Source organism: Limanda limanda, chromosome 14, assembly GCF_963576545.1.
Source record: "Limanda limanda chromosome 14, fLimLim1.1, whole genome shotgun sequence".
Taxonomy (NCBI): domain Eukaryota; kingdom Metazoa; phylum Chordata; class Actinopteri; order Pleuronectiformes; family Pleuronectidae; genus Limanda; species Limanda limanda.
Genome location: NC_083649.1, coordinates 24,210,810 through 24,330,797, shown reverse-complemented (window position 1 = coordinate 24,330,797; position 119,988 = coordinate 24,210,810). Strand labels below are relative to the sequence as shown.

Sequence of the window (119,988 nt, the reverse complement as noted above, 5' to 3'; positions counted from 1 at the left end):
AGTGGAAATGTTTTTTTGGGGATTAAGTTAATTTTTGTGGCAAAGAGGGACTTTGCAATTAATTGCAATTCATCTGATCACTCTTCATAACATTCTTGAGTATATGCAAATTGCCATTATAAAAACTGAGGCAGCAGACTTTGTGAAAATGTATATTTGTGTCATTCTCAAAACTTTTGGCCACGGCTGTACATACAGTGACAAAGAAAACTATTAATATTTTTTTGCTTTACTATATCTATATATATATATCTTTCTCATTCTTACTATATATAAAAATATATTGTTGAAGATGTGTAAGGCTGATCAAACAGGTCCAGCTATGTCAGGGCTGAGCTCCTTATCTTACACCAAGAAGAAATAACTATAATACAATAAACAGTATTCTTTATTCATGTTCATGCACAAATTGTGTCATGTGGATTTTATTTCATCAGATTACCTCTCACTCTTAGGTAGGCTGCAACAACCAAACTCTCTGCGTGTTAAATTATCTCATAAAGTTGACTGTGAAGCAGACACCCGAGTCCGTCTTAACGTGACAATGCTAACTAACATAACGAAGTTTAATATTTGCTGGTTTGCAAGTGTAGGTCGTGCCAGGTTGTTTGATACGCATTGATTTTTTTTCTCTGATGAGGAACGTCATGAATCCATGTCATCATTCTTTATCCCAACTTTTCTTTAACACCTTATTTTTACTTACCTAATGTTGATGGGCATTAGGACCGTTGACCATTGTTTCTGTAAGCTTTATTACATTTAATACACTTTGGAGCTCATGATGTTTTTAAATCAATAGTTGTATTCAATTTCTCTGCATTTTCTTTCTCCTTCTATCCATTGGTTTCCAATCAGTTCTGTGTATTAATCAATACGTTGAAATTTTGTCATTGTAGCATTATTTGTATGAAGAAACGCCATCTGCTGATCTATTCAATGTAAACAGAAATGGAATGAGAGGATCAAGAAATCAGCTGTGCATCTATGCATTAAATGATGAGGACCATTTTGCTCAATAACATGAAAAGTCATGTTAGGAAAATTTAAACATTTTAATAAATAAAAACTGATGTAATATACACCATTATGAATATACAACTACAACAAGCATACCGAGACATCTGAAATACAAAAAACTGACAGTTCAATTTACTTGCTTTAAAAGCCTCAATTTTTAGGAAGAGTGGGGGTGAGCAGGAATTACAGTAGCCATACATTCTTGTGTGAGATTGTGCCAACAAATAGAGAAAGCATCATGAATACGGACTTCTCAGAGATGGTCAACATTAAAAAACTTAATAGTTACACATCTGGGCTAAAGATGTCCATGAAGACATGTTGAGGTACTGAGTTGTCTACACCTTTGACTAACAGTGAACACACGTGTTTGCTGTTTACCAGGAGGTAAAAATGTCAAAAAACCCTTAAAATTACATCTGTAACTCAAATTCAAAAGTTCTACACATCTCAGGAAGACTGAACAATTAAGAGGAGACAATGAGTTCACTTTGTTCTTCTTCCACTTGTATTGCATTTTGTGATTTAAAAAAAGCATAAATAACATAATCAGCTCCATGTAGCTTGTACAACATTTCCATGTATAGAGGCTGCAGCAAATATGTTTAACAAGCATCTTCATGAGACAATGTCTAGATGCCTTCTCTGGTCTGCAAACATAGTAACACTGCAGGTGTCGAACAAAGCATCATCAACTTGGAAGTGGATATTCACTCCCGACAACAGGAGGGAACCTGCAGGGGGCTTTACTATGTTTACTTGACCTGATAGAAAGACTACAGGATTTCAATTTCTGTGATGAATACCGCATCAAAGGTCATAGTGAGTTTATCAGATCAATCAGCACCAAACACAATGTACATACATTACACTTGAAGCACTGTGAAGTTCAACCAAAATCAAAACTGTAACTCAATCCCAAGAAAATCATTAAAACATGTTTATTTAAATTAACGTCCGAGAAATTGTCCTTGCTTTAAAATTTGCCACTCAAAATGTAAGTCCTATCTGATCTGTGTATTCCCTGAAACAATAGCAGTCAAAAGCAAACTGTCTGTTGCACACGACCGAACCAGGTGACTCACTGCAAACAGCAGCCTACAGTACAGTACAGGATTGTGTAGCTACATTTTGTCTGAAGCAAGGAAACAATCAACCGGAAATGAATAAATGAATAAATAAAGCACCACATATGTTATCAAATAGCACCAGTTGTCAGAATGTATGTATTTTTGGCAATCTACAGCACTGAATCGGTGGAACTTTAAGCAGCTGCTGCAATCCTCAACCTCCACTCACAAGTGCAAAGGCTGGAGAACTCTCATCGCATTAACTTGCACATGCTTCTGTTTATAACCGAAAACAAACCAAAAGCAAACATTTGAATCCCCTCGTGTCAGTTCAAAGCAGCATCATGAAGCACTGTGTCTGTTACATATTTACTGCAAACTTCTCTATCTGCACAGTCTGTAAATTAGATGAACATATATCTATATCTCTGTGATACAAATAGCAAGGGAGCACCATAGTAGGGGCAAACAGGTTCTCACCATCCTTTCATGCCACAACATGTTGAAAAAGATGAATGTGTGACAGCAGAAGACAGCCTGGTTATAGATGGAAACAAATCAAATAGGTCTCCGAAAGAACAAATGTTCAGTGTGATCAGGTGATGGCCCACATATATTTAAAAAAGCTTACATTTGCTATTCACACCACATGTAGGTTGCTATAAAAACTAGTTTACTGTCTCCTTCTCTGAGAGTCTGTGAGAAATAGACAGTGAGATATACAGTACAGTGACAGCCTTTCTCTTTTTCTTTATACACAGCTGAAAACCTTAGACAGACGTAATATTCCTCTACTGTTTGTAAGATTCTGCATTTTGCTACAGTATAAAGCAACAGATGGATACAAAATTATAGAATATAGACGTATACATTCTTGAAAACAAGTAGTGTATATATATATATATATATATATATATATATATATTTACTTTCTTCATATTTATTAATTTATCAAACTAATTTCTAGCATTTATAGATTTCCGTTACTCACACATACAGTACACACATTGGTCTGTTACACCATGTTATAATGTGTCACTGAAGCAGACCCTACACTACTCAGTTCCCAATCAATCTTCAATATTGATGATGTGCATCATATTTTTTTCTACAAAAAATATATATGACAAGGTATTTCTATTTGAGATATAATTTACACTATATTACTAAACTTTTTTTAAATCTCAAATATGTAATGCCTTTTTCTACACTCAACAGTTTTTCTACACAGTTTGGACAAAGTTGGTCATTTCGTGATCTCAACTTTCCTCCATCCTGCTCTCAGGTTTAGAATCAAGTCACTTCCTGAATGTGTTCTTCTGCGGTGATTCTCAGTCAAAGAAGACTTTTCTAAACTGAGCTCTGGTTTTTGTGTCTCAGGGAGTTCAGCCTTTAGTTCAGAGACAATGCACCTTCCTCTGTTCTTTTAAAGGATCTTGGCAATGAAGCTGCACTGAAGGAGTCTTCTAAACTCTGACAGGTTCAAAATATAATTGTGTATTTATCCATAGTCTCCTGCTTTTTCACAATTTCACTGCACTATGCACTTGTATCAACTTACAGTTTGTAGCCTCAATGTCAGCATATTATTGTGAATTCTCTAACCATGAATTAAAATACCAAAACGTCTATATCTTTACACACATCTCACTTATCTCAAAAATATGACCCAACTCCACACCACCAGAAATTTGGGCTTATCTTTGCTCAGTATACCTTGCTTTATTTTTTAAAGTAAACAGAATTAAATTGCACGTTTAAGTATACTTTGAGCTTACAGGACAGAGGTGCATTGCCATTAAGTAAGAAACTAAAACCTTTTGATTTTGCAGAACGTGTTAGCACCAGACATTCTCCACGCTTTGTGATGATAAAAAAGCCTGTTCAAAGTGTGAAAAATGTAAATATCTTCAACAATGTCATGAAAAGTCAACACGTCTTAAAATATCAAAAGCCAGTTCTTCTCCGCTCAAGTGCCAAGTGTGATACAGTACTGAGTTTTATATTTAAATAAATTCTCTTTTAATGAGCGAACCACGAAAATAATGTTTTTTTTCTTTAGACACCATAAATATGAGCTATTGGACATGTCTTGTTCAGTACAACAGGCTATAAATCACTTTTAGAATGTGTAGGGGACAAAGTTATTACAGTAAATATTAAGAGTTATTCTCATTGAGTAACTGTTTATAATCCATCAAAAACATCAAAATATGTTACTATTTACTTTTACTTTTCAGGTGAGACAAGCTTTTTAACTTGCTTTGCTTTAAAATCTAAGAGTAATTACGTCAGTTTGTCAGTGGCATTTAAATGTTCATACCATGCAAATAATATCTTCCAATATACACGATAGGTACAGTATGTACAGAGACATCTGTCTGTGGCACATTAAGAGGTCTACAGTACGTCTTTGTTGAGGCCGATCTGACCTCGCCTCACCCATCCAGCTCACACTGTCATCGCCTCACACAAGTCTCATTAAAGTCCACAGTGAGGAAACAAGTGCGCAGCCGCACAAAGCCACAGTTCCCCCCACACTGCTGATTTGAAGAGCTGTCTTGGAAATTTCAAATTTAAAACTGGGTGTCCAGATAATTTCATGGAACTCTCTCAACATTCAGCGGAAACTTGATCAAACAAATGTACATTTCGGGGATTTAGTTCAATTGGTTTTATTTGGGAACTGATGCAGAGGCTCATCCTGTTTGTTTCCACTAAAGCATTGTGCTGCGAAAAATAATTTCCCCCCTCAAATCTGAACTTGAAAGAAAAATCTAATTACGTGTATATTTAATTTGTGATAAACTGGCAAAGTGCATCAATAGTAAAATGAATGTGATATATCGAAAAATTAACAAAAAACACAACAGTAGGTATTTGTGAAATATGTTGGTACAGTATGGGTATAGAAGCTATGATTTGATATCAAATTTTTGATTAAAAATCTTTATGTTTCAGCACTGAAAGGCTACTAATCTAATATTGATTCCATGCTCTAACATTATACCTATGCCAGAAAATAGTCATAACTTAAAAGAATGAGACAGAAATGCTCTTCTACAATCGAGAAACATCCCATGTGGACCAAAGTCACTCAGTCAAATATGTTTCTAATTCGGGAATTAATTGGTAATTGATCTTAATGACCATTTAGTGTGGAACGAAATGACTTCTTTTCCTTCTGTAATGCAGGTCTAGAAATTGCAAAGCCTGTCTTTAAAAAAAAAAAAAATCATTCTGTTAATTTCCCCCAGAAGTCCACTAAAAGTCTCACAGCTACACTAACATCAGGTCTGCAGGAAACAAATCTAAATACCTTCTGAAAGGAAACTATGGCACTCTAAAAACGTACTGATATTAAAGGCAAATTTGATTTAAGATCATTATTCATCAATGCATCATTTCATTTCAGAACATTATGCATCAATGCATCAGTGCCTGCAGTTTTTTTTAAATTTTCTATTGCTATACCATGACAAAGGCCTTTAGAAGCTCTGTGTTTCTCTTTCAGTGTGATTTTAAATCCAACCTGAACTCCAACAAGTGACTTCTAAACTCATAGTTTTATAGAGGCAGTAGTGCAGCCTCTTCTTTTTTTATTTTTATGTATATTTAAAAAAAAGATATACAGCGATGACATATTTTTTTAGAACCATGTGGCATTTGTAATTTATGGAAGAATCCCACATCGGTTCCTTGTTTGCTTTGCAGCTTAAGCCACACAAAGAGCCTCTCACACGACTGCGATGAGATGGCTGCTTCACTGATATGTTTCAGAATGTATGGTTTTAAACGGTTATTCCTTTTCCTTCTTTTCAGGCAAACTCAACTGTTGTGTTCACAGCCAGTCAAACACCATGGCATCGACAGAGGTGGGCAGAAGCTCTCAATAACAAAAGGTTGCAGTTGGTTGGGTGGTGGGTTTGTACCTGTGATCTGTGCCCCTTTATTCTCATTGAAATCATTCATGCTGACTTTGTTATCTTTGGAAGCAGAGACGCTGGCTTCACTTTAGTTACAGTAACTGTCTTTAAGAATTATTCCCACAATATAATGACACAGATGCAATACTTCCCCATTATAGCCAGCAAATGCTCCAAACCTAGTAGATTTACTAATTCTTCCATCCTTAATAAAGGCACTAGCTTCTTTAATAAAGTGGTTGTTTATTTTAACTACGACAGCAACAGTAATGCCTCTGTGACGCTGTAGTTGGGTTGCCATGCTGGATACGGTTAAGAGTCGGGACACTTTTCTCCAAACATTTATAAATGACTCTCAGGGGACTTAATTTCAGTGTTAGACAGATAAGGTCTGTTTTATTAAATGAAATGCTATTTAATAAAGTAAATCCCCCCTTCACATGTCCTGCACTTTAAAACTCAAACTATGAGAGGAGCGGTAGACTTTCAGGGCAGAATGTTGGAAACCTTAATCCTGCACCTTCTGCAAGCTTTCACTGTGGAGATAATGTTGAAGGCGCCAGAATATGCTCAGAAGCAAAATAATTACACAAATTAACCAATAGTTACATCAAATGTGCACATCACCATAGCTTTCGGATCATATAAGTGGCTCACGCATGTTAACGCAACCCTCTGAACAAACTGAGTTCCTTTAAGAAAAGGACAGCAACACAAGATGAACTTGTTACAATTTTCTCTCATATCTAATCAGTTGGAAAACTAAGTTCTCAAAGTGTCTGAGCTGTGGCATGAGTAATGTGTAGAGTTCCTGGCTATTCCTCTACTTATCCAATAGTTTGTTTTTAGACCGTTAGTGTCCACATATTTATGTGTGTTGTACAGGCATTCACTGGAATCTTTCAAAATAAAGCATCAAGTAAACAAAACAGCTTTTTCCCAAAAATCTGCAACAGTTGGGTTGCCTCCAGTGCCACATGCTGTACTCTCAGTATTTCCATGTTAAATGTCAAGTACACACAAGAAACAAAATATAAAAGGCTATGAGTAAAAAATGGCCAAAAAGGCAAATGTGTACAAACACACGAATAAAAAAAATTCAATAGCAATAAAACGTAGACACAAGTGAAGCAATCAACCAACCAAAAGCTTGATTAAGGCCAAACAATCGTTTTTATGCCATCTAATATGTTTAAAAATACTATATATCATATACTATGGCACAAAATCCTATCCTCCAATAAGTATGATTAGTTATTTTCTTTAGACTGTTTTTGGCATGAATTATATATTTCTGAATAGGATTTGGAGCCTTCTACATAACCCAAAGTAGAAAATCTACAGAAGGAGATGTGAAAGAACAGACTCCACTATTGAATCTGACAAGATTTTGCTCCAGTGCAAACTGTTGAGAGAATCTAGTGAGAATCAGTAGAATTCCTCCTGTAGGAAGGTTAAGAAGCTCAGTGTTGTATTTCTGTTTCACTTCTTGATCATTTATAAGATGAAGTAATGTTATTTTCTTCTGCAAGATAAATAAAGTAAATAAACGCCATGTATGTATGTCTAAGAAACTAGAAGACGCACATGAGTGGAAAGTAGAAAACGTTTCTCAAAGAAACACAAGTAGAGAACCATGAGGACTATGTAGATGCAAAAAGCTAGTTTGTTCTGCTGGCTTATCCTGGTGGTTGTATGGTCTCGTGTCCTGTGCTTTGAGGTATACTTGTTAAGTGAGAAAACCCAGATTTTTTAGGCGAATTTCTCGGCAGATAAGATACGTTGCTGGCGGAGAAGATCCGTTGGGAGGTGCTGTAAACAGAGACCTTGAGGGGATTGGCTCAGCACAAGAAACATGACCCGAGCCTGGAGTAGTATTTCAAATTAAAACATTGTAACACTGGGAGTTTAAATGAAAATAGAATATTATATTATAATATTGTCTCTTTTTGAATTAATCCTTTGCACTGGAGTAAAACTTTGGAAACTGGCAGCTATCATTTTGATAATAATTGCTAGTCTAAACACATTTTAAAGGGAAATACCACTTGATTTAGCTCACACAGAACATTATTGTGCCTCTGCATCCCAGTCAGTCAAAAACAATCCGAACCTGAACAAGCACTTTAATCTGTGATGCTAGTTTAATTGGCCACTGCTGCAGTTTTGTTGGCAAATCATTGATCAAAATTAATAAAATTTTGGTCATTGAGAGGAATTCTTGATCTGATTTATGATTTGAAGTCATCACAGATTAGTAAAAATGCTTAAACATGCAGACTGAACTGACCAAGGGCTGAGTCAGAATATACTGAATAATGCAATTTAGTGCTATTCCCCTTTATATATAATAAATTGCAAAGACTTTTTGATTTTTGTTTCAACTGATCATTAGCTAGTGTTAATTTTGAATGGGGGCGTATTGCATGGTTGTGACCTTGTCCTTTAAGACTTTCAGAGGAGAGTGGCATGGTCTAGGTCTATGTTGTCCATGCTAGCCAAAATAGCCTTCTGGTCCTCCCGTGTTGGGCGGCGGTACAGCAGAGCAGAAAAGCGAGTGTATGGGTCATGGAAGATGGGCCGTTTCCTCTTCTTGCGGAGGTAGAGAGCTTCTTCGGGCTGGAGTACCTGAGAGGTGTAGGCCTGCTGGGTCTGAGAGGTGGAGACACCTGCAGGAGGGGAGATGAATGGCAGATCAAACACGCAGCCCACAAAGATGTATGTGATGACAACATGACGTAAGTATGTATAGTCTTACAAACCGTACTGCCTACATTGCAATGTGAAACCAAAACAAACCGATTAAAATTTAAGTGATGAATTCATTCACTATTGTGTGTCTGAAAGGCATTTAAATGGTGATGTGCCGGCTTAGTTTAGAGAAACTGAACAACATCCGTGAGTACAAGTGTTTAAACTGAACAAAACCAGATTCATCCCAGTAAAGCAATTAGTCACTAAAATCTCTAGTGTATATCAATGTGTGGCTTCCCTTTGTCGGACCCTATAAATCGTGGTACATGCATCCATTGTAGTTAACAAAAAGCAGAATATAACGTGTTAAAAAAGCATTTTTTTGTAGCCATTGTGATGAAGCTAGTTTAAAGAAATGCAATAAAGAAGACGATTCAAACCTTCTTTTTTTCTGCTCTTGGAGTTATTGTTGTTCATTGTCATCTTTTTAGTCTTTCTAATACGTTGGTATCTCAGTGCATCAACCCTCTCAGACCCCGAAAGGCCTCTCAGTGCACCTCGACGTTTTCTGGATAAAGAAGAGAGAGAGGGGAAAACAGGTAACTCCAGGCCAGAATTAGTCAGTGGACTGTGTTTTTGCACTACGGAGTGCAAAAACAACAACCCCTGCACCACTCGTGCTTAGCCACAGGTGCAGCACATTGCACAGGATCAATGTTGAACACTTTAAGAGCTGTACTCTGAAATCAAGCAGAACGTTTTTTCAAGATTTCAGGAACAATTGTGATAAGTTCTACTATAGCCACAACCTAGTACCTCATCTGGATTTACCAACATTTATGTTTAGGTAAACTATTAATATGTAATGATTCAAGAATATAGTTCATAAATCCAGATGTTACATTAAATCATACACCTTCAAATGCATTGCCCCTTCAGGGATATCTATGGCATTTTTGCTGAATTTGATCCAAACCATTTTGAAAGAAAAGGACATATTACATGATTCCTGAAACCACTGATTTGTGTCGTAGTGTAGATCAGGACAGTGAGTAACGTTTTTGAGAAGGTACAACATTTACAAAGACTTGCACTGTTGGTTTGAGAGGGAAATGCTGCAAAATTTGCCAGTATTTTGAACAAAATGTAAGGAAGTATTTTCAGTTGATGACATATTTGCCATAGTCTTTTGAAAACAAATCTGTCCAGCTCTGAAAACAACAGATGCAAATGTTTCCTTGGTGTGAAGTGTATATTTCTCAGCTGCTCATGACTGCATCCTACGACCTCGCTCCCATTCATGGAGGTGCTTATGAGTTGGCAGCCCAGAGATTTCTGCCACAAACAGACACTTGGTTCTCTCAAGGCACAGAAAACAATTAGCATTACAGAGAGGCCATCATCCCACCGTGGCTGCAGAGAGAAACCGAATTTCATTAGTAGAGGGGAAGAATCACAGCTGAGCAACAAAGCATCATCAATGTGTATTCATAGACATGGATACTGTCTACAATGGGCTTCACCATGCTGACAGGGGGAGAGATGGCGGGAGGGGAAAATGACTACTCGGGAACAGTCACATAATGAAAAATAAGCCAAAGAAAAGCGAAGCACTAGGACAACAAATGTAACAAGAATTAATCAATATAATTGTTTCTTTTTTTTGAAACGGAAGAGCAATATTTAGCGATGGCATGCATGGCAGTTTGCACATGGAACACGACTTTAAAGGGGAATACATTCAAAAGCACTTCATCGGGCAGTTTACTGAACACAAGGGGGTTTTCGGCCCCCAACCCTCCCCTGTGTGCTCCTGCCTGCAAGCCCTCTGCAAAATATTTGTTCCTTAGGATAAAAAAAAGTGCATGGGCCATTTTGGGAGGACACTTGCTTCATATGTTAGTAAGAACTGTTCTGCAGTCCAAACTTGCAAGTGCAATTCTAGTAGATGTACTTCGAGTAGATGCTTTGATTCATGCTACAGATGCTTTATACAGGATATTAAGGCCATGTGTCCACCAGAACTCTTTAAATGATTTTGGCTTAACAGATGCTTGCGGAAAGCGCTGGTCACAGCTTCTGCTCTTACTTCGTAGCTATTCAAAACCTGCAAGGAATCTGGTGCATTTCTCTTGAAAGCTGGATTATTTTTGTAACTTCTTGAAACAGATGTGCTGACATCTTTGTCCATGCTAAGCTGTTATCACTGCCAGGAACATGCAACAGCATTTCAGCTGAACTGTTAATGCAAACAAAGAGCTGTAAATGATGGCTTCCAGTGGACACACAGCTTAAGGTAACATCATAACGCCAATCTTACAAAATATTTCTTGGAGATAGGAGTCCAAAATATTTTCAGTCGGTGTCATATTACAGTAAAGTAAGCATCTGTAATACATAAATGGCAGAATGTGTCACGCTTGAGGAGAGTGCTAAAGGTGCTTTCACAAAGTGAAAGATACATTTGTTTCATAAATACACTGTATGACTAACCTTAGTGGTACAAAAGTGACACAATATGTTAGTTATGGTCATGCCTTAGATAAGCATATCTGCTTTTTCATAATGAAAATCAACATTGCCTGGATGTAAATTAAAATATTTGGCTACATGTGTGGCCATCCGATGGACTTCACTATTGTTTTTTTTTACAAAGGAATTAATTAGTGTTACAATAAATGTAATCTTTATCATGACTATTTGCTAGCAACTGGCCGACAGCCATAGAGCAGGTCTTCCAAGCCTGTACTTGGTACATCTTCAGGGAAGAGGATGTCAGAAGTTTTGGATGAGCTTGATGTATGTTTAACATCTTGATTGATGTTGGGTCCAAATAATGAGACCCTAAGCAGCATTAGGATATATGAAATGAAATGGGACTGTTAGTTTTGACATGTACAAGTCCTAAGTCTACAACAATGACCTTAGCTTTGGATGTGAAGTTGGTGGGAAAGTCAACCACTAGCAATTCAACAGTGGAGGTGGAAGAAGGATCACTATTCCACAGAGGCTGTTTGGAGCAGAGAGTTGAGTAGGTAGTAGTATGTCAAACAAATCCGATTGCACAGGGCTGGTGTGGTGGAAGGAGGCAGACATAGTGAACTAAAGCAGAAGCAAGTGGAGTGGGGATCTTAAGCCACCACATTTCAGCATTCAGCTGAACAATAAGATATTTTGGCAGTGCACAAAAGGCATTTGCACCAGTAATATCTGAAAAATGTTTTACCTACCAATAACCTACCTTTGTTGATGATTTTAAGAACAGTGAACTAATAAACAAATAAATACTTAAATAAATAGAAATTTTAAACTGGTTTGAGTCTGATGATATTGCTGTTTCTGACATATGTTTCAACTAGAGGTAGATTAATCTGTATTGATGTATTGTCGTTAACAACATAAAAGGTTGCATGTGACTATGGTCAGTTAGCAAACCACTCAAGCATGAAATCATGTTGGTGATACATCTCTGACCTAATAAATTAACTAATAGATGATATATGCATCAGTCAGAATGCATAATGTACTGAAGACTGCAGAACTTAAAATGCATATAGCCACTTTGAGAAAAGGAAAAAGGAATAAACTGAAATGAACTACACGTGTTGTCTGAAGGAAGGAACAAATGAAACGAAGACTCAAGGTCTTGTATTCCCCTTTAAAGGACGAGGTGATCAAAAAAGTCCCACCTGCTAACCCCCCCCTTTCAGACATGGATCCAACCCTTACCTATTGCGGTGTAGAGGACCTGGTCACAACAACGCTGCCCAGATAGCTGAGATCAATCAAAAACAAAGCAGGTAAGACTCCAGGAGCCATCAAGAACCACCATACTGCCCCTAATTTATAATGATGGAAACATTGCAGTACATGAGAAGCGGACAGGCCCTGTGACACACTTTCCCGACAACCTTTCCTTCGTAGTCAGACCTGGGGGAGTCCTGGGGGCAATTAAAGAGGTTGGGGCGAGGAAGGTTACAGAAAGGGAAGGGTAAGGAGGGTAGGAAAAAATCTGAAGGCAAGGGAGAATTGGTCATGCAGTCAGGTTACTAAGGCCGAGGATGGGCCGCAGGGCCTGCCAAGATGGACTCTTCTTAAAGCATCCTTCTGCATGATAAAGGCATCTTCAAAGGCTTGGAGCTAGACATAAACATGATTGTTTTTTATGGGGAATCAGTAGGATGAATATTATGGGATTCCTCCTGTTAGGTGAAAGCGAGGTAACGCATGATACAGATGGAAAAACAGGGACCCTCTGGTGATATCTGCAGATTCCCAGGCTTTTAGGGGCTTGTGCCAAACACATTTCACGCTACAATGACAGTAGTATTTTCATGTGGATTGACTGTAGCCCAAAAAGGTCTGAAATGTAATCTGTGAAGCAAATGCATTTTCTTGTCAAGCCAATTTGTTGCACAATCTATATTTGTTGTGTGCACTGGAAAATGCTTTGTATTCTTGCAAAGCGATCATTTCGGAACAATGCTTCACAGATGCAGTGGATGAATATCTCTTAATTTAAGATCTGACATGAAAAGCAGCATTGACCAAATTGAAACTGAACTGAAAACTTCCAGACCTTATCAAATGAATCATCACAGCAAAATGGTTTTCCCTTAACCATAGAGTTTTCATTTTTCATATAAAAGTGTTAACAAATGAAAAAAGCAAAAACTAAGCTATCAAAGTAATTTGCCACAGAGATGATTCTTAAAAAAAGGGATGGATATTAAACAGCACTCCAGTAACCAAAATGCCACAGCAAATTCACAAATCAAAGCATTATGGGTTGGAGCAGATGGATCAAATTGAATCCCTCTCTGCATGCCTAATGCACCTACCCTGAAGCTGACAACTGGGATGGAGAGGGCTCAGATGGAAGAATCTCCTCCTCAGTCCTCCTATGAGATGGCATCTGCCCAAACATGTTGCTGCTTTCCATAGGGGGTGACGGGGACTGGGAAGGTGGGTAGCTGGTTGCAGAGGTGGCAAAGGCCATGTGAGAACGGTAGCTGGGGCTTGCCCTCCTGCTACCCTGGCCTTGGGCAGGTGAAGAGGAAGGGGAAGATCTCCTTGAGAAGCTGGCTGTGGAAGGAGGGAGGAGGGTAATCTCAGACATCACTGGGGGTATGGGAGGTTGGACAATGTTGGGACGTGGCCTGGGACGGACTACAATCTCTGGGGAGCCCTCATGAGAGCTAAATGGGCTTTGTGTAAGTGGTGAGAGTCGAGAGGGCTGGAGAACCACCTGATGCATGCCAGAATCCATCCTACGAGCCTGTCTGGGACTAAAACGAGGGGTGGGTTCAAACCATCGAGTGTCCAGGCTACTGAATGTGCTCGGGATAATGTGGGCCATTGGATCGATGTAAGGCAAAACTGGCACACCCATACCGTGGCTTGTGTGTCTTAGCTGCCCTAAATGTGCCTCTTGCATAGCTAAATGCTTGGCTGGGGAGCCACGAGGCTTGGCCCTACTGGGAGACTTTCTTGAGTGGCTCCTTGGGGCCACCAGTGGGAGGGCGCCTGGGTAAGTGGGCATTGGGAGGGAGGAAGGCTGGAAAGCACTAAGGGGAAGAACGTGAGGTGGAGGAGGGTACGGGGAATCGTGGCGGAGTTGCAAAGGGTGATGAGGGGGAAAAATGAATTGGGGTCCCTCCAGACTTGCAAAGGTGAAATCCAGCCCCTGCCAAATTTCCGGTGAACGAGAGGAAGTGGTGAGTGTCAGAGGAAGTGGGAAACCAGACACAGCATATTGTGAGAAATCACCCTCCCCAATTTCTTCAGGAATCATTGGGTGACCAAAGGGACCTTCAGCAAGATATGGAGGGGAGGACATGACAGAGCTGAGAGGGCTGGTATCAGGCATGTAAAAAGGTGGTGGGGGCTCATGATCCCCAGGAGGGCCGAGATAGCCGTAGAAAGCCCTATGATGGAGAGAGCCTCGGATCTGCCCGCTGGCCTGGAGTCGACTGCTCTCCATGATGGTCATACCTTCGAAGGGCCTGTGGAAACGAGGGCTGTAGGCTGGAGGTTGCAGATAGGATTCCTGACTGGAGATGGGGGAAATCTGATGTGGCCGAAGGGGGGCCATTACTGGTGGCAGAGGCCTGGGATCGTCATTCTCTTCATCTGACTGTCGGAATTCAGGATAGAGGTCTGATTCCTCCACAAAAGGGAAGCCCTCAATTCGCCTGGGCTTAACAGACATTTCTGCATCATTGGGATCAATGACGAATCGTCCATCTGGGCCTCTACTGATGAGTTCAATGGGTGTTGTTGCTTCAGCTTCATGCTTCATGCTGTACTTCTTGCTTGTTATTGCTCTTTTGGTCTTCATGTATAAAGACAATTCCTCCTTCTTCCCGGGAATTGGGGGTGGTTTCTTCCCACGCTGGTCATGACTATCCTCAGATGATTCTGACAGGGATGCCTTAGAGTGAGGGCTCTCAGGGCTCATCTTTCCTGAAGACGACCTAGGAAAAACAATAAAGAAGAGATCATTTATTTTATACGAGTGCTCTACAATGTCACTGAATTAGCCGAAGAAAAGTCCAGCTACATTTAAATAAAAATGACAACACATCCAGGCATACAAGCTTTAAAAGCCAGGCGTAAGTGAGTTGTACTTTGAATAACCCTCTTGATCATAATACATTAACAAATATGTCCAGCAAAATATGTTGCCTGTTAATTTCCAGTCTGTTCAATGCAAAATAACTTTATTAATTTTCATTGTTTTGAAAATAAACATTGAATTATGAATAGGACATTACAAGGAGTAAATCTCAGTTTTTCTTACCAACTGGACAACTTAACCTATGCTTCAGTCAGGGATGTGCACACATGGATGGAATATAAAATTCTCTATGAAACACCAAATTGATCAGTGTGAATGTATAATGTTAAATATGAATTCTATAACTTTACAAAGAAGTGGGAAAAACTGAAAACAACAGGTTTGTTCATACCCACACTCATGCCCTCTGTCAAGGCTCTATCAAACAGCCGTTAGGTCATTGTAGTTAATGATTGTACTGCAGATTTGATACAACTTTCACTCTCGCTATGTTAAGAGAAAAGCATATTGACAGCAAAAAATGTTTATTCATTATGGCTTTGTACTACAGTGTATTTAATTTGACAACATATCTTTTGTAGTTATTGTAAGATTTACAATCAAAAACTCAACAAATCTGCTGCAAGACTGTGTGTGTGATTGATTCGAGTAGATTGACAGTGAACTGACTCACTTTGATTCAGTTGCAAAATCCTGATTAGTTACAATGAAATGTTTCTAACTTTGCTTTGCCCAATTCAGTAAGAGTAGCTCTAGGTAAAAAAAAAAAAAAAATCAAACTAAATGCATTTTAATGTGTTATATAGTAAAGCTGATAGTGAGAAATACTGTGTTTGTTTCAAGAAATACTACCGAAGAGATGTGTCTCCTTGTGTGTGGCACAAATTTTAGTAAACGTTGAAAATGCCACTCTCCATTGTGTTAGAAAAGACAGACTCAGACTCAGTTGCATGGGAAGGAAATATCCATTAGCTTTAAATTGATTTGCGAGTAAAGCTTGGGATTTGAGCAACACTGCAACAACCCAGCTGAGTCAGTTGACACTGACAGCGATGTAACAGTCTGGTGTTTAAAGTTAAGTAGACATCTTCAGAAAAGTAGTATAACCAACCATTACTTCAAGTGATGGCAGCTGTTCTACCAATATGTGTCAAAACCATAGATTGTATTTAAAAATGAAAGATATGAATGCTCCCCAAAAGAGAAGCCAACACACATGTTGATCACACCTTTCTGGCAGGCTACTTGTTCTGTAGCCAAGTTCAGGAGTTGTGTAACTTGTAGTTGAGGATATGATAAACACACAACACACTTTCAATCACACAATATGAAGCTAAGTTCCCATTTGTATATGATAAACAACTATTAAATAAACAACTATTAAATGTCTTTAAATAGGAAAGAGGAAAAGAAACATTGATTTGCTTTGAAGCCACAATCATTTTATTTCGTGGTCAAATGAAACACATAGCCACCCCTCATTAAAATCCCTATAATGACGGAGTTTTTAGTAGGAGGCTGATAATGAAAACCACTGTTACATATGACAGATATTAAACGACGGTTTCCAGGGTCCAGTGCCTTGTTACTGCTTTTAGAAATGACAAAGACTGCTTATACAACATAACTTAATTCATATAATCTTTTTTTCATTATTAATTTTAGATTTGACCATCATTCCTATTGGTTAAATAAAGAAATTAAACCTACCAAACCACTTGAGATTGAGTGCCCAAAATAACAAAATACAGGCAAAGCAGAATCTGCCCATCATGTACTATAGACACACACAGTATGAAATACTGATGCTCTTCATGTAAAACACAATTGAAGGCAACACAGTAACTACTGCTCAGTACATGTTCAATGAATGAAGATTCAGTAACTGATGCTGTTATATAAGTCTTTCAAAATGACTCAATCATTATACAGTTAGATTAAAATGCTGAATGTTTTCCATAAGCATACAGAGAATGACAAAGGGGCAGTACGCACTGATGTTGCTATTGTTAGAAGGTCAAACTGCAGAATAACAATTAGAAGACTTTTTATATTCTATCAGATGATCAAAGTGAAGAACATGTGTGACTGTGACAGTGTCTAGGAAAGGAATGAAGCTGAACTCTATCAACTCAAGGGTGTGAGAAACAAAGTGTTTCAGGTCACGTGGAGGTGGAATAGTGAATAAAAGGAGTCACTGGGGACACAGTCACAAGCAGTTCAAAGCACAAAAATAGTCACAAGGCATAAGATGTGCAGGAAAACAAGGAGAAGGGCAAAGGTACACTTCAGTTATTCACTTTATTGCTGACAGTTAGATTCTCTTAAAACTGTAGGGCTACAGCCAGCAGACAGCAGACAGCTTGCCTAAGACTGGAAACAGGGGGAGACAGCTGACATGCACCACATTTTTACTAATTAACAATTTATATACTTCTAATTTTATACAAAGGCTGCCATGTAATGTCGGCACATCAGCATTTTATATGTGCTACTAGGGTGATGTTTTTAGGCTGTTTCGCCCTATTTCCAATATTTGTGCTAAGCTTGGCTAACAGACTGCTAGCTGTAGCTTCCATCTTCTCATTCAACACTGTCACAAAGCAAGTGAATTTGCCAACATGTTTTTGTATATATAGCATAAATAATACTTCCATTGAACGTATATCTAGATAATTATTAAACTGTTCTGGAAACAGATGTCTGAAGATTGAAATATTAACTCTTGACAAAATAAGCAATATACAGTCTACACCATGGAATAGCAAGAAAGTTTTACCTGTAGTGTTTGTCATAGTTTGGCATAGTTCATTTTTTTCAATCTTTTTTTGCCAGGACTCAGATGAAGCATGGGGACATTTGGCCTGACTCACACAAAAAGCTACAATTATACTAAATAATTTGTCATATCTTATTTGTTTAATTCTAACAACAATAGAAAGTGCATAAACAGTAATTTTAGGGGTAAATGTTTCTTGCATTGATCCCCGTCAGTCCATGGCTACCTGTTTTCTTTTGCTCTAATGTTAAGCTAAGCCAATTCCATTTAGAGTCCTATATTGTCTACATTTCTGATAATGTCAAGCTATGACATGAAATTGAAGATTCTATTGATGATGATCGATTTTTTAAATTGATAAGACGTTTTTTAAAAATTCTTTCAGCTCTCATCTTCCGATGATGAAGGTCCTTGACCTTTCCTGAAAGATTGCGACCAGTATTGTTGTTGCCTGGTGGGGACATTGAGCCACAAGCATGCAGACAGGTCAGGAGTCTGAGGGGCTGGGGCTGAACCCGAGTGCAATGGGGTGTATACAGTGTGCAAGAACAGGGGGACAATGGTTGGCTCACTCACTGAGGACTGGAAGGTTGGGGCCTGTACCTGCTTGCGTCCAGCCCCTCCCAGTAGGGCTCAATGCTGGGAATGAAGCTAATTGGACTCCTGCAGAAGTGGGAGATCAGACAGTGAGAAGTAGGGAGAATATGGGCGTAAACAGGATGCCTGTCAATGAGAGGTATGTTTATGTAAACAAAGTAACAGAAAATGAGGAGAAGAGCTTGATATTATTGTAAATATGGGCTGAATAAGACAGAAATGTGATGGAGCTTTTTTGACTCAGAGGGAATCTGAGAGGAGAGAGAGAAAGCTTTGAGAGAAGAGAGGCTATCATGGAGCAACAAGAGGTTAATGATTGAAATATCAGTAAAGATGTGACCATTGCATGTTGAGATACATAACGATCATTTTATTGAGTCTCAAATTATACAGCCAAAATCCCCCCCACACACACACACATGTAGATCATGGGATGCAGTTCCAGTTTGTCTTGTGTTTTAATGTGTCTTTTGTTTTCTTTAGTTACTCCTATTTAAGACATGGACGTGGAAGAGCAGCGATGGAAAATAAATCAGAGCTAAGTCCGACACTAGCCTTTATTTCCTGGCTTTCAACAAATGTCTTCAAAAGACCAAAACCAGAGAGACCAAATAACTAATTAAAAATCCCCTGCTTGGTCTTAAGCTCTCAGTCTCAAGCCAAATGTTACCGTCTAAAGATGTTAACAAATTTGAGATCAACTCAAAATAAGAAAGATGTCACCCAGGGCATCAGTGTGGCTCATTAATATGTTTTAACTCAAAGAAGAGATCTATGGCCTAGGAATAAGATATATCCTCCTTTAACAGCTTTCGACCATCACAGGGGACATTGACATGGGATTTGTTTGAGGAAAAAACTACAATGACACTAAATGTATCTTTCAACACGATGATGTATATATTAATCTTCACTCAGTAACCAATAATAATAGTGTGAAAGCTTTGTTTAGAAATGTTTTGCAAACACACTAAATCAAAGACTGAAATCTTTAACAAGACATATTCAGACCTTCGATCAGTACTTTGTAGAAGCCCTTTACCTGGATTTGAGCATTTATCCTGTCCTTCATAAATAAACAGGTGGTATCTGATCACAGGAAGGAGCCACAACAAAGGGCCTGAATACCTTTACATTAAAATATGCAAAAAGGGGAGCTTTTGCTCACTGGCATGATTCATGTTATGAGTGCCATCTGTAGTCTTTCTACTATGACGTGTAAAAATGTCCACCAAAGGAGCTGAAGAGACCTTTATGATGGTGGGCTGGATTGATATCGGGGTCACATAAGAACAGAGCAACGGAAATATTGGGATGGAGCTTTTATCAAAAGACTATTAACCTCTGTTGTCCAGAAACAATTGACAGAGTAAATACTGCAGCTGGCTTTACAAATAAACAATTCAGAAATCTGTTGAATATCACAGGGAGACGAACAGTAGGTTAAAAAATAAAAGCTTTTCAGAAACTCCAAGGATGTGTCAAGTGAACTTGTCCCCTCTAAATAAAGGTGTCAGAATCATAGAAACATCTTCTTTAACCGTAAGAGGATGATCTCTTCACATGATAACATAATGAACAAGGGACACAAATTCGCTATACAACCTTTTGGGGGGTAGAGTGCTGTGCATCCCAGGAAGAGGACAGACAGATAAACTCCCACAGAACATAGATTTTAATCCACAAAAAAAACTGCAAATATATAGTTGATCAGAACTGACTTTGTGTCTAACTCTGTCAAAGACACAAACACACACAGGCATGCACGCAAGCACAAACACGCACACCCACACACAAAAAAGGTGTGTGTGGATGTTTCGGATGAAAGTTGTAGTTTGTGTTGTAGTTTGGTTTTCCATTTTGTTTTTTGTCCTTTAAGGTTTTTTATGTCATTGCTAATGAAACCTCATGAAAAAGTCTTGTCTAACCTCGTCTAGTCTGGTATTCCTTGATTTCTTCAAAGTTTTTATTTTGTTAATGACTTTCATTAGTCTATCTCAACAGAAGTTGGGAGGTTTTGTCATCCAACCCATGAAATTACTTTTAAGATTATTCTGCAAATCTAGCTTAGGAAAGCAGAGACATTTCGACCACAAATAGTCTGTGAAGCAGAGCTTCTTAAAATTATTGCGCAACTGAAGTCTTCCACATGGTTACTGGATGCAATTCCGACCAGTTTTCCTAAAGAGGTTTTAGACAGTTTCATTCTCTATCTTTTAGACATTTTAAATATCTTTTAATCTTTTAAATAAGGTATCTTTCCGGATGCGCTTCAAACAGCTCTGGTTAAGCCCTTGCTAAAAAACGAACCCTGATTCCTCTATGCTGAACAACTACAGACTCATTTCCAACATGCCTTTCCTTAGTAAAGTTCTGGAAAAGGCCATATCTAAATAGCTGGATGAGTTCCTACATAAGAACCATGTACTGGACCGAAACAGCACAGGTGAGAATGATAAATAAACTTTGAGGTGAGCGCAGATAACAAAAATACATCTGTCCTGATGCTCCTCGACTTATCTGCTGCACAGACACAGTAGATCACAAGATCCTTTTACAAAGACTGGAAGTCGGATTGGTATCAAAGGCACTGCTCTAAACTGGTATAGAACATACCTTACTGGCAGAAAATATTTTGTTAGCCTCGATGACCATGTTTCACGAAAGCATGACAACCTTCTTGGCATTCCACAGGGTTCTATTCTTGGTCTTTCATTATTTTTGCTTATATATGTTACCACTGGGAAAAGTATTAGTGATCAGGGCTTGAACTGTCATTGTTATGCAGATTAACTCAGTTATATCTATCTGTAGCGCCAGATGACTCTGATGCTCCAAATCAAGTTATAAATTGTCTCTCTAGTGTGGAACAACGGATGAGCAACAATTTTCTCAAATTAAATGAAAATAAAACAGAAATTTTTGTAGTGAGGATCATAGACAAAAGATTAAAAGCAAACTTGGAAGTCTGGCGCATCAAAACAAATCAAAAGTAAAGAACCTGGGGGTTACACTTGACTCATGAAATAGATTTTAATCCACACATTGTCACAAATAGTGCCTCTTATCATTTAAGAAACATTGCAAGAGTAAGATGCCAAAAAGTTGACTCATGATTTTATACTTTCTTGTCTGGACCACTGTAATGCACTTTATTCAGTAATACCCAAAAAATCAATTGATCCTCCAGTTTATACAATATTCATAAGCCAGGGTTTTACCGAGAAATATGAAAAGAGATCACATTACTCCGGTTTTAGCGTAAAGCGAAACTTTCTGACACTGACATTGAGGTGTTTGTTTGTGAGGTGGAGGTGAAGAGCGATTTTATGGGACAGCAGTGATGTCACTAATAAAGAAAATACACTGATACTGTGCCGCTGCTGTGGATAACACAATGTGTGAGAGTGAAGACGAGAGAAAGAACGGAGCCTGAAGTAAAAAAAAAATCTAAGATCACAGATCAATAGAAATCTATATCAGCTGATCAGACATCGCTGAACCCTCGTTTCCTCCTAATCCTTCCATTCGCGTGCACACATCACACAGATCCCCACAACGGTGTCACGGCAGTATTTATTTATTAAGAGCATCAGACCGATTCCCTCACATCAGTGGATCCTTACCTCCACTCTGGGATATTATTTGGAAAGTTTCTTACTTTCTTGTAAGTGATCTCCTGTGTGCTCTGTGTTAAAAGGTTTGTGTGGACCAGATATGTCGCGCGAGCAAAACCAAGCTGTTGGTTTTAAGGTAAATTAAGTATTGGATCAATAATCTGGCTTCAGTTCATCTCCTCCCGTCTGCGTCGCCCCTTTCCCGTCTCCAAAACGTTCGTACGCATGGGTCAGAGTTTGCGTGGAAAATTTCCCCGTCAAATTGTTTTTTAAAAATGCCAACGTTTGCGTGAGAAGTGGCGTACGCACCTTCCAGGCCCCGCGCACGCCACGGTTATAAATGAGACCACTGCTCAGTTCATTTTCATCTGCATGAACTAAACTTGGAACTTGTTCTTTTTAAGTGTGAAGTGGCTCAACACTGCTTCTACAGATGGGCTCAGATTCAGATTTCAAATTCATATTAATTGTGTAAAGGTATGGTTGTTTGTTTGATTTAATAAAAAAAACAAAAAAGTTTTATTCAACCATCCTATATATGCTAAAAATATCTTTCTGTTCCCACAACAGAAACATTTAGAAATGGTGAGTAATCATGATTCATCACAGCTACCCTGTTATTAATCTGATTAAAAATGTTAATCGTTTGACAGCTCGAGTTATTTTATGTCTCATTGATTCGGTCGCTTGACATTTAATGCTAAATACATCCTCATTTATCTCCAGATCTCTATGCAGTGCATTAGTTCAAAGCAGTGACAAGGATCCCTGAATTGAGAGCTTTAACTCTTGAGTATGAGACTGATAGATACATGTATCTATTTTCCTTGTTTGGGAGGGAGTCTCCCAATTTTATCTGTGATTCTGCTACAACAGATGCCATGGTTCAAACGTACAGTGTGTATATTGTTTGCTTTGCTGAATGTAATACTGTTTGAATGATTTTAAATATTTATGATGGTGTGATACTTGACCAGGGAGCAAAATGAATCCTACCTGTTGTGCCCTTTGAATAGGGTTTTGTTGTTGAGTAATGTGCAGTGTTGCTCTAGGGAATGAAATATACTGTAAAATATGTTGTTTGTTGTGTGCATTGTGGTTACTTACTGAATTTCCAGACTTTTTCTGCAATGGGTTATGGACAGGGGAGGGTCTGAAAGATAAAAGAAAAAAGGCCACTCATGCATTAATACATAATGAACAAAGTTGTTCATGATACATGCTACATCCTCTGTCCTGGCAGAGGCAGTTTAAATGCACACCAGACCTTTAAGTCTCTGAACCTCATTATTAATAATAATTAACATTTATATAAATAAAATGTAAATACCACATGTCCAAGTCATTTACATTACAAGTTTAAAGGAACTCTATTTTACCAAACATTAGTGATGCTGCTGCAAAGTTGCTGCAAAGCCCCGGGACAGAACAGCAACAAAATGAAGAAGCCAAACAACGAAGAAACATGAGATATAACGACTTTGTGGCACTTTAACTTCCATTCTATGTCAAAATTACTAAATCTTTCCTTTTAGAATATATGATAAGCTGTGAAGCTATTGGGAACTGTTTCAAGTACACAAATCAGTCAAAGGGCCCATATTTTACACCTTTCTGGGATTTAATTTTAGTTATTGGTACTCCTAAGATGACATATCAGCGGATAAAAAAAATGCTACTATGTGTATTTCCATGTCGTCTCATCTGCCTCTCTCTGGAGCTGAAGACAGAACAAGCTGTTTTCGCCTGCTTCTTGAGCCCCTCTTCTGAATGGCCTACTGCACTTTGAGTGACACGCGACCAGGGCTGTCACCGATGTCATTCTGGCACATTTACGATCTCTCTGGTAAATACAGCTGAAAATCCCGTTGTTATGTTTGCAGCAATTGAAGACCTGCCACATATTTACAGTTGGTTACAACAGGATGTTTCTGAACTGTAAGTTACAACAGAAAATGTATTTTACACAATATGGGCCCTTTAAGCACAAGTTAAATGTGTCACACTTAAAAGTTTTGATTAATGTATTCAAAACTGATACAGTGACCAAGCAGCCAACTAATGTAAACACAGACCAAATGCCACACAATGAGAGAAACCTCTCATCCTTTTTGTGACATTTAAAAAATATGCTCAGAGATTATGGAGACATTAAACCCCCTCTTACCTCTTTTCCTCTTGAGCTTCCGCCGGCGCTGTTTGTTGACGAAGCAGGCGGCCATTGTACTGAACAGGACAGCTGCTGCTAGGAAACATATGGTGGCCACAATGCCTGCCACCACAGGCCGTGCCAGTCCACGCTCCTCCACCATCTCTGGAGGAGGGAAGAAGTCTGTGAAGTGATGAGGAAACAGTCAGAGACAAAATCTTCAGTTTGCAGTTGGATACGTGTAGGCAGACAGAGGCCAGGGAAATAAAGGATTTATGCAGCAAGAATTAGGTAGCATTTTATGAGTATAGCAAACAGTAAAGATACAGATTTAAAAGTCTAGTTTTCTCACTAGACATCATACTGTATATAGTGCTCCTCAACATTAATGCTAATGTCAACTTTAATTTTCTGGCTCTGACACTGGGGCGATATTTACTACGAGGTTACCCTGGAGCTTTTAATTCATATCATCAGGAATCAGGATGTTCTGATGTTATGCATGTATGCCTCCTTTTGACGCTTCCTCACTAGCCTTGATGCCTTTAGCTTCACTCTCTAACCAGAAACAGGAGCCTTATCCAATCATTGATAAGGTCCTGCAGATGGACCTTTGGGCAAATGAAAGCGAAAGTCCTGCTGTTTTCAAAGAGATTCAAATATCTTGCAGCTGACCTTTAGGACAGCATCTTTGAGATTTCTGCACGGTACAGCTGAAGCCAGGAATTTTCCCAAAAGTATCTGTATATTACTGTGTAGAAAGAAAGTCAGAGGCAGATCATGTTTTACTGCCAAAATAAACTGTGATGATGGAAATGTAGCTTTAGGTGAATTGTACTTGCACAAAAGAAATTTACAAATTTGTGCAAATTGCATACTGGACTAGGATTAGCAAACTAACTGATGTCACAAAATCAGCTTGGACAATATGTGCTGAGCACAGAGAAACATCCGTCCCTCATCAGAAAAATGTGAAAACAGATTCACACATACATCACACAGTGTGAGGTTTAAACATCACAGTCAGTACATGTTTGACTTTAATGGAAGACATCACGATGAAGTAGACTCAGTTATAACTTCAACCTATCCCATCTTACTGACACAACTATAAACAAAGGCAGTTGGCATCACAATGTAAAATAACAGTTTAAACACCGTCTGAGCCATAATATTATTTACTATAACTAATTATTTGGAGAAATATTTAAACTAATTCAACCTGGTACATGGTGTGTACAACACTATGATGTGGTAGTTCGACAAGAGCAGTGACAGATGAACAGGCTCGTTGCCCAAAGGTGAAAAAAAGGTTTAAAGTGTTGTATCTGCTTCCTGCGGGGGAGCATGCCACAGCAAATCCAAAGTATTGTAGCTCCGGCAATATTGGACTCTGATCAGCCAATGAAAAAAAGGAAAGAGAAAAAGCCAGTGTCCACATCATGTTAGCAGGATATTCACTGACAGAAACAGAGGATCGCGCAGGAGCCTTTCAGCCCCGCATTGCATAGCTGGTCGACTTTACCAGTAGGGGGCAGCAGAGTATTTTCTAGAGGTCTGCAGTTTTCTGATCAAATCTTCTCCAGAAATGCTCAGCTGATGTGTACTCAGTGACCTCTGCAGTGGGAGCAACATCCTATTTTAAGGGGTTTAATTTCAGATTCAGGCTTTTGGTGTTGCAACAAAAACGGCTTTAATGAATCCTTCTGTTTTTTTATTAGCACAGAGCATAACGATGCAATCTGTGGGAGACAGGCAGAAGGATGATGTCATACTTTTCAGGATGCTACAAAGGAGTGTCCATGTATAGCACGCCCACATTACATTGTGCTGGGTGGGCAAAATGTAAAGTTGGAGTTGCTGAGTGTGCAATACATCTGCAGCCCCTCCTCAGGACTGAAATGAGATGGCTTATAGATGCAGGTTAGAGCCAGAGGTTGTTGGGTTGATTTCCAACCCTGGGAATCAAGCATGAAAAGCTCCTCTGAAGTCATGGCAAGGAGCAGAGTTTCAACCAGATGATGATCTTGTGTAGGCTGCTTAGTAATTTTTTATCCATTTATAATAAGGAATGTAGGTTTATAAATTAGATATTAGTATTTTTATTAACCACATGTGAAATTTTAGAATGCATATGCTTACCTGTGCTGGACACTCCCACTACATTACTGGGCTCGCTGATCATGTTATCCATGACGGCCATGACACGGAACTCATACCACGCCTCCTGGAAGCGGAAGAAGAGGGAATTAAATCACGACAAGGTAAACCTTCAGGATGTGTGGTGTCAAGAAGAAAGTCTTTGATCAGGCTCCAAAGATACCCCAGTTAAATGGTAAATGGACTGTATTTGTGAAGCACTTTATAAAGCAATTTTCCAGTCTTATTGACCACTCAAAGAGCTTCACACTTAGAGTAGCAATCACCCATTCACCTGCACATTCATACGGCACACTTCTCCATCACATATTATGAATTTTCTGTCAGCAAAGTCATCAGGGACATTTGGTTTTCAGTCTCTTACCCAAGCACACTTCAGAATGCAGACTGGAGGTGCTAGGGAACGAACCACAAACCCTCTGGCTAGTGGACGACGCCCAAGCCTCCAAGGCTCAGTAAATGAACAATGCAGCTCAGTCTGACAGTTACCCTTTAGTTTTAGTGCCACAACTTATTGGATTTTAAAGGCTTAACAGCTCAAAAAAAGATTCAATTAAAAAGTGATCATTTCTACACAACAGACAAAATGGAATCAGTTACTGTAAACTGAATTTGCAAAATTGTTTTTTTTAAAGGCTCACTACCAAGTTTTAGGTCAATTTACACATCATAGCAGCAGCATGAGAATTAAAATATCTGAGAAAATAACCCTGATTATGTCACAGCAATGTCATTGGGATTATCTTGGATGGATTTGGGATTTGACATTTATAACAGAATTCCTGCATTGCAGAATTTAAATGACCTGGCAATTTACAAAGAGGGATAAGAGAAGATGCAGATACAGTTCTCGCCCCATACTAGGGACAAAAAGTGGAATAATCATAACTTCTGCTTCTTCAGTTTCATCAGACCATCGTAAAAAGTACAACGCCTTTCATGTCTCACGAGAGGGTGTCTGTCAGTGAATGTCACTTGAATATTCTGAAATCTACAAGTCTGACAAATATGGTAGAGTGATCTTACCGACCTCTGTGGCCTGCTCCTAATCTCTGTGTGAGGCTCCAGCATATTTTTAGCTGATACTAGCATAACAAACAAGAATGTCTGACTGTCAGCCATCGTGAATGCAATGATCGCTGCAGAAGGAAGAAGAAAGTTATGAATATAAAAAAGGGTTGTCTTGTAATTCAAGCCTCAGAATTATAATATACATAATAATAAATGGAAGCAAATGATCTGAATGTGCTATAATCAATGGGTATCAAGAGTCTGTGTTGAGAACAGACTGATGAGAAACATATGTATCTCCATAGAGAATGAATGAACTGAATACGTGAATGTTTCATGCGGATAAATCACCTTTGATTAAATCATTAAGGACAGACACACTGAGGCTTTTAGAGCCTGTTGTTCATTGATGTGCTGCTGGATGTGCAGCCACAGAGCAGCAGCTCTAGAGATGGTAGAGAGTCTGTGTCTTGCTCAAGGGCAGGAGGGGAAAAATCAGGAAGAAAACCTCAACTTCAGCAGGGTGCAACACTTAGCTGTACTACTGCTGTAACACTCGATAAACTCCTGATAGATATGCTGTGGAAGGAGCTTAACACTGCCAGAAAAGATTGAGGAGTTGAAAGTGGAGGAGTGTGTCATAGCACACATCACACTACATGCCCTCTTTCACACACATTTCCAGACAGTGACAGTGAAACAGAAGATCCATCCTAGAGAAGCAACCTCTACTGATACAGTGAGAAATTTGCGGTAGAAAAGTTATACAAGGTAGCGTGTGTGTGGTGAGAGCGATGGGGAGGAGTGTGTGTGGGTGTTTGCTGTGGAGTGGAAGGAGAGATAAAAGCATCTGCATGGAGCTGAAAGTGGTGGTTAGATTAAAGAAAGAAGCTCAAACGTGTCATGGCAGGAGAATTAGCTGACATGAGCAAGATGTGAAAAGCTGAGAAAGAGGCACTGTGTCAGAACTCATAACTCACTGAAGATATAGAGATTTTTTTTCCCTTTCCTGTACTGAAAATGGCTCTAGGAAATGTATTGTTCATTTCGTTGCACATTGTATTCATAACCTATACTAAGACAGTGTATTTACTTGTCATGGTTTAGCTCGGGGTTCAGTACATGGCTTGTGGAGGTAGAAGCAAAGAGATGTAAGAGTTCCATAGCTTCACTCAAACCCACTGAGATGATCAGGAAGTAAGACAAGTCAGCGTTTGAATCCCTGCATGGTTACTATGACAACCAAGGTGGAAATGGCAGCACATTATTAAAGATTTTCGTAATCTGATCTGGGAACATGTCATTTAGAGGACCAACAGAAAGGAATCAACTTTGCTCTGTGTTGAAACAGCGAGCGAGAGATAAGTGTGTGTGATGTTTACAAAATGAGCGTGGGTTTCCTCCACATGGTTCCTCCCACAGTCACGTGAAGGTGAGGTTAGCTGCTGACTCTGAATGTGAGAGTATGTGACAACTCTGTGACTGACAGCTGACCTATGTCAAAACCCACGGAACCTTCAGTACAGTTCAAACTGACTGACTTGGTTTTTTTATCAAAGAAGTAAACTTGCAATGAGATTTAAGATCTTTTTGGTGACAGAGATTATGTGCTGGAAACAAAAACGTGACCCCTGCAGCAGAATTTATGCTCATGTGAAAGATAAGATCTGGACAAAGCTCAAACCACATTGTGTGGAGAGTTTATCTCTGAAAACAGTTTAAAATGACTTAAAAATCCTATGGATGCTTGTGCTATGCACTCCATGTATGTTGTAATGTCGATGCTGAGTTTCCCTGATCTCTAGAAGGGCAGTTAAGAGTGCAAAGTTATGTTGATACGAGAGTACGACTTGGGCTTTCTGATAAATCATGTACCCTAACAGACAAACAAAAAAATCTGATTTATTCTTGTAAAACTCTCTCGAGTTTTCCAACAGTCATATTATAATTGAGAACCATAGAAGTAGAAGAGGTTACACATATTCATTATTTTCAATAAATAACGCATAAAGACAGGTAATTACATATTGTTGTACACTGAACATATATCATAAAGACTTCCGTCTATGTGTCTTGATATTTGTATGACTCATTTTCTGCAAGTTGAAAGATGTGTTTAACTCTGTGGGTTAAACATATCTTTCAACTTGAAGTGCCTTTGTAAAGGGTTACTGGTCTGTATTTTTATAGAGCTTTTCAAGTCTTAAAGGTTCAGTATGTAGGAATTTGTGACATCTACTGGTGAAGTTGCATGTTGCAGCTGAAAACCCCTCATCCCTCCCCGACCAAGCATAAAGAAAAAAACTAATGGTAGCCTTCAGAAGTCGTAAAAAAGGTGCTTAGTTTGTCCAGTCTGGGCCGTCTAGACTCGACAAAAGGAGGACCTGTTCCTGATGTATTTAATATATAGGGTCTATTCTAGGGTAAAGAAAACAACAATTGGTGCAATTTAGGTGAGTACATACTAGTGTAAACATCACTAGGATCATTTTATTTTCAATTTCTGCCAATAGATAGCTTTCACCTAAATCTTACACACTGGACCTTTAATGAACTGTTCTTCGATACAGGTTTTTGCCATTCACCCATTCACTCACACACAGTGCATCTATGTGCAGCACTTTGCTCTCTCATACATCGATCATTCACTGCCAGCACAGCCTTCAGGGGCCATTTGGGGTTCAGTATTGTGTGATTCTTACAGTGTACAGTCCCTGTCCTGTATTTTACCTGGATGAGGTCTCGGGCAAGCAACTCCGTCTCCCCAGCAGTAATGCTGTCGTCCAAGACCTCCCACCTCTCCCCCAGGCGAAAGTCCATGACATAATGCTGGATAGGTGCTGTGTGGTTGGCAGGCGGGATCCAGGTGAGCAGGACTCCCTGCTGCGTGCGATTGGCTGTGAGGCACCGTGGTGGGGTAAGCAGCACCAATGGTTCAGGGGTACTTATAGGAAATACTGGAAGAGCATGTTAGGGTTGAGAAGACGTGTGAGTTAGTAAGTGAGTTTTATTTTACACTCTGACACTGACATATACAAGATGTGATGAAGCTTCTATAATGCATGCATTTCTAACATGAGTAGAGTCACACTTCATCTTTGCATCCTTGCATCGTTTAGGACTATTTCATGAATATTTTATCATCCCAGCTCGTATGTCAACTCCAACTGTCATCACCGTTCACTTCTGACCCACAAACTGCTTTGTATCCGCTCATCACCCTGAAGGGATATTTATGACAGCTTGTTCTCACTTCTGTTTTGTTTTGATGCAGTTCAGCATTCACAATGAAAACTTTCTGAGCTGTGGTTTTTCCATGCAGCTTTAAATTAAAAAAAAGTAAACCTTTAATTCTATGGCTGAGTATTGGAGCCATCTTTTCTGAGATTTCGAGAATAAAGTTGTAATTTTATGAGAAAAAGAAAGTTTCAGTCCGTCTGGAAGAAAAAAGTTCCTATGGTTCGTTCTTCGAAATAGACTCAGTTTCTAAAATAATCTTTTTAAAGTCTTGGTAAAGTGGTGCTGATGTGAAAGAAGATGAAGTATTTTAAAGTACTTTGTTATTAGTGAGACCTGTACTTAAGTATAACTTAACAGGATACCCTGTATGCTTCATTTTAATACACACAAATATTCGGATGCATCACCATCTGATATTTATCATTTAAAATGACACGTAGCCTAAAATGATGACTTTTTCTCATAATCTTATGAATTAATTCTCAAAATCTCAGACTTTTTCTTCAGCATGGATCCAATATTCCACATTCTGTATCACCAATGAGGGGGAAAAGGGGCTGAATGCTTTGTCATCTTTGCTTCTGACACAAAAGGTGACACAGCGTGAATAGTAATCCCAATTTTCAGCACGTCACTTATCTTCAAGTAATAATCTGTGACAGCTTCATTTACACTTAATAAATGTCCCTTTAACAATGCATAATGGTTCAATCAAAGCCCAGTTAAAGCTTTTAACATCTCTCTTACATTGTATTTGCTTGAAGTAAAAAAAACAATACATGTCTGTAGCTTTAAAAGTAGGAAATATCTAGAAATCTGAAATTTTACCTCAGAGATTTTCTAAAACCACTTCAGCCATGATTTTTTATTTTATTTTTTAGATGAAGCACATTATTAGGGGCAGACAATGTTCCCTTATTAATTCACTCATTACTCACCGGCTCTGTCTAATAGTCTTATAGGGGATTAACAGGGTTCATGTCAGAGAACAATCACTGAAGCAGAGTCATTCACTGCCTCCTCTCTGCCTTTCAAGAGACCCGAGGACGCTCTACGTATTTTGGTGACTAGGACACATTTAAGAGGACAAAGCTGAACTCAGGTAGTGAATAAACGTTGGAGGGATTTTTGACTGATTGCATTTAGTCAGGTCTAAAAAGATGTTTGAGTAGTTTATTGAAACTAACAAATGTCTGTTTTGTATTTCTGTTTGTTTGAGCCCTGACATTTTCTGAATAAACATTTCTAGACATGAAGGTATAATGAACATTTGCATGGTCCTCTGAATTCTTGAGTCTGAGCACATTTAACATCAGACTTCATTCACAGCACAGAAGTTTCTAAAATGACTTCTCTACCACTGCAGCGCTAATCTTATCTGGAACATTATGTTCATCAAACGAAATGGAATTCTTTTCATGAACTGGTCTATTATTCAAATTACTGATATGAAAAATATTACAATGCATATTAGAACTATGAGAGATAAACACAGTTTAATATCTTTCAAATTTGGAACATGGTGTTGAATAAATGTTGGGTTTAGCACTTTAAACATATGTTTATCGTTGGTTCCAAGTAACACCCTTGCTGTGTCTCAATTCAAGGGCTGCATCCTTCAGAGGTCCCAGTCTACCCACGGACTACAGCGCACGGGTCAAATCGAAATGAGGCGGTCTGGTCTACAGAGGCTTGCCCTGATTGGCATCACCAGCTTAGCACTGTTGATTAGTTGAATTGAACCTCGATACTCAATCATAAGACGTGTTGTCGCTTAGCGGTGCCATTACCTCTTTGGAAAACAGTTCGTCACCAAAGCACAATGAGTACTGGGAGATGTTGAGCTTGGAAGGATCCACCCGTTGGAACCTTCATTTCTGGATGAAGCAGCCTTCAAATGCAGCCTCTGAGGGATTCAGCCCTGAACTGAGACACAGCAACTCTTTGGTCCATCCTAGCTGCATGGCTGCTAAAGCTACTTTAATTATTGAATGGATACTCACCTAGTGTGTTCACAGTGACAACCTCGCTGAAGGGTCCTGTACCGAGCTTGTTTTGGGCCAGGACGCTGAACTGGTATGTTGTCTCTGGCTCCAAACCAGGCACCAGCATCCAGTCGTGGCCTCCAGGCACGGGTATGGAAAGCCAGTCATGTGGACCTAAATGCTCCCTCTTCATCCTGCACAGGAGTCAGGACAAGAGGTGAGGGGACAGACAGGAATTAAATAGATAAATAAGTTAGGATAGCAGGAGTTCGTTGGTTGTTGTTCTTTTTTAGATTCAGGTAAAAGCTGCGTTCATGTTGATGTTCTAGTTCATCATTATCATCACGCACTTTAACCCACTACAATTTACCATAATGTTACACACATTTTTGCAGCAGTTCTAGTAACAACACCAATGTGGCACTACATAACGAGGAAACAATTCATTTCTTCCATGAATTTCACAGTGCACATCATTCACTTGATGGAGGTAAGCCCATGCTTTGCTCAGCTTTGCAGTTTGCTGTTGCCATACATTCAGCGTCACCTGCAACCGACCACCAGAAACAGCAGACAACTGTAACACATGCAATGGCTGCAACAACTCTACAGTAAAAGCACAGAGATACACAGTAATGAGAAGTTTATTATTGCTTAAAAAGTATTTATTTTGAAGGGTCCTTGTGATGCAGCACATCACCTACCAAGATAACTTCATTTTAAAGTAATGTATTAAAAATCTAAAAATATCAGCACCATGCCAAATAATCAAAGAGGTGATTCACCTACAGTTTTTAATTTTCAGCAGATTAATTGGTATGTGTCGCTTCAGTCTAATCCACTGTTTAAATGTATTATGTTTTCCCAGTCTAATGCAGTTTAGTTTAAGTTTGCCAGATGAATAGCTCAGTATAAGGAAAAATCATAGTTTATCATAATTTAACTTAAAATGTCCAATCAAAATTATTGCCATAAAACTTTGTACTGTTTTAAATGATAATATGTAACATGGTCAATCCTTTGCTGTTGATCTGTGGTAGAATGGTTCACACAACATTTGGAAACTGGCTCTTCAACCCCCGCAAAACAATACTGATGCTGAAATGCACTTTTAACAGCAGGACTGTGGGGGCTTGGTCTACCTGAGGCATGACACTGAGATGGATGCAACCCAAAGCTGCTCTGCTCGATTCACTCACTGTTGGTTTCTGTCTGTAGGATTATCGTTAATTAAAGCTGCTGTCTGCCTATGTTTAATATTTCTTCCACACTACGCTTCCTTCACTGGCTTAATAAAGAGCAATGAGTTGCTATAAGAAGTGTCATTCTTATTATGCTTTACCCTAATCCTGTGGGTTAGTTCAGGACATCCCATCATAATGTTTTAGTCTTTACCTCCCACCTTCAACACTCTCAGCTGTATACAGATAAGATCACATTTCCAATATTTTCTCAGTTGCAGGTAGGATGATGCAATCAGCTCTGTTTGTGTTAAAGTCGATTTCATTTGAAATCAAAGAGACACACGACTTGAAATGTAAGAAAGAGCCCTGAAGGTTAGACTCATATGTTTGTGTTGATTCTACTCACAGTTTAGAATTTTTTTTTTTATATGATGTTGTGTCTAACCTACAGTGTGTTTTATCTAATACAGACTTTAAATTTAAGAGCAGCACAGAATGTTAATGTTAGGTCCATCCTTTCTGTCTTTCTCTCTTTGATTGAGTATATTTCAGAATTTACACTAATGTATTGGCAGCAGTTACCACGATCAAAACTGCAAATATTTACGACTGATTATAAGTTGTTGAATCTGCAGCTGATACAACAGCGCATACATTGCGGACTTTAAAAAGTCCGCAATGTACAAGGCCATGATACTTTAATAAGCACTTAGTTGCATTGAAATATAAGGGCTTCATTTTAAATTATGCTTGAGATTAATTTTTTATTTGCTCTACACACACCATTTAGGGGGGGCATCCCTTAATTTCAGTTCAATTCAAATTATCCTGTGCCTGCCATGGTTAAAATCTTAAGTCGTCAAACATTCCAGACCCAGTCAAGCAGCAGCAAGCAGCAGCAGCAGCAGCAGCAGCAGCAGCACCAACAGCAGTAGAACAGAGAACTTTGGGTCATGTTCAGTTTAGTTGCAGCTACACGTTCCTCCAGAAATGTCAAGGTAAGAGATGAAAACTCACTCACACTGGATCGCCATGTATTTCCATCTCTACGTTTTCACAACTGTTCTGAACACAACCCTGGAAAAGACTTTTTTTACCGAACAACAGAGGAAGTATTTGGAAGAGGGAAAAAAAGCAGGAAGCAAAGCATGCTGGGATGACTCACACATGGCCATACCAGACTGAGAATGTCTGTGGGAAACCTCCATCATAGCCCACCACCCAGGACACGTTGGCCCAGGTGGAGGATGCCACCACGTGGACCCTGGTGGGGGCGTGGGGGCTTGTGCCTGCAGAGAGGAAAAGGCTTTTGTTCAAAGGGCACATTAGTCACTGAGGGCTCCTGCTGTGATACACTACATTCATGTTACTTATCAAATAAATGTATTGTGATCTGGACACAGTCATGTACAATGTAATGTAGTAATGTTTTCAGCAGCCAGTAAACCTTTAACTGCAAAGACAAAAATAGGGAATTTACGGTATATTTGCATAACTGGTGCAGTACTCATTACAAACCCAGCTGTTTACTTGACCTGTTGCTTTTTTTGTGTATTTGTGCTGGATGTTGTGTGCAGGGCATTTTATAAACAGTCTATGGTTTTGAGTGAAGTTAGAAAATGTTGTATTCATCTTCCCTGGTTTAATCAATCATTAAGATTGTATTCGTATCACCCATATACACAATTTGTCTGTGGGCTTAACAAAGTTGCGACATCCTCTGCCCTTAAACAAGAGTAGTGCACTGGGTAGACATCTCAGAAAAGTTGCACAATAAGTCTACATTATTAAGGTTTTATCTTCAAAATGGAAATAGTGTAAGAAAAAAGGTCTAGAATATTTTAACCCAGATAAAGTTTTGATATAAAGCAAAAGATAACCCTCTCGCCACTTCCATTATTCAGATACTGTGCCTGAGCCAAGGCGACAGGAAACAACTCGGAGCCAGTTCAATACAGTCACAGCATTGCTCTGATTTAAGTGGCTCACATCCAGAGAGGAAGTCCAGCGGTCAGCAAGGACAAAGACTGACAACAGGGCAAACAAGGCCAGATGCATCCCAATGTTTTAGACATTCAACATTTCATTACTAATTCATGCTTCATGATTTCCTTCCAGGATAGCTTGTTTTAGGGTGCCAGAGCAATACAATGAGTGTATAGTGTTGTCTCCCCACACTGCTTTCACTGTCCTATATCTGTTAGTGAGGGGCTTCCTTTAACACACAACACTTCTGGTCCAAAAGTGTCACCAAGCAGTTGCATGCAACTACTTTTATTGCTATACACCATCTAATCAATATCTGTATGATTATTACAGAATTTTTTTCTGCAGCTCATCTCCAACTGTTGTGTATGCTGTTTTCTATTGGTGACAGGTATGTAAATCTGTCAAGAAGTGGCGTTTTGAGGAGTGTGATGCTTTGTGTCTTGGCCATCAGAGGCCATAAACAGGAAGTCAGAAGCAAATAGCATGCAGCACAGCACTGCATTAAGCTTTAGACGTGCTGGTCTCTGGGTTAAGCTGGGCTGATCACATCTCAGCTGTAGATTTGGTTCCCTGCTGGCCCTGATTCCACACCAGCATCTCATCTTCCTCATCATCCTGTGTCCTGATGACAAAGTGCATCTTGTGTTTCACCCATGACCTACATTTACGAGCTCCCTGAGAACCACCTCAGCTGGTTCTGCCATATGTTATATAATCACTGTGCACTGTGTATCATTCACACATGCATGCACCACACACCACTTTTAGTAATGACTCAGCTCCGAAAAACGTCTGCGTTAATCTTTGCAAGTCTAACTTAGTGGCTCCTATTAGTTCGGTGCTTGTTTTGAATGTTTATGTTCCTCATTAAATAAATTAGGTTAATTAACTGTAAATTATTAACCCTACCCCTCCACCGCATAACATCTTTTGCTTAAAAAAAATGTATGAAGCTAATGTTTAATAAGTTTAAATAGCTTGTTTGGCAGAGCTAATGAAATCTGCCCGTAATAGCTGTAATTCCAGCAGGCAAATTGACTATTGCCAGTTAGAAATGAGAATCAGGCGGAGCAGCATTAACCAAGGGGGATGGAGCTTAGTCATTGGCTAATTACTGTACTTTCTATATAAAGAGAGTCTTACATATTGTCCATTGTATATTTCTGTAAGTTTCAGTATGTGTGTGCATTCATGCACATGTTGGGTACCTATGACTTGGACGTGCGTGCTGGCAGTGATGCTCGTGGCAACGTTGGTGGCGACACACTCCCACTCCCCGTGGTCCTCCTTTGTGAGGGACTTGAACTGTAAGCTGCCACGGGGCAGAACATTGTGCTTGCTTTTGCTGGGCTTCCCTACCTGCAGTCCGCCACGGCACAGAAAGACAGGAGTCAGTCAATGAAAGAGAGACAGCAGGAGGTGTACATAATGTTGTTACATGTAATGACAAATTTTAAAATTGTGAAGAAAGGCACAGTCAACACAGTGTTCACCAACCACTAAAAATGTAGTTTAAAGCTAAATTGAGCGTATTTGTACAGCACTTTTCAACTTTAAACCACTGAACCTTACAACCTTAAAGTCATTCACACATTTCTACACACAGCTTTTTTTCTATCACGCGTCCATCACACACTGCTGGCACCGCTGTCAGGGGTAATTTGGGTGTTCAGTGCCCAAAGACACTTCAGCATGTGGACTGCAGGAGCCAGAGATCGAACTTCCAACCCATTTATTTTACCTCCACAGCCGCCCATATAAACAGTACTAAGTCTCAAATCTACTACAATATAATTGCTTCTTTGTATGAAATAGACAGACTAATGATTTACAAAATTTAATTTCATAAGAGGGCGACAAACAAAACCTCATTAAAGAGCAAAATAAAACATGCCTCATAATCAAGCAAACAATTGAGAGAAGCGTACATGTTCCCATTGATGGCTTATTTTATAGACATCATTAAAATGTGATTTAAATGACAAATTAGAAATTTAAGAAATTAAAATCTGAGCACCCAGTACAGACACAGATATAAAAAATATAAGGGCTTCTAAATGGAGAACACTGAACATAATATTAAACAACATGAACCACTGACAAACTAATTTATAAATAAATGATGTGTCCAAATTATATACAGCAGAGCAGGAGTGAGGAGGGTGTCTTACCTTCCGCCATGTGATGTTGGGAAAGGGGTCTCCCTCTGCCTCACAGGGGATAACCAGCTCTCTCCCAGCCTCCTGCCTGTACTCCCCTCCAGGAACCACTGAGAATTTGGGAGGGTCCTGTCCAGTGTGAAACATCCAAACGGGGGGTTAGGATAAGTACTTTCTCCTGGATGCAATAGAGCTAATTTGGGATAAATAGGTATATTTCGATCAATAAGTGCACAGAGTCACATACCTTTAGCACCAGGGGAGCAGGAGGGGACCATCCCATGGATCCCAGGGCATTGTAAGGCATGCAGGTATAGGTGCCGAGAGAGTCCTCTGTCACCTCTGCCACACGGATGCTACCATCCTCCATTTGGCTCCAACCAGGGTACTGTGGATGAGGATGTTATGGACAATATGTAGGGTATATAAGTATAACACATTCAAAATTATAACTATAAAAATCAGACCCGATCCTACCCGATCCTGTCAATAACTCAGAGGAACTTCCTTTTTCCCCCAATAAAAGAATGGAAAAAAGAAATGGCACAGTTGTTTCCAGACTGAAGCAGGGTAAAGTGAACGGAACCAAAGTGCAGCACTTTACCAGCTCACCTTATCTATCCGGAGAGGGAGGCCATCTTTCTTCCACTTAACTAGAGTTACAGGGGGATTGGCATCTACAGGACAGCGGATGAAGCCTGGCAAACCAATGGCAACATAGATGACGGATGGCATGTTTACCACGCGGGCAGGATCTAGTCAAAAACACAGACAGAGAAGCTAGTGGTTAATTATGTGTTTGCAACTTGGGAAGTCTGGTGCCTGGTGATTATAATAGCTGCTCACTGGGAAATCGCACAGTTTATGGGAAGTTGGCTCATCATAACATGATAAATGAATGTATTTGCAGCACAGCTGGTCTCAGAGCAGCTTTTTTGTGTGTGTATCCCAGCACATTAGGTGTATTTGTCCGCTGAAATTAAATGTGCAGCAGAGTTTGCCAGAGAACAAACATTGTAAACCAAACACGATTTAAAACAAGGATCAAGTCTCCTTACAACTGTCTCATTCATGATTCACTGTCTTCTATGATAAATAAAACGTGTCCACTGCCTGGAAAAAACAGTAACATCACATTTCAAAAGAAAGTGCTATAGTTAGAGAGAAACAGTTACAAAATATCAAAACTCTACAGTATTAATATACGGGCTGAGCGATATGACTTCAAATCATTATCATGATTATTTCAAACTTTCCCCTCGATTACAATTAATTAAGGATTATTTTATGCCCCCATTTCCTACGTAAACTTCCTCACCTCAATCACTGTAGACAGATAAGCTCTGATTTGTTTGGATTGTATTTGCTTCACATATCCTGTTCCCCCGTGTAACTCAAGACCTAAATAATTGAGATCTGATATGGTCAAGCTACACCCTTTGGGAGAACACAGGCACACAAGAAAAAGTCCATCCATCCCCAGCTGGAGGTAATGGGCTAAGAGGAGGAAAAAAGAGGAGAGGCTAAAACTTCTCCTTATTCCCTGAATTGTAAGGAGGGATGAGAACTGTGTGGTGCCTAAATGAGGTCAGGGAGGAGAGCCTCAAAGCAGGCACTGAGTGATAAGGAGGAGAAAAGGGTGTGAGTGGGAGAGTGAGAGGAGAAAGAGGAGGAGGGGAGAGCGCTATCAGCAGGGCGATAGAGGAAGGACGAGCAAGGCTGAGCATGAGCGTGGGAAAGAGGACAGGTGAGAGAGAGAGAGCGAGAGAGAGAGATGTGACTGGATGACGTAAGGCTTAGAGAAGCTGGTGGAAAAGAGAGGATAATTGAGGTGGTGTTGCTGGAAATGCAGTGACAAAAAGGCATACGCGATCGCTTGGCACTACAAAGGAGAGATGGGAGAGCGAGTCAGTGAATGATTGCGTGACATTGTGAGATGGAGGGATTGAGAGAGAGCGAGAGAGTGACAGAGAGAGATATCGATTGACCTCGCTGTTGCCAGAACAAGTTTAAACTACAACCGCTGTTGTCCGCAGTCCTAACCACCGGCCGGCCAGCGCTCTGCCACAAGAGCCCAGAGGAGCGCCTCCACGAGCACCACAGACAAGAGTATCAGCCAAGTTTCTAAAAATAGTCCTCAGACAATGCTATCGCTCTCAACACGCTGGTTCCCCCTGCAAAATGCTTCAGGGAACTTATTCACTGGCAAGCACTTCAGGGAGAAAGACAGAGGGAGGACAGAAAGTGTGGGAGAGATTTAAGCAGGGTGAGGCAAAAGGGAGAAAAAGGGCACGAAAGAAGGAGAGAAGAGCTGATTTCGAGGACTGGGAGAAAGGGATGAACAGAAGAAGAGGGAACAAAAGGAGAAAATTAGGCTGAGAGGAAAGAATAGGGCGAGAGAGAGAGAGAGAGAGAGAGAGAGAGAGAGAGAGAGAGCCCTCTGCAGTCTGACAGAGAAATGTCCCTTCTCTAACAGCAATGATGTAATCCCCCCGTTTTACTTCTCCCTCCCCCTGACTACTGGTATTGCCTGCCTCTGTTCGTCACACACACACACGCCACGTAATCTAACGTACAGAAGGAGGCAGGAGCGCGACGGAATGCAAAATGTCTGTTGCCTTGACTACTGAGGCCGGTCACCGGTCGACAAGGCATGAATCTGAAAGCCGGTCCCGCTTTTGCCTCCGTGTGATAAATTCACTGAGCCCAGTGTTTCTACATACTGATGGAGAGAGCAATAGCTCTATGGGAGGAGAGAAGAAGAAGGGAGCAACCTGTGATAAAGACAGAGGGAGAGACTGCTGCATGAATATACATGGATTATAAATGAAGATAGGGAGGGAAGAGAGGGAAGACTAAAACAGAAGTGTATTTGAGAAAGCAAAAGCGTGATTGGGTGGTTTTAGGGGTTTGTCTGGGATATGAATGAGACTGGATGGGAGTCCGAATAATTCCACAGAACAGAGGATGTATTGAACACAGTTTCACCCCAACGACATGCAACTTCAGAGCGGTGAAGATTTAACAGGAAACAATGCCGCTACAGACCAAATGCACAGAAACTCCCATTGTCCGGTCTTTGCTTAGAACTGGGGTCCCTTCTCAATAGAGATAGAGATCGGTCATCCCACACATCATGCTGTTGAATGGCTGTTCCATTAAAATTTAAGCAATTTGTCAAGATAGACGTGTCTGATATCTTTTACAGAGCTCATGCACTAATACATTCGGGGTGTGCTCCAGGATGTCCTACTTTCCTGAAAAGAAGCCTTTTGATGTTGAAAGAGAGATATTATTGGACAAGCTTAGTTTGAAGACTAACAACTTAATGTTTGTGGGACCACGAATGGCAGCCAGATTACACTGAATGTTTCTGAAATCGATACAGGGCAGTTTACAGTGATCTTAACGTCACTGATTATAACGTGTTAACATTTGTTTCAAATCCCTTGAAAACCTTACATCTTATGTGTTTTTCTACATCCCGGAACATGCATGACTAAAAAGTACTTATCGTCACATTTTGATTCAAGTGCTGCTGTGGCTGATAGAAAGCTGGTCATCCACTAATCAGAAGGTTGGTGGTTCGATCCTAGTCTCCATTCTGCTTGACGAAATGTCCTTAGGCAAGACACTGAACCCAAAATTTCTCTTGGCAGCTGTGTGTGATTGATGTGTGATGAGAAGGTGCTACACATAGATGTGCTGTATGGATGTGTGTGTGTGAGTTGAATGGAAAAACTATACAGTAAAGAGCTTTGAGTGGTCATCAAGACTAGAAATAGCAATATGTTGAGATTTTAACCATCATATTTTAATTCAAATGTTTATAAATTCTGATACACACTTGTTTCTCAAATGAGCATTTGCCACTGTAATAAGTGAGAATGTGTGTATGTAAAACCATATCATACACAGTGGTAAGCTGAATGAGAAAATCGAAAAACCAAGGCTGTAAAAGTTAATTGAATAACTCAACTTGTACATGTAGTACAACTGAAATGTCATTTCTTGACCATCCTGATTCTCCTACTGCTTTTGTTTGATACCACAGAGAAGGCCTCAGCTTTGACTAAATACTAGACCCTGAAGGGAACACATGCAACTAGATTGGCTCTCTGCAGAGTGCATACCTCTGTCTAGACAGTCTCCTTATGAAACCACATTTAAATTCACTTGATCCTGATTTATATTTAGATCTGCACCAAATTGCACCAAATCATAAATATCTACCCTTCTCAATTAAATTGTTAAAATACACTATCTCACGCCCTGCCCCCTGATCCGGATCTGCACCTAAATTGGGTGGGTTCTTCCCTGTCCCATACGACGTCCTTCCTCCAAGCTTCATGGGAGCCTAATCCATCCAGTAGATTTGTGTCATCCTGCTAACTAACAGACAAACAGACAAAAACACAACCTTCGTGGGGGATATAATGTCAAACCTTAAAAAAATAATAAAGAAGAAAGTCAGCACACTCACATTGCACTGTTAAGTAAGCAGAGGCAGTCGGTGGTCGGCCCAGGCTGTTGCTCGGTGCACAGGTGTATTTCCCATTATCCTCTGGCTTGACTTGGGCGATGATGAGGGAGCCGTCGATGAGAATACTGACTCTGCGTTTTAAGTCACTGTGAAAGTAAAGACAAGGGAAACATCAGTGTGAGGAGCAGTACACATCCTAAACTAAGCTAAACATGTGGCTGTATTTCAAAATAAGATGCAAACAGTGTGAAACATTTTCTGAGAGAATAATTCAGCACATTTTTGTCAACTGCTGCAGAATATCTATGATAGATGTACATGTATACTGCCACTGCAGCATGATGCAACACTCCTTTGAAGATGATGACAGATATTTGGCCAGAGCCACGATTTCTTGCTCTTTTTTTGCACCCATCCCAGTGGATGTGTCGCTCTCACTTTGGTATAAATGATGTTCCGCAAACAGTTTGATTCATGATTCAGATTGTTTGGTTGCAGAGTCTGCAGGCTTGACAGGCAGCTGAAAATTACAGGATCACGTATTCCCCTGCTTATTAGTTACTGCCGTATAGCTGAAAATCATTAGACGATGCCAGAGTGCCGCTGGCAGATTAACTGATATTAATGCAAATGCTATCTCTGCCAGGTGCAGATATTTCAGACTCTGTAACTCATCCAGCTCTCGTTTGGCAAAGTGGAGGGGGATCACACCGATCCTGGTTCATGTTTGGTGTAGAGTCACGCACAGTGCCTGCAGGTTTTTCAACAACGCATTTTATCAAATTAAATTAAACTGTTTCATCCAAAAGGTGCGCTACACCATGCACACTTTTGTGGCTGTGTAGGCTGCTGGAAAACTAAACTTATCAATGTCATGTAACTGGAACAATAACGGTAAGTGCACCATTCAAGCATCCACTTAAATTATGTTATAGCCCCTTCAATGTAAAATAAATTATTTTATGACGTCCATTATTTATGGTAACAAGCACACTTACTCAAGTACTGTACTTATGGTCATTTCTGAGATATATTTATGTTACTTGAGTATTTTATGCTGCAGTACTTTCTAATTCAACGCCACCATATATCAAAGAAAGAAATTATAGAAAGAGTAGTGCTGTTGATGCAAGAACTATGACATATAGCTGTATGTGTACAGCAGGTTGATTTCCACTAACAGTAGTAAAAAAAAGGGGCACACAGATGTTGCCACTCAACATAAAAACATAGTGCTTATGTCTGTCTTGTACATGTTTTTATTTAGAGAGTGGCCCCTGGAATGTCAGCCCTGAGATTTAGGTCTACTGATTGGTGAGCAGTCAAGGCAACAGATACTTTGCATTCCTTTACGTTGCTCCCTTCACTGGCCATTTCCGATCTGACTATATGACAAATACATTTGGTAAACATTGTTCATGTGTCACTGTCCACAGGATATATTTTTACAAAGCAGTATCTCTGCTAACTGAAAAATAATCTGTTAAAAAAGAATGAGGCCACAGTTGAGAGAGGTGTTACCTAAAACAGTTATTAAAAATTAGAAATTGTTCGCCAAAGTAAATGTAAGACTCTTAAGGATATTTTAACACCAAGAATAAATGCGTTTTTTCTTTGTCAGACTGACACAAGTAGAGACAATTATGTGTACATATAGTTATTAAGAACATAAATTGACATTTATATCATCTTTTTATATCTCGCAGTCTATAACAATAATTATAAATTGATCACAACAAGTTTAGTGCTTGCTCTAAACATGCATCTTTGGAATAGGCTGACCTGTGTTAACGCTCCAGAGCTACTTCAGAAATATTCCTTGTCACTAGTGAGTCCTCTTCAAACAGTCCTAGAATATACTGTCACTTTGTTATTGTTTGTGTGCTGAACGTTGTGTGCAGAGCTTTAAATAGACAGTCTGGTGCAGAGAGAAGTAAGAGAACTTTGTTTTCATCCTACCTGGTTTAGCTGCAATAAAGATTTTATAGTCAATGTTTTCCATAAAATGAAACTGAAAAGATTCATTACTGTTCACCTGTGTGGTTTATGAAAAAGTTTGAATGATTTTTCTTAGCTTGTGTCATTGCATGTTACCTATTTCAGAGGTCTAGCAATTGACTCAATCTACAGACCACAGTTCACAACTTTTCAAAATAAGAGTTCTGTGATTCAGCTTGATACAAAGCAATGCAGCCTTTATTTATGTAGCTGCCATAAGAGATCAGCAACCATGACACACTTGAATGTCTGTGTCAGTCCAATATGGTGTATTGAAATAAGGACTGAAACTCCAGAACAGCTGAGCCCTATGCAGAGCAATGCACCACCACAACCACCCCACTTTTAGATAATACTGAGGTGTGACTTCTCCTTTCCCGAAGTCTGACACAAAATATTTATAACTAACATTACTGTCTGCAGCAGGCAAGACAAATTAGTCCATTAAATTTAAATACTTTTTAAAATATCTCTAAGGTCTTTTTTAAGAGGAAAGTACAGAATTATCAGCCTCCCTGTCTGGAGGCACTGAGACAAAGTGCTTTAGTGTGGAAAGTCTAATTTTTATACCCCATTCTCTCAAAAACACCAGTCTCCAGTCAAATAGTGTGACTAATATACAAGCTGATAAGCATTAAAAATCAATTACTCAGCTCTATGAATATGCGCTTGGTGGGTCTCCCTTCCAGAGAATATGAGCTCAACAGTTTCAGTGGAATACGTTTAATTTAAATCACTTTAACTTAGGTGGCTGTGATATTTTCTCTCCTTATTTTATCACATCTTCAAATTGCTTTTTTTGCTTTTATGTCTTTCCTGTGGTCGACATGTTACTAGCCAAATGTATTCTGGAACAGTGTGTATCATCTATCAAGTTAAAGTAAGAGGAGCAAATGCTTCGTCCAGCTACTGGACTGGTTAGTCTGTGACCTGTCAGATTCTGTGACCTGTGGCAGTTCAATGAGTTCACCTTCAGCTGACTTCACATGTGCAGCAAAATCTATCATATATTTACACTAGTTGAGTTTCTGACCGATAAAGGAAGATTCATACTAATTGCCCCTCAGTGAGGTGCAAAGGCAAAATAATATAGGGCAGGGTTAATGAATGTCACCACAGAGAGATTAAATACGTGGTAAAGTCCCTTTAGACTTTCAGCACAATAGATGAGTAAAAATAATACAAGAGACGTCTTCCTTTCCCACCTAATTAACTATCTCAATAATTGCATAAGAGATTTTAAAGGATTCAGATTGTATAAGCAGATTTAGAACTGGATTTAGATAGTATAAAAGATTACTGAACCCCATCCCTACTGTTGATGATAATAGGTCACAAAGCAGCATCCAGATGTTTCCTTCATATCTAACCAGATCTGATTGTTTAACTTAAAATAAAATGTAAAAATCCCAATACTTAATTTGAAGTGGTCTTGTTAAGTATATAAGAGCATAACAATGTTCTAAAATAACATAAAAGACATGTGGGGACACTTGTTTTCCTGCTGCTGGTTACCTCTTTGTACAGCTAAGATAAAACGAATACAAGCTGTAAATACATAATAGAAATATATTTAAATAAAAGCTTCCCTTTGTTCAAAATATGCTGTATAGCTGGGTCCATCCCTGTCGACGATACGTTCTTCAGCAGAAGAAGAGTGTAGTGGAGCGGACGTTGATGTCACTTGATGCATTGTGAATGTGCATCATAAACCTAAGTTAACTTCAAGTTTCTCTGGCTGTGGGGCACTTTATAGTAAAACAAAATAGACAAGTGCATTTTCTCTGTCTGAAGCATCCAAGCATCAACAGTAGAAATGTAATCAGTTTTGGCAACAGTGGGGAAAAGTGCCTATAGTGACTATGGCTACATCCATACTACTATATTCTTTGTATGAAAACTGCATTTTTCATTGTTTCCTAAACATCTAAATTTCTGACCATCGAGACATTACTGCAGCCCTGGAGTTTTCAAATTTAAACGGGACCAGCAGTGTTTTCAAACATCTCTGTTTTACCTACTCTGAAACTCTGGAGTAGTGTGGACGCCAGGCATATCTGTAGCAGAGATGATACATTTTAAAATGAAATTTGTTTGTTGTATTTATGTAGCCTAAAATTTTGGGGAGATCCAATGTCACATAGTGAGGAACAAGCTTTCCATTATTTAATCTAAATAACGTGGATCTTAGTGCAGCAGGGTGGTGCAGTGTTAAGCACAGTAACCTCACCTAACAGACATAAAGTTCAAACTCTGGTTGGGCCAGAGTCTTTCTGTGTGGAGTTTGCCAATCCAAACAAATGCAGGTTAAATTGTCCACAGGAATAAATGCTTGTTTGTCTCTATATATGTTTCTACAGACTGGTGACCTGGACAGGGAGTTGGCTCTAGCTAATTTAAACAATTACCTGACTGACCAGCAAACATAAACACAAGTCAACAAACTTAAGATTGTTGACTTGTGTTTATGTTATGTTTGACGACAGACAGTGGCTAGAGTCATTATGTTTTTGTGTTGTCCGTCTGTCCGTCCCATTCTTGCGAACATGATATCTCAAGAATGCCTTTAGAGGATTTCTTCAAATTTGGCACAAAAGTTCAGTTTCACTCAAGAATCATCGGATTAAAAATTGATTGTCAAAAGTCAAGGTAACAGTGTCTTGACACAGCTTCTTGATCCTGATAGCTAAAGTCTGCCTTTCAGGATTTTCCTTCAACTTTGATCAGTTGTCACGTGGACTCAAAGAGGTCAAAGGTAAGGCTGAAGCTGCATTGGTTTGGTGGAGGCATACACTCGCAGCGTGGTTCTTCTAGTTAAGTAATATTCATGGTTAGTTATTGACACTAACACTAACTAACTCTTGACAGTGGCTTGCAAACAGAAGGAACAGACAGGTTGACATGATAAGACAGATGATTATAAACCCTATCATAGCTTTACTTCTTGAAGAAGACGTTGTCCTCCTCCCAGAACCACGTGTAGGTCAGGTTGCGGGGGTAGGCTTCTGCCTGGCAGGTGAAGAAGGCATCCTGCGAGATGTTCACTGTGATGTTCTCTGGCGGTGACACAATGAATGGAGGGCCTGATGAAGAAAAGCATAATCATACTCATTAGGGCATTTAGAAATGCATGTTGCCAAAAGTGCTATTTATGTATACAATTATGTATGGCCACCTTAGTGCAGTTTGTTCTTAAAACAGCACTTTATGAAAACACAATAAATAAATAGAACAAATGTCACTGTCTGTAAAATGTGACAGATCTTTAAAGTTATACTATCCTGAAACTAAATTACCATTAACTGTCCACAAGTGGAGGAAAACGGGTCAGTGTGACATCCCACAGGTATCTCCTCTCACAGTGGGAGACTCACACACGTCACAAACACAACACAGGACGTAGTTACCATACTGGACAAGGGTCATGTGTACTATTTATGGTCATGTACACATACCGGATTAACACCAGTACACTCACTCTGAGTTTGTTGTCACACGCCTCTAAGTCATACCACATACTTATTTTGCACTTAACAAAGGATTATGGGAATTTATTGAGTGATCCTTGCTGTGCCAGATGGATAATCCTCCTTGCACGCTAGGATACATTTATACCATGATCCTTGATTGGTAGTCATTTCCTACATCTGACCATAACCATATATTTAACAATGCTAGTCTGGAGGCTAAAAACATCTTCTTCTACCTTAATCTGCTTTCTGCTACTTACAACGTGCTAGTTGCTGAATCTATCTGTGAGCCCCATTCAACACTTAAGTGTCAAGAGTATGCAGAAATACCAACCAAAATAGAACACACGACAAATAAGTAGCACCTTTATCGGGGATAACAGCTGGGCAGCTGTGTAGACTCGTCTGAACACGTCTAATCCTCTAATCCTGAACATGTCTGAGATAAAGACTTTCTCCTTTCGCATTTATTCAGAGCAGGAATAGTGGCATAATAAATGTCAGACGAGAAAATTGCATCAATTAAATATCAGTGAGAGGGAGTATGTATCAACGCACCTGATGAGGGACCTTACTTGTTATACTTTACTTCAGATTTTTGCAAAGAAAAAAAGGGCTTGTAAAATGATTTTGACAAGACAGGCAAAACATGTCATGTTTCCAGCTTCTGAAATACGAATAATAGCTTAAGAAACTAGCTTCGACTGTAGATGGGACGAAAAAAAGCACTGACAAGGTTTCACTTTGGTAACTGACGAGTAACACAACATCTACTATTTCTACAAATATCTGTCTGTCTTTATTTGTAACATATCTCATGAACCATTGAGCTTATCAGCTTCACACTTGGCAAGTGTGTACCTAATGGCCAGGGAAATACAGTGTCAGATTTGTTGCAATTGACGCACATGATATGAATTGAGTAAACTGACGACCAGCGTTTGGTAGCAGTCTGTTAGCCTTCAGTCTGTGGACCGAGCTGAACATGACTTGGATAAATTGCAGTGGTCGGCAACTTGGTCAAACTGCCAGATCAATTTGATGATTGGATTCTTTTTATTTAGTTATTACAGACTGACAGAGACACACAAATTCAAAGGAGTTGCAGGTACTGATCTGCATCATGGCAGCAACATTCATAGAATTACTTCCTCTTAAGCAGTTCTACAAACTAAAAGCCTGCTTTTTTGTGGGGGGGGGCTGCCATGCTTTACATCAAATTACAGAGCTTCTATTTTGAAAAGTTGTGATCTTGGATCTGAAGATTCTGTCTGTTGCTTCACAGAACTCTAAAAAATCCAACATGCAAACTTACATATACGCCAGACACATTAACAGTAATAGAGGATGAACACATATTCTAACTTCAATCATCGCCATAGACTGTTTATAAAAAGCTCTGCACATAACATCCAGCACACAAACAATAAATTTACCGCATATTGTCGAACTGTTCGAGGACTAATGACAAAGAAATGAAGTAGGTCCTGACACAGGCCAGGCAAACAACCCATTCTAAACAGACAACACTGCACTAGTTAATATGATGCTATTTATTTAAAAATAAAGGGAAAATACTATTCACAAATTGAATTGTTACTGGGGCAGTATTGTTTCTTTTAAATATGAGCATATTTTATATTCATCCATGGTTTCAAATCTCATCCACCTCATACAGCCACTTTTTGTTTTGTTTCGTATTTTTGGTACAAATGTTTGTTCTTGGAAGCTGTGCTTTGAAGGAAACAAGACAGAACAATACAATGTCAGTAACTTAGTGCTTCTCGCTGACATTTCTGTCATCCCTAACACCAAACCCTGAATACTACACAGACTGTCAGATAGAAATACAAACATCCTGCATCGACATCCATCTTTGAGATAGCAGATCCAAGGGACTCGTATTTAATAACCTCTGAAGTGCAAACTTTCTCCTGGTGATGTATGCACAAACACACACACAAACACACACACACACACACACACACACACACACACACACACACAGACACACTCACACAAACACACACACACACCAAACACATACACAAGCACGCATAAATGCACATACACTTAATCTCACATTTCTTCCAATTTATTCATAACTCTTATAGTCCAAAGACAGATTTGCCTAAAACACACACTCCTACATGCAAACAAACACCCAGATACACGAGTATGGCTGAGCTGAGCCAGTGTTGCAAATACAAACTGTTAGTCCCATATGTTAGTCCTGATCTGTAGCCCAGAGTCTGATCCTTTAACAGGCACAACATTTCCATCTGCCAGCCCCTTAGCAGGACAACCAGGACCAGGCCTGTGCTGGATGACTGTTGTTGGTGTTTGAGTGGGTGTTTGTGTGATTGTGTGTTTGTGTGTCTGTGTGTGTGTGCCATCCCTCCCTATTTGGGACCAGCTAAGTGATGGAGATTTGTTGGCGCTGTAGTCTCTTAGCTGATCTGCTGCTCAGTGGCTTTCCAGGAGGGCCTCTATTAATCTGTCTTACCCGTAAATTATACAGGATGGGTCAAACAACCACTCTTGCTCAGTGCTGGCTTTGTACCCAGTCGCAGAAAAAAATATGCAATCTCTGCGTGCATGTTTTGCTTGATGCTTAGGAATATTTTCCTATAAGTATAGTTTTTGTATTTGTATTGTATTAATGATCTTTCCCTGCTAATTCAATGATTATTTATTGTAATTAGACATGACTTTATCTTTAAGTCTTAGCATTCTAACATTTGCTCACAGGAAATGCAGGTGATGCTTATGGGAATTTTATTACCTCCACCGAGGTGGTTATGCCTTCGTCTTAACACAAAAGCTACTGGAAAGATAACCATGAAACTTGCGAGAAGGATGTGCTATGGGGCAGAAAATAACTCATTGATTTTTAATGTGTATTCAATCAGGGGGGATCCAAAGTTTTTTGTTTTTCTTTCTTTAACATTGTGACATAGGCAATTTTTGATCTTGATAAAAAATCCAGCATGTTTAGGGCCTCGTATTTATGACTGTATTTAATTACAGATCCAAACAAAAATCTAAGATTGAGTGAATTTAAATGTGATTTCCTGAGGGGACTATTGGGCAGTGAAGTGCATGGCAGAGTTATATTCTCTCTTAATAACCATATAATTCGTTTTGCAGGTATTAAGGTATGCCCTGCATGCAGCAGCACCCATAAGCCAAAACAAATTTCTCCCACAGGAGACGATAAAGAAAGCTTTATTACCTTAAACCCTAAAATTAAAAATCCATTACAATTCATTCTAAGCGGGATATTGAAATTTGGAGCTTACCAAATTTCATTAGTGGTAAAGTCAACAGAATTCATCCTTTGTGGACCAAAATCAAACACAGTATTAATTCGGTGTGAATCTCTAGGTACCATCATGTTCAGGGTGGGCGATATATAGAATATACTCGATGTATCGCGGCTTGTATCACATGCAATGTATAAAATGAGTATATTGTGACCATCGAGTATAAATTGTCATGTGAATGATTTAAGTGTGTGTGTGTGTTGAAGAACAGTAGAAATAAACAGCGAAAAAAACACAGAGTTTAGATAGATATATAGATAGATGGATACGTAATTAATCCCGTGGGAAATTAATAAAGTATCCACAGCTGCTCAATGATAATTTACATGGGGTTTTAGGTCTAATGTCCGCTGATGTCTTCCGACGAGGTACATGGACCGTCGCAAATGCGAATGTCCGCTAGCTTAGACACTTCCTTTGGACTTTTATGAATTTAACATTTGTACAGTGATTTCAAAATATCCCCAAAAATTATCGCGACATTTTAAGTCATATCGCCCAGCCCTACATCAGGTTATATAATTGAGTCTCGATTTGTCCTTTTTCTGTATGTTATGTATGTAAGTTATTATCTGTACACAAATCCCATTTATAAACAGCTGAGTTTTTTTCTGCTGACATTTGTTTCAATAATAATAACAACAAAAAACAGAATCAGGATTAGAACCAAAAGATCTGAATCAGATTGTGATGAGTTATTGGAACTGAGGGTAGACCAGCAGTGATGTCAGGACTCAATCTTTCTATAATAGACCTTTGCTACTTTGTTGACTTTCCACTAAAATGATAGGAATCAGTCAGGTGAAAACTCTGAAAACATTTCATTTGAGATTGAGGCTCAGCTCACTCAGTTTAGATGAGGTCATGACCACTGAGCTGTGTTCATCTGGGGCTATAATCTTTAAATGACATGACCTGGAATGCCATGTTTGCTTCTTTATCATTTATCCTCTTTGGTGAGGTGTATCAAATCTGAGGTTGCTGCTCAGAATCACATCTGATACTGGGTTTATTTTGTGGAAAAAAAGAGACAAGTGACTTTGAGCACTGATGTGTGCACAGTCTGGCACATTGTAGACAACACATGATTCATTTGGTAAATGTGTCTTGATTTTGTAGCTGAGTGCGTACTGATAGAGACAGATTGCTTTAGTTACAGAAGCTGACATTTCATTTGGAGCTGAAGGCAAAAAGCTCCCCCATCCTTGGATTCTTTTTTTCTCTTTGGGCCTCAATCACTAATAAACTGCCCAATTGTACTAGCACAATTGTTAAGCTCCAGATAGTCTTGAATGTTACTGATGTAAAATGCAGTTTTTAGTGGTCCCTAAACTAATCTCAGCATGGTAAGTGGCACTCTCAAGGCTGCTGCTGTATCATACAATAATCACCTTCTGGATATATTGGTTTCAATAAGCAAAAACAATCACTCCTTCACTTAAAAACTATTGAAACCATAATATGAGCCTGGCTTAGGGTTGGCAATGTTGGTGTCAGCTGGTTCACTTAGCTTCACACTAAAATATCTATTATCTATTCTATTGGATATATTACCATTTAGTTAAGTAAAGACTTCCATGTTCCATAGACGATGAACCCTATGTATCGAAAGACTTTCTCTGGTAACACTCTGATGTTCACATTTGTGTTACGGAGCAACATGTAACAACTACTGGATGACTAGTCACAAAGTTGGGTGCAGACATGACTTCCTCCAGATGTGTTGTAATTACTTGTAAGATCCCCGAACTGCTATTTTCTTATTTGATCATAGGTATTCACATCAATCAATCAAATATTAATTGTATAGCCCATATTCACAAATTACAGTTGACTCATAGGCCTTAACAAGGTCCTCAACATCAATGTCAACTTTTCTATATGTTTTATCCGAAACATATATACACACTTACATAGATGCCTGCTAAATATTGTGACAACGTGATCATGTGGATGTTAGCATTCTGCCCAAAGCAGCTGGTGCACTAGATGTCACTTGATATTTTTGCAAGCTAATCTGCATTTCAGCAACTATTTACATAAAAAGGCTTACTTTACTTACTTTAGTAGATAAATTCTTAACTTGGTAATTTATCATTAAGAATTTCTTAAACTACTGTCATCTCAATATTATCCATCTTTCTACCTCTAATTGTATAGAATGTTGTGTGAACACACTAATGTTTGTTAAGGTGCTCAGTTTTAATTTTATGTTGAGTTATTTGATGCAATAAAAACAAATGGAAAAGTCACGATTGACAACTGAGACAGACTCGAGATATATCGAGCATGCGTATGGGCGGGGCAAAATGCCATCAAAAGCACTACATTGTAGTGCTTGAATCCAGGATATTTCAGGAAGTGGATTGAATTTGTCTATATAATGTTTATTGTGTAGAGCTTTATAAAAATCATATCTTTGGATGTGAATAGGTCTGGTATTTAGACCTGTATTTTAAACAAGATCAGTGGTAAACACCACATCCAGAAATTCGTTCCATTCTTCTTGATTATCCTCACAACTCTATAACATCGTCTGACACCAAAATCCTACTTAGCATTTTATATGTAATGTTTGGTGTGCTGTGTATTTGTCCACTACCTGTGCACCTCTGGGAGAAGAAGAGATATTTTGAGTGAAGCTGTCCTGAACTCTCTTCCTGCCTCATAAACTGATGTGATTGGTAATTACAAAAGCCAGTCCTGCTCAACTTGCTGATCCTGCTTTTCTTCCACCTAACCACAACTCTGTATTCATCCTGCTTCGTCTCTTAAAGGCCTTAAATTTTTACCGCATGCCATAGCGTGATTTGATTGTGCAGCAGCCCCATCAGACTGGTGATAGTTAGTGCTGCAGTCTGCACCCGTGACACACCTTTGCCTCTGTATGCTTTTTGGACCCCTGATCTCTTTCATTTCTCTCCACAAAAAAGCGGGAATATTAAATATTTTGGATCTGACGATTGACTTTAGACAATTAATTAGAGGAGGATAGGTACTTAAATAGAAAAAAAATCTCTCTTGCTTTCGCATATTTCATACGTCAACTGCTTTTTCCACATAATGTTATTTAATTGGACATAAACACCAGTGTGGAAAACCGGCTTTTTAGTAAATAATTCTCAAGTTAAGTGACCAATGCTCATACCAAATAATCATAATTTTCTATGTTTTTAGAGAAAAAAGGACAATGTAATGGATAGATGAGAGTAGAGAGTAAAGTCCTGTGTCGTGTTGACGGCTAACCTACAAAAAATTCTGTGTTTTAGGTAAAAATTATAGTCTCATTGATCCATGGGCACAGGCAAACATTGACTAAAGGAAAATAAATAAAATAATCAATTTTTAAATAAGAAATAAAAGGCACGGTTCACCCAAAATTGAAGCCATTTGACTTTTGTCAATCTAGCCGCCATTATTTTATCTTATTGTGAATACCCATGACTCAACCTTTCACCCTTCATAACAGCATCATACCAGACCAAACAGTGCAGCAGACAGCAACGGAGCATAGTTATGTACAAAGATAGAGCCCACACTTGTCCTTGAATTCTGTTGGTAAAATGTACCATCAAAACTTAATTAATTGTGCTCTGTGACAAAGCTTACGCTTGTTTTTAAACTAAAACAAGGTTGTTGTCACGTTCAATGCCTGATAATATTGTATGATATTATGGATGTTGAATGGATGACAACATTGTCTGATTTAGAAATGAATTGGGATGTGTCACCTTTGGGTATGTTTTTAATATGATGTTGCGTGTCTATTCAAAGAGTTTCGGGTTTTTCCCAAAAACTATTTTGCACAAGATCAAATCACAGCTTTTTAAAAATACATGATTTAAAGTAAAAACGTTTGTGCCTTAATAACTTGTAAAAATGACCTCCTTCTTCTTACCTCAAGACACAGCTACACATGAACATGCTCCTACCTTGGACAAGTAGCCGTGTGGTATGAATGGCCTCTCCCTGGGGACTGAACGCTCGACATGTGTAGGCTCCTCGATCCTCCCGAGTGATGGATAGCACCGTCAAACTTCCATCAGACACCTGAATAAAAACACAAACATTTCAATATTTAAAGATTCATTAACTGAGTCACTCGGCGGCCTCATGGATTGATACATACAGTGTGTACAGAGGGGAATAAATGTTTTTAAATAAAACACACAGACATGTTAATATTTCTATTTATTTAAACATCATGGTAGATGAAAGATGAAGCCACGCTCCTGCAAGGAACAATCTGAATGTTTGGTTGTACTTAAGGTCAGCAGGAAGCTGGTTTTATCTGATTGCTTCACAGTAACTAAAAGCATTTTTTTTAGTTTGGACTACCAGCTGATTACTTCCTGAAGATCTCAGAGACATGCTGGGCTTATAGTCTTCCACAGGATTGGGATTTGGCTCAGGGTTATTAAGTAATATGCCTTCCAACATTACTGTCATACTGAAAGCGAAACACCAATTTTACAATGCAATGTGAATATCTATGGTTTGATGTCTTGAATAAAATAAAACTCTTGACCGTGAAATGACTTAACTAAAGCAGTGAAGTACAGTCATCATTTTGTCTTATATAGGATGAACTGGAGTGAAACACTTCATAATCTACAGTCCAGACTGTAACCATTTGGATAGATAAACATCCTTTGTTCTTCAGGCTCTGAGCTTCACCAAATTCAGACTGAAATAAAATAATGGACACATTACATTTAAGTGCCAAGGCGCAGCTTTAATTTGAGAAGGTTTAAACCAGTATAGAAATAACTGTGTGTAAAGGCCGATTTATAGTACTGCGACTGCAACTGAGGCTGGCCACGCAGTTGCATCGACGGACTCATTTTGGTTTATGGTTCCCAAAGGGTTGCGCGTGTTAATTCACCACCAGAACACTAGGCGGAGTAACGTGTTTTGTCGAAGACGACCTTAGAGACGTCTTCTTTGTGTGTGGCAGTCGTCGTCGACTGTTTATTTATATTGCCACGGCGGCTCCTCTTAGCGTTTTTCTGGCGGACAAATCCGCCAGTCAGTGACGGGTTATACTAGTGGTCATACTTTCAGATCTCTTCTGCCAAGTGCTCTTGTATTTGGTCTAAATTCGTTCTTCTAAATCTTCCGTGATTTCTGCCGGTATTATGGGGCATGAAACCAGAAACTAGACTCCGGACGGGATGTAGTAAGCAGACCAATCACAGCCTTGCTGGCTGCGTGAGGCTTGCGTAGCTTTGTCATATAGTTAGAAAAATTGGTGGACGCAAGCAAGCCGCAAGGGGCACGTTGCGAGTCTTGCGTTCTTGCGTGCCTGCGTAAAATCCGACTATAAATTGGCCTTAAGCTGTGGCCCTTCTAACACCAACTGTCTTGTCAATCCAAATAATAAGGAATTAAAAGTAATGGGACACTTCGCTATAAGTTGTTTCTCGAGCAGCTCTGCTGTGTTTCAGTGTTTGTTCCTGCATGAGAGAGGATTTGGTTCAAAGTTTGAGGAGAGAAGAGGTGATTTTAGTAAAAAGGAAAATAAAGAAACTCAAAGAAGAGAAGTTTCCGAGAGTGAAAACAAAGGTTGTTTATACTAAAAAAAATTAAAAAACAGAAGCACACAGGAAAACTGGAATAAATAAACATAAACAAACTGAGGAGTAAAAGTATTGGTAATGAGAAGTCAAAAGTGAAGAAAAACTCCTTCAAGATGACAAAAAAAGTCGGAAAAGCTCTCCTGGATGTAGACGGACATGTTTCCTTGTCAGTGAAAGGGAACATCTCAGAGGATTCAGCACAAAATGCAAACACATCAGTCTCGACTGATCAAACAAAAATCAAAGTACATCACAATGATGGAAAGAGAATAGTGAGGAGATAAAAAGCATCGGCCCGCGACTCCAAACTACAACCTGATCTGACAAGCAAGATGATGGTTCTACAGATGAACCAATATTGGAATATTTTTAGACTACAACTTAAAAACACTCCGTGTATTTTTACAATCAAGGACTTGATGAATAAGATGGACACATAACCTGAGCTCGACCCAAAGCATAAAGCTGACAGTGTCTTCAGGACAATACTGTGACTGGCCCAGTGTGGTCTACACAATGCCCAGAGTTAAACCCCATACAACATCTGTGGAGATCTAAAGATGGCAGCTCACAGATGCTTTAAATCCAGTCTGACAGAGCCTGAGAGGATATGCCAGTAAAAATGAGATAAACTGCTCCAATGTGAAAAGATACTAGGTATGTTAACCAAGAAGCCCAGGAGCTTTAACTGCTGCCAAAGCAGCTTCTACAAAGTACTGAATAATGGGGTCAGAATACTTTTGTAAATGAGAAATGTCAATTTCTTAATTCTAATAAATTTGCAAAACTATATCTTAAACATGTTTTCACATTCAATTATGGATTGAGTGTACATTAATGGGCAAAAAGCTTCCTCATTTTTTCACAGCTTTTAAAGGAAGGTACCACTATTTTATGTCTCATAATAATACTGTTTTTGTAGTAAAATGTTTTCCCCATCTTAACATGCTTACAGTGGATAACATGGCTGTCAAAATCCACAGTCTTTATTACACAAAGCCCTAAGAAGGACTAAAACTAAAATATCACTCAGAGCACATATCTCTGCCAAAGCCCAAAGATCCCTCAAGCCACACCAAATTCCATACACTCATAGATATCAGTTCTCTTAAAGAGACAATTTTTTTTACATCAAGATCCATTAATTATCCCCTAAAAAACACCCAATCATGCACAGCTAAAGAAAAAACTAAATCCTCGATCAGCATTAAAGTTTAAAGGGGTCTTTCTTGACCCAAACTGCATCCTTCTGCCAATTTGTGAGGAAATCTGTTCAGCTGTTTTTGTGTTATCTTACGAACAAACAAACAAACCAACCAACAAATAAACACAGATAAAGAATATAAAGGTAAAAGATACCCTCTCAAACTGAAGCCTCAACTGTCATGACCTATAGGATGCATTTAGCTCAAAGCCAGAACTATAGATTTGTTTACTTAGCACTCAAAGAGAAATTCATCAATAAAGCATCACTCCATGTCCACTGTGAATAAGAGGAATTATTACAAGTACGACCTGTTTTATGTGAATACTGTAACTTCCATACGTGTATTTTGATTCAGACATGACAACTGTGATGTAATCCTGGGAATGCAGTCATGTCAAACACTTCCTCTGAATGTTTCTTAGCAGTGTCAACTGACTCAAAAAGAAGAGCTATTCTGGCAGAGAGTTTGCAGAAGCTTTTAAAAACAAAGGCACATCTATGGTAGACATGTCAAATTTCCCACAAAGGCTTCGACTTTCCTTCACAAGATTTATACTCTCAGCTCAAAATGTAAATTCATTTTTCAGTCCTTCGTCCAATTAAACCGTGACATCTGACAACGAGAGCACAGCATGATGCAGCAGCCTTCACTTCAAATGTGACTGAACAATTTTTCTTTTTAAGAAAACAAAAACTGGGTTCTATGTCTTTTCACGGCGACAATTTAAATCTATCTTTATATGTATTGACATAAAAGGATGCTGCGGTTCTAAAGGTTTTACATTTGTTCACTCCTGAAGTCTAGTGCATCAGGGAAAACTGCAACCTGAGACAAATTCAGCTGCAGTATAAAACTCAACTATGAACAAAGCTCAGTCGTTTAAATAATTGATCTAACGTGGGGAGACATTTGCATGCTCATTCGCAGGATTAGGTGGGAGATGTGCAGCATTAACGACCCACGCAAGTGCTTTTTCTTCGGAATTAATAGATACTGACTATAGCCAAACAGTAATACTCCGTTTAAAGGGGCAGGAGTTTGGTTCGGTCGTCTTTGATGTTTGTGACCCCCCGGTAAACAGCAGGTTCTGTAAATGTCCTGGAGTGAAGGTAGCTGTGTGATTGTGATTTTCTGTCACAGCCACAGAACATCTGGCATTGCACACCAGGATGTCACAGGTATATGTATATCTACAGCTGATCACATCACTGTATGTGAAAGGTTATATTCATACTGACAAAGACAGTAAATATTATGTCCCGCTGCAGCAAACAGAAATAAAAATGCTGCAACAACACACCGTACATTAGAGAACAGCTGGTGAGCACAGAGGAGCATTTAGCTACCACTTTTCTCAGGAGTTGGTGGAGACCAAAGCCAGAGCTTAAAGAGAGTGAGTATTGAGCATCCATCATGGCATTCAGGAGGACAGGGACATGAGTGCGAATGAATCATTTGCAATCATGTTGTCATAATGCTTGCTGGATGTTTAAAGAAGCAACTGTTTGCTAAGAAGTTCCCCTCATCATGGAGTCAAGATAAATCATACCAGTGTGAAAGCCTCATTAAAAACAAGTGGAGCATTGAGTTCAGTGAGTTATGCAGATCATTTTAAATTTGCTGAGAGCTGCACTGTTGCTGCAAAACAAAATATTGCAAGAGCACCATGGTGAACAGTCTAACACCACGTACGACATATTGTCTGAGGAGAGTAAAAACACAATATCATCAGAGAGTGTTTCTAAAATACAGAGGAAAGCATGTGTAAATAATAAATAATCAATCAATCATATGTTATTCATGGATTACAGATATGTTGTTGAAATGAAAATTTGTTTACGTTTCAATTCAGTCCTATTGGCTTTTTGGGGCTTTTCAAATGTTGTCAGTTGCAAATATGTTGTGCTGCTGTGCAATCACAAAATTCATCCCATAGATAATCAAATAAAAAGGAAGCTTGGTGAAGTTTATTGTAGTATGGAGATTTCAATTTTGTCTCTATCGGTCTCCATCTGCAGCACAGACAACCCAACAGACATCACCAGATGCTGCAGAGCTAGCAAACTATGAGCTACCGGGCCTCTCTCTCTCTCCTGGCTGCAGCTTTCATGAAGCTTTCTCCACACACTGCTTGTCCAAATTCAACAACTCTATATTCTGCCTTACATTGCCAAATGGATGAATCAAATATAAAAACAGTAAGCTTCTCCCGAACATGTTGATGTTTCAATTCCAATGACAACTTCCCTGTCCATACAAGGCAAATGTATGCAGACTGTATTTACATGGTGCTTTTACGGTCCTATCAACCACTTTACAGTAAGTTTCAGTCACTTGTTCCATTCACCTATCTTTCAAAGCCCAATAATACAATTCATATTTGGCCTTGCTCCCAAGGAAACTTGGAACGTGTCTTGAAGCGAATGACTAACTAATCTATCCATCTCCTGAGCCACAGCTTTCAATTAACATAATGTCCTTGATCCTAAATGGAATGCCTGACTTTACCCCAAAAGTAAACAGAAATCAAGAAATGATCAAACCACACCACAGTGAGCACTGGTGGTTGGGTGCACTGAGCCACCCTGCTGCAGGGTCTCTCTTACGCTGCAGCTGTAATGAACTTCCATTCAGGGTGGCGTCAGATTCCAAAGTTATATATTCTGCCTCATTGGACAACTTTTTTCATTCAGTTGCCTTTTTTGACCCCCTTGCCAGAGCCACATGCTTTCCCCGCATCACCTCTCCAAATAGGTGAACATATGAATCAAGACAAATGGTGACAGGCCTGTTTCCTCAGGTACTTAATACAATCTGTTAAGTGTAGTTTGAGAGCTTATCATACTCCAAAGAATGCAAGGGTTTGAATTAGAATGAGGCAAGCAAGTTATTATAATAACAGTCATTTGTCCTCTGTCTAGACAATAATGAACTATATTGCTTATACAATATAACTTATATTGTGTTGAAATGTTAAGACAATGATTCTATTATTAAAATTATCATCATCAGTCTGCACATGGCATAGGCCTACCTTATACTTGGCACTGCTGACCATGAGAGTGCCCTCCCGCAGCCAGCTGACTGAGGGCTTGGGGTTGCCAAAGGCCGTGCAGGTCAAAGTGATGCTCCCGCCCTCCTTGGCTTCTACGTACTGAGGTGGCGTATCTGTGAATGTGGGGGGAGCTGAGGAGTCAGAGGACAGGAAGACATTTGGAGAGAAAGAGAACAAGGACATGTGAGTAATGCTTCAAAGGGATTCACACAGGGAGAACAAGACAAAGTAAGTAATACGGATTTCTCTGTAGATGTTGTATTTTGACACATTTCAAACTGGATCAGTTGGCAACTGTTAAAAGACACAAGTCCTCTGCCAATGACACAGTACAGTTGTGAATACACTAGTTCCTTTGAACTGTACATGTTTTGACAATCAGCTATTAGGACTCTGTGTTAAGTTAAATGGACTGTATTAATATATTGTGTTTTTCCAGTCCTATCAATCACTCAATGCAATTTGGGGTTCAGTATCTTTCCGAGTGAGTGTGCAATACTCAGTGCTTTCAAAGCCTTAGGCAAAAATCTACAAATGCACACAAAACAAAACTGGTAGCTAAACGTGGCTGCATTAACATGCCCAACAAGCATTTATTTATATTTTATCAGTGTGTTGTGGTTGCCTGGAGACTGTGAGAGAGCTGAGTGATCAACTGTCACGCTTTAAGCACTTGATAAACATGCATGGTAGTGTGTGGGGGAAAGGCATGCTCCTTAAATTCAAACTTAATTATAGATTTACGTTACATTTTCCTGTGTTGTCTCCTGCACACATTTCTAGCACAGTCGTAGCATCGCTGATGATGTTTGCTTGCAGCAAGGGTTCATAAAATACATGTGGTTTAAACAAAATTTTAATAACAACTAAAGGCCTGGATGATTGTATTTTCATTGATTGGGATATTTCAGTATTCATAGAATCATCTTTTCCAAAATAGAGAAACCGATTGAGATTTTGCTGTGCTGTTGCCTGACTTGGAAGCCAGCAAGCCAGAATATACAGATAAATAAATAAAACCAATGAAACATCTCAAACACTGAGCTAAATGTTCATGAAATATTAAAGTTGTATTTCTCAGATAAGAAATTTAAGACTTTAAAGGTGTGTTCTTTCTCAGTAGGGAAAACAATCTTCTCATCCCCTCTTTTAGGAAATATAAATATGATACTCATACAAGAAGAGCAGCTGCAGAGCAAACGTGAATGGATTTTACTGCTGCAGCTGTAGGTGCATGTATACTAACAGAAACAGGCATGCATTAATATGCATAACAGATACTTACAGACAGGTCTTGAAAGCCTGTTTGCAAACTTAAACATTAAGTACAGGCACATCTGTCCCCATCCAACAAATTTAAGGATGAGTTTGAAGTTGAAGTTACAATGAAAAGGAAAAATAAGTATATATGAAAAAGGTTGATAAACTCAAAGTCTTCTATTTCATCACTAATCCTTCTGAACAAAATAAACTGCAAAAGTTTTACACCTTACACCTTTTAGAGCTTAACATGTGAACAGAATGTGACGATAGGGAGTGGTGGTGTGCAAGGCATGCTGCATTTTCTAAAACCATTTCTCAAAATCCTCTTTAGCTCAGAGGCTGTATAGATTATGGGGAGGGATGATCATACAAGACAATTGGCACATCTCCCTAACAAAACATCCGTAAGCAGTTTTTCTGACTTCCCCACCCCCATTTAACCGAGACCCCGCACACACGCACACAAAAAAAAACCATATGCACACACTGATATTGTCAGTGATTCAATACAGATTTTGTTTGGTCATAATTCCTGTTTTGATATTCTCAACCTAATCACTTTAGGACAGAGGCTGATCTGCTTACATGCGTAATCCTATAGCCTCTCCATTGCTAACATGTAATTCCATCTGCAGCCATAAATCAGGCCATAGCGCTAATTCTACACTAAATGCTTTGCCATGCCAGAGACTGTAGCTAGGAAGGACTCAGTCCATGCAGCTGTTCACAGGTAGTTGTTGTAGAGCTCACTTGGTTTAAAATGTGAAGCGAAAGAAAGAAAACAGCAAATGTTTTTTGAATTTCCTGCTCAAATATCAATATTTGATTTAAAATATTGTTGTATTCATCCATTTAATACACAATGCAGAGACATACATTAAACATGTGTAGCATGCAGTGAAACATGAAACTTACTCACATTGACCTTTTACCAAAGTTACATTGTACTACTTTTTATAACTCTCCTTGATGATGTGTTCAAGGAAACATAACTCCCAATAGCTGAGAGCCAGCTTCCACAGAGTGCTGTGCTTATAAGATATGTCATCATATAATTAAAACAAAAAAGAATAGGCTAAAACAAAGATGTGTGTGCTGAAATGTTTATTTGATTTTTCTTTTACAAATGGTGCTATGACTCCTATTGTTCTCCTGTTGCTGACAGTGCCCTGTCTATCCCTGAAGCAAATCCACATCTTTTTTCAAAGAAAATGTTGTAAATAATAGCATGTTGCTCCTGTCATTTATCATTATTCTGAACATCAGTGGCTGAACGGATATTTAAAGTAGTTCATAATTGTGATTTACAGTACAGTTTAACCCATTCACTCACATATTAATAGTGTATCTTTGTGCAGCACTTTCTCACTATGTCACATCACTGACATAGTGATCTCGGAGTCCATCAGCTATCATCTGATGATGAATGAGCCTCTGAGAGGCTAATATTTAGAGGCTTCTGGTGTAAACAGCCGATATCTCGGCCGAGACTCTGTCTGTCATACACCACACACTCTTCACAGGTTTGAGGTCCAGACAACATTTGGCTAATCCTAACAAACAGTTATCTGCATTTGAACACAGATAAATTGAAAAGCTGACAGTCGTTGCATTTGGGTCAATGTGTTCTGCCTCTTTTGATTCCAACACAGATTGTTTACTGGCAGGCAAACAAAACATGCTCAAACTTAATTGGTTAATCTAAAGACGGAAACCAGAAGGCTTCCCTCGCCCTCAGAACCTGCATATTCATGCCCAAACTGTAAGAGAAGAGTGTACGACCCCCTGAGCCACAGATGCACCAAATTGAAAAACAACAGCAGACATGGCCAGAATCTTTGATAATGACTGTTTGATACCAGGTGGGTCTGGCTGCCTGTGGCCAAACTACAATTAGACTGGATATTTGCTAAGTTAAGTCATTGTCACTTGCTCACATATTCGTCGGACGTTTTTCATGATGAGCCAAGTAGATTATCTTTTACAGCATAAATTTGAAAGTCTGACTTTTAAAGGTAAAACCAGATGTAAAAAATTCAGATATTTAAAGTAAAGAGATTCACGAGGAAAACTGCTAATTTAAACTTCTCACAGAATGTTATCAGGGGAAATGACACCTTGTCAGGCTTTCAGAGCTCAAGTTTCTAAACCATCTCACGTGTGATTGCAGCGTGAGTTATTGAAAAGAGTTGTTTTCGTCTCAATACTGTGGCTGAACATTTCCTCTATAGAAATACTTGGAACACTGCAGCTGCAGCTTCTCTACTAAGCCTCTCAAACAATTTGGTTTGATAAGGTAACAGGTCCCGAGTATGATCATAAACTTAGCATCAATAATGACCTCGGTCTCCTGGAAAAGAAATAATGAAGGAGCAGTACTGTAGGATTGTTTGGGTGTTTAGAGACATGTTGAGGAAAGATGTTTCAGTGGTTAATACATTCACATGAATATATATTTATTGACTCTTACAAGGGACGTTGCCACTGGGCTTTGACCTGGGACCAGGAGAAGGAGGTGTCGGCCTAACCGCCAACCAGGAACCAGGAGTAGGAGCCGGAACGCCTCAGATTTACCTGGGGCAGTCGACTTGTGCAGGGATATGCAAAGGGAGGATGATGGAGGAGGCAGACTGACACAGATTCTCTCCGAGCCAAGAGTTGCTCCTGCAGCTGGGTCCATCTCCCTGCCTGTACCCAGAGGGCCTCCAACTGCTGTCTGCTGGCAATGCCTGCTCCCTTTCCATGGACGCGATTACACCATCTGAGTAAGAGTAATCACTGACTGGAGCTGTGCTTCACTGGCTGTGTTGGACCCCATGTTGGGCACCACTGTGGCAAGGGACGTTGCCACTGGGGTCTCCCAACAACAGCCAGGCACCAACCACTATCTCAGCTTCCTTTTAAACCTGGGGAGTAATCAGCTAACAACTATCTGCTGCTGACTGCACCCCTGGTACAGGATGTGCTCCCTGAGCCAGCCCCACGCCGACATCGACTTTGTGAGCTTACAAGCTTTTTACTGTTATTGTCCGGTGACCCACAACTATGCTGACACACAATAAAAGAGCAGTATGAGCTGTATTCCCTTTGGTTTTTATTTTATAAAGTAGCTGTGCCATGAGCAACCATGGCCGTCCAAGCTTGGGCCGACACTGCCAGTTTTTTCCACAACAGTGTATGTTGGACATAAACCAAACCAAAACAGAGTTGAAGCTTTCCATCTCAAAGCTCAATGTGGCTGTTTCTGGATTTACTATTCCTTCCTGCAGTACTTAAAACCAATCCACTGACAAAACAGATCTGAAACTGTCCACAGTCTATTGTGTAGATCTGTCTGCAATGCAATTCACACAGACACCTCAAAGTAGCGAGAACACTGGGTTTGCATTCCCTCGTTCCACGGATCCCATTACCTGCCCCATCCAGGGGCAAGTCCTGTTCTCTGCTAGATCGTCTAGTGTGTTTTCCCCTAGCCTTCCAGCGTTATCTCCTGACTTTGTATTCTGCCTGATCTCCGTTCTGACCTACCTTCTGTACCCTGGATTCCCGTTTTGCCTGCTCCCTACCATTATTCGTTTGCCTTCTCTGACTGTCTGCCTGGCTTCTGACCCCTGTTCTTCTATTAAACAAGAACTTCGCTATTACCAAGACTGCTCCAGTGTCGTGCTTTTGGGTTCACGCTTGCCATTGTGCTCACCCTGACACTCTCCTCTATTCTACACCCATATGATTGTACCCTGACAACTGTTAAAAGCCAACTTGGGGGGTTCGATCCCAGTCTTCCCCTTCTGCATGCCAAAGTGTCCTTGGGCAAGACACTGAACTCCAAATTGCCCCTGATGGCTATATCGTTCTCATAGTAAAAAGGGCTGCACATAGATGCAATACCTGAATGTTAAAAGCCTGAAAAGCTTGAAATACTCAGAGAAAAATAAATGAAAATGTACATGTTGATGATAGAAGACTCTTCTTTCCAAATCACACATTAGTAATAAGGGGTAGTGGCTAGAGGCTAGTTCCTGGAGCATCTGTTTCATTATACTGACACAGTATCACACAGTACGTCTCTCTGTCACCACAGTCAGCAACATGTCAGATCACAAAAAAACTAATTGTGTGCAGGTGTAGCACAAAATAATCTACAATTCACAATACACCAAAGTCCTGAATAATGCTGCTGCTAAATGATTGTTGTGGTTGAGATATACGATGTGTAAGTATGGTCTAGTTTTTTTGATTATAAAGCACATTTACAAGAACCAGAACTGACCAGAGTGGTGAACAATGAAGATATAGATTAGTACAAGAAGGAAATACAATGTAAATACAACTCAATAAGCTATGTAGATTACCAATTTTAAGCATGGTGGTGTAGACACTGGGGTTGTTTGTTAATCCTGTGTGAGGCTGTATAGATTATGGGGAGGGATGATCATACAAGACAATTGGCACATCTCCCTAACAAAACATCCGTAAGCAGTTTTTCTGACTTCCCCACCCCGCTGCGGCCAGTGTGTGTAAATCTGTTTTTAAACCATAACAGGGACAATAGTATCGCCTTAACCTTTGTGCATGTGTGTGTGCGCATGTGTGTGTGTTTGTGTGTGTGCTCTTGTCCAGCTATCTTTGTGAGGGCCAGTTTGAGTCTACAACCTACGTAGTGAAGACATTTTTGGAAAATTGAGGACCTTTTGGCCGGTACTCACTTTGTGACCCCCCTTTAATGGACTGTTTGGGATTTGAGACTTAGGGATAGGGTTAATATTAGGTTAAGGGTTAGGCATTTAGTTTGGATGGTTAGTGTTAGAGTGGGGGGCTAGGGAATGCCAATGAGTGTCCTCACTAATAAAAGCTGTACAAACACGTGTGTGTGTGTGTATATGTATGTGTGTGGCAAGCAGAGGTAAAAGGGGGTGGAAGAGTGGGAGAGCAAGACGGAGAGAAAGAGGGAGTGGGGCTGTTGTGCAGCATTCAGGCACTGCAGAGTTCTTCTGCAGAATACAGGGGTGGCAGGCAAGAGTGTGTGTTGAAGCTATTTTAGGGAGAGTGTTTGAAGACCAGCCCTGGGAGAAATGAACCTTGCTTATTTAGCATCACCTCAGGCGGGATTGGGGGCTGCGCTCTGAGGGACAGCATTACAGTGAGAGTCTTAATCTTCTTTGAAGAAAAAGGTGGACAGTAATGTCCCAAGAAGAAATACATGATACTTCTCACTGGACTGTGTGTGCGTGATCCTCTTCATACTTCCATCTATTCATTTTCATATACATATACATTTTCTAAGCAGCTTGGTAACTAAGAACTGTACATGTCTACCAGCTAGGGCTGCTGGTAAAAATCATAATCACGATTATTTTGGTCAATATTGTAATCATGATTATTTAACATAATTACTCCTTGACTTTGGAAACATCACACATTTATTTAACTTTAAAGATGTCTACACTGCCTGAGTGAGCAAGGAAGAACTGTTCATCTCTGTTGCTCTTCACACAAACTGATGATCACATTTATTCAGTTATTAATCCATGGTATCGGATCATGAATCCGGCTAGTTCCGGTCACTTTAACTCTACTGTCCTGGCTGTGTGTGACACATCGCCTTTTGGTTCAGTGTGTTGAAACAGCCCTGCTGAAGACACACAACAGACCATGACACTCTGAAGAACTGGCTGCGCCTCGCACACAGGCAGTGTGGCCTGGGCGTCATCAGGCAAGACAAAATAAGAGTCTCATTGCAAAAAGAAACGTGGTATAATAGTTGTTCAAATTATTGCCAAGCCCTACCACCAGCTTCAATAACTTTGGGGGGAGGGAAGTAGAGGTATTAATTTAGTTACAAACCTGACTAGATTCTGACCTTGTATCTGTTTCATCAAAAATTGTACATTGATTAAATGGCCTGAACAATAATTAGATCACTCTAACAAACACATCCTGTCTTCCTGCTCATCCTGTTCTCCACAAACACTCTGGAAGGAGTTTGCTGGTGATCTAAGTTCGCAGGAAAGAGACAGAGGTGTCAATTTGTTGAGTGAAGTGAGCGAGATATAGCACATCTTACCCACAGTCTATATGCGTCTACTTAGTACCTATATGCATCACCTTCAGTGCGTACCAGGCTGACGGCTATAATGCCAAGAGTAATCGCTGGTTAATGTTTAACTATCTCAAATTATTATGGATATGGAATAATGGATTACAAGAGAGGACAATAAATAGAGGACTTCACTGCTGGACCTTTAACTTCCTGTGACAGCCACACTTTAAAACATGGTGCTGCAACACCTTGACACATTGAGGGCACTCACTGCTTTACCAATGCACGAAACACAGCAATGTTATATTGTCCTCATGATTACATAAGATCTTCAGTCAGCCAAACATGAGTTTATTGAAACTTGGATGTGTGGATCTGAGGATTGGGTGGATTTATCAACTGAAGATGAGATCACATTAAATCCCATGAAAGGAGAATTGTGTTTTTTCTCCCACTATTTCTTTTAGCTCTTTTTTACTGGAAGGCTTTAACACTCTTGAACAATCTGCATATTCTGCTCAGTCAAACAGAGGAGCTTGGTCTGTATTTATCAAAAGGCTAAAAGTTTAAAATCTTATATGAAATATATATACCCTTTTAGTTTGTAGTGTAGCACTTTTGTCTCCCCCTGCTGTCAGTGAGAGTTATTACACAAACACTGCTTATGACATGTGTCCTTATGTCTTCGCTGTCGATCATAGAAATACTTCCTTTTGGATGCAAAGCCTTTTTTTATCTAAAAAATAAGAAACTCTTTTTTGACACTTTCTGGTTAGGTCCACCAAACTTGTTGCTGTAGCCCACTTCATCTGCATCACTCTGACAATCCCCTCTTCAGCTCTGGTAAACCAATCATTGTTGGTGGACGCACCATCACAACCAGAAATGTTGCCAGAGACAGATTTGAAACCCTGCTATGCAGCAAAAATGCAGACATTTGCCTTGTGTGAACTGGTTTGGTCAGGAACTGGATGATTTATGTTTCTTCATTTGGATAAGAGAAAATCCTGAATGATTTTTACAGACACTGATGGATCCTGTTTTGCTCTGAGTACATGCCTGTGTAGCTCCAGAATGACTGCTATGACAAACATCTAGCTCATGACAGTAGATCTGCTATAGTGTAGAACACACCACTGCTGCCATAAAAAAATAGGCATCCTTCCTGGACTGCTTTTTCCTGCCAGGTGGAAGTATTTCTTTGTCCTGTGGAGTTTATTGTGGATGACATCAGCAATCAGTAAGGCACAGCAGGGACTCCCCCGAGCCCTGGTCACCTGAACCTGGCACCTCTTCACTACTGTATGCCTCTCCATCCAAGGGTGAGGAAGACTCCTTTCACCTTTATTTCACCCTGCAAGCCTCATTGGTTCCAGTCTCCTCACCTTCCCTGTCAGTGAGTCAGGTGATCGCTCAATGCAGGAGCTGTCAGGAAAGAGCGCTCCCATGCCACCTTCTGTCCTCCATGTGAACCTCAAAAAGCCGGACGGTTGAACGACCGACCAGCTCCCACCAGCTGCTTTCATACGTGCAAATCGCTCAGCAAAGGTGAGTCTTCCACGACATACACCACCAGGATACTGTCTGTGAACCAAGCTAGCTCCCACTTTTTACAGTGAGGAGTTTATTCTCATATTAGTGCAGTTCTCATTGTAAACCTGCCTGTTTGGAATAGACTGTTTTCTAGGCCTTTGTTTTTGCTCCGGACACTACTACAGAATTATTGATTGTCATTAGTTAATCCTCCTCAGTTCTACAATATAATGTCACTTTTCATTGCGTGCGTGCAGAACCTTTTATGAACAGTCAATGCCGCAGATTGCAGTTAGAAAATGTATTCATCTTACCTAGTTTATCTGCAATTGAGATTTTATTTTTTAATTAGATGAAACGGAATTTGCTTCATTACTGTAACGTATGTGGCTTATATGTAAGTTTGAATGATTGACTCAACCAGTGTTATCTTTTTCATTTTTTGACACAGCTTTTCAAAATAAAAGCTCTGTAATTCAGATCGATAAACAAAACATTGAGTTTTAACTTTGAAGGTGAATTGCTAAAAAGGAATTGATTGTATGAATGTTGCTGCCATGTTGAAGATCGGCACCCGTGATACCCATTAATGTCTGTGTCGGTCCGATATGGTGAATAATATTAATAATATTGATCTGATCTGGAAGTGATTGTGACAAGTGGTTTGACCCAGTTCCAGCCGCTGCTGTAGTTTATCCGAGGACGCAGAAGAAGACGCGTTCAACTTGGTCACAGACTGCGGTGCCCCCAAGGACCGCTACAGAGCACTGGTCATCTGATAATTCAAATTTTATTATTTTTTGACAGTATCGCGTTTCCAAATCGCTGAACTGCACTGCACTTCCCCCAGCTGTTAACAGTACACATGCCAAGTATAAAGCATATGTAAAGAACGTTTCACAATAGGCGCATTCGTCATACATAAAGAGAGATATTTGTGGGATTTCACTGACTGTTTGTGTCACCTTTAGTGACATCTTGCTCTAACTTTGTCTAAGTGAAAAAACACTAGGAACTCACGAATACATGAGAATGTATTTAATTTCACAACTATCTCATCAATTAAACATTTTCCTTGTCCAACAGCAGCAGCAGCAACAGCGGGGAGGGCAGGGTGACTAGGATGTAGAGAACATCAAGTTTGTGAAGCTTCCTTTTAGAATAATTTTTCTAAAACGGGACTAACTGCAGATCTACTGTTCTCACTCGTTAAATATGCCTATGCTATGTAGGTATAGTCACACAGAGGTTTCTCGACTTGAAAATCTGATAATTAGTTTTTGTTTTGCTATTTCTCAATACACATTAATTGACACATCCCAGACCACAGTTGATCTCAACATTTTTGTAAAAGTAGCGACTCAGTCAGCTGTGTCCTGTACAACCCGATAGTGTGACTAATACAGAGCTGATAAAAGTGCTGCGGCTAATGTGGCAACAAGGCAACAGAGGAGGAGCAGCGGAAGAGAGACGGACATGAAGACAGAAGTAGAAAAAATAGGCTGCCTGAGGGCCTTTGGGAGAGAGAGGAGAGATGAGGCAGTCAAACAGAACAAGAGCAACGCTGATGAAACTGAGCTAATGTGCCATGACCACGAGGAGGAGGTGGGGTCTGGGGTGTGTCTGTTACCACAGCAACTGGCATCATCTTATACCGCCTGATTAAGTGACTCGAGGAATGTTTGAGCTACTGTACCAAGTGAAGCTGAGAATACATTTTTCTGTGAGAGTTCTGAGAGTGTTTACTTTTTTTGCGGGACTTTGTCCAAAGACAGGGTCAGTCACAAAGCATTTTGAGTTTACAGAGTTGTTCTTTGACCAAATGTACTCTGGACCTCTTACTTAATCAACTGATCCTTAGTACAATAAATGTGTATAAAGGCTTGACCTTCACAATTAAGCTTTATACTCTGCTATGATGACTGATGATTTTGGGAGGTTGTCTAATTTTAGTACAGCATAAGTTCTGCTGCTGATTCCAGCTTTTCAGGGTCAATGATTTGCTGCTTTTAATTCATTGTAAACTCTGATATATTTGGATTTTTGGACTTTTAGTTGGTCAAAATATGCAAGTCATTACCCGTGGCTCTGAAAAATGTGTGACTTGTTATAAGATAATAATTTTTAAGGATTTTGTTTTTTGGCAATTTTCATCATTTGTGGTCGATAGCTGCAAAATGACAGGACAAAGGAGAAAGTGATGCAACAAAGTAGTTGTGATGATATTCAGCTACTTCAACTCTAAGCTACAGGAGCACTCCTTAAAGCAAAACATTCATTTTTGGGGTTTTTGGAAAATAAATCAACAGATTCATTGATAATGACTGGATTTGTTGGTTAGAGCCTAAATCTCTATTGGTTGGAAGAAATGCAGCCAGTGCAGCAGGTGAAAGATGTGTCTGTGATGACCCCCTCTTTCTAGAATCAGTATTTAAGGCCCTGAATTGGTCCCATCTGTTTAACAGGTAACATTTTCTATCAGTCTGCCCTATTTTCTGTTTGGCTACTGCAGTCAGGCTCTTCAGTCAGACTGAGATCTCATTAGCAAATTAACACACCAGATTCTAGTATGAATTTCTCTTCCGTGTCAAAACCAGCACCTTTGTGCTTTTAATTTCATGCTTTGCTTTATTTCATTCCACAACATCTTAGCTTAGCTCGCGGTGGAGGGACACGTTTGTCGGCCGTAATTTGGAGGATTCTTCAAATTGGGACAGTCTAGTCGCGCCTCTGTGACGCAATCAGTCAATCTACAATCTACTTATGAAGCCAATGAAGTGTGGCCCCTAAATTGGGACACAGCTACTATTAATGTTTTACATAACACGTCGAATCTGTATCTGTATAATTTTTTAAGGTGAGTAATGTTATTTTGGTATATTTATTATTTTTCACTAGCCTGACGTCATACTCATAATTCTAGTCAGAATATGAGTCTGATACCGCTCCATTGGGCTGTGATTATGGGGCATGTTTCAACCGAACCAGGGAAAAAAAATGCCTCTTCGTTCAATTGGATAGACCTACAACCAATCAGAGCAACGTAGTATGTGACGTATGTTAAGCGACTGTTGGGGAGTAACGGAATACATGTACCGGCGTTACGTATTTAGAATACAAATTATGAGTAACTGTATTCCGTTACGATTACAATTTAAGTAGGTATTCAGAATACAGTTACATTGTTGAAATCAATGGATTACATGACGGTACTTCCCTGTTTCACGAGTTTATTCACTCTCTAAATAAATCTATGGAAATGCTGCAAATGCCGCTCGTAAATCCAAAAAAGGCAAAGCCCCCAGGAAGCAGCTGTAGACCAGGGCTGATGTAAGAGCGCCCCGGCCGCCAGCGGCATTAAGAAGCCTCACCGCTAACGGCCCGGTACCGTTACAGGCCCGGTACCGTTACAGGCCCGGTACCGTTACAGGCCCGGTACCGAGGCTCTGAGAGAGTTCCGTCGCTACCAGACATCTACGGAGCTGCTGATCTGCAAGCTGCCCTTCCAGCGCCTGGTGAGAGAAAACGCTCAGGATTTTGAGACCGACCTGCGCTTCCGGAGCTCCGCTGTCATGGCTCTGCATGAAGGCCAGCGAGGAGTAAAAACGGCAGTTAATCATTTTTTTCAAGCTCTCTCTCTTTTTATCTATATGACTGCTTGTGTGGCTGCAGTGGATGGGCAGAGGGGAACATTTAATAATATGATTGGTAAATTAATAAGTGCATTTGCTTGGGGAGTGCATTAGAAATTGCTTAATAAGCGACCATCGGGGTCAGCTGATAAATTAAACTTTTTCCGAATCCCGTAGGAAGGACAGCAAAAACATCTTTTCGATCTACAAATGCCTTGATCGCGTTTGTATGTTCCTCTTTCAAAATGAATGGGCTGTCGATGTCTTCTAAAACAGACTCAATGGCAGCATCTACACATTTCAGCTCTCCAGCGGCAGGCAGCGCTCTTTGGTGACGTGGTTGATTACGTTACTGTTGATCATCTCTCCATCTTCGTGTAAAGCCTGCCCTGACAATTTGATTGGTCCGAACAGCTTCTGTTGGGGCATAGTTTCTCCCCAACGGAGCAATGCCAGACAAAACTTCCCGACCTCAAATGTTGTAGGCGGGGCTAAGTTCGTCTGGCATCCAGGCTAATTTTTCACTGCTTTTCCAACCAATTTTCTTTTCCGCCTTTACATTTTGCATTGGTTGTTGAGTTAAAAATCGATTTTCATTAAATGATTCATTCAATATTTAATATTTAAATATATCAAATTTTATGATTTTGTGCATTAGAAATTGTATTATAAAAGCCTAACCTTCAAAATCCCATATGTTTGTCAAACTCTGTATGTGTATATGTGTGTGTGTGTGTGTGTGCCACAAATAACAGCATTAATAATCAGTATCACTAAAGTCATCCTCTTGCCTGGAGAGTCATTTTAAATATGTTACCATCAAAGGATGGATACCTGTGTCACCACATATCAATCACACATATGTACCACACACATCTGGTTCTCCACCAGTGTTGTCTCCTTTTATAAGTCTGATGTTATAACAAACAGTTTGGATAATTTTGGTTGATGGTCCTTACCATTGACGGTTAGATGCACCCAGCTGCCGTTGTGGAAGGTGTCATACTGCTGCTCCAGCATCAGCACCTTACACTCGTACCAGCCCTGGTCGTCTGAACGCACATTCTCTATCCGCAGGGAGGACTTGCCATGCAGTGTGGCACGGCCTGGCCAAACGAGACGCAGATGTGGTGTCAGCAGCAAAGGAACACAGAGGTGAGAAGGACGGATGGATTTAATTTAATGAGGGGCAGGAAGACACAGGTGAGAGGCGAACGAACAAAGAGAAGAGAGAAGAGAAAAACACCAGATGAATGTCAAAGAGAGAACCAACCTTTGAACAGTTCAGATATAAATATGCACGGATCACTAAGCGCACATTGGTGTGCTAAGCGTGGGTGTCTCAGGGTGACATGACAGCCCATAAGACCTGTTTCTGGACAGAGACACCAGAGCACTGTTGATGCACAACATCAAAGTAGGATACAAAATGCAGCTGTAAATGCAGAGTGAAATCTGTCACTAAAGACGTCCTCATCTCTGTGCGTGGCGCTCTATTTTGGAGATGCATTGAGGCAAGGACAGGTCATTACTTCCTTTGAGGAGTGGAAAGTGGCCAACATGACAACATGACAACAGAGAACGCTCTAGGTTACACTGGAGTCACAGTCCGTCAAAACAGATAAGGCGTTGGTGAGCAGAGTCAGGAATAGCTGCTTTTACTTTTACAGATCAAAAGCTCAAAGAGGGGGATTGATGATGTTGCTGTGGGCAATCTGGCAACTAGATCATAACAGATGGCAACTGGCAATAAGGGCTAAACAAAGTGCTTTCAGGGAACACATGCAGGCTCAAAACATCAGCATTATCAAAGCCTAGCTGTCCCTCATTAATCCCTTCACTCTCTCCTCTCCTCTCCATTTTGAGGGTATTCCTGTTTCATTTTTGTTCACCTTCATAAATCTCCTCTTTAGCATGACAAAACAGGTAGGAGCTGCAGTGCCGGCTGCCTCAATGCCATTCAAAGTAGTGTTTGTTGCCTAGCCTGTGTAAGTTGGAAGATAACTGTATATTTGTCTGCTTCAGTTGTTATTTATACAGATCAGAGACAAATTGAAGGAAAAAACTGAAAAATGAGAAGAGAACCAGGATGACAGTGGTCCTGTCTGTAGAGCACAAGGTCTCACTGAATGGTTTGACGAGTGATGTGAATCATATGCTATAGTATTCATAGCCCAGTTGAACGTGGTGGGCGATTTTTTCAAAGACATCTAGCTCCACCAGCAGTATCTAAACACTAAATGAGGGAGTATCTTTTTGGGAGAATGGCGTTGGAGTTCAGAGAACTGTATGGATCAATGCCAAGGCACACTGAAGATGACGGTGGCCCACAGCCTTACTCAGACACTTAAATGTTGTTTGTTTTCTTAATTCTTTGCCCGTATTTAAATCTGATTATATTGTCCAGATTCTGACCATGAATTTCTCTTCTATTGGCTGACTGGAATCTTTACAATGTCATCAAAGTGTTTATATTTACTATAAACTATCAGGATCATTTACTGTCCATTGGTCATACATAATGTGACACTACGCAATTTGTCCTATCATTTTATTTTAGGGATGGGGATCAGAAATACAGAAGGACGTTAGGGTCATAGTCAGGGTGACGAAAACAGACTTGAAATTAAACATGTTTCGTTTAATTTCAAGTGTCATTTGTCAAGCATCATGGCAAAAAAAAGTTAATGAAAAATAAATGTGCAATTATTAATTTGTCAATGAAGACCAATCAGTGAGTTGACTTTGCAGGGAAACACTCCCAAGGATGAAAAAGGTAAATCTAGGCCTTATTACAGTTGGAAACATTCAACATTCAGTTGAAGTAGTTAAGAGAACAAACGCTCTTAGATAAAGTTAAAGATTAGTTTTAACATAATGTTTTGGCTAAAGCCAGCTGTGAGAAGCATCATCATCCCTACCATCTGACAACAGACAACTCACTAAAGAGAGTTTTGACAAATGGATTTCCATGACTTTTCCATGACTTTTCAATAACTTTAAACCAAATTTCCATGACCAAACATTTTGTGAAATCGGTGTATAAATGAAAAAGTGACAAAATGTAGTATTTAAACTAACAATGACAATTCCAAAGCATACAGTATACCGTAAATTACATAAATGAATGAGAGACAATAGTTTGATTAAAAGACATGTACTTTTCCATTTGTAGCCAAGCATGGTTAAATTTACACTTCCCTGGCATAGTGCATTATCCCGCCTGTTTCCCCACCAAACTTTTCAGTTAGTATGAGATAGTATGCCTGCTTACATTTTGAGCATATGTCTTTTAAAAGCATATGAATTATTTAAAAACAGGCATAAATGAACAACATCAAAATATGAATATAACAAATTTCCATGACTTCTCCAAAACTTTTGGGATACAAAAAATGTCAAGCACTTTTCCAGGCCTGGAAATAAACATTTTACAATTCAATGACTTTTCCAGTTTTTCAAGACCGTAGGAACCCTGTAAAGAGCTCCAGCTATTACATAAGAGAAGTGAGACCTAATGTACACTAGAGAATTTTCAACTCTTAACATATTGTAAAAACGTGGCCTCTCATTGGGAACATTTTTACAGCACTTTATGGTGCTGTAGACTTAATCTAATGCTCATTAAAAGCTCATGATGGAAATCATTTGGTCTTATCAGATATCTTGAAGGTGGGTTGCACCACCTGCATTTCTGTACAGAATGGAGATTCATGAAGCCAGCTGAACGGTTGTCAACTTGTCACTTTGAGCAATTATTAAAAAAAACAATGTTTGACAGATCGGGACTAAATTAAACACCAGATAAGCGGTTTGTTTCAGATGTACTTTCGACAATAACAACCTGCCACAGTATTTATGGAATCCCTAAACTAAGGATGTTTTCATGCACACTTAAAATATAAATGAGGCAAATAGGCAGGATACCATTTTGAATTCTGTCTACTCTCTTATCTACATCAAGGAAACAGAAACACATACTGCGATGTCAAACACCATCATATACCACAGCATTGATAATGATGTACATATATTCACTGCCATGCTGGTGACATGACCTCAATACTGTGTGACTTCAAAGGTCACATCCTACTCAATTATAGCAGAAAATCTCTGGTGTCGTGTGAAAACAGCAGCAGTGCTATGATGCACTCTGTTCTGCAATGTTTACTAATGCTAAATCTATTTTCAGGAACTCTAGTTTGGATTTGACAAGCACAAGTTGTAATCCTACTATCACTTACTTTAAAGCCACAAGAAGAAGATTTGAGGTACGTGGGTTGAAGCTAGGATGGTAATGGTACGTGCAATATGACACATCATTGATTATCAAGTAGATAGGCTACACAGGCATACCCACATTTTATTCTGTTTTCAATAATTTAAACCTTTTCAACAGCAGGCGTGATGTGTGAAATTATTGACAATACAAAAATAAATAAGTAAAATCAGCCTTATTCTCAGCTCCATATGAATACACAAGCAGTTCCTGTGTTCTCGAACATATCTAAAGGTCATTGAAATGTTATTTGACTGAGGACATATGAAGGAACTCCACTTAAATTTCCCACTGGGCTTCATCCTCTTGCATACTTTTCTTCTTCATCTACTGTTTTGTGATTACAAATTAAATTCTGGAACATATATCATCTAATTTTTATTTGATCTGCTAGTTAATGACTCCTCAACTTGTACCACTGCTGTGCTAACCAGCCTATTAGCACAGCATTAAAGAGATGAACTATTCTGAGAATGAAGACATGAGCAGAAATGTCATGACATAAATAACTGTAAAGATACAGTTGGCTTCAGTGTGGCTGAAAAGCGTATCTTGAAAGACGGCCTTTTAGACCAGAAGCTGGGATGATGCCATCACTATGTAATCCAGCTCTGGCAGACCATTTTATTTTATTATCAGGAAAACTAGATGATGCATAAACATTTTATTGACTATTTCCAGATAAAATGGGAAAATTCAGGCAATTTTTTTCAAACCAGTGACAATGTGTTACTTTGCTATTATCAAACCAAGCAGATAAATTTCCCTAGTTTAAATTACATATAATTCTTCAGTCGGGTTATTTCCCTGCCCCATATAAGTCTCGCGGAAGGAGCCTGTGTGATCTCTCATTGTACAATAAAATTCCCTATGGATGATCTCGATATATAGCGTTCACAAGAACAAGAGGTCAACATGACCTTGACCTTTAACCATTCTACCACCAAAATCTAATCAGTGAATCTTTGAATCAAAACAATGGTGCAACAAACATGAATATTTACCAAATATGAAGAAGTTCCCTCAAGGCGTTGGTATATGGTAATGGTAAATGGTTTTCTATTTATATAGCGCTTTTCTAGTCTTGACCACTAAAAGCGCTTTACAGTACAGTTTTACATTCACACACACATTCATACAGTGCATCTATTCGCAGCACTTTGTTATTTTATGGGGGCCAATTCAGGGTTCAGCATCTTGCCCAAGGACACTTCGGCATGCAGATGGGTCAGACTGGGGATCGAACTACCGACCCTCAGGTTGGAGGACATCTGCTCTACTCCTCAGCCACAGCCGCCCTTACAAAGGGACAACCCATAAACATAAAGCTTCAAGCCACTGACTGTGTCCACCGCAGAGGCTTTCAATAAATTCCATATAATCTACTGATGGGTCTACCATATTGGATGTTACACAACTCATATGTAATCAAACTTTTCTGAATGCTTGTCCGGTTCAGAGCTTGAGTGTGCATTGTTTAACTGCCCAGACCGAGCTGTGTCTGCAAAAAAATATGACAAGGGAACAGAACGGTAGCCCTAAGGTAAATGCCAGTCAGCAGGACTTTTGTTCATTGCAGTAATTATGACACAAGTCCAGCTGTTCCTCCAACCTTGTTCTGTTCAGTCAGTGCAGCCCCATGTCTTGTCTCAGCTATATCAGCTTTTTGCAGTTGACACATAGCAGCCTTTCACAGAGCTCTACTACTCATGACTGACATTAACTGTGATAACAGAAGAGGACGTTGCTTTTGCTGTGGGTTGACATGCCACCACTGCTGAAGTGCTCATCAAAGGTAGTGTGACTTTTATACTGTGAACTGCACAGGTTTCATTAGATGTCCCATTGGAGCGTTATTTTAAACTCAAGGCAAAAATATTAGCTTTGAAGCAGATTTATGACCATCAGTAAATGTCTACTTGGTTACGTCATTTCTCTTTTCAATTCCACCATTCTTCTGGTACGCCTACAAGATCTTTGACGATGGTTTAGGACATTCAACAATGTAAAGTTCAAGTTTTACTCTAGCTTTCTTCCTGAATGGCTATTTCTGAATATCTGCCTCTTCCTCTCTTTTTCAGAAAAATATTTAATATTTAGTCTTTTCCTCTCACATTGGGTTTCTCCTTCCTCCTCTTTTTAAAGATAAGACAATGCATAGTTGTAACCCAGGGCAGATGGGTATCTTGGAAACAGTGCCTCTGTAGTTGGCTGGCTCTATAACCCTTCACATCTGAAGAGAGCATAATACAAGTCTCTATATATCTCTGCAGCTCTGACCATGACCTGTGACTTTATTCCATGATTTAATGCATGGGCCACAGTGGGAGGTTGGTGTCAGTCTGCATGTGGCTACAGACATTTCAGTAGCTGGCTATTGCAATTTCAAACAAACAGATAAATCACTGACTCACCAAAGGATATAACAGTGATGTGTTTTCAGCACTGGGATATGAAACATGAAGAGATTGAAGAAAGCAACAAGAACTATGCTCATATTGACAAATCGCAATTTATCTCATGGGCATAGCATGATGTAACATCTTCTGCCTTTAATTCGCAATGAGAGTAAGGAAAAATTACCAAAAAAAACATTTTTAACGGGGAAAAAACATAAAGAACATCAACACAAATGATGAGGTGGTTAAAAAAAAAAATCCTGAACATAAAGAGAGTCAACAGTTTGTAGTTGACTTGTAGCAACTGCAGTATTTTGGGTTATACTTTCCAAACTTAAAGAACCAACCAGCAATACATATTTGGCATGAAACATTATTTACTATTTACAGAGACTTATTGCATTGTCGATTGTAAATTGATAAAAATTTCCACATTTGCCCACTGATCTATACTTTATAGCAAAAGTTTTATCTTTTTATCTTTCTTTTATCAAAATGTTATAACAAGTTTTTGATTTCTACATTTTGTCAGTATGGCCTATTAGGTTTACAGTGGGGTGGCCTGACAATGGTCTCACACGGCTGGAATGGCTTCTCTTTGGAAGGGCATCTGATGTCAACTGGTAGTGATGATGATGATGCTAGTCACAGGGGACCAAAAATATATTGTTAAAACTAATCTTCCCCTTTCTGATCGACAAGCATGACTTGCAAAGACAGCAATTACTCACCTGCATAACAATTTCTGTTAGAATGTGATCTTGTGGTGGCTGTCTGTTGAACACCCAACTCCACTGATTAGCATTAAATTTAACCAAGAGCACCGGTCCTTACATCTGATTGTTTACAGCTGTAATGATGCTGATGAGACTGGACTTTTTCATCATGTAAGTGTTTCCTAATAAACTATGCACACTGGCTTGACTTCAACAACAAATTCATAATTTTTTTTCAATTTCTCTTGAAAAGCAGACATTCCCCATCTACTTTACTTGACAGTCCCCTGGTTACTTCAGCAATGACACAAAACACAGAGGCATGTCTTCCCACTGATTGTTTTTCATTTTCTTTTATTGCAGAGAAAAATTATTGCTGTCATGAGGTACATTTTTAAGAATTATCTTGCAGGCCAGATCAAATTGTCTGCTGGAGGTTTGCCATCCCTGCCTCACAGGAAGAGCTTATGCACAGCTTTGAATTTGAAATGTGTCATCTAAAAAATCTAGGACTTAAATGAAATGTCATTCTACCCTATGACTTAGTGAGACTACTACTGACTTTGGTGACCATCTGACTTGTACTTTAGTGATACTGTGAGACTGTCATTTGTAATGTTGTATCTCAACAGTTACTAGATGCACTCCCATGACATTTGCTGCACTGGTGTATTCGTGTTTTCCTCAGGATGAATTTGACTGGTGACTAAAGTGTCTAATTTGGTGTGTGTGACTTCATGTATTAGTCAGTGAATGTTAACATGTAATGCTAACAGCAAATAATATCTGATCCCCCAGATACATTTGCTAATTTGATATTATTACACAGTATCGGTCTGACAAGAACATTCATGGATCTTTGTCATGGTAGTGACAATCATAAAATTGCCTTTGACAGGGACTTTGCATTTCATTCATATCCTACTCGCCTTTTTAATGTGATCAGAAACATAGCTTCTGCAATGTAACTGTCAGTCCTATCAGGGGGATCAGTTATCAATGAAGTCTAAGTGTATAGGGATACAGAAAGATTAAACAAATATTCTGTTTTCCAGTCAGTCAGATCTTTTTTCTCCCTGCTGCAGGAGGCAGGTGGGATAAGAAGTGTAAACAGTTAAACAAAACTTTCATTGTATCTGATGCAGACAGTCACTGCGGTTACATGTGTCCGATTTAAACCCGATTTCTGGCGTTGTCCGGTTTCAATCGAAGATCCATGTCATGTAACTCCACAAATCTAGATTTCTTGTGTCTGACTGAAGTCGGATAACCACCCCCAGATAAGTAGATCGGATTTGGCTGTATATCGGACAACGCGCGCATGTAACTCTGGAAGCTAGACAACAACTGGAGTTAACGTCTTTGCGCATGCTTGAGATCCTGCCCCCCCCTCCCTGGCCGTGACCCGGAAGTCGACAGTTAGATAAAATGTCGCTGCCCGGTGCCGGCCGGCAAAAACAAACAAACAAACCATTCTAATCAAATGCGCCGTTCGCATTCGCAGTACTCCTAGAGTTAACATGCACAACATCATGTAGAGGGACGTAGCTTCACCTTGCTCTCCGTTCGTCATCTTTCTCGCATGCTGAGTTGAAGGCTGTTGTTGTTAGTGGTGACGAGGTCAAGCGGAAATGGTCGATCACCACTAGCTGTAATGAAAACAGCGCCACCTATCGTAGCGGGGTATGAAATGCTTTCGGACAAGAGTCGGATTTCTCAGTGCCATGTACCCTGAGATAGAGCAGTTAACCCCCCATGGATAGAGAAACCGGGCTTCAGCCGAAATCGGGTTTATGCCATCATGTAAACGTAGTGAGTGACAAATCAACATGCTCCACAAGGGACATCCTCCTCTACTCATGCTGCCACAGCTCAGTGGGTTATTTTTCCCCCCTGTTTCTGTTGTTGCGTTTTGGGACCTTAACAGTGAGTACAAGGTTGGAGAGAGGCAATCTGATCACTGCAATATTAAATTGATCCTGTATCAAAATTTTGAAATATCTGAATACTTGTTTAAGCTTTATCTTACAAAGCTTTGTCAAGAATAAGCAAGTGTCTTTGCTAGTTTTAGACATATGCAGCAATTCCCATTGTAGCAAATGCCCAGCAGACATCTTGAAGAAATCTCAAGGTTTTCAGTGAAACAAAGAAACAAGTCAATATTTGATAAATTCTGGCATCCAGGCAACAGCTGCCATTTCTTATATAATTGGTTAAAAAACCTTGGAAGTCTCTTCCTCAGATCTCCAGAGGCTATTATTCCAATAACAAGATATCTGCAGTTTAAACAGTGAGAGAGACTTTGCTGGACATCAGGACACATAGAATTTTCTTTTGAATCACTTTCAAAAAATTATTATTTACCATAGTTCATTATTAACTTTGACTTTTTTTTTTTAGAAAGATCAACACTTGACTGACAAGTGTATTGTTTTAAGTAAGTTTTGTCTATTTTGCAACTATATTTTTAAAAAGTTGGTTATGTAAATTATTTATTATCAAGTATTATTTTTAATGGCCATTGGCCATTGGAAGTTAAAGAGGATACTTGCAGGTCTGTCTGAAGCTGTATTTGTTTTTGATGTCTATATAGATTCTATGGATTAGGGTAAAAAAAAAAGCAAAATCATCTTTCATGATCAATTATTTGTTATTGTGTTACACTCTGTAGAGCGATGCAGTTTAACTAATTATTATATTGGATTGATTATGCAAAATTTCTTTAACTGACTCTTCCAACTCTCCTTCAATTTTGTATGATATGAATGAATGAATGCATGATGAAAACCACTTTGAAACAAAAGCATTAAAGAAAGAAGGTTTAGTCCTGAGGTTCAGTGATCAGAGGAAAGGATCTCATTAGAGCTTTCTACACTGGTTAGCAATCATATTTATTATGATGAAATTACCTTACGATGCGTTTTGTAATTATTTTGATGAGAGACCCCTAGCGCCAGAACATTACATATCTCTTCTTCTCTCATTGAGAATTACTGGATCCAAGAAGATTCAAATATTGTTGATTTCAAAAGGACAGAATTTTCCCACTGCTTTACTGAACAAAAGTCCATTGTCAGTGTGTAAAGCATTAACCCTTCACGTTCCACATCACATTTGTATACATTTTATACTGAATCCTGAAATGAAGCTTGTGGGTACAAAATGCTATCTCAGATTTTAGTCAAACAAATGACACTTTAAAATTTGGTGCCGTTTTTGCACATCATTCAGAAGCTCAAAAGCTCAAAGTGAAGTGGCAGCAAGTAAAGCACATTTCTTCAGTAAAGTAAGATCTTTACAACTAAATTTAAATTGAAATGTGTTTTGTTTCACTTCAAATTTTTCTCCAGTGATGTGAAATGTACAAATGGGGATTACAGCATCACTGTTGGGTGTGGTTAGACATGCAACACCTCTACCAAGAGTGAGCTGCTTTTCAGCCATGTTGCTTTTCAAAATGTGACAGTGATAAGTATCTTACCAGCATATTCTGGGTCCACGTGAGGAGGGTAGAAACGAAAATTGATGAAGAAGGGGATGGGCATTCCATACTTGAACCACTCCACCACATAGGGCTGGCCGTTCAGGGGGTGGGACACGTCGCATCCCAGGATGACGTTCTCTCCTGCACGTGCCGTCACAAACTGGGGCTCCTCTCGCACTCCGTGGGCACCTGGTAAAACAGTATGCACAGGTCAGCCCAGTCCACACTCACAGTCCACTTTAAGCCTTGAGCTAAAAGTATATGTATATATATATATATATATATATATATATATATATATATATATATATATATATATATATATATATATATATAGTGTTGAATAAAACTCATAGTCACATTAAAGCCAGTACAATATTCCTATGTATAATATTCCTGTCACCACAATACAAATAGTAGGAAAGAACAGTTGTGTATAGGCATGAAGATGATTTGAATACTCAGATCAAATGTGTGAAAACAAAGTAAAAATGACTCTTTTTGTGTTATTGTTTGAGGGTTTGATAATTACTAATCTTATTTCTATGTGGTGATCACAAGACCTACACTTGTTTTCTAATATTGAACAGTCCATACAGTTAAAACGGAGAGAATTGCTTGAAGTAATAGATTTGAAATATACTCGTTGATTTTGTGGTGTAGAGTTAAATCTTCAAACTCATGCCACGTTCATGTGTGTTAATATGAATCTACTGCCATCAGTGAGCTATACAGAGGAAGCCGGATATAGTGATCTTGGATATAGTGATTAACAATTTCTATGGATGAAAAACACTGTTACCTTTCCCTCAAGTTTGGGGATTATCATACTAAAGCTATGCAATTGGTTATAGTACTCAAATTTACTTATAGTGATCAATTGATCAACTTGGCCCGGGACAAACGTGATCACTGCAAGCACTTTCCACTGTATTAGCTTGGTATAAGGACTGGGAAGGGGATAAAACATAGTTGGCTGTTTGACTGGGCGGTATGTGCAAGACTATTCTTTGGCTTTTATTTGCTTAACAATGCTAAGACGTTTTGGATTAGGCATACTTTACAATCATATTTGCAAATACATGAAATAACAGATACATTATGGCTCTTAATAGTGTTGGCAGTAGGGCTACATTATTAGTAGCACATATTCCTAGCTCATGTCTGTACAGTACTTTAGTCTGACATAAAGTTATCGTTGCTAAAAAAAGATGCACCCCTGGAACAGATCTGGTAAATACAGAAAGCATCATTGGGGTAATCAGGTTCCTGGTTTAGAAGGATGATTTCATTAATTTGTAATATATTTGTAATGTTTTTTTCAATTATATTGTTTTGGTTATTGGTTAAAATATTATGTGTTTCTATAGTTTTTGCTATATTACTGAAAGGGTTCTTACTCTGGTCAGTCATTGAATGCTGTATCTTCACCTTTGTGTTCAGACTGTTGGATCAGTTTGCTCTGTTCAGTTCTACTAAGGGTTTAGTTCTGTTTCGTGGAACAGACATTAGAAAACACCCAGTAGTAGGTTCTTCTGCACACAGTTGACACAGCCTACTGCCTGCCAGGTCTCTCATTGGTGAAAGCAAACAGTGTACCATGATGTATCAAGTTGTGTGCACCGGTAACCAATGAGATTTCATCAGCAAACAACTAAGACAAGGGACAAATCACAAGTTTTGGGGTTATATTCTGTAGCATGGCAAAAATGGAAGTCTGAAAACTTTTAACAATATATTTAGAGACCGACCGAAAGGACTACAATCCTTTATTAGTGCGGAGGTCAGGAAAATGAACGGAAAAATTCACTACAACTCTTCCCTAGTAGTGGTGCTATCAAACCACTCTGACGAGGCAGAAGAAAATATTTAGAGACCAGGCTCAGGAAAATGATCAGCGGCAGTGTGAAGTTTTATTTATGCAAATACCATACCTATAGTGGCTGCAGGTTCAAAGCTTGAGCTATACTGCATTGATACTTAATTAATATTTCGATGTTTAAAATAATAAATAACTATATTATACCTATTTGCAAAGATTTTGGCATCAGAACAAAACTGACATATTGTTAAAACATGATTAAGATTTGTAGTGACCCCCTCTGCCTAAAAACAGCACCAGTTCTCCTCAGTACACATGCACACATTTGTCTTAACAGGTTACTTCATCCAATTGGATTTAGTTTCAACCTTTTCGGTCCCCATGGCAACTTCAGCAACACCACATGAGGACCACAAGATTGGTCAACCTGGGCTGCTTATGTTTCTGCCACAACTATAGAATAATGCTGTTGCAGATTGCTGTGAACAAAATCTGAACAAAACTCAAAATGAGATCTGTTATCTTCTCCTTCTCTTCCCTAGTGACACACATCTTCACTGCAAAACTGCATGCAGCAGACTGTTTGCTGGATTGGACCCAAGCTGCCTGATTAATTTGCATTGCTGCTGGAGTCAAACACTTTTCCTCGACATTTTAACTAATATACAATAAAGTTTAAATGCCCTAAATGGAATTACTACAGTGGGAAATGCTGCAGAAAAAGTCAAACTAAATTTCTGGATGCTCCCTTTACTCTTATCTGCACCAACCTCTTCCCTTAAGGCTGAAATATGCTACTCCAACTCCGTTAAGGACGGACGGACAGACAGATACGACATATCATTTATGGTTCTCCGAAGGATGTGGGTGCTGAAAACAATTCATCGCCAGAGCAGTAGGTGGCTCAACGGTTTATAGTCTCTGATGGAAAACACAGGCTGTAGCAGCGGGCTACAAACTGGCATCCTGCACAGTGTCCGGCATTGTGTCCGAGGTGTGCAAGGAGTTGTGGACAGCTCTACAGCCAGACTACCTACCCTGTCCCTCAACCAGCCAGTGGACGGTGATAGCAACGGACTTTTGGCAGCTCTGGATGAAACAGGAAGTGTGAGATCCGGAAATGTGAGATTCCGGAAATGATATCGTTCGGAAATTATGTCGTTAGAGGACCAAGCACAGCCAAGGCTCCGAAGGCTCTCCGAAATACTGATGTATGGTTAGAAAAATCAGAGGTGTACTTATAGCTCTCCGAGGTGCTCGGAGAGGGCGTTCCACGTCCGAGATGGTGTTCCCATGTGTCTGTCTCTGTCAAAACGTTTATTTTTGCCATGTAGTGCAACATGGGAAATTGACCTCCAAACAAATAAACACTTACCATAATATTAATAATATTCCAGGCCAACATTTAGCCTGAAAGGAATATTGAAGTTTTGGTAGCTGGACTTTAAAGGGTGGGTTGTTATCCAAATTATTCATCACAATACTTCAATGTCTCTAAAAAGAGCAGTCTTATTATCTTTCTAGTAATATGAATGTTACCACAATTAAATAAAAATAAACAAAATTAATATCTAATGCAGATGTCGACCATACACTTTAACTTCCATTATGCAAAGGTCACCATGCCAATTTCTCTTTCTTCACTGAGGAAAAATGGAATGGTGCAACACATGGCCGAGATGTGCTTGAAGAAACAGTGAGAATGAGATGAACAGGGGCTATTGGCAGTGAAACAGTCTTCACCTACATTTCCTACAGAGGAGCAGTGCTGCATTTAACAGCAGAACAAGGTTTAAAAACACAATGACATGTTGAGGTTCAAAAGCAACACTTGATGTTTCTCCATTTTGCAATTACCAGAATATGCTCGCTGCAGAGCAGACAAACAAATCATATTGCTGTCATAGTTGAAAAAGTATTCAAGGCCACCAGTACATTTTCAAAAGTGTCTTGACCTGACAGCCTGACCTTTTAAATGCATATTTAGATCCACCAAAGAGTCAAAAAACTCTAGTCACCTTGAACTGAGGTCAATATAAAAAAGAAACAAATTGTGAAAGGTTATACTTGACTGTGAATGTGCGTCCAATATAATAAAAACTCTTGCTGATGAACATAGAAATGTGCCAGCTGAGCTGAGTTTGAAGGCATAGCACACATTAAACATTTCATCAGAACACTGCAGTCACCTTGTGAAATATCATGCACAATAATGGACTATCTGTGATCACATGATTAACAATACGGATCTCTAATTCCAACTTGACATCTGTTACAGCTCCATCTCGTACCAGGAATAGAATATCTGTCGTATATATGCAGTATTACATCACTGAGAGGCTGTGTGTATCAGAGGCAGCCTGTGGATTCATCATTTGATGTGCATGTGTGCGCTCATGCTTGCTGGCAGTACCAGATAATAACCGAGCAAGTGTGCTTTTCCCAGTGGTGCCCCCCCTAACTCAAACCTCCACCCCCTTTACACACATACATACGCACACATGCTACCTCTGGCAGCGCTACGTGTTGATTGGTTGCTGGTGACATCATCGCGGCTAGCACAAAAACAGGCCCCTTGGAAGGTATGACTTCACTGTTTATATCTGATGAGATGGAGAGGGAGCGAGAGAGCAGAAGACTGAGAGGAGAAGCAGAGCTGATTCTCTCCCCCTCCACCACCACCCACACCTCTCCGTAAGGGTTTAGCTCATTGACAATCAAAGTCCATGGGGAGGGAAGGTTTAATCACTGAGGTGCACTCTCACACACACATACACACAACACAACCAAGAGTCAAGAAGGAAGGGAAAGAGAAGGTTCTTTTGTGTCACAGTTGAACTCCCTATCAGATCAGTATACTGTACTGCACTACCAATTAAATCAAGTCAGGAAAATATAGATGTTTAATGCATCTTATTCATTCTACATCAATAGTTGTGGAGCTGACTTTATTTGAAATTTGAACGTATGTTCAAATGAGGGGGGGTTCAAATATTCATGTTAAAATTTAAAATGTGTGACATCCAGATGGAGATGAATCCACTTGTGAAATTTCCTGTGAAAGATTCTTCCCCCTTTTCACTTTTTAATCGAACTAATCTATAGTGTTCTGTGTTGTCAGTCACTGAAATGTATATTGCAACTGCAGAGACAAACCTTGATCATGTTGTCAGTGGGACAGTGTTGAAGCGGAAAGGCATGTGCTGCAATGACAGCGAAGAGACATTGAAGGTCATTTAAATAACTCGCAGCTACAATATTGACCGGTTGACAAAAAACTCCCACTTATTCTACATCGTGACAAGAGACTGTGCGGAACAAGTCACGATAATAACTGGTTTTCTGTCTGACTTTACACCGTAAGCTTTAATTTACAAGTTGGGGAATAAAGTTCCAACATGGAGACAGGTAGTTTGAGGCAGGCATTTACTTCTACTTATGTTGTCTCATTTTTTAAAACAAAAAAGAACAGAATGTGATATTTGAGTGTTCATGGTGTACCGAATTCAGTTTCACGATGTTCCAGTACAATGTAATTAAAAATCCATTGTGATTTACAAGTGATATTTGCTTCCAGGCCGTGAGGTACCATAGATATGCGGTGGCTCTTTTTGAGAACAGCATATTAGAAAATATATGAGAATATAATAGACTACAAATGAGATTGTATGTGACAGTACAGAATGACTCATTTTTACATTCAACAATCACAGAAAACTGCTTTTCTATATTTAAAAAAGGTGACAAATGATACCGTGCATGAAGATTCAGTCTGTGCCATAAATAAACAATCCAAGTATGGCACAACACACTCCAGCATACTAATCAATCTGACACTCCGTGTTGGCAGTTCAAACCGAGCATATATACAAGCTTCCCCTGTCCTTGTCTCAGCTGGTCCCATAGCTCGTACCTGGCACTGTCTAGCAGTGACAACTGGCCCACTTTGCTAAGTGCCAACCAAAAATGAAAAATAAACGAGATTTTTACACAATGCAACATCAATTATTGATGACTATAGCAAGGCCGGTGCATTATCATACAGCCTATCATTCTTGCACCTGCACTTAGTCTTTGTGTATCTTATTCCAAAGTTGAACTCAAATTGTGGTGGTAATAAAACATCAGCACTGTGAAATTAATGGAGGCATTAATAATGCTGACAGCCAGCCCACGTAGCCATGAGGGTGCACAGAGCAATAGAGGCATACTGTATAATAAACAGCAAATGGCCACAACATTTTGAGCTACACGTCTTTGAACTTTACTGCTCGGTGTAAATGTATTTTACCTGTCACGGCCCAACACAACACGGGAGAGGTCAGCGTATCATCCCTCTTCAGCAGCAGGGCGGCACCCACCACTTTACCAAGTCTACTCAAGGTAAGTGTATGCAGGGGAGTGACTTACTCTCTAATGTCTTGTCTCCTTAAACATCTGCTTTTCTTTTTGTCACTTGGCCTCTGAACTCAAAGTTATGCAGCAGCTGCAATTCACCGAATACACAAAGTTGCAAATGGCAAATAGCCAACAGTTTTAAAAGCTTTAACAAAACTGGATTATCAGGAAAGCCCAGGTGTATGTGTGACTGATGCCGTCAAGCACCAAGGAGACTCTTTTACATGTTGTTTGTTTTTTCCAGTCCAAAATAGATGTTTTGGAAGTATCCATAGAACCCTACTACTGAAATGTACTAAGATTGTGATAAGATATACAACTAAGTCTCCAGGTATAATGTATCATAGCTTTCGCCTCTCTGTTAGCTACATGACTCGTACTGTTACGATGGAAAAAAACCTTCTGTCCTTTAAGCTGTTAACACTTTGTACGTATATACAGTATATAGGAAATTACCATTATAAGAAGTCTGCATAGAAATTGCATTCTGATTGACAACTTTAAACTAAGTTAGAAAAAACAGATACACACAATAGTGTATTTTTGCATGCTAACCCAACAGTAGTTTATTCATCCTAACCTTCATCCCATGCACTGCTCATGCCACTGCTAACTCCTAACCCCGCTCATCGATCAGCCATGTTGGGCTCCTGCAAACCTCCACTCCCTCTTTGCCTTCAGGCTCTAAATGTCAGAACCCTTATTTCCACAAAAGTAAATTTTCTTGCACATAAGACAGGGAATGGCTAAGCTGGCGGCCATAGCCAGACGATGGTGTGTCCGAGGGTCTGTAAATGCACCTCGTAGGGAGATATCAGCGGACATTTAGGCATAAAACAGGTGTAAATGACATTGTTTCAAGTCAAACATAAATGTTGGAGCCTCCGGAGACTTGGATGACACCACAAGAGCAAAATGGAGGCATGTTGTGTTTTTTCTGTGGTTTTATAACGTCTGAAGAAGCAGTCACCAATGACTTCAATTGTATCAGATTCAGCTGTAACAAAGGTTCCCCCTTAAACTAAAAAAATATGTTTTGAGGACTCAAACACTTCACCTACCCCTCCATCAGCATAGTGGTGAGTAGATAATAAGATAATTTCGTTTTTCAGCAAACTATCCCTTTCGGTCTCATGAACTAGCAGGCTGTCAAACAATGGGATTACTCAAGCCTTGCTATGACAAGTTTGCATGTAAAGCTGACTGACATGAACCAAACTAACGTTTCCTCTTTCTGTCTGTTGCTTGGCCTCTAAACTCCACCATCTGCTGCCAAAATCTCCAGGCTTAAATCTTGGGACTCAGTTAAGCAGTGGCTACAAAGAGCACACAGTTGCAACATGTCAAATGGAAAACAGTGATTCTAAGGTGTATTTGCTTTATTAGAAATGCTCACGTTTATATGTGTGCGCCACCACATTTTATTTTATTCTCATCACAGGGAAAGAAAAACTCTCAATAGTAAATGACTGTGCTGATTACATTGACACTACATACACACCCATACTGAAACAGAATACTAGTAAGAGGACTGAGCATAACAAAAGACATCTGCATTTCTAAATCCAAAGAGGGAATTAGAAAAAACACCATCAAAATAGTTTCCTAACCAAAAAGCATTTGAATAGGCTGTAAAGAGCTTCTATTCCCCTGTGTGGGATCAAAGACAACTACATTACAATTCTAGATCAAAAAAGCAAAATGTGCAAACCATGCAAACTTCAGAATATTCACTGTGCAAATGCTTCTTGCAGGGAGAAGGACTCCATTTGGGTAACTGCAGCAAGTATGAATTTATTCTGAACGGTGGCATGTTTGAAGCACAGACTCAGTTTAAATGAGCAGAAAAACAGAAAGCTACATCCAAAAAGTCAAAAGATTTTTGCCTAAAAAGTGTGCTTAGGGAAAATGCATTGCTCATTTTTGTCTCTTGTGTTTGTTAGCTTGAGCTTCAATCCTCAAATACACCAGCCTGGCTTAAAACACTAATACTACACCAAAGGGTGGGAGACTTGACCTAATTCTGCTTGCCTATAAGCGAGCATCTCTCATCATTTGGGATTCAAAAGAGATCTTTGCAGGGTAAAGCATCTGCTCCGTCCTGTATCATGTGGACTGAGGCAAAGAAAGGTTACAAGTTATGATGTTGGTCCTCTTTACAATGCTGCACCGCAAAAATGTAGCTTGTAATCTGGTCAACAAAGTTGATATTCTAATGCATTTATTCCTGGATGCAATTTCCACAAGCTCATGCAAACAAGCAAAGCCAAAGGTCAAGGTGAATCTGTCTTGTCTCAGTAAGACAACAAGACTCCAGGTCAACCAATTCTAATGCTGCTGTCAACAGAATGTCCACCAAGTATTTTGTCAAATAATCCTGTCCTTCTCGATGACCCACTTTTACTTGCACTGATGCTTATTGACAGTGTTCTAGCAAATTCCCGGGGGTAATTTCAGATTTTTGTTTTACAACTCAGGGGTGGAAGCCAGGACAGTCAGATGAACTTCAAACATTCCCAAACAATTTACTTAATTGGGTGAAATAGTTTTGCCCAAAGTAGAATTAGTAATCTATAGTAATCTATTGACAAATTAAAGCAGATTTAATATGTATTTCGATCTGTTGTGAACTCTTAATTTGAATGTATTTATATTACAATTTAGTTTGTTTTTATAAGGTCTAGTGCTTTAAAAAGTGGGTTCATATTTGCTTGTTTTTTAAATAGCTATTATATAATATACTTACTTATAGTTGTCTTTTTCTGTAATTACCTGACATGAAGTTTCTTTGTCTCCTTTCACTGCTATAAAAATACAAAAACCAGACTAACTGCAAGTATCACTACTTGATTTATATTTTGTAACATGTTATTTGTACTTGAGGAGACACAATTTGGATTTCTGCCAGGATTTTAGAGTAGATGGACTTTGATACAGACTCCTCTCCACAGCATCTAGCCATTACACCCCCACCATCAAGATACAAAGTAATTGGAGACAAAACTTTTTTGTAGTCCAGGTAAGATTATATCCCCTTAAATTGATTGACTGATTATGGAGGAAAGCCAAAACTCCCCCATTTATTATATTTGTTGGCAAGAAGGTCTTGCTCATTGACATTACCCATGTTTGACATCAGCATTAAAAAGGACCAATGGTATTTCTCTACGGGTAGTGTCTTGTAGCCCCTTAGGCCGCAGATGGATACTATCGTCTCCACAGGGAGCCTTAATCATCTTATGTACTGGATGTAGTCACAGATTAATACATGGTATAACTGTGGATGGTTCACAAAACAGAGTCAATCCGACAGCCAGAGCCGTGTTACAATCAGACATTATATACATTTTCATGATTGTTACCATACAATATATGATGGTAAAGTAAAAGCAAACAAGGGCATCTTGAAACGTAATGTCTGCAATGACATTGAAACATTGATCCATTTATGAAGCATTTAGAAAAAAATACATTTTTATAGACTTTTGCTATTTTCTTACACCAGTTACTTGACTTAAAGAGTAAGACTTTTTTTTGCACATAAATCCTGGAGACTACTTTCCGTAGCCAAGAGTAATAAGGAATATGACATTTTTAAATATCTGAAAATGAAAGACTTGTATTCTAGAGAGAAAGTGTTGCTTCTACTTTTGAACCTCTACAGTAAATCTTGGATTTGTCATGTCTGAGGACAAAGACATGATTTTGAGCGTCATACCTCCTGCTGACTGGCTGGAATTAAGGTCAGATGACTGAGGGTGGATCAACAGAGGATCAAGTTCAAGAATTCTAACATATAAGCAAGTGCAACTTGGTGACAATGAACTATAGCCAATATATACTCTCAATACTGGGAGTGTTCTCGTGTTCATCGTTGTGACTGTCAGTAACATGTAAAGCTAACCAATGATTACTCTCTCTGTAAAATAAGTTATGTTGTGTTGTATAACTGCGGCAGACACATCTTTAATAAATATTACTAAAGTTCAAGTCTGCTGTGTTTTAATCAGTAGATGGCAAAAAATATAGTTGTTGCTGTGTTTACTCTTCACTCTGGTGTTTAGATGAAGGCTCTATGTTCTCTCCACGCAGCAGCTGAATCACACTGTGGCACATCTACTCCTTCTATACAATTCATTTGTGATGGTGGAAACACCCTCAAACTCTAGGCTGCCACAGAGACTGACACTTGGAGCACCTCAGAGTGAGGCCTGGTTTGGTAAGTGAGGGAAAACGAATAGGAATAAATGCTACACATTATGGGCTGAATATTTTTCCATCTGTTGGGCTGCCAGCATGAATTACAAGCTTCAGTTTTCTTTGCTTGTTCTCCCTCTAAAGAAAATGGGAACAGGTCATGATAACACCACTTCCAGTATCCATATTCAAATGTTGTGTGTCATAGCAGTCAACAATACAATTTAAAAACACAGGAATATCTACACATTGAAATGTATACTTGTAGCATTTACCAGATGCTCTTAGCCAGAGAGTCTAACAACACTCCCCAGCTTTAAATATTGAGGCAACATACTGTATAAACACAAAAGTCTGTTCACAAAAATAGTTTTTTACAATGATTATTTGAACAGGTCACGTCAAACCAGTCCAGTTTACACCACTTCACACAACTTAACACGGATACAACACTATTTATATGTGTAGATACAGTGTTCCCTCATCTTAACAGCACAAACTCGATCATGTCTAAGAATGTGTAGAGGCAAAATTCAAAACTTGAGATATATATATTTATTATTGACCTTTTTGACACATATAGTATAATTGTATCCTCCTGCAAACACAGTCAAAAGTAAAGGGAAGTGGCTCTGGCATCTGGGGTATGAACCATGAATTTACTTTGTGATTTGCAATTATTAGACTCATCAACCGGTGCATGCTCTTACAACAGACAGCAACCCTGTTCATTACACAATTAACACTATTAACATTAACACTATTAACACTTCCAACTGCAGACATCACTTGACTATTTTGGTCAAACGATGATTAAATAATCACCCCTGTGATAAAAGTTAGATTAATTAAATTAGCCAGTAGATCTTCAGGGGGAACAACCTCTGAGCTACCACTGGACCTTAGTGTATATTAAAAACGTTAAAAAAGCTAATTTGAAGATTGTTTAACATTTATAAAGTTCTTAAATCTAAAATGCTGAAAAATGTACCTCCCAGTAATTAATAAACACACCAATGATGGACAACCATATACTGAACACAACACTGGAGGAATACAAAGACCAACCTTGTAGTGAATGGATGACCTTCTCTACATCCTGAATCATTTACATATTTCACCACGCCATGACAATGACATAATTTAGGCCATAGTGAACCCTTTATTTATCTCTACTCCATTCTTTCACATAATTAAAGCATGCATGAGCACTGATCTGAACAGCATTTTCATGGGAAAGACTTTCAGCCCTTAAAGCCTGTCTTTCATGTTTTGAGTCCAAGCAGGTGATGAGATGACCCATTAGTTACATATTATCATTAACTAGAATTACAACACTGCAGTTGTATACCTCTGCCAACCCATGCAGTTTCTGTGTACATATTTCTACATTCACATTTCTTGTCCCAGTAAGTATGCATCAACAATTTAAAACAGGTCAATCTGAGGAGGGCTGTTTTAGACAGGGTAAAGAGGGTGCTGTTTTAAATTATCCTTGTGGTATTTTGACCACAAGGAAAATATGTTACAGACATTTCATTAAGACCTTAAGGAACCACATCAACTGTGGTAAAATGGGCATAATATATCTCCTTTAAACAAGATAAAACCTATATAAACAATCTCACTATGGTATGCCCGGACAACTTCCTCTTACAACACAATGTCTACAAATTGCACAGGTTGCCTATGTTTTACGATGTCACATTGGTACCCTATTATCAATTTATAAACTGTGATTTTGATACACAACTATTAAAAAGTACTCATAAATAATCCCTATTTCTTTCAAACCGGTTTTGCTATTACAGAGCAGGGTCGGGGGATCGGCCCATACCTCCTCTGTGTCCTCTGATACCCCATTAGTTACCGGTTCATATTTAATGTAACAATTTACCCTGAATACTCTGAATAACACAGTTTATCAGATTCTATACCTCATATGATGTTTACTGCGCAAGCCTTCTGTTTCCTCTGTGCTGCAAATAGCAAAAAACACATTATCATAACCAATGCTTCCAGACTTCTGTTAGGATTGAGTATTTCATTTCCAGCTAAAATTTTGCTCCATGTTTACACAGACACACTACTTTTGCAAGTTTAACTTCATTGCCTCCAAGCATTGCAACATGCATCATGTACTTTTTCAAAAACTGCTGTGAAATCATTCATTTAAAGCACAACAATCCCATAATAAACCAACAAAATACAGGAGGGACTGATTTACTAAACTCTCATAATTTTTAATATGTTTCTTATAAGTGAGAACCCGGCCTCTCTAAAATGATTATGCTCATAGCTGTATTGGAAATGAGTTGCTAACCAGCTTCATTAATCCAGGATCAACCCTATTAGGCTCAGTGAAGCCATGTAACCCATAGAGAGCCAGACTAAGCTGAACTTGCTTTTTGATAAGGGCCCCTAGTATTTTCCCTTGTAAAACCCGAATATTTAGTAATATTCAAGTTATAACACCAACACTTCTGCACTGCATCAACTCATATTGCTCGGTTCTGCAAAAGCAGGCCTATGTATCTCTGAGCAACTAATTCATAATGCTGTATAAATTATGTATTAAATGAGATTAGGAGATTGCTTCCTTCCTGTTTGAGGCTTAATATTCCTATCCAATGTGGTCCAAACAGTTCCACTGGCCCACAGGAAAAACATATCAACAAACTAGTGTGAACTCCAAGCAGGAGAAATGTCAATGTCAAAAGATTAAAGTTTAAATATGATATTATCGTAATGACCGCAGTCATTAACAATGACCTCAGAACATGATTGATGCCTGTGAGATGTCACATTTTCAAATTTGTATTACAATATTATTCAGACCAGATGAATGATGTCTTAGCTATACATTTTGAAACACAGTATATCCCCCAACAGGCATCCTCATGTACACCTGCTTAACATCACTACCTCTGCCCCTGAAGCAACAATTTGTCAGCGGTGGCTTTCAAAAGAGACATTTCAACAATCCAGGACATTGAACCTTAGTGGTGTGTAGTTGACACCTGGCAGAAAGCAAAGGGAACACTCGCTTTGAAATAAATCTCTCTCTCCCTCTCTCTCGTTCTCTCTCTCTCCCTCTCTAGTTATATGAGCCAGCACTCTGCCTAGACACCATCTGTCTCCTCGGACCTGACTTGTGTTTTCCAACCACAATCAATAAACAAATGTCCAACTGAGATCTGACAAAGAAAAACGTTGAGGATCCCTCTTCACGTCTCTGACTAGTTGAGGGGACGGTTTAGTAAGTGGAACCAAACTCACTTTTTACAGCTGCTTATTGGATGATAATGTGTGGCTGTCATTGTCGTGAGAAGGACATCAGGCAACGCCATATGACATGAAATCATGAAATATATAAACTGTAGTATAAACAAACTTAAAATTGTACTGATAAAATTATGACAGAGGGCTCATATGGGGAAAAAAGAAGAAAGGCAGGGAGTGCACATTTTACAACTATAGGAGACACAGACTAATACGCATTTGGTTCATGGCAGATACAGAACACAGATCCTTAATATTTTCCAAATACTAGTCTAATCTAACAGAAACCGACAGTCTTAGGTGCAGTATAAAAAAGGTTAAGATAAAAGTGTTAATATCAACATTATGAGGTGTAGTGATTGATTCACAATGTCAACTCATGCAGTCAAATACAATTAATCATTCCACCCTAACGACTTGGATGAGAGGGGAAACGTCTTCACGCAACACATCCAAATCGTTGCAGTTGCCTACATACACTTGTACAACTACTGAAGATCAGTCTACGGTTTCCTTCACACTACTATGTTAGTTTGAAAATGCATTAAATACACACTACTCCAAAAGTAGTGAAGTTGGGAAATGCTTCTACACTCTGCCTTAGTTTAAAAGCAGCTTTTAGTCTGGACAGGCAGAAACTGAGATGTTTATAAACAGTGACATAGGCACTCACAACCGCTTGCTGATTGGGTCTTTTTGGTCAGGCTGTAGCATACACTGTCAGGTTCCTATCAAATGACTCCCCTCCAGAAGAAAACAACTGGCATTAGCCTCCACTACCAGTGTAGAACACAACACGGATAATCAATTACAAGCATTGCCGACTATTTACATGCTTAGGAGTCAAGCTATTATTCCAGCAATCAGGCACAATTCAGGTGTCCAGCTGCACATACGTTTTCCTGTTTACACCAACACATGCATGCCCAGTGTAGTGTAAAGATACGGAGCCAAAGGATATATATGTAGTCTTATATCAATGTCGGAGCCCATCAGCTACAACGTATTAGCCTCTGGGGCAACAGACAATTTTTTGAGCTTCCTCTGTAGACAGTGTATATCCGAGCCAAGACTTCACCTTCCTTTCACCATGAACTGCCTACTGTACAACTAGAAATGTGACACACAAGAATGGAGTTGATAGACAACATCTACAGCGATACTCTTCATAGCCCTGTCATGTCCAGCATCTCTCAGCACAGACTATTTACCTGAAGGCAAACAAGTTCTGCTGAAATGTGATTGGTCAAGAAACCAGAAGGCTTCTGTCCCCGAAATTTAGTCCCTCACCAACTTAGACTTATAGAGATTAATCTAACATATAATCATGTGATTGTCTATAGTTTACTAATGTATGTTAACTTGCCACCATAACAAAAGTGATAACAGAAACGTATAAAGCAAATAAAGCCTGTGCTCACATGACATGAGTGCACTCTGGTACTTACACAATGAGCAGTACAGCCCTAATGGCAGCTATTCCCATGCATAAATTATGTCCACCATGCTGCTCTGAACACAGGTAGTTTCCTTCAGCAAAAAGTCAACCGTTTCCCATCTCTCTTCACAGTCGACATCTCCTAAAACAAACTAAATTAACTAAGCTCCTAAATTAAACAGTCACTCTCTCTTTAAGCTGCTATATGATATTTTATATATTTTAGGAAATTACAAAGGCATTGGGAATTAATGCATCATGGGTCTTTTCTATTTGGGGAACCAATGTGATAGTTTATGTCAGCGAGACACTAAGTAAGTTTGGGCTTTGGACTTCATGGCTGACACTCATGGACACTGGCATGGGCACATCGACTGAAACATATTTGCATGCAGGTATTGTGCCCTTTTTAATCAGAAGATGTAAAATATCAAACTACTTTGTCCAGAAACCTTTAGTTGACGTAAAGTTCAGTGTTTTTAAGACTGAGTTTGCGGTCTTATTCCACAAAAAGATATCTGCTAGTTATCTACCAAAGTGCCCCCTATAGCAATGAGTACACAGACCAGCTAATAATAGAAAGTCCAAAGCAATTATTTTTCACATACAGCATTATGGTTTTGTCTCAGTGAACTAGAGACATATTTAATTTGTAGTGTTTCTGCAAGTTCACATTAGTTTAACATCTGATATGTGACCTAAAATATGGTGACATAGTTGGTTAAGTGGTTTCATTTGTTTTGACATTTTCTCTTACACCCCCTCGGCAAGTACAGACACATGAAAAGAAAACATCCAAGTGAATCCATGTATCTATTATTTTAGGTCTAATTACTGCTAACCAAAACTTGCATTTATCTGTGGCATCCACTGCAAGTTGCATCAGTCCATTTACTCTAAAACTGCTGCTACAGAGTAGGGGGGATCATGTGTCATACACTGAGTATAAACCAACATGATCAATCCGTTTGTCTACTGCATGTTTTTCCTACTGCTTCTCTTACTGTACATGCAGCCCTGCCTATAGGATTTGTCTCTGGGTTTGCAGAATCAGGGTTAGGATGTCAAGCTCTTGAGGTGAATTTAAACTAGCACAGTAGAGGCCATGGTGAGATATCTTATGGCCTTATTCAATGAATGTTTAATGGGTCTGGAGAAGTCAGTGTGCAGGAAGCTGACTGTGCTGCATCGGTCGGCCAGGCTGTAAAATGAGACAGGGGAGGAAGCCAGCCAGCTCAGGAAGATTGGTCAGGGGTGGGGGGTGGCTGGAGGGTAATGGAGTACAGTGTTCAGAGAAAGTATACGGATCAGGATAAAGAAACTAAGATGTCTGTAAGCAGGAAACCTTCATGGAAAAAAAAAAAATGCGAGCATTAAACTCTCTCCGTATACAAATTGTTTCCATATATGTTAGGGCAGCAAAAATTACTTGAAAAACTCAAATTTTTGCATCAAAGCTTTGTTTAATCCATATAACTAATTACAGCTCAGTGGTCCCCATGTTTCCCACTGAACATAATTTCTGTCGCACAGTTCGCTTACGCTATGCATGTACACTGTCACATGCATATGTGACACAATAAGACCTGAGATGGTGTTCTGGATAAAATCTGAGAAAATAGCGAGGAGCAAAGCCAACAGACAACATATCAAAAGGTTGGGAATTTCAAACTAAAACAGGCAAAAAATATTGTCCAGGAATCATTCTTAACTGACAGAGACCGTACAGTATCCTGTTATAGCAAACCTATTGATTGATATTTATGTTGTGAAACGACCAAAAGTTGGACATTATTTATGTACATGGCTGTTTTTAGCTCTTCTTAGGCTGCTGGTTCAGTGAGTTTTGGTCATCCAAAGATTGGAAAGATACCGTTAGATTCTGCAGAGTTAATGTAGTAGGCTTTCATATTATAGCTAATGCTATTAGCAAGAAGTAGCATGATCATCAATACTGGCTTTGTGGACATGTACAGTTTGTTGTCATGATGTCAGGGAGTCACTTAATGCACAGCACTACCCACTTGCTACAAATACATCTTCATAACAATAAAAAAAATTACTATGCTGCTTCATATCTAGCATTCTATATGATATGTGAGTTACAAATACAACTCAGGCTTAAGGAAAAATATGTTCTTAAATATACGGAAAGAATACTCGAGAATTAAAATAATCGATAGCCACAGGCCTGGTATTAATTAAATAATTCAGTAGCACTCTTTTAAAAACATCAGGGTAATTTTTGGAAAAACATGCCACACACAGCATCAACTTCAACTTCTTTACTCTGCCAACTGCAAGTGAGCCACACTGCTCTGTCTAGTCAAATTAATACACTTTGGCCACTCATCCATCCAACTGATTCCTCCAACTGACAGCGCCAGTGTCCATGTGTCCATGTCTGTAACACTGGCAGTGGATGAACATGGCAGTGAAGAAGCAAACTGATGTGGACACTGGGATCTCTACGCAGGAGCTCAAGAACACAGTGTCAACTCAAGGAAAGCCTTTCCTGTAAGCCCTTTGGATGGATGTGACTGCAGACACACACTCGGAGCAGAATGCATTAACATTGTCTATAAACAATGTCAGGCTTACTTCAAAGGTTTATTGCTAATGTCATAATAGTAAAGTTAAATAGCTGAAGGGTATGACGAGCCTCTTGAGAGTGCCCAGACCTGACATGCCAGGGCTTGATGGCTGCAGGATCTCAGGATTATTGGAGGCTTAAAAAGGGGAGAACAGGAGAGTTGACAGATACAGTAATGTCAGAGCAGACTCAACTCTTCACCCAAACTCTACATCCTCTAGAGCTATTTATTGGATAACTGAGATGTGGCAGCAACAGATATCTCTACTTCATTGTGTTAAACACCCCTTTGGTGATAAATGGAATCAACCAAGCAGGGAACTTTATTAATATTCCCCATGCTTCTGAATTTTCTTTCACAGTTCCTCTCTGATCACTGAGTAGAATAAAACCTCGACTGCCCATCAGGGACTGAGTTACTGTCTACGTCTGTCTATCCATATGGCCAACTGTGCGCCACAAGCAGCTGCATATATGCACCTGATAAAAACTTCAACCCACAGTAAAGTAAGACAGTAATGTTACGTTGTTTAAGTATTAAAGTGGAGGATGCTCGCGTGCAAAACCACCCTGAGCAGACAATCATGACACCACCAGAGCACCTGCGAAGCGACTTGTGGAAGTATTTGGAGATCTGCAGTTGGCAAAGTAATGAACACAAATTCATGTGCACTGTAATTTTTACCTGCATACAGACTGAGATGCTGCTCTGTAGAGCCTGGCTTAGGTAAATGTGAGCAGCACTACAACACAAGCAGGTAAAAACATTTGAATACAGTGGAAAGATTTTAAACAGCTAATATTAGCTAACACAATTCATAAAAATGTGTCCAGATAGATCCTGATACCAACCATCAGGGTCAGCTCAGCTCATCACCTCTAAAAGAGAGACAAAATTACCATCTAGAAAATGACAAGATCTTCTTTTCCATAATCTTCTCCAGTTTTAATAGTTAAATATATACCTTAACATAAAAACACATTTCATTTAGCTGTGACTCCTTTTCCAGCCCTAATACGCTGAAGGTAAACTAAAATAGAATCTTCTTCTCTACACAAACATCGCAGTGGCATTAGAAGACACTCTAATGCAATGACGGTTACAATGATGTGCCAATTTTGTGTACCATGACTTTAGCAGACAGCAATTACTAGTTGGGCAGTTTTAAGATGACACAGAGTATGCTCAGTACAAATACCAGAGAGCAATAACCTCCTGTAGTGCTGTGCTGCAAGGGCTGCTTCAAGTCAAACACTTCATCAAGATCAGTGTACCATAAACACGCTTATCGGTGTAACTACCACAATCTATTTTAGTCCCTCTTTGATCTGAAGGAGGAGCAGTGAGGGAGTTTTAAAGAAGGAAGTTTCGGAAAAAACGGAGCAGTTGCATTTAGGTGAGCCAAGAGACATCTGGAGAGATAGTGTCTTTATCCATGCCTAAATACACCTGTAGACCAAAACATCCTTCTCTATATCTCCCTGATCTTTTCAAGAGTGGTTATGTAATGGAAGTTAAGAGGAAAGCAATAATACATATGCAACCCCTGTCTTCACCTACCAAGAATTAAGTTACAAACCGGTGATGGTAAAGACAAATCCAAATGTACACTTGCTGCTACTAACTGATAACCTGGAGTGAATTTGAACATCATCAGCAGTAACTACAATTATTGAGTCAAAGTATCAAGTCTTATCAATGATCCCAACACTTCTAAAGGCATATAAAATGGAAACATCTCTGGAACAGGTACATGGAAACAACTAGTAGACAGCAGTGACAGCTAGAGCTCTCAACAGTTTGTCTACCTCGGGCAAGCATACAAATGCATGTTGTAAATGGAAACAGTTGTGTATATGGGTGTGCTGGAGTGGAATAGAAATGCACCGAAGCTCTGTGGACAGCTCATATATAATTGACAGCGATCTACAACAATCAAAATCACATGAAGCATCTCGTGCTCATAATCTTTTCCATGCGATCATCCAGCCACGCATCCCCAATGGACTGATTCACTGAACCAAAATGGAGGCTGCTGGCAGCTTGGGGGTCTGACTGCATCTGCCAGTCACTGTTCCGTGGCCCAAATACCAGGTTGATTGACATCTAAAGGTTGGTGACTTTAATGAGGTGTGCCATTTGCCCTAGAGTATAGGGTGCTATTTTGATTATGCTCAGTGGAAGAGAAGGTTTCCTCTGTACATGCAGCAGGAGCTGTCCACAACGGATCGAACTGCAACATGTGAAAACATGCTGTTGCATCATGTCACTAATTCCACTTAAATACATATTTTTAAATGTATATGCTTTTTAAATTAATGATTTTACAGCCCATAGAAAGAGTTTTATGGCGATTCCTGTTAAAAGATGTATTCAAGCCTGTCATTCAATCTACAGGTTTCTAGAACAAGTGTGCACTGGATGCTGCATTACTCCAGTGTAACTGTGTTTATTAGCACTCTGTGATTAACATCATAACAGGTACTGTATATGTAGGGCTAGTAGGGCCAGGCAATAATAACAATACAAACCCTGAATGAAAATTAACCTTTTGAAAAATATCAGTAGGTTACATTTCCAAACAACATACTAATAACCAAATCCCAAAACAAAACTATTGTTACATATCATATGGTATACTCCCTTCTACACTAGGTATAGTTTAGTAGGGCCCATTCCATTCCATTTAACTTATCCATTATTTCCTGGTTTGAGCTTCTCTAATTAGTATTTTCTACTTTTCTCTTTTCTAAACAAAAGATGTCATAGGGATGGACATTTTATACTATTTTATGACATTATATATATCAGACAATTAATACTGTGAGAAGATAGAAAGACGGCTTTCGTCAGATTTTCAGAAAAATTAATAATGAAAATAATTTGTCCCACCAGCCCAGTGGGCTGAGTAGGCAATTGTTTATCTAAAGTCAGACTGATGGGAGAGAAGAGTGGTCTCTCTGAGGAAATGTTTTAGTGTCAGCACAGAACAGGATAGCTCAAAACATTTACTGTAAAGATTTGCTGTGGATAAAAGATGCCGGTACAGTGTGAGTACTTTGGGTACTAATAGCCTCTTTGGGCAACAAAGTGGATGAGAAGGTCTCAAAGGCTATTTACAGTGCAAATCTTGCTAAATGTAGCACCCAAGCTAGAGAAAGGGAGGATATTAATCAAATACAACAACAAATCAGTAAAACATAAACATTAACTAGGGTAGAAACTATACAATAATAAAATGCCAAAGAATGCTCGTTATTTTAACTTAATGTAACTAGAGTATATACATTAACTTTAGAACATAAGTATGAATTTTAGGGTTTTAATATTGTGTATAAGGGTAAATGGATTTATAGTTTTAATGACTAAAATGCTTTGCAGTACAACTTACATTCACCCATTCATACATGCAGCACCTCAGGCAATAACATAGGCTTTGATGTTTCCCCGTTAAAATAGCTCTGTATGGGAAAAACTTTGGGGTTTTCAATGAATGACTTGTACATGTAATGGAGAATATAAATTTAAATTACAGTAACTCTCAGGCTCTTAATACTTTCTCCGGGGCTGATCAACACACTCCACACAGTACTATCATTATCTAACCTTCTTTTAGGGATGCTGGACAATTTTAACTTGTTTGCTATATATTGATAGTTGTTCGAGCTGTGGTGCTCATGAGTTAAGGAACGTCAGGTTATGTTTAAATATGATGGATAATTTGGTAATTAATTGCAGCAATTGGTATCAGATCAACAAAAAGTCCAGATTCTAAATGATAAGGACAGGGATCACTCAACACGAAGGTTATTCAGTGAGAAAATGTTGAGCACCACCCACAGGATTTAAATCTATGCTCTTAATGAGACATGAGTCTCCCTTTTCTTGGTCAGCGGCTTTGTTTTTGCCAGGCAGCCACCCACTTACTCATTAAGTGATCCTACTGTAGGGATCATCAAAAAACAGAGATACGAGGGAAGTTTCTGGGAATGAAATAAATTATCATTATAATTAGGCAACAGCCTTCCTTGGCAGCTCCGTTTACACACATAGTTCACCCAAAAATATACATGGGCTGACTTGGGAGATGGCATCGCTGAATCACAAACACAAGTTGAAAAGTTTTCTGGAGCTTCAGAGCGCCAGATGAATCTCATTTTCAGTCAAACAGACAAGGATAAAACTGTAGTCTGAGCAAAAACATATGCAAATGTGAATGTAGCCAAGAAGCATTCAGAAACTAATCACTCACCTGCAATACATTTCCTTTCAGTTTAGAGGATCAACACAAACAAAAACATGATCACATCGATAAACCTAATGGATTTTCATTTTGAAGGATGGAATTACTGTTTGTCGTTAAGGTATAACTGACATTCTGTTTTAACACAGATATATTTCAGTGTCGAGTATAACTATTCTAACTAAAGCAATTTTCTGGAGACAATGCAGACAGCTGCTTTCAGGCCAAATCCACCTTAAATCCATCTTATAATGTTACTTAGACCTTGGTTGAACTTGTTTTAAAAGTGCATATGCAAAATGGCTTCCTTGTGTGTCCTGCATCTGTGTGTCGGTTGTCCATATCCTCCTAAATGAATGCTATGTATCCGCAAGATGCAATACGCACATGAAGAGTAGGGGGCCCAACGTTGCTAATTTCAGGGCCTCACATACCATCTTTTCTTCTGCCATGATCTCAGAGGTAACCATATGGTTATCCTATGCCAACCTCCTGTAGTGTTGTTATGTTTTTTTATTTACAGAGTTCTGTGGTGTACCCTTTTGTGGAATACTCTAGTAACATGCATATTATAGAGTACTTTCTGCAATGAAGCAACCCCCTGCAAATAGACAATCTGCTTCCTGTTTACACAGACACACTCAGTCCTGTCATGGTCAAGTATGCTTTTTCAGGTGTGTTAGTATGGATAGAGATAACTTATGATACAGAGCGAAAATGTTTGTCTTGACGAAAAATGTTTTAATTTTAACAGCATCATATTACAAACATTTTTTACTATGGATGTAGCCTCAGACATTAAGAGGTTATGGCTCCACTCTTTCCAATGTAAGCACAAGAGCAGAAAATGCATTACATATAATTTAGCTGACGCTTTATCCAAAGCGACTTCCAATAAGTACACTCAACCATGAGGGAACACACCCAAAACAGCAAGAATCATTGCAGTGCATCAGCTTCAAAAAAGCCAAACTACTACAATGCAGCAGCACAGAGACAGAAGACAGTTAGTGCTTGTCGGATGCTGATGGTAGAACATTTTCAGCTTACCACCATAATTCATGACAATCACACAAACAATACATTATATACCTTACCCTGAAGTTATTCACATTGTTGCCAGTGAACAAGCACAGTCTGGAGTTTGTGTCTTGCTGGTTCATGTCCTTTCTTATAGCCGCCTTAGAAAATCTTCACACTCTTTCACTTGTTGTATACTTTATGGTGTTGTAGATTTCATTTTAAATGAATATAACTGCCATTGTTGCCCACTCAATGCCACATGAGTCGCATTGCCCAGCTTGATTCTGCTCCTCTGCTCCTGTCTAATCACTCACGCATAGAACTGATCTTTAAAAAAACCTGCTGAATTCATATTTATGATCCTGGATAAATGGGTCGCGCTTCTTCTGCAACAATGCAGTTAAAAGACTGCTTTTTCTCCTCTTGTCTGTCACGTTTTACACTTACACAATTACATGTATTTAGTTATTAAATGATCATGAATTTGGGTCGCTCCGGTCACTTTGACCCTGATGTCCTTGCTGTGATCGCATGATATGTCTCGAAATGTGTGTGTTGGACTTCTTTCAATGTGTAGCGCAGATCAACAGGGGAGTGAGGAGGGAGGACATGCAGCAGAGTAATACAGCACGATACAAGGATACAGAGGTTATGTGTGACTGCTCCAATCCCGAAGCAGTGGTGACAATAATAAAAAGTCAAAATTGACATTTTTTGAATTTCGGCATCAGCTCAGTACCGAAGTATCGGTTACAGTGACATCCTTAGTTTGAACTGCTGGCACAATCAGCTGTCTCAGACAGTAGTCTAAACAATGTGCGTGTGTGAGCCAGGGTTGAAACAGCCGTGTGTAAGGAAATAGAGGCGCAGGAGAGTATGGGAGATGTCTCTGAATGTAAATAGCGTGTTGGTTTAGGGGTTTAGTTTTGGCATGGATTTGAGAACGCAGCTTTCCAGATTCCTACGCACTAGTGGTCGCTGGTGACAGAGGGCTGCCCTCGCTTTATTAGAGGGTGTTCACTTTTTTCAAATAAATGTAATGATGTAATGACGTCCCAAATGGCTGACTCAAGCAGTGGCCCTGCAAGGTCCAAGACATTTTGAAACACTGGGTGGCATTGTGATATGTGTTTAATACATAAATGTAGATTTTGTAAATAAATCTGTTAACAAATCTGATATTAAGACCTGCAATATGAATTCCATAAAATAACAGTCATATAATTAAGTTTACAGCTCAAGAAACACATTTAAATGTTCATTATCTCTTTGAAGTCTTTAGTCATCATGAGATTCCCACACAGACAAAGTAAAAGTTGGCAGCTTGGTCAAAGCCCATTTTTACGAAATCGACACCTTGAAGTGTCTCTCGTGCCGGGATGCTGACAGTGCTGTCAGCCAGACACCTGAGCTGAGAGTATAAGAGCAGCCAACAGATACGAGTCATGCTGCCTTCCATTTTCATCACATGTTTCTATTCATTGCAAATATCAGACTTGAAGTAAATATGAAATTTATTGTCATAATTGTCAATATTAATTGATACGAACAAATTTATGTCACCCAACCCTAAAGATCTTTGCGTGACAAGTACGGATTTTTCGTGTTAGCTTTTTAAGCCCGTCTGTGAAGTTTGATCACACACAGAAACCCTGCACACCTCCACCGATGCCTTTTATTACTCAGGCTGTTTGGAGTATATTGTAGCCCTGTCACAACTTGAAAAAATAAAAACAAAACTATTGGGTCTTTCCAATCCTGAGAAGACGTCAGGAACAAGGAGAATTTCATCTTCTGATTAAGGAGCTGCGAAATTATCATGATTCCCTTCCAATTAAATTTCAGGATGTCAGTGGACCAGTTTGATTCTCGGGTAGTGACCCTGTGAAACAGCACATAATAAAGGCTGCACTGCGGTTGTATGCTTCCACCAACCAGTGCAGTTTCTGTCTACAGAACGTTTTTTCCAGATTCATAAAAGGTCACTGTGACCTTTGATCACCAAAATCTAATCCATGAGTCCAATTGAGCATGTGACACATTCTTAAGGAAGTGTATTGAGACTGTTGACCCCTAGCCACAAAATTCTCTCTCATACAACTTTACGGATGACCTTTGACAGATGTGAAAAATGTAGCAAATTGAACCTGTTATGAAAGATTTAATGACGGAGGAAGGTCAGTGTGTCCATGATTGACGCAACATGAGGTCCAGCGTTTTTTTCAATTTGCAACAATTTTGGATACACAATATGGACTTGGTGTGCAAAGACTTTAAATACCCATCACTTAAACAGCAATGTAATGAGACAACTTATAAAATGCATCGCCTGAACTGTCAGGTCAAATTCTAAAATCCAATTGTGTAGTATGCACTGAGGATGAAAACACAAACTTGTACCTGTGTAGAACTAGCCCTGTCTTGGTCCTATATTGAGCCACATTCTCAATAGTTCAATTGCTTTAACTTCATGATTTCTTGAATGCAATCAACAAATCCACATTGTATGTTTTATATAGGTAGCGGCTTATTGATTGAACCTAACCCTAACCCTTTCCTTTGTCATACTTGACATATAGTCAAGAAACTATAAATTAAATCAGAATTAGACAGACCTCAAGACACCTCAGATAACTTTTCACTGTATGTCATTGTATAGAAAATCAACAAACAAACATCTGCTATTGTGCATAGGTGTTAACATAGTTATTGGTTATAGCCCTGAGAACAATATCTCAGTAAAAGCAATCACCAGTCAATAATAAGTTCTCCTTGAACCACAACCTATGAGCAGCCTAGTGCAAAAGTCCTTCGCATCAGCCTCAAATCTAATTGGAGTTGGAAAGGACAAACAAGCATGTTAACAAACTATAAGCAGAATGGTTGCAATGCAACCAACATAGCCAGTTACATCAGGGTGAAATCTGACATCAACTCAGTGGTGAGAGAAGTATTCTGATCCTTTATCTAACTACTATTTCAACACTTAAAAAATATTCCACTGTGAGTTAATCCCTGCATCCAAAAGCTTACTTACTATTTTCAGTAAAATGTACTTCAAGTATGAAAAGTTACAAGATTAATCTGCTGTAAGATCCCCTAGGATTTGTTTAGCAGCGGCCGGCCAGCCAAACTCCCCCCCCTTTTTTTTCAATGTGTTAAAATACATGTCTCATAAACTCTCGAGCAAATCAGACAAACACAAGATAAATTTCAAGTACTTTTCATGTCTTAATAACTTCTGATTAGAGATGGTGTTTTATTGTTAACGTATAACGTAAAGTGATCAGAGGATTTAACGGAAAAACATATTATGTGTACATTGCATTTTTTTGCTGTAGATGTTTGAGGTTGAGCTTATTTGAAGTACTTTATTTACTGTTGGATAGTTTAATCTACAGCAATGCATTATATTCTTTAAGATCATCATATCTGTGTGAGAACCATGAGCAACAAAAAACTGGCTATTTTCAGCTTTGTGACAAATCCTTTTCCAGCTAATTCACAGGCTTTTAGATTTAGAATGTTCTAAATACATAAAAGAACACTTGATCTCTCAGTTTATCACAAACATTCAACAGTAGGGAAACTTGAAATAAAGGGTTTTGACTGACGTCTGAATGTAACCATAGCTGTCAAACAATTGTTGTGGAGCAAGAAGCACAATATTTCCTTCTGAGATGTATTGAAGTAAAAGCCAATGCTAAGGTAAAGTACAAGTAGCTCAATGTCTTAAGCACATTACTGAGTACATTTACTTTGCAACTGCTTAGTTACCACTACTGCATTAGCACTAATACAATATCCACTGGCTTCACTTGGCACTGAACTATCACAAATACAGTACGTAACAACTTAAGAAGCTAATTTAGCACTAGCAAGTTTGTTTTGTGTTCTTTTAATGCTGCCAGTATTGTGTAAATACAGCACTACTCCACACCACAGATCAGACGTGACAGCATCTGCACCAACCTAAATAGAAAAAACGTACCAGATAAACACTACAAGGGTCAACTAAGCATGTCAGATCTGTAAAAGAAGAAGCCCCCAATAGTGGAAAGATGGTTCAACGCTTTCAGTCTTGAAACTTTAAGCATGAAAACATTTTCCATTACTTTTTGTCCACTGGCTGCCTTCCAAACAACATGCCCATCACATGTACAACCACTGCTCCTCCACCCCCTCAGTCCGCACTCCTCTTGGCATGTTGTGGCACATGTATTTATCGAGCAACCAAGTGGCAGTTATCTCACAGCTTAGTCATAATTAGTCCAACTTAGACTGGGGCAGACAGCCTGTTAGTGGGCATATGTTCATATCCTGGTTAAAGGCACACAGCTCCCTGAGGGGTTGGCTGCACGTGTGTTTTTGTGTGTGTGTGTGTGTGTGTGTGTGTGTGTGTGTGTGTGTGTGTGTGTGTGTGTGTGTGTGTGTGCGTGTGTGCGTGTGTGTGTGCGTGTGTGTGTGTGCGTGTGTGTGTGTGTGTGTGTGTGTGTGTGTCTGTGTGTGTGTATGAGTGTGTGTCTATGTGTGTGTTCGCATGTGTATGGGTAACAAGTGTGTGTGCATATGGCAACAGACGGTTGCTGTGGAGCGCGCCCTGAGCCTACATTAGCACAACCCACCATGTTTCCATCCCTCGGCTACCCAGCCATGCTGAGAGAGGCTATTTGACACCTGGAGGGAAGCAAGTTCATCCAAGTGTGCGGAAGAGGAAGACGACAAGACGGAGCAGGAGAGGAGGGACGTGAGGAGGAGGATAGGGGGGTGACAGGGAACAGAGTCACATGAGACAAGAGAGAGAAGGAAGGGAGGGATGACGAAAGGTAAGGAAGAGAGTAGAGCAGAGAGGAGGGGAGGACAGGCAGAAAGAGAGGCAGTCTGGCTCTGGTCCAGGGTTATCACTGGCAAAAATCGAGCCATTTGCCAGCTGCCAGTTTGAGACGGCAGCACTCAGCCAGAAGGATGCCGCCCTGCGCGGCTTCTGCTGGCTGATGTGTTCGTCTGTGTTTGCATGTCTGTGTGCACACGCCTGAGTGCTGCAGAGCATTGAGAGCTCCGCTGATGTGTCAAAGCACAGGACAGGGATCATATGCATAACCAGTTGGACTGACCGAAAAGACAGTCTCTACAAAACACAAAACAAGTCCAGCTGCAGTCGCTCCTCCTCTTCCATCAAGACGTGACTGCCCGCTCCTGCCAGGCTGCCTGGCGTCCCAGCCATGGAGACGGTGAGAAGCCGCTTCAAAACATCTCTCCAAGTCTCCTTCCTTTCAGACGATGCTCCAGTGTATCCTCTTTAGTCAATGCGTTGCATAACTGCTTGCCGAGCCCAATCACATGCCAGAGGGACGTCAACACACATTTATAAAAATAAACCAGTGAGATCCTGTGTCAAAAGTTAAAAAGCGCTATGACAGGTTTATATCACCAACAGCTCATTTCTTCATCACCTCATCAGTGATGCAGAGGAGCAGACGCTGTCCCGATTTCCTCCAACACACATCTCTCTTGAAGATGAGTGGTAGGAAGAGATGAAGAAAGAGGGATAAAGTAGAGAGGAATTCAATTCTCTTTTTAATTAAGAGTACAGCGTGATGCTGCTGCAGCTTTCCTTGCTCATGTCTCGGCAAACGCTCAGTGCATCCCACATCTCAATAGATGACATCATCATCTATGAGTACAAACTGAATGTGAGCCACTGTTCACTGTCTAGAAGATGATTTCATTTATAGCTTTATAGCTCTAATATTATTTGAGCATCAAGCATCAGAATATTACGCTGTCGTGTTTAAGTTTTCAGTTTTTTTTTCTCAATTCTGTGATTGTGATCTGAACCACTGGGCTTTGACAGATGTGCAATAATGGAAACCGTCAATCAAGTAATCAATCAATTGACTTTGTGTAGCCAATATTCATAAATCACAATTTGCCTCATGGAGCTTAACAAGGTGTCCTATCTGCTGCCTTTGCTTTGAGCCTTGACTAGAGTGAGGAGAAAAAAAGCTAGGGGAAAAAACATTGAAAGCTCAGAATGAGGGATCCCTCTCTCAGGATGACAGATGTGCAATAGATGCCACATGGAAACAGGCAACTTGTAATTGGGGAAATTTCTGAGTTAGTTTTTTTGAAGATTTCCCAAATGAAAAGTTAACATTTCAGGAAAGTCAAATTATTCTGCTGTGTTTAGGTGCTTGCTGAAATCCACTCGATGAGTGATGCTGTTGACACATTAAGATACATTTATTTGTCCCACACACATGCACAGACACTCATGCAAGGAGGGAAATTTACCCTCTGCTTTTAACCCATCTGGTGCAGGACACACAGAGCAGTGGGCAGCCATGTACGGCGCCCGGGGAGCAGATGTTAGGGGAGTAAGGCGCCTTGCTCAGGGGCACTAGACAGGGTAGGGAGAATCCTCTTGGACAGATCAATCCAGGTTCGTCTTTTTGTTTTTTCTCCGTGGAGTCGAACCAGAGACGAACCAGAGACCTTTTCTGCCCATAGTCCAAGTTTCTGCCACTAGTCCACCGCCTCTCCCTCTAGTCCACCGCCTCTCATATAGTGATGACCATACTTTCACCAGCAAGACAATGTGGCCTGACAACATAGTTTGAGCTCACTTGAAGAAAGTTGCATCAAACATAGCATAGTGTATGTACACCCACTTCGAAATCTCCTCTGATGTGGATCATTCAGTTGTGTGCTGCCAAATTTTTGAAACTCGAACATGAAGCATGCTACTTAAACAAAGAAATGACCTTGTGCCGTAAGCAGCACAGGTAGAAATGGTAGTTCAGCGCCCTCAGCGGTGCATGCTCTGTCTCCCACGTGCCCCACCCCCGTCAGAGAGGAGGATGATGATGAGGACGGTGACAGAGATGCTTCATCTTCTAACAACTTCAAGTGAACACGCCAGCCACCGTGAGCTCTCCTCAACAGCACAACCTTGTAAATCATATCAAGAAAATGTAGTGGAGGTATTTATACAGTAATATTTGAAAATTGCTTTATTTATTCAGTGATATATGCCAACAGCCCCTTGACAAATGATGTTAATCTCGTAATGGAAGCACGCTGTCTGGTGCAAATCAGCTGTTCTAAGTGACAGTTTACAAAAGAAACTACTGGCCCATAGACGACTTAGTATCACCCTCTGGTCTGTGGGACAGTACTGATGCAAAATCTGCATCTACATCAGAAATGGCCAATTTTGGGGTGAACAAACTGTGACAGAGTTGTCTTACACGTCACTTTCAGACGCAACGTTTATCCTTTGCAAAATATTTGAGGCATAATTTAAGAGAATGCCCACTTCTCCAGGCACCACTGCATCCAGCAGTGAGCATCAAATGCACCATTAATACCCCCCCCCCCCCGCCCCCCCCGCCACCCTACCCCCCCTAGCGGACACAGCCGGTCGTGACTCGGCTCCAACAAGGACAGCTCCCCAGGAAGAGGTTAATCCACTCATTGCATTTTAATGACATCCACACCAACGCACCATACTAATCACATCTGCCTCCACGTTTCAGTGAAGACTGGCAGCCGGAGAGCAGCTCGCTGACACACACACACACACACACACACACACACACACACACACACACACACACACACACACACACACACAACACACACACACACACACAAACACACACACACACCATCTCCACCCCTGCACCGGCAACATGTCCTGGAGCTCCGGGGGCAGCACACTCTTCCATCCTGGCCGAGAGATGCGAACCACACACGGGCTGCGACATCTCTCAGTGAAGCCTCGGACGCAGGTGGAGAAACCCAGCCGTGTCCGTCATTACACAGAGGAAATAAAACCACACTTATTTTAAAGCTCTCTTATAATTCATGGAGCGGTCAGCCGGTGCGTGCATGACGTCACCGGCCGGCCCGGCTCCACTCAGGTGCGGTGATGGAGAACTTCACCACGTAAAGTGACATTTCCTGACGCAAACATCCAAAGTTAGAACGCAGAAGAAAAGGGAGGAGGAGAGGAGAGAGGGACGAGGGTGAAAGTTGAGAGGGGGACACACACGCTGTACTTCGACTCACCTTGAGCGGCCGTTCCTCGGGTGCTGAATACACTTGCTATCAAAGTGGCCACATACCAAATCATAGTACTATTGCCGGCCAGAAAAAACCCTCATCATATCTCAAAGTGCCCCGTTCGGTCAAGCTGTCATCCTGCAGTGGCCCAGGACGAGCGGAAGCGGCCCGGTCTGCCGTGGTGCTGTTACCCGAGCCCTGGACACTTTCCCATCGGCGCTGTCCCCCTGTCTCTCCCGCTCTCCTCCGCGCTCCGCTCGCATCCTGAGTCGGTTCACCTGCGCCAATGGGACGAGGGAACACGACGCCGCGGACCCTACTGACAAGCGCGGGTCCCGCCCACGCACTCCTCTGATTGGTGAGCGTGGGAGAGTCCCGGACGCGGATTGGCTACCTGCGCTGCCGCTCTCCCAGCGGGGAGTGGTGTGTTCAGGACATGTGGAAACACTCGGAGGTTTTTCCACATCTTTAGTTCAGAGACAGGAGCTCGGTGCGGTGACTCGCTGCAGATAGAAAGAATACCGGCTTCGAATTATTAACAACATAGATTTACAGTTATTATTATTTTAATAAATGTTACAGCAATAATATTAAAGAAAATATTGTTGTATCATTGTGATATATTTTATTGTATTGGATGTTGCATCTTGTTTAGCCCTGTTAGGTAAAGTATGATTTGTGAATATGGGCTACACAAGTCAAACTTGATTGATTGATTATCTGTATATCAGCCAGTTAACTCAGGTTTAACGACAAATGTTCGTAGTCTTCCTGCCGTTTACCATGGGGCAGGAGTTCATATAAGAAGTCATCAATTCTACTGATCGTGGTGTTTTCATTAGGTCCATTTTTCTTTGTCATTCCTTTTCATTTATGTTTGTAAATTCATAGTTCATATCTCATCTTCAATTCAATACCTTTAATAGAGTTTTTTTGACTCGGAAGTTTAATGTTTTAAATTAGTAGTTACCATCCTGTTTCTTGTGTTGTGATCATGTGAACATCCCCAGTCCGTATTTTATGCTGACAATGGACAACTAAACATGACTTACATGAAATCCCTCTTTTGAACTTGGGCTTTTTGGTTTGACTGCCAGCATGTAGGTTTGACCAAGAATCTTCTGTTAACAGATCCATATTGTGAAGAACTCATATATTCAAGTAAAGACAACTGAGGCTAATCAAGTTCAATATTTGTTCACCACTGTGAACATCAATTAGAAATTCTGCCATATTTAATAAGAAATCTGTGCAGAAGATGTATTTAAATATTGTTATCTACAGTATATCACTTATTATAAGAGTGGGATCATTAAATGCAAAAGAGAAATACATCATTAAATAAAACCTGTTGTGGTCAAAAGGTAACTTTTAAAAGTTAATATCAAAGTTAGGTTTGTTAAGTTGATTCTGAAACCGTCTTTATCTTATTTGTTGAAATCATTTTCATGTCCAATGGCTATCAAAAAAAAATCGTCAGGAAGAAAAGCCAGTGTTTGTAGCCGTCGCAGCACTTTTTTGTACTTTTGAATGAAATGATTGGCTGCTGTACCTTGCCCTCACTAACCAACCTGCGTGCCTGTGTGCACGCTGTCCGTACAGGGAGGATTACCAACCCCAGCTTTAAGTATCTCAAGGATGGGGTAACACTAAACTTATATTACTAAAACAAGAGGTTTTTTTCAAAGGATGAGTTGTTACTGCTCAAAGTTGATCACAGCATCACCAAACTCCCAACCACAGATGGTAAAATCCAACAGGTTGTTACCCTGGTTAATAGAATAAAAAAGATCATACTGACGCTCAACAATAGGTGTCGAATGTTGAATGAGTCAGATAATTCAGGATCTATCCACAAAACTGCTCAAACGTCTGACTTGAAAGATTCTTGCCACCACTTTGTTATTTTTCCTTGCAGGACATGAACGCAGCACGGGGAGGGGGTGGGGGGGGGCGTTTCAAGGTGGGTTGGAGTGTGAAACCGTAGCGGAGCTGCAGTATCATCCTGCGCAATAAGAGGAGGATAGGGATCCTCCAGCCCGAGCATCACCGAGTGTCACTGCCATCCTCTCACTCCACTCCTGTTAGGAATGTGTGGGACTGGCATTGTGACAAATTTCTCAGTGACTGGATGAAGATTTAAAAAAAGACCAATGTCATTAAAGGACACTTGACTAAAATAATTTGAACATTCTGGATTCAGCACGATTCATCTTTAATGATGCAGTGATTCAGTGAGAGAGACTTTAAAATCCCACAAACATCCTCCACCTCCAGCTCTGCATGCGGAGCCCTGCTGCTCCTCTGGGAGGAGGCTCCAGTAATAGCATCTCACAACATGACAAATTCATTTCAACTTATTTGTGGTTGTTCTATTCAAGGCACGCATGTGTTCCCCTCATTTCGTATTTATTATCTAAATCCAGTTTTTCTCGAGTTGAATAGTCTCTGTGGCTGCTTCATCCACACGAATTCCCCAAGGAAATCAATCAAATGTTACCTCATATCAGAGAAGTTACTGATGCAAAAGATGATTTATATATGAACTCCTTTCAGAAGCATTGTCCTGCTTGTAAGTCTTCCCCAGTGCAAGATAATACGCAGGGTAAATACATAATTTAATGCAAGCCAAATGATGACAAATAATAAAGATGCAACATCTTGTCTTTTCACCAGTCAATTGTTTTTCATCATCTCGATAGCAGACACTGAGACGGCTTTTAAAGCTTCTCTGATATGGGCCCTGTCAATGGTGTTCTTGAAATCTGTGCTATCGCACGAAAACAGCTTTTATATCATTCAAACTTAAAACCCAAGCTTTTAGTACTTGCACCACTGCTGTTGTGGTTAAGATGCAATAAAGACTGTTTTCAATTAGACATTAGCTCTTAAAAACCGAATGAGAGTGTTGTTAAGGGATCACAATTACCAGAGGTGGGGGATTTTTTAAGTTGCTTGTTTTGTCTAACCAACAGTCCAGAGACTCACAGATATTCAGGTGAGGAACATATGCACAGGACAGGACTTCCTTTTAGTGGGAGGATTTTTGGCCGCTTCTCTAAAGATAAGATTAGATTTAACTTTATTGTCATTGTACAACACCGATGAAATGCAATTCATATCTAAACAGAAGTGCAAACACAGTATTATCTACAGATAAGAGCAGGAAATGACATACTTCAGCATAAGTGATACTTTAACTTACAATATTAACCGTGGAAGTGAAGAAATGCCATATACAAATATACAGGGGAATAATTTAACCATATATACAGATACAAGTGGGGAATGGGTTGAGTTGGAGAGTGCTATGTAGGTTGTATGTACAGTATGAACATCAATGTACATTTTGTGAAGTGTGTGTAGTATGTAAACATATATACATCCAGTTATATACAGTAATATAGGTGAACAGTATAGGAAGACTGTGGAAAAGGGAAAAGTGCGATGAAAAAGCTTGTTAAAGTACAGTAAGTCCATTTAGGAATAGTAGCAATAGATCTGATTGATCAATTGATCAGAGTAATATCTGAATGAATTTCTGTCAACCAGCTAATCGCTGAATCATCAAGTCAACTCAGTTTTAACTTTAATATTTAGCTTTGCAGTTTAGCATTGGGCAGGAGTTCACTAAACACTGTTGCCTCATAGCAAGAAGGTTCCCAGATCAAATCCTTGTTTGGTCGAGATCTTTTTCAGTGGAGTTTGCATATTCTTCCTGTATTTGTGAGGGGGTTTGGTTAATTGGAGACTCTAAATTGACCGTAGGTGTGAGTGTGAATGGTTATTTGTCTCAGTATGTTTGTGCCTGTGATATGCTGGCAAGCTGTCCAGGGCGTACACATCGCAAAAGGAAAAGAGAAAACATTTGTGATGCGTTGATGAATTTACCTGGCAGACAGAAAGCTGCTGCTGTGGGATGCATGAGCTTTGTGTCGGATGGATTTATGTCATCATTGCTTCATGTTAATGTGACACCCTTGTAGAGGTGTGATCAGTGGTGGTTCAGTCTGTGATGATTTGTGAGCCTCCGGGTGTTGTCCCCAGACTCAAGTCCAAATCAATAATTAGATCAAAAGACAGCAGGAGAGATGTGATGGCATGGTTTTCAGGACGCTTGGTGAGAAGCATCATTTCACGTGGTGATGAAATAAATGCTGTTTCTGACAGACTACAGCTCGGCTCTGGGATTTAGTATCAGTCTGTTGGTAAGTTTAACACTTTGGATCAAACTGAAATATTTGTCAGCAGCATTTGGATGAATTACTATGACATTTCATCAAGGTGATGTGTGCCACC

The 119,988-nt window shown here is 39.6% G+C and overlaps 1 protein-coding gene across 1 annotated transcript; it reads right to left on the bottom strand.

Annotated features, from left to right (window-relative positions):
* Window positions 1-8,470: 8,470 nt before the first annotated feature.
* On the bottom strand, window positions 8,471-115,759 carry LOC133019884 (protein turtle homolog B-like). Its single transcript, XM_061086472.1, has 21 exons — window positions 115,696-115,759; window positions 84,623-84,814; window positions 74,707-74,853; window positions 61,259-61,410; window positions 55,370-55,487; window positions 47,583-47,724; window positions 42,644-42,789; window positions 38,773-38,915; window positions 38,408-38,548; window positions 38,173-38,289; window positions 37,210-37,360; window positions 35,178-35,301; window positions 32,847-33,022; window positions 30,334-30,560; window positions 26,575-26,659; window positions 24,451-24,615; window positions 23,391-23,436; window positions 18,646-18,732; window positions 13,552-15,186; window positions 9,151-9,278; window positions 8,471-8,685 (listed from the first exon to the last, which is right to left on the bottom strand). Exons 1-21 carry the CDS (start codon window positions 115,757-115,759, stop codon window positions 8,471-8,473), a joined length of 4,401 nt encoding a protein of 1,466 aa, XP_060942455.1.
* Window positions 115,760-119,988: the final 4,229 nt, after the last annotated feature.

Bases quoted from the DNA above. Each gene is read 5' to 3' on its own strand.
- LOC133019884 (XM_061086472.1), bottom strand. From the start codon at position 115,759: ATGATTTGGTATGTGGCCACTTTGATAGCAAGTGTATTCAGCACCCGA. The intron at 38,549-38,772 runs GTGAGCTGGTAA...CCTCATCCACAG, and splicing joins TCCCTCTCCGGATAGATAAG to TACCCTGGTTGGAGCCAAAT. The intron at 37,361-38,172 runs GTAAGACACCCT...GGCGGACTGCAG, and splicing joins CCAACATCACATGGCGGAAG to GTAGGGAAGCCCAGCAAAAG.